General features: G+C 46.4%; 4 protein-coding genes and 1 pseudogene across 5 annotated transcripts; 2 read left to right on the top strand and 3 right to left on the bottom strand.

Moving 5' to 3' along the window:
* The first annotated feature begins 898 nt into the window (after positions 1-898).
* Tmem50a (transmembrane protein 50A) lies at positions 899-18,061 on the top strand. The gene is made up of 7 exons (XM_075945388.1): positions 899-1,026; positions 2,667-2,771; positions 7,080-7,192; positions 10,406-10,473; positions 12,179-12,271; positions 15,466-15,526; positions 17,629-18,061. Exons 2-7 carry the CDS (start codon positions 2,679-2,681, stop codon positions 17,672-17,674), a joined length of 474 nt encoding a protein of 157 aa, XP_075801503.1. The 5' UTR covers positions 899-1,026; positions 2,667-2,678; the 3' UTR covers positions 17,675-18,061.
* LOC142834114 (ubiquitin-ribosomal protein eS31 fusion protein-like) lies at positions 4,845-5,409 on the bottom strand. Its single transcript, XM_075946207.1, has one exon. It carries the CDS (start codon positions 5,372-5,374, stop codon positions 4,904-4,906), a length of 471 nt encoding a protein of 156 aa, XP_075802322.1. The 5' UTR covers positions 5,375-5,409; the 3' UTR covers positions 4,845-4,903.
* Positions 18,062-19,688: 1,627 nt separating the features above from the next.
* On the bottom strand, positions 19,689-49,334 carry Rhce (Rh blood group CcEe antigens). Its single transcript, XM_075945083.1, has 10 exons — positions 49,178-49,334; positions 39,974-40,169; positions 34,837-34,987; positions 30,215-30,377; positions 28,600-28,766; positions 28,181-28,318; positions 23,938-24,065; positions 22,987-23,066; positions 21,183-21,256; positions 19,689-19,912 (listed from the first exon to the last, which is right to left on the bottom strand). The coding sequence occupies exons 1-10, from the start codon at positions 49,317-49,319 to the stop codon at positions 19,886-19,888; spliced, it is 1,266 nt and encodes a 421-aa protein (XP_075801198.1). The 5' UTR covers positions 49,320-49,334; the 3' UTR covers positions 19,689-19,885.
* Positions 49,335-59,669: 10,335 nt separating this feature from the next.
* Positions 59,670-121,906, top strand: Maco1 (macoilin 1). 2 transcript variants are annotated; one of them, XM_075944897.1, is made up of 11 exons: positions 59,670-59,893; positions 77,656-77,797; positions 79,181-79,307; positions 83,058-83,181; positions 85,062-85,240; positions 86,983-87,484; positions 109,150-109,308; positions 110,543-110,725; positions 112,565-112,685; positions 116,127-116,301; positions 120,071-121,906. In XM_075944897.1, exons 1-11 carry the CDS (start codon positions 59,814-59,816, stop codon positions 120,271-120,273), a joined length of 1,995 nt encoding a protein of 664 aa, XP_075801012.1. In that variant the 5' UTR covers positions 59,670-59,813; the 3' UTR covers positions 120,274-121,906. The 2 variants fall into 2 exon arrangements, with proteins under 2 accessions (XP_075801012.1, XP_075801013.1); XM_075944898.1 differs by lacking the exons at positions 59,670-59,893; positions 83,058-83,181 and having other exon boundaries at positions 77,658-77,797.
* LOC142833740 (large ribosomal subunit protein eL29 pseudogene) lies at positions 68,020-68,632 on the bottom strand (annotated as a pseudogene).
* Positions 121,907-141,814: the final 19,908 nt, after the last annotated feature.

Here is a 141,814-nt window from a genome sequence, read left to right as displayed (position 1 = left end):
TGTCCATTTAAAAATAGGTCATGGAGGGGCTGGAGAGATGTCTCAGTGATTAAGACCACTGGCTGTTCTCTTGGACAACTTGATTCAATTCCCAGTACCAACATGGTTGTTCACAATGGCTGTAACTCCAGGTCCAAGCAGCCAGCACCAGATGCACAAGCAGTGCACAAATGTTCATGCAGGCAAAATACTCATCATATAGAAATTTTAAAAACTGAATATGTTATGGGGCTAGGACCAGAACTGAGTAGTAGGGCCCTGGGTTCCAGTCCCAGCACTTTGTGTGTGTGTGTGGGGGGGCGTTAGCAGGACACTGTATAGTTTAATAGACCAATCAGCTAATGTCACATCCCCAACTAAAGCTGCACAGATTTAATGCATCAAAGGGAAAAATGGACTGGAGAGTCCCTACTGCCTAGCTCTGTCAGGCAACGAGGCACCCGCTCCCTTCTGTGCCTCAGGCACCTGACTCTACCTGCCACCCGCATAGACCTGTGATCAGAGCCAGGCCAACCCCAGCCTCATTAAAGCCACCATTGGGCTGGAAAAATGGGTCAGCAAGTAAAAGTGCTTGCTGCTAAGTCAGATGACCTAAGTTGGAGTCCCGGGACCCACAAGGTGGATGGAGAGAACCGACTCCTGCAGGTTGTTCTGTCTGACCTCCACACAATAACAAAAATAAATAAAAGTGTAATAAAAAATTAAGACAAATAGTAAGGGTAGATTGCAGCCTCCCTTCCTCGGCCCCAGAAGGCAAGCTCAACGCTAGTATTTCCCACGGTGACCAGAGGGACTGGAAGAGGGAGGCCGGGCATGCGCAGACTTTGTCGGCGCGGTGGGCGTGACCCACAGACCCAGTCCCGGGACCCGCCCTCCGCCCCCGATCCGCATGCGTACTGGTTCGAGGGCGGGGTCTGCACATTGACATCCGGGAGTCTGGTTGCCTGTGGCTGTTTTGTTTTCTTGCAGAACTGGAGTAAAGTGCCGCCACCAAACGCACGGCGACTCCCGGCTCCAGACTTGAACGTGAGTGTGGACGGGAGGGCGGAGCAGCAGGTCGGGTCGGGCTCGAACTCGCGGTGGTGCGGGCCGCGCCCCAGCTCTTGGACGCCGCCGCCGCGGTTGAGCTCGCGACACGCCGGGCCGCTTCCTGTCGCTGGGTCTCGCCCCAGAACTGCAGAGCTGAACATGCAGACCCCATGACAGAGCAGCGCGGCCGGCCCACGCGTGGCCGCGCCCTGTTCCCCTAGAGTCTGCAGGGCGGGTCTGCCTTTGGGATGTCAAGTAATTGTGCGGCGAAAAATGGACGCGGGTGGAGCCGTTGGGGTGAACTGACAATTCGACGTAGTGGGTTGCTTTTCTTTCCAAGCTTTAGATAAAAAACGAGTGTATTTTCAGACCCGAACTCATCACAAAGGTGTGCCTGTTTTTCCCTTTAGCTTGTTTAGAGGAAGCTAAAATTGAAATCGCACTCCTAAGGGAGTTAGTTATGTGGGGATTTGGGGTGTTCATTCACTGTGAGCGAGTTGTGTATAATTCAGGTTTTCCTATTATCATGTGAAATAAAGATCACGTGGTGTTTCTCGGGCCGGGTCTGCACAGTTGAGCATTAAGGAGGTTTTTATGTAATTTGTTAAGACAGTTTTACTTGGCTGTGGTGATTTGATAGCACATTCTTTACTTTTAGTCTGAATTAATTTCAGATTTGAACTTTTTTTTTTTGCGGGGGATGTGGAAACATCATCAGAATCAGAGTTAGAGACATTAAATAAAATGAGTGTCCTTTACACAGATATGACTTCCGAGGGCAGGCCTGGGGGAGAAATATTGTAAAAGAAGTGAGGTAGAAATAAAAAACCTGCAGTTGATATTTCCTGTCTTAATCTGGGCATGAAAAAACCCACATACACGGTAAAATGTGCAATTTCTTAGGGGAAATAGTTTTCATCCAAGTACATTGTTAACTTAGGACCAAGTTTATCGAGTTCTCGGTCAGCAAAACCAAATACTAACCTTAGTTTGGAACTAAAGTTATAGAAACAGTTCGGGAGGACTAAGCATCATTGTGCTCACTTATCTAAAGGACTCTTAAATTAATTTAATAATGGAATTAATGGAATTGGAATAACAGAGTGTGACAGAGCTCAGTACATTTTTGGGTAATCACCTTTATTCACATTACATAAGTACTTTAAAACCATACTATTTTGTGTTCTTGGTTTTTGGTTTTGTTAATTGTTTTGTTTTTTTGAGACAGACTGGCCTGAAACTCGCTGGCTTCTGCCTGAGTGCAGTCCTCATGCCAAATGCTAGGATTGCAAGCAAAAAGGGAGGCTGAGGCAGGAGGATTATCTAGAGTTTGAGAGCAGCCTTGGAAAGACCCTGCCACACACACACACAACAAACCTAGGAGCAGGGACAGGCTGGGGACTTAATTTATTTGTAGAGTGCCTCCCCAACATGTATGAAGCCCCAGGTTTGATCCGAAGTAACAAACACACTCCCCAAAAGCTATATCAGATATTCTGAAGAAATATATAGAGCCAGAGTAAAAATAGTTTGTAATGTGTATTAGATTGTAAATGAGCTGATATTTTCAGGACCACCGCCAGGTTTGAAGCAAATAAATGGAAGTACTTTATTTTGTTGTGTTGGTTTTGTTTTAGTGACCTGAAAAGATGTCTGGGTTTCTAGAAGGTGCCAGGTGTTCGGAATGCATGGACTGGGGAGAGAAGCGGAACACCATTGCCTCAGTTGCTGCTGGCATTCTAGTAAGTATCCTTGAGGCTTGGCCATCCTTATGTTGGTCTTTCTGTATAGACCTTTCGGATTGTGTGAGGACTTTAAAAATGTATACTTAAAAAAAATTGATCACCAAATTTCCTTAGTGATGTTTTATTCGTGAGTTTTGTTAGTAGCTTTGTTCATAGTTGGCTGAATAAAACATGCATTTATTTATTGTGTGGGTTATGGCTCCTCTCAGTGAGTACAATAAGTTTAAGAAAGGGTTGAAGAGGGCCAGGTGTGGCACATGCCTGTAATCCCAGCACTCTGGAGACAGAAGCTGGCGGATCTCTGTGAGTTTGAGGCCAGCCTTGTCTACAGAGTGAGTTCCAGGACATTCAGAGCAATTGTGAGACACTGTGTCAGAAAAAGGAAAGAAAGAAAGAGAAAGGGTTAGAGAAAAAAATCAGGTCTGAACCAGTCAGAAGAGATAACACCATTTCTCAGATTATCCTGAGTTTATATTCCCTTTAATTTAGTAGGGAAAAGTAGTAGGAAGCTCGAGATTTTTTTTTTCTTGGACCGGGTCTCAAGTAGCTCCCATTGTCTCTAGTCTAGCCAAGAATAACTTTGGACCCCGCCTCTTCCTTGTTCCCAAGTGCTGGATTACAGGTATGTTTCACTTCGACCCCTAAAACATAGTGCTCAGAGGTAATTTGCAAAATAAAATTATTATTTACATAGCAAATTCCTCATCCAGTCTAATGCTATGGTTTAAGATCTTACCCGATGCCTGTTCTGAGGAGAAGTGCTTTTCCTAGACACTGAACCCAGAACCTCACATAGAAGGCAAGTCCTGTGCCTCTGAGCTATAGCCCCGGCCTGGAAGGTAGACATTGTAAGTCAGTGACTAGAAACCCAACTTTAAATGTCTTCTCTTTACCTGGTCTCTGATTTTTGGAACTCGCTATGTAGACCAGGCTGGCCTTAAACTCACTGAGATCTGCTTGCGTCTGCCTCCCAAGTACTGGGATTAAAAATGTGCACCACCAGCCAGGCGGTGGTGGTGCATACCTTTAATCCCAGCACTCGGGAGGCAGAGGCAGGCGGATCTTTGTGAGTTCGAGGCCAGCCTGGTCTCCTGGTCTACAAGAGCTAGTTCCAGGACCGGAACCAAAAAAGCTATGGAGAAACCCTGTCTCGAAAATTTAAAAAAAAAAAAAAATATTGTGCACCACCACCACCTGGCTCTCATGTTTTTAGAAAGAAATCATCATATAGTTTTCCAAAGTCATAGCAACATTTATTTATTTTTTATTTAAAGATTTATTTATTAATTATGTATACAGAGTTTTCCCTGCATGTATGCTACAGGCCAGAAGAGGGCACCATATCTCATTACGGATGGTTGTGAGCCACCATGTGTTTGCTGGGAATTGAACTCAGGACCTCTGGAAGAACAGTCAGTGCTCTTAACCTCTGAACCATCCCCCACCCCCCACATAACAACATTTAATACCATTTTAGAAACTCTCATATTTTGAAAAGGTTTTAAATTTTAGTCTATGAATATGAAACTACCTTGAATGAAGGGCTTGGAGAGATGGCTTGAGGGTTAAGAGGACTTGTTCCTTGCAGAGAACCCACATTCAGTTCCCAGCACCTACATGTTGTTTTACAACCGTCTGTGATGCAGTTTCATGGACTCTTGACGCCCTCTCCTGAACTCCATGGACACTAGGCACATTTGTGATACATAGATAGACATGTATGCAGGCAAAACATCAGATACATAACAAATACTTTAAAATACTGAATGCACATATGGATCTGTGTGTAATCTGCAAGAGGCAATTTGGTGGCTTAAAATAACTTTAAAAATCAGCAGAGGACAGTGGTACCCAAGGTTCCTCTTGGTTGGCAGGGAGAGTGGGAAAGGAGGCTCCTTTCAAAGGAGCTTCCTTTCAAACCTTTCTAAGTTATTGGTTAATATCAATAATTCGGTTAATAGCATCTTATACCTGTGGTACTGAGGATGGAAGCCAGAGCCTCGTGCACACCAGAGCAAGCTACATCCACAGTACACTTAATGCCATTCTGTAGAGTCTTATTCAGTTGGGTTTTTGTTGTTGTGGTTTGTTTTTTTTCAATTCCTGTCTTTTTATTTATTCATACACAACTACTTGTCTTCCGGCTTGTTGAAGCAGTAAGTCAGACAGCACTTGCCACAATAATGTCTGTCAAAGTGACTGGCCATGAAAACTCCAGCACCACATTCATCAAAAGGACACTCCCAATGAAGACGGCTGATTTTGCCATTTTCATCCACCTTATAGTACTTCAGTACAGCCAGCTTCACCTTCTTCCTCTTATGCTTGTTCTTCTTGGGGGTGGTGTAAGACTTCTTCTTCCTTTTCTTAGCACCACCACGAAGTCTCAACACCAAATGAAGGGTGGACTCCTTTTGGATGTTGTAGTCAGACAAAGTACGGCCATCTTCCAGCTGCTTGCCAGCGAAGATCAGCCTCTGCTGATCAGGAGGAATTCCTTCCTTATCCTGGATCTTGGCCTTGACATTTTCTATAGTGTCCGAGGGTTCAACCTCGAGCGTGATGGTTTTCCCCGTAAGGGTCTTCACGAAAATCTGCATCCTGGCGGCGCTGCCACCACAGATGGCGGATCGGAAAGCTGTGGGTTTTTTTTTTGTTGTTGTTGTTTGTTTGTTTGTTGGTTGGTTTTCAAGATGGTTTTTCTGTAGCTTTGGAGCCTGTCCTAGAATTCATTCTGCAGACCAACTTGTCCTCAAACTCAAAGATCCATCTGTTTCTGCCTCCCGAGTGCTGGGATTAAAGGCGTGCGCCACCGTGCATCACCACTGCCAGGCAAATATTTATTTATTTATAGAAATATTTATTTATTATGTGTGCAATATTCTTTCTGTGTGTACGCCTGCAGGCCAGAAGAGGGCACCAGACCCTATTACAGATGGTTGTGAGCCACCATGTGGTTGCTGGGAATTGAACTCAGTACCTCTGGAAGAGTAGCCAGTGCTCTTACCTCTGAGCCATCTCTCCAGCCCCTTTATTTATTTATTATATTTAGTCTTCTGCCTGCGTGTATTCTTGGATGCCAGAAGAGGGCACCAGATCTCATTATAGATGGTTGTGAGCCACCACGTGTTTGCTGGGAATTGAACTCAGTACCTCTGGAAGAGTAGCCAGTGCTCTTACCTCTGAGCCATCTCTCTAGCCCAGGGTTTTTTGTTTTTTATGAGATAAGGTTTTTGTGTAGCCTTGGCTGTTCTGGAACTTGCTCTATAGACCAGGCTAGCCTTAAAACTCAGAGATCCACCAAGGCCTACGCCACGACCACCCAGTGTGTGTGTGTGTGTGTGTGTGTGTGTGTGTGTGTTTTGTTTTGTTTTTTTTTTTAAATATTTATTTATTTATTATGTATACAATATTCTGTTTGCGTGTATGTCTCCAGGCCAGAAGAGGGCACCAGACCTCATTACAGATGGTTGTGAGCCACCATGTGGTTGCTGGGAATTGAACTCAGAACCTTTGGAAGAGCAGGCGATGCTCTTAACCACTGAGCCATCTCTCCAGCCCCCTGTTTTGTTTTTTTTTTTACTGTAGAGTTTTATCCTTTTTATTTTATATATTTTTTTAATAATAACCAGAAAAATTTACTTGAGGTAATATATAATCTCGTTTTCAAATTGAATTTAAAAATCACATCAGAAACCACCACATGACCACATTGTAGTCATCAGAAGGAATAAGAGAATTGCAGACCTGTTGTTTCAGGATACCAGGATGTAGCTAAGAGTCTTTCAGTGATCACGGTTCTTTCCACAGACCTCCTTCTTTGGGCAGGGAGGGTGTCTCGCTGTGTAGCCCTGGCTGCCTTTGCTCTCAGTTCTCCTGCCTCAGCCCCCCTGGGGCAGCTGTGCACTACCACACCCCACATCATAGAACTGCAGCAGGGCGTTTATTCTGTCCGTTGGGATCCAGTGCAGACTCAGTGCGATTGTCCTGAAGCCCTCAGAGCTACAGGCGTGGACAGTCTCACCTGACTTCTCCTTTCCCCCTTCTCTGTGATATGTGGTCACTCCCTTCTAGGTCACCAAATCTGGTGCAGGTTTATAAAGACGTACTAGTGAAAGCAGGTTTAAGGGACCTGATTTTTAATTGGCTGGCATATAGCCTACAGATCGCAAGTGTGAAGCTGCTGGAATGGTTGAGGAAATATGGAAATGCATTTGCAGGGGTTTCTTGGTTCCAGTGCCCTGTAGCAGCCCCTGTGCTGCGGCTGTCGTGACTCGCTGACGTCACCTTATTCTGTCTGTCTAGTTTTTCACAGGATGGTGGATCATCATAGACGCTGCTGTTATATATCCCAAGATGGATGACTTCAACCACTCATACCATGCTTGTGGCGTCATAGCAACCATAGCCTTCCTCATGTAAGTGCGGGGTTACCTAGAACATCACAAACCGAAATGATCCTAGACACAATTTAACATTCCAGTAGGTGGGGCTAGAGAGATCCCTAGCAACCAAATGGCTCACAATCATCTCTAGTGGGATGTGATGCCTTCTACATGCAAATAGCACTCATGCGTAAAATAAATAAATCTTAAAAAAAAAATTCTAGGGGCTGGAGAGATGACTCAGAGGTTAAGAGCACTGGCTCCTCTTCTACAGGTCCTGAGTTCAATTCCCAGCCACTACATGGTGGTGCACAACCATCTGTAATGAGATCTGGAGTTCTCTTCTGGCCTTCAGGCATACATGGAGGCAGAACACTGTATATATAATTAAGTAAATAAATCTTTAAAAGAAATAAAATCCTAGTAAGTAAGAAAGATAGCCAGGTACAGTGGCACACTCTCGTAATTTACAATCCCAGCATTCAGGAAACAGACAGGAGTATTGCTGAAGATTTCAGGCCAGCCTTGCCTACTTATAAAGTCTCATACCAACCAAGGCTCTGATCTCAACAAGACAAAGGGTATTGAGAAATGGCTCGGTGTTTAAGATCATGTATTTCTCTGGCAGAAGACTTGGGTTTGATTCCCAACACCCTCATGGTAGCTCACAGCCTCCTATAACTCCAGTTCCAGGGAATCCAGTGCCCTTTACCTCCTCTGCAGGTGCTGGTACCAAGCACATATATATATACAGGTAAAACACTCACATCCATAAAACAAATCTAAAAGAAGACAAAAATCCTAGAGCTTATGTAGGTTGAGACAGGAGGATTGCTGTGAGTTCAAGGCTGGCAAGTCACTCTTGTGAGAAGTGACAGTCTCTTTCTTCTCTCCACTCCGGTAGCGTCTCCTGCTTTCCTCCACTGTGCTTACTTCTGTTGTAACATAGTTTAAAATTTCCCCTTCGCCTCACCAGTTTTTCAGCCTCCTACAGGTATTTACTGAGTTTCACAGTCCACCCTCTGTTCTCAGGATGAGAGAAATGCTTGAGTCCTAAACAGAAGCAGTCCATAGGTGAGTGAGGTGGGCAGTTTTTTCAAGACAGGGTTTCTCTGTAGCTTTGGAGCCTGTCCTGGAACTGGCTCTTGTAGATCAGGCTGGCCTCGAACTTACAGAGATCACCTGCCTCTGCCTCCCGAGTGCTGGGATTAAATGCGTGTGCCACCACCACCCTGGCAAGTGATAGTGTCTTAAATGACTGCAGGTGCAGATAGGAAAACAGAAAACACAGCCAGGGGCTGGGGGCTGGAGAGGGGTCGGGAACTGGACAGGGGTCGTAGCTGGAGAGGAAAGAAAGGCTCACTGAAGCTGTGACTGAGAGTCTGAACCTTTCCTTTTGCGTTTGGCTCTAGTACAAGCTTTCCTTGTGCTAGAAAGCTGTACAATGTTAACTCTGTTTCTCTTCCTGTCTCTCTGACTGACCTTCTGTGTTTGACAGGTTGTCATGGATTCTCATCTCATTGTGCCCCATTCCAGATCACCTCAGGGTCCTTCCCATCCTATTGAATGAATTCCAAGGACTTTTCCTTGTTCCTGTACTTCTATGTTTCCTATATTACAAATGCTTCCTCTTGAGACCCGTTAATTATTTTTGAGACACGGTCCCACTATGTAACTAGATTGGCAATTTCCACACGTCACCCTCCCAGTTGCTGGGGTTACATATGTGCACCCCACACAGGCCTTTTCTTGCCATGCTGTGGTCCTTTGCTCAGATATCTGCCAACCCTTGGCATCCATTCTTAGGTGAGCAGTCTGGGAGGTTGAGAACGCTCCAGTCCTGCGTCAGGACTTCAGCTCTGGATGAGCCGGTGAGGGCCTGCTGTTCTGCTGAACACCCAGGAAAGGGGGTTTCCCTCTGGGCATCGGAGCTCTCAGCAGCTGGAATTCTCCCCATAACATTCCCTGCTTATGAGGACAAGCTATAGGCCGGAGGGATTGGCAGATTATGAGCACATCTAGTTTGCAGATCAAGTTTTACTGGGACACCGCCACACCCTGCTGTTGTTGTCTTTCCATGCACACATGTGTGTATTTGTGTGTGCATGCTTGTGTGTGTGCGCACATCCTCCTTGTGGTGCTTGGGATGCAACCCAGGGCCTTGAGCATGCCAAGCAAGCACTCTGGCATAGCCATGCCTTTATCCTTTCCCCATGTGTGATTATGGGTCCTTGTTTATGACGGTGTGACAGGGGCTTCATCGTTCATGGACCTAAAACATTCTATGATCTTTAAGGAAATTCAGGGAAAGTTTGCAGGTGCCGGGAAAGCAGGCTAAATTTGTTCTTATGTCCACAGACCTTCTGATGACCCTGTTCCCACCCCCTGCTCACTAAGCCTTCCGTTCCCAGCCCTGCACTGAGGCTTATCCGTGAAGACTGAGTGCGAGATCCTCTCTGCTTTCCCCCTACTCCACACATGCCGAGAACCTTCATCTGCAAACATTCCCCAGCCTCCTGTCTTTCTCATATATATTTCCTTCCTTGCTCATGGGTGGGGGGTGCAGTTGAGGTTTGAGAAGTCTCCGTATAGAGCCCAAGCTGGCCTTGAACATTATGATCCTCCTGCCTCATATATTGTCACTTCTTTGTACACCTGTATCAGTCTCAGGTTAAGTCAAAGCACTCTTCATCTCTACAGGTGGTCTTCTTGTTCCTTCTCTCTCTGCAGCTCACAGTCAGGCGGTGCCAGGGGGAGGTGAAAATGCACCCACTCCAGATACAGGAACCTTGCAAGATTTATTTTATACTATATTTTATTTATTTATTTATGGCTTTTTGTTTTTGATTTTGTTTTTTTTTTTTTTTCAAGACAGGGTTTCTCTGTGGCTTTGGAGCCTGTCCTGAAACTAGCTCTGTAGACCAGGCTGGTCTCGAACTCACAGAGATCCGCCTGCCTCTGCCTCTCAAGTGCTGGGATTAAAGGCATGTGCCACCACTGCCCAGCTAGGCTGGAAGCTTTAAAGCGACACCACTCCTCCAGTCTAGACCATAACTACGGCTCCAGGACGTGTTTCACTCGAAGGGACTCCCTTAGGTGACTTAAGTGACATGGACTCGTGACTCAAGACTTAGGAGGCCTCACGTTGAGCTTGGGCAGCCCTAGCTTATTGCATTTAATAATTTGATGTTATAGACGGCTTCTCCTTGGAGGGAAAGCCCTGACTTCTTGCCTCTCCTCCCACAGGATTAACGCAGTATCGAATGGACAAGTGAGAGGTGACAGCTACAGCGAAGGCTGTCTGGGCCAGACAGGTAACTGGGCACCAGCATCTTTCTGCAAATCTTTCTTCCTTGAAACGGTGCTTGTCGGGCTGCTTGGGTCCTGGCCTAGGATGGGGTGGTGCTGGATGCCAAGGCATAGGTCACAGCAGACTGAGTGCAGAACATACCAGGCTTGAGTATGTGACCTCAGCAATAATAATAGCAGTTTTAGGTGTCTCCAGGCCGCAGCAGAGAACAAGGGGCTGGCGGTGTTTGCCACACAGAATCCGCAGCACGTTAAGCTACCTGTATGTGGTTGTATTAGCACTTTTTGTTTGTCTTTCTAGACAGGGTCTTCATTCTGTAGTCGTGGCTGACCTGGATCTAGAGGTGTGCATCACTCTACCTGGCTTGCATTATTAGCCTTTTGAAATATATTTATATATTATAACCTTAGACCATTTTTTAAAATGTGTGCAGAGGCTTTGCCTACATGGTTGTCCGTGCACCGCATGCATGCCTGGTGACTGCAGAGGCCAGGGGAGAGCGTTAGATCTCCATGTGCATGCTGGGAACCAAGCCTAGGTCCTCCAGAAGAGCAGCAGTGTTCCTACCTGCTGAGCCTTCTTTGAGCCCTGCCTTAGCTATATAAGAAGGTTCAGGGATTGCCATTCGGGTCCTCAGACCTGCATAACAAGCACATTACCCACTGAGACATCTCACTGGCCCTTGCCTGGCTTTGACACAATACCTCAGGTAGCCTTGGCTAGCTTCAAACTTCCCATTGTAGCCAAGGATGGCCTTGACGTTCTGATCCTCCTGCCTCAGCGCCCCAAGTGTGTGGGTCACAGGTGTGTGCCACCTTTTTTTTTTTTAAATAATTTATTTGTTTTTTATGTGCGTTGGTGTTTTGTCTGCATGTATGTCTGTATAAGGGTGTCGATCCCCTAGAACTGGAGTTACAGACAGTTGTGAGCTGCCATGTGGGTGCTGGGAATTGAACTCGAGTTCTCTGGTTTTTGTTTGGTTTGTTTTCTTGGTTTTTCGCAACAGAGTTTCTCTGTGTAGCTTTGGATCCTATCCTGGAACTTGCTCTGTAGACCAGGCTGACCTCAAACTCACAGGGATCCACCTGTCTCTGCCTTCTGAGTGCTGGGACCAAAGGCATGCGCCACCACCACCAGGTGTATGTTTGTTTGTTTCTATTGTGTGTATGTATATTACATCATGTGTACGAGTGTATGCGTGTGCTCTATGTGTTTTCTTGTTTGTTTGTAAGACAGAGTTTCTGTAGTACTTGCTGGCCTACATCTCACTGTGTGGCTCAGGCTGGCATTCCTTCTATCTCAGCCACCCATACGTGGGGGAGGAATGAGGGTGGTGTGCACACACCATGGTGTGTGTATGGAGGTCAGAGGACAGCTTAGTGGAGTCAGTTATCTCATGTTACCACTTGGATCCCCGGGAGCCAACTGTGGCATCAGCTTGGCAGCAAGTTCCTTTACCTGCGGTCCCCTTTCAGCCCTTTTGTTGCTTTTATGGTAGGGTCTTATGTAGCACAGGCTAGCATGAGCTTCAGACCCTCTTGCCTCTAACTGTTGGGATCGCAGGCATGCACACACAGGGTCTTATGTAGCACAGGCTAGCCCTGAGCTTCAGACCCTCTTGCCTCTAACTGTTGGGATCGTAGGCATGCCCACACATTCATCGTGGCCTTTGGTTGCAGAGCAGCCATGCTAACGTGTTGTCTTCGCAGGCGCTCGCATCTGGCTCTTCATAGGTTTCATGCTGGCCTTCGGTTCCCTGATTGCGTCCATGTGGATTCTCTTTGGAGGTTATGTTGCCAAGGGTAAGAAAATGCTATATTTTAATCGCATGCTGGCTCCATTAATCGTCAAAACTTGTCTACTTTAGGATAAACTTTTTTAAACAATGTTTTTTATGTAGATGAACCAACTATTGCAATTTATTTTACCTTGAGATGTCTCTCTTCCCATCAATAGATAACTTTGCATTTTTTTTCTTCCAACGTGGTACTTGGAAGGACTGGGATACAACTCTACACCCTGCTCTCCATTCTAGAGTAGAATCTTAAGTCCTGTGACCCAGGAGGAGCAGCTTAAAAAGAGAGGGCCTGTCTTGGCTCAGTTCAGGAGCGTCTGGCTCTATGGCCCTGGTGTTGATGCAGTAGGAGGGGATGGCTTAGTGTATCAGAGATGCTCACAGCACAACAGCCAGGAAACGAGGGCCAGCAGGAATGAGCCAGGGCCGAGACAGGCCTTCAAAAGCTTGTTCTCCATGACCCACTCCTCCAGGGAGGGCCTGCCTGCCTAGCCCCACCCCCGCATGCCCCACCTCCTCCAGGGAGGGCAAACCTGCCCAGCCCCGCACGCCCCACCACTCTCACTGGTCCCAGAATTTGAATCCATGGTTAAATTTGTTCATTGATTGGGTCAGCGCACTCGTGATGTGTCATTGGGTCTGCACGGTCGCCCTACATCAGCTGTCAGTGACGAGGTTCATCTCTGCAGAACTCTAACATCCCATTAAAGTGCTCATTGAGCCCCCGGCCTTTGGAGGCAAGCACTCTCCCCATTGAGCTAATTAATGGCCTTCGGGTTTCTTGGTTTTGTTTGTTTCTGTTTATTTTGGTGAAATAGACTCTCGGTGTGTAGCCCTGGCCTTAGATTCCCATCTATCCTCCTGCCTCACTCGTACTCCCAAATTCCGGAATTATAGATGTTCCCCATCACACCCAGGGTAAGTTCCTGCTGTGTAGCCTAGGGTGGCCTGGATTAGTGATTCCTTCTCCACCGCCTCAGAGCTGAGGTTACCTGTGTTTGCCACATTTAACCGACATTTATTCGGTTATGCCTCCTTGATGATGCGATGTTACATAGGAAAAGTGATTAACAGTCGCATGCACTGTTAAGGCATGGAAAAGACCTTGGGCTGACATTCCACTTGAGGGAGCTAGAAAAATAGGAAACATCTTTAGTAATCCAGATAAATAGACCAGAGCTAGCGGAGTGGAAACAGACTGCCTGGCAGAGCTTGGACCAGCCTCGCCTGATTTGGTTGGTTGGTTTTATTAGTGTTGTTAGGAGACATGGTCTCATTATGTAGCCCAGGTTGGCCTCACAGAGATCTGCCTGCCTCTGCCTCCCGAGGGCTGGGACTAAAAGACATTTGCCACTATACCTGAAGGTGGTAATTTTTTTTGTTTTGTTGTTTTTTCGAGACAGGGTTTCGCTTTAGCTTTAGAGCCTTTTCTGGAACACGTCAGGGGCCAGCCTCAACAAAAATACCTTTCTTGTAGAGTGGAGGCGTGGGAATTTAGAAATATAGTAAAGAATACAAAGACCTGAATGAAATAATTAAATGCAGAAACATATAGGATAGTATCGGGAGGGAATTTCAGTGAGTACTGAAAATTCGCCAACATTTAATTTCCAACTGATTAATACCCCTGATCCCGAAAGGTAGGAGTAAGACAAAAGACTGCATTAACACACAAATTGAAAGTCACGGCTATCTTCCTTGCTCACGCTCTAGACCAAACACTGTAGACAAACCACTCACTCCCTGGGTGGAATCCCAAGTTATTTCCAGAAAGGGAACTTGAACTTAGTTGGATCCTTAGACTTTTGTTTTAGGGAACCAATTACTTTACCCTATTTGGGGAGGGGGTGCTGACAACTAGCCACAGCTGTTGACAGTAGCCTTGAGAGAGCAGAACTCTGATTTACAACTAGGTGGGACCTTTATTAGAAGCACAATAACTTTGAATGAACTAAAAACAAGTCCCAAACTCTCTAACCTTTGTCCTCTTTGGGCCTCCACAGTTTTGTAGACCAGGATGGCTCAAATTCACAGAGATCCCACAGCCTCTGCCTCCCGAGTGCTGGGATTAAGGGCACACGGCCCAGCTGTAATGTTTGTTAACATGGAGTAGTAGAGAACTAGACAAAACTTGAGGCTGTTTTGGGATGGAAAGAGTTGACAGTGGTCTGTGCCTCTGGGCTCGGGCAGCCTGGGGGTAAGGTTGCTGAGACCTGCGCTCTGGGTCCCCACAGGGCCCTGCAGTATCTCCCCTTAGCTGAGGTTACTCTGTCTTTTCAGAGGTGTAGGCCTATCACTGCTGCCCCCAACCAGGGCCTGTCAAAAAAGGTGCCTTTCCTCACGCTGAGCATCCAGTCTGGGGTGCAGTATCCTGACCCTATCCACCTCATAGCTACCTCTTGGCATCTCCATGACTGTCACCACAGTCTCTTCCTGCTTTCCTGAAAGGACTTCCTAGCCAGTTTCCTGCCTCTCCCTTTCCCTGCAGAGGGATCCTATTAGGATACGGTGGCTCAAGTCGCACCCCCCCCCCATGATTGCCTGGCCTCTCACCTCCTTGTCCTCACTTCTCCTACCCAGCAGCCTCAGGGGCCTTTGTCCTCTGTTCTTCTGCTCCTCCCCTCCTCTGCTATGGTGTCTGCTCTTCCTGGGATCTTCCTGGCCTCCGGGTCTAATGTCTCCACGTGTCCCACTCCCTCTCCTGGGTTGCTTCTGTCTTCTGGTTGTTCCAAGGGAAGGTGGTGCAGCTCCCTGAGGGCCAGACAATTGTCAGTTCTGTTCTACAGGATCCTCAGCATGTTTCACGGTGTCCATTGTGTGTAATGTGCCCTCAGGATGCAGTATTACTGAACAGAGGGAGCTGTCATTTACTGAGCCAATCAATGCTGCCTGTTAGGTATTATGTCATTTAGCTTCCCCATCACCGCTGCCGGAGCCATCAGTTATGGTAGGCAAGAAAGCTGCTGTTTGCTAGTCTAACTGGACTAATTGTTCGGAGATTATTTTTAGTTTTCCAAGACAGGGTTTCACTGTGTAGCATTCTGGCTGTCCTGGAACTCACTCTGTAGACCAGGCTGGCCTCGAATTCACAAAGATCTGCCTGCCTCTGCCTCCCGAGTGCTAGGATTAAAGGCCTGTGCCACCACTGCCTGGCTCTGTTCAGCGATTGTAAACCTCTAAATATCACAATTGTTTTTACAGAAAAGCCAACAGTATATCCTGGGATTGCTGTATTTTTCCAGAATGCCTTCATCTTTTTTGGGTAAGTTCTGATTTTCAGTCTTTGTGTGTGTGTTTGTGTGTGCGCATGCACACACGCTTTGGGAAGGAATTCCTCTCTGTAACCTAGACTGAACACAGCTTCATAAGTAGCTGGAACTACAAGTGTGTACCACTAGGAAGGATTTTCCCTGCTTCACGCATGCTAGGCATTAGCACTACCGTTGACCTCCATCCCTCGGCCTTCACCCCTTGGCTTCTTGGCATTCGAATTCTGAGGTGTGGATTCCTCACCAAAAAGTATCTTGTTCATTGTCCCACTAGCTCTTATTTCTGCCACCGCTTCCTAGTTAGGTTTGCCATTGCTGTGATGAAACACCAGAACCAAAACAACCTGGGGAGAAAGGGCTTATTTGACTCACACTTCCACATCACTGTCCTTGAAGGAAATCAGGACAGGATCTCAAACAGGGCAGGAAGCTGGGGGCAGGGGCTGATGCAGAGGCCACGGATGAGTGACGCTTACTGACTTGCTCCTCATGGCTTACTCAGCCTGCTTTCTTACACAGCTCAGAACTGCCAGGCCATGGTAGTACATGCCCGCCTTTAATCCCAGCACTCGGGAGGCAGAGGCAGTCAGATCTTTGTGAGTTCGAGGCCAGCCTGTCTACAGAGCGAGTTCCAGGACAAGTAGGGTTGTTCCCAGCAGCCCAGGGATGGCACCACTCACAATGGACTAGATTTTCTCCCATCCATCTCTAATTGAGAAAATGCCCTACAGACTTGCCTAATGACCCAGGCCTTTTGTTTTGTTTTGTTTTTTTAAGACATGGTTTCTCTGTGTAACGGCACTAGGTGTTCTGGAACTAGCCCTTGTAGAACAGGCTGGCCTTGAACTCAGAGATCCACTTGCCTCTGCCTCCTAGTGCTGGGATTAAAGGCCTGTGCCACTACCGCCCATTAACAACCCAGTTTTATGGAGGCATTTTTGTATTGTTTTGTTTTCCTAGACCGGTTTCTCTGTGAAACTTTGGAGCCTGCCCTAAAACTTGCTCTGTAGACTAAACTGGCCTTGAACTCAAAGAGATCCACCTGCCTCTGCCTCCCGAGTGCTGAAATTAAAGGCACGTGTCACCACTGCCCAGCATGAAGGCATTTTTTAAAACTGAGATTCCCTCCTCTCTGATGACTATTTGGCGTGTGTCAGGTTAACATGAGGTAGCAGCATCACATTGCGGCTCATTGAACTCCTGCTCATCAGTCAGAGCCATTTCACACACGCCAGCCTTTGGATCCTCTTTAATTAGTTAATTCTTACTCGCGTGTGAGCGTGTGTGCACCTGCTACCACACACACGGAAGTCAGAGGACAGCCTTCACAGTTGTTTCGCCGCTCTTTTCAGCTTTCCGTAGGTTCCGGGCACTCGGGTCGCCAGGCTCTCAGTGCACACTTTACCCATGGAGCCATTGCCCTGCTTTTGTCTGAACCATTTTCAAACAAATTCAGAAAATGACAGCAAGGCATAGAGATTTGTGCTTACAATCTTAGCATTGAAAGGCAGAGGCAGGAGGTTTGCCATGAGTTCAAGGATAGCCTCGTTTATATATAGTAGGTTCCTTGCCAGCCAAGACTACACCACGAGACCCTCATCTCACAAAAACAAAAAATTGAACTCGTTCAAGGAGAATGAGTTACATGTTTCAGGCTTCCTTGGTGTTTGGTATTGTGCCTGCCACCCGCTGAAGTGCCTGCCATGTGTTATCAGATCAGAGGGGCTGAGGACAAGGACTGTGTGTATGCTTATCTGTATGGGCCTAGCATACCAAGACAGCCCAGGAAGGTGTATGGGTGGGGCTGGAGATCAGCGCTAGCATGCTCACCCCAGGCCTTGGGTTCCATCCCTTGCTCACACCCCAAAAAGTCTTGTTGGATCAAGTAGTTAATGATCACTACCAAACACTGGCTGGCTTTTCAGAAGCCTCAGCAGTAAGAGCTCAGGTCTGGGGACAATGACAGCAAGTAGCAGTCTAGCAGTATAAAGAAATCATGTCTCTAAGATGGTGTGTATGCATTTTGGATGATTCGTCTGTCATATGCTTCCTATCTTTCCAGACAGTCATGTTGTCCTTCTTGCTCTGTCCACAGAGGGCTGGTTTTTAAGTTTGGCCGCACGGAGGACTTGTGGCAGTGAAGACCCCTGCCTCGCAGCACGGCCACCCTGCCTGGGATTGTTTTTTCTTCACCGCTCACCCAGTCTTTTGTAACGCTGTTTTCTAAACTTATGTCTGAGTACAATCCCAGCTTAAAATTGTATAATGCTAGAATCATGAGAGCTCCTATGTACTCTGCAACAGTCTGGTGTGCCGTGACCCGGTCCGCTTTTGCAATGGGAAAGGAAACTATTGACGTGAGTAACTTTGTCAGCTTCTATCATGGTCTAAAGAGCCGATTATGGAGAAGTGGTAGAGTCCTTGGGTTGAGGATTCGCTCTGGGATCCAAAGTGTCTGTTTACTGAGCGCGCCCTCTTCTGTGTCCAATGTGGAATAACGTATAAACATTTCTTGTTATTAAAAACTATTCAGTGGTCAGAGTTTTTCTCTTGGTACCCATGGGTATGGTTTGTGTAGTTCTGCCAGGATGTCCTGCAGCTTCCTTAGCGTGTAAATTAAGATAGCCTGTGAAAATGGTTCACGACTCTTTTGAACCAGAAGACCCTTCAGAGCGTGTAAGAGATCTCTTGAACCAGAAGACCCTTCAGAGCATGTAAGAGCGTCAGATCTGTGTTCCCATTAAGAGCACCTGTACTGCCCAACTGTTGGCTTTGTGAAAGGTAGCACCTTTCACATGTGATATGTGCCATCCTGGCAGGAAAATGGAAGAATTGGTAGGGGTGTCCAGGAGTGTGGGGCTGGACCCAGTCAGTGGCCCAGACTTTCTACTGTGCTTACTTAAAAACAGAGTACTGCAGAACTCAAGGGTTGGGACATAGATTCTTCAGTCCTTCGAGATTTCCAGGAGAAATGAGCACCCAAGATGCACCGGACTTCCATGGTTAACTTGCCCGGCAGCTCCCCAGCCAATGGAGATGCCCCTTGCTGAGAAGGACAAAACTTCCTGGGGCCAGGAGAGGAGGCCGCACAGAGAATGACAGCCCAGAAGAAACCAAAGAAACAAAAGCTTGCGGCACAGGAAGACATTCCGCGTGAAATAAATACAAGCAGAAGGAAAAGAGAAACTGGCAATAGTTTAGGCATGAGTGGGGCTTGCGGGCCTGCCAGAGGACAGGAGTGCACTGGAGAAGCCAAATAACAGCACAGACCAGCTGTAACAGGGTCCTGATGGGTACAGACTTGACACTCTCTTAGGTGACAATTTCTAGGACTTGACAGTCTCTGGCTCAGGTGACAATTTGTTTTGTTTTTGATTTTTTTGAGATAGGATTTTCTACGGAGCCTTGGCTGTCCTTGGCTGTCCTGGAACTCTCTGTAGACCAGGCTGGCCTCAAACTCAAAAAGATCTGCCTTCCTCTGCATCCCAAGTGCTGGGATTAAAGGTGTGCGCCACCACCACCTGTCTGACAATTTGTTTTGATAATGACTTGAATTGTGTGTTTCATTTTACCTCTCAACAGCTAACCTAAATTCAGCACACCCCAGGGTTGGTTACACTACACGGACCAGCTGCCAGAGACGCTAATAGTCTGTCCCTCACTGTAACTATTGGCCTCACACCACCCCCACCCCCAGCTCCCACCTCACACAATATGCTGCAGATTCTTCGGAGCAGAGCTTGAAGTCTTGGCCTTCACTGGGCTGTTGCACTTGCCCAGTGAGAGCCGTGATTGGTGTCATAGATGGCTTAGGTGTGTGGACCTACTGGCCATGGGTCCGAATGATGTCGGCTTGTCAGGACACAAAAGACTGCTTTGGTGTCATCCTCCATGACATCACAAATCCACAGATGATGGATTTGAGTCCTCTTAGGAACTTGAGAGCTTGCACCCGCCCCCTCACCCCATAACCAGCTCCACAGTACAGTCTGGGGGATTCCGAGGACCTTGTAAAACTGCTGGGTCCAAAGCCTGTGTGCAGTGACCAGACGTGAGGTTCTTAGTTTCCGTATTGCCCATCACTTCCTGTGCTGCTGTAGCCAGCAGTTAATCACCTGGGTGGCGGCTTCATTAAGTGTGAAAAGAGGCAAACAGTTGTCGACAGAACGGGCCAGAACTTTAATGAGGTGTCTGCAGCCACCAGTATTGACGGTATCTGTCATGAAACCAGACATATTGTTTAAACTTAAACCACCACTTGGAAGACCTCCTTGTAACACATGTTGCCTGCACGAAGGGAACGCACGGAGAGGGGCAGCTTCACGCTCGGCCTCATTCTCAGATGTTTCTGCTTAAAACCCAACAGCCAAGTGAGGGAACTGTCAAGGCAAAGCAGACATTTTATTACATGGGTTTTGAGACAGTTTGTGTTAGTTGTGGCTATACTGGAACTCACTGTGTAGAGAAGGCCAGGATTAAAGGCAGCTGTTACTTTCAGATCTTAGGAGAGATCTTAGATCTATATTTCTCGTTCTGCTTTTTGTTTGTTTTTTGGTGTGTATGTGTGTGTGATTAAATTATTTTTAATTTTTAATTCTTTAAAAAAATTGTTTGGGTGGTGATGGTGCACTCCTTTAATCCCAGCACTCAGGAGGCAGAGGCAGGAGGATCTCTTGAGTTGAGGCCAGCCTGGTCTACAGGATTTCTCTGTGTAACTGCCCTGACTATCCTGGGATTCCCAGTTAAAGGTGGTGCACCACCACTGCCTGGCTCAAAAAGGAAATTTTAACTTATTTGTTTGGAGGATTTGCTTGCTGGTATGTCTGTACCATGCGTATTCCTGGCTCCTGTGAAGGCTTTAAGTGGCCATCGCATCCCTAGAATTGGAGTTAGAAATGGCTGCCAACAGTTGTGAGCTGCCAGTAGGTTGTCAAAACCAGGTCGTCTGGAAGAACACCAGTGCTCTTAACCACTCATGTACACTCATGTGTGCGTGTTTGTTTGTGCACTACATGTGTGCAGTGTGCGGAGAGGTCAGATCCACTGTAAGAGCAGCAAATCTCTTCCCCATTCCAACCCCTTTTTGTATTTTGAGACAGAGTCTGGCTATGTAGCCAGAGCTATCCCTGAACCTGCCATCCTCCTTCTAAACCTCACCATTGGGATCACAGGCTGGGCCACTACACCCAGCTTCACGTAGCTCTTTACGTGTTTTTGTTTTTGTAATACCTCCAGGGGTAGGGACTCACTACTACAGAAGCAATAGCGAATTCCATTTGGTTTTTTCTATGTGGTGCTTATATGACTTCAGGAGCCGCAGGCAGCTCCTGGCCCGTTTTCCTACAGGAAATAAGTGAGATGGTCACATGGTGACATGGGTGTCTGGAGACGGTTCTCCAGCAGAGGCCTGCTACACATTTAGAACCAAACATACTCTGTGCCCTTGATTGGTTCTGCCATTTTGGACAAGTGACTTAATCTCCAATGGGCCTCCATTTTCTTATCTTTAATCTTGGGGCACCTGAAGGGGACTCCCACGAATTATCCTCTGATCTCCTTGAACACACACATGTGAACACATACACACACACACACACACAATAAATAAATAAAAATAAATCTATCCTGTTAATAACCTAAAAATCTTACCTCCCAGAAGGCCTGATCATCAAAGTACTTGCTGGCGTGGGGAGCCCTCCATATTTTGATGTTTAGGAGCCAACCTTAAACAAATGACAAGTGTTAATATAGAGAACTCATTATTACCTCAAGATCACTGAAACAAGCTGGGTGGTGGTGGCACACGCCTTTAATGCCAGCACTCTGAAGGCTGAGGCAGGTGGATCTCTTGAGTTCAAGGCCAGGAGGAAGTTCCAGGACAGCCAGGACTACACAGGGAAACCCTGTCTTGGAAAACAAAACAAAGCACTAAATCTTCCCTCCGTCAGACAAAGCAAGCTCAGTGGGTCCTGGTAGCTCCATTCATCCTATAGGTGTCTCCTAAGGAACCAGGAGGGCAAGAGTTCCCAGCAGGACTGAGGTCACACCCAGCAGTTTCCAGTGGGTGTGGCTCTGACACCTTCCCCCAAGACAGACTCAAAGGGCCCTGGCACAGCTGAGGGAGGTGGCACAGGAGCCACCATGGAGAGCGAAGCCCTTGCTGTCCACAACAGTCAGAAGAGGCTGTTGGATCCCAGGACCTGAAGTTAGGGATGGTTGTGAAGCTGTGAGCACCAGTGGGAATTGAACCTGGGTCCTCTACAAGTGTAGCCAGTGTTCTTGGCTGCTGAGCCGCCTCTCCAGCCCTCTGGGTTGTTTTTAATCACCAGTTCCCTGTTGTGTTAGGAGGGAGCAAAAGGAAGGCCAATTGGTCTTCGCTCTCAAAGTGCGAGCCTCGTTCCCTCTGTGCTCTTTTTTTTTTTAAATATTTATTTATTATGTGTACAATATTCTGTCTGTGTGTATGTCTGCAGGCCAGAAGGGAGCACCAGACCTCATTACAGGTGGTTGTGAGCCACCATGTGGTTGCCGGGAATTGAACTCAGGACCTTTGGAAGAGCAGGCAGTGCTCTTAACCACTGAGCCATCTTTCCAGTGCCCCTCTGTACTCTTTTGACTCCAACAAATTCCAGGCTGGAGAATTTCTTCCGTCCCTGTTATCTAGAGTAACTGGGTCATAGGTGAAATCGGATGTGCGTCTGTTGAGTAAAGTAGTCTAAGGGTGCCCTTGGGGAATGAGAGGCAGGTTTGGGGGCAGAAAGGATCCCTTGGCCTTCCAGGCAAAGCTGGGTGCAGTCACTCCCCCTGAGCCCAAGGACACCGCCACCCCACTTGAAAACTCCAGGGAGGGTCCCGCCTTCTTGGGCCTCATTGGCAGCAGGTGGCCTCTGAATGCCTTTCTAGCTCCGAAAGTACACGTTTCTTGGATTTTCTGTTGGGTCTTTTGTTATGGGGTAGGGTGGTGACAGGGACTCAGTAGTGTGGAGCTCTGGCTGGTCTTGAACTTACTGTGTAGACCAAGTTGGCCTTGAACTCACTGTGTAGACCAGTCTGGCCTTGAATTTGGAGACTGCCTGCCACTGCCTCGCGAGTGCTGAGATTATAGGAATGACCCACTACTCTGAGCTGATTCTTTGATTTTTAAAAACAGCACTTGAAGGTCTGGAGGGATGACTCAGCAGTTAAGATCACTGGCTATTCTTCCAGAGGTCCTGAGTTCAATTCCCAACAACCACATGGTGGCTCACAACCATCTGTAATACGATCTGGTGCCCTCTTCTGGCCTGAAGGCATACATGCGGCAGAACACGATATATATAATAAACAAACAAATTTTAAAAATCATCCTTTGAGCAGCCTGCCTTACAAGGGGTGAGTTCCAGAGGAAGGGGCCTGGCATGCACATGTGTACCACGGCACCCTCTAGTGGAGGAAAGCCTGGTACTGCACTGACCTGTTAGGAGTCCAGACACCATTCCCACCGCCAGAGCAAAGCTGAGAGCCCCAAAGTCTGTGATCATCTGGTTGGTAAACCTAGAATGGACAAAGCAGAGAGGCCACTCACAAATCAGGCTGCGGGTTTGAGGACAAACATGACAGATGGCAATAGTGACAGGGCTAAGAAGGGCCATGAAGAAACTAAGTGTCCCGTCCCCCGCAACCCCCCACCATGTCCCTGACACTTTCGTATAGAGCTATGCAGATGTAGTTGGGTAGGCACATTGAAATCCCCAAACTCCGTGGGTCAGCCCAAGCCTGACCTACACTGGCTCTTCAGTGTGATCCTACAGTCAGAGGTGTTGAACAACCGAGCTTTTCCCCCTCAGATCTCATTATGTGGTACACACGACCTATACCAGGTAGAAGATGACTTTGATCTCTTGGTCCTCCTGCCTCCACCTTCCAAATTCTGGGACTCCGGATGAATGCCACCACACCCAGTTTTTGTGCTTGAGGATGGAAAACACTCTACCAGCTGAGTCTGCCTGTAACTCACAGAGATCCACCCTTCTCTAACTCCCAAGTGATGGGATTAAAGACCTACACCAAACTGGGCAGTGGTTGCACACGCCTTAAATCCCGCACTCGGGAGGCAGAGGCAGGAGGATCTCTGTGAGTTCGAGGCCAGGCTGGTCTACAAGAGCTAGTTCCAGGACAGGCTCCAAAGCTACACAGAAACCTTGTCTTGAAAAACCAAAATAAATAAATAAATAAATAAAATAAAGACCTACATCACCATGCCTATCTTACCCTGTCTAAATTTAATAATTAAAAAAAAATTCTGATTTAATTGGCTCTGGATACATTTCCTCCCAAGTTGGATGAAGGTTAAGGAAAGAGGCCAAGGCACCCACTGAGCTATACGGTAGTTGTACCCACTGGGCTATAAGGTAGTTGTACCCACTGGGCTATACTGTAGTTGTTCATATGTATCAGCAGAATGTAGGTGACTGCTCCGAGCAGACCCGGCAAGCCGAAGGTATAATGGATCCCACCGTGCTTCTGGATCTGCAGCATGTGGTTCAAACACACCTAGGGACAAAGTGATGTTATAAGTAGATCTGTACATAAGACCCACTGGGCAGTGGTGGTGCACACACTCCTTTAATCCCAACACTTGGGAGACAGAGGCAGGCAGATCTCTGTGAGTTTGAGGCCAGTCTGGTCTACAAGAGCTAGTTCCAGGACAGCTAGGACTGTTACACAGAGAAATCCTGTCTCAAAAAACAAGCAACAACAACAACGAAAAGTAAGACCCATAATTCCTCCCAGTTCTTCACAGGTCCTTGACATCAGGACCACCTAAAGATGCCCTAAAAGTACATTTACATCCTCCAACCCCCCACGCCCTGAAACATTTAAAATGCCAAGAAGAGGGGCCTGGAGAGATGACTCAGCAGTTAAGAGCACGGCTACTCTTCTAGAGGAGGTCAGTGTAATCCCAGCATCCTGCATCCATCTTTGGAAGCCTCCTCCCCTGAGCCCACCAAACCTTGACCCCAATCCAGGAAAGGTCAAGACCACTCCCACAGGCTATTTAAACTGCCTCCCAGAGAATAAACACGTGGTCTTCCCTCTTTCTCTTTGGTGGTCACATTGGCTTTCTGTTCCCCCTCTGGGCCACCCCCAGAGTGCGGACGTCCAATTAAATCTGTATATCTTTTAATTTGGTCTGACTGGGATTATTTGTGTCAGCAGAGAGGCTCGTTTTTTAGGAATATTTCCTAACAGTCCACCATAATTTGGGGTTCAGTTCTAAGGACCCACATGGCGGCTCACAACATCCGTAATCCCAGATTTAGGGAATCTGGCCTCAGCATGCTGCACATGGTGCACAAATGTATATTCAGGCAAAACACGCATACATATAAAAATAAACAAAACCTTTATTTTAAAATGCTCAGAAAGACTGCGGATGTAGACTGATCTGAGAATGCTTGCCTAGCAGATGCCAGGGCCTGGTTTCCTTCCGCTGGCATGCACACGCGCTCACGCATGCTCACATGCAAAGGGTTTAGTGACTCTGGCGGCCAGATGAGGACTGGGATTCTGCAATTCTGACAGACTTCCCAGGGATATTGTCACAGCTGGAATGTGAGAGGGCCCACAAGCTCATGGGGTTGAACATCCGCCGCCCCACCGCCTCCCGTGATGGTCCTGTTCTAGGAAATTGTAGAACCTTTTAGGAGGAGACATCTGGTGGCCGCAACCCAGGAGCCCAAATAAATCCATCCCCTTAAGTTGTTTCTTGGTGATATTTGATCAAAGTGCCAAGGAAAGTAGCCTGCACAGTTACCATTGCTGATGTTTCCCTGGTCATGTTCTGAGTAAAAGGGCCCAACACAGATTCCATTCCCATTTAAGGCTGATAATCCTATGTTGGGGCTGGGGGACCATCCTCTGTGCTGTAGAGTGTTGAGCAACATCCTGGCTTCTAACTTCCACAGCCGAGCAGCATGCCGAGCAAGAACATCACTAGGCACCCATAAATGCCATCCGCAAGACAATAGAAGACGAGAAATCAGACAGATGGCATCCATCCACGTGGTACACATCGTCCCACGGTCCCTCCACTCCTGCCCTCATTAGGCCTGAGGAGACACCTAGGGAGCTTCCTCAGGTTCCTTCTCCCCTTACAGCCCCCACCGTCTCCGGAGTGAACATCCAGACACCTGGTCATCCCAGGAGCTCTGCCCAGCACTTCCCACCTCTCCATGCTGATCTCACCAAGGTCCGGGCGAATGCAAACCTTCTGCCATGATTATATCTTTCTGTTTCTTGACTGGGTCACACGCTCTTCTCACTGAGGGTTTGAAGGCACTGGTCCTGTCTGGGATTCATTTCCGAATTTGCCTGGCTAATCTGACCCTGTCTGGGATTCATTTCCGAATTTGCCTGGCTAATCCGACCCTGTCTGGGATTCATTTCCCTACTTGCCTGGCTAATCCGCCATACTGGTACTGCCCATTTCAGACATCATTCCCTCTGCAAGTCTTGGTTTCTACTCTGACCAGACCTAGGCTAGCTTAGGGGCCTTTCTGCTTTTTATTGACATGTTTATCTGAAGTAGAACGAGGGTTAAAGCATGTTTGGTGACTGGAGAGATGGCTTAGTGGTTAAGAGCACTGACTGTTCTTTCAGAGGACCAGGGTCCAATTCCCAGCACCCAGGTGGCCGCTCACAACTGTCTGTATCTCTAAGATCTGACACCCTCACACATACATGTAGGCAAAACATCAATGCAAATAAAATTAAAAAATAAAGTTTGTTTGGGGGGGGTTGTTGTTGTTGTTTGCTTTTCTTTTAAGCATGTTTGGTGAATGATTGAATGAATGAATTGATGAACAAATGAGTAATCTTCAAAATAGCGGAGCCACCCTGCCCTGGTAAAAGAGTCAAGGGAAGGGCTGAAGAGATGGTTCAATGGTTGGGAGCACTAGCTGCTCTTCCAGAGGACCTGGGTTCAATTCCCAGCACCTACATAGCAGCTCACAACTGTCTATAACACCAGTTCCAGAGGATCTGACACCCTCACACAAATATACACGCAGGCAAAACGCCAATGCAATGCACATAAAATAAATAAATCTTGGGCTGGAGAGATGGCTCAGAGGTTAAGAGAACTGATTGCTGTTCCAGAGGTCCTGAGTTCAGTTCCCAGCAACCACATGATGGCTCACACCCATCTATAATGAGATCTGGTGCCCAGAACACTATATACATAATAAATTAAATAAATAAATCTTAAAAAAAAAAGAGTCAAGGGAACTGAGGCACCAAGACATCAAGGGGCTGTGCTGGGCAGCTTTACGTCAACTTGACACAAGCTGGTGTCATTTTGTAAGAGACAACCTCAGGTGAGAAATTGCTCCCCCTCCCCAGACTGGCTTGGAGCAAGCTTTTCAGGCCATTTTCTTGACTGATGATCGATATGAGAGGGTCCAGCTTACTGAGGGTCATGCTACCCCTGGGTGGTTCTGAGTTCTATAAGCAAGCCATGGGGAGCAAGCCAGTAAGCAGCACCCCTCCATGGCCTCTACATCAGCTCCTGCCTCAAATTCCTGCCCTGACTTCTCTGGATGATAGATTCTACCACCTGGAAGATGAAATAAACCCTTCTCCCAGGTTGCTTTTGGTCATGCTGTTTTATCACAGCGATAGAAAGAATCACCCAGACAGGGCCTGAGTACAATGGGAGCATGTCACCTTCCGACACACTCTTTGCTGTCTAACAACTGCTTACATCTCGGGGTTTCAAAGCCAAAAGAGATAAGAGACATGTGTTCCCTCTGCAGATGAAAAGCAGAGAGGCTTAGCTAGGATCAGATCCAGCTGCCGGTAAACTCTTCCTTGAGTTGAAGCTGAGTATCCAGATTCAGCCTTCAAAAGTCTGCCGCCAGGGTTGCGATAGGGCTCAGTGGGAAAGGGGCTTGCTGCCAAGCCTCATGATCTGAGTTCAATTCCCAGGATCCATATGGTAGAAGTGGAGAACAGACTTACTCAAGTTGTCCTCTGACTTCTACTATAAGCACAATAAAAAATAAATGCCATTTAATTTTTTTTTAAAGATTAAAATGATGGACAGAAATGCCTCTGGGCCTGCTCTGCTTGTCAGATAAAGTTTGATCTGAGAATAGAGGCGACTTCGAACCTGCATTGACGCAGGGGTCTTCCCTGAATGTCCTGCCGAACTTAGTCATGAATGTATCTGGGCTTTGTACCTGATCTAGGAAAGTGTCACTACCTGCCTCATGCGCCCATGTGACCCACCCAGTGACCCAGATACTACTAGTAGGTCTGAGGCAAAGTAGAGGTTAGTAGTTATGGTGGCTTGAAAGAAAATGGCCCCCAAAGGGAGTGGCATTATTGGGAGGTGTGGCTTTGTTGGAGGAAGTGTGTCACTGTGAGGGTGGGCTTTGAGGTTTCCTATGCTCAGGATACTGCCCCGTGTCTCATTCAACTTCTTGTTTCCTGCAAGATGTAGGCCTCTCAGCTGCTCCTCCAGCATGCCAGCCTGCTCCCCTCCATGGTTAGAACGGACTGAACCTCTGGAAACTGTGAGCGAGCCACCCTAATTAAATGCTTCCTTTATAAGAGGTGCCACAGTCATGGTGTCTCTTCACAGTGATAAAGCCCCACTTCCTTACCGGCAGGCACTTGGCTCCCCCAATGGAGATCAACCCCGCTGTGAGGCCCAGCACCATGGCAATCCAGGGAGAAGTGATCAGGAAACACGGGGCCCCCACAGCCACGCCTCCCGCCAGCACTGCATTGTGGATGTGAACCTGCAAAGCATCAGCTTGTGGGTAGGTGATAGTAACATTGATTTAAACACGTGCACATGCGCATGCACAAACGCACACACATACACACACACACACACACACCAGCCCCCAGAAAGCCTGTCCAGTCTCTGGTATCCTGATATTCCCTACGTGGCAGACAAGGAAGGGCCCAACGCAGGAGCTCCCCCACCCATCCAGAGTCTGGCCCTGTGGGAGAGCCATCAACACGTGTGTTAGGCACAGAGAGACACATGTTGCCCAGGAGGCAGCCTCCTCCTCACCATGTTGATCTTCCCCTGGGGGTGGCTCAGGGCTGACATGGAGGTGGCTGTCACTGCGCTGACGGCAAGGGCATAGTAGGTGTTGAGCACAGCGGGCTTCTTCTCATTTGGCCATTCCAGCAGAGCAGAGTTGAAACTGGGCCAGAAGATCCACAAGAGGAAGGTGCCTGGAGGGCAGAGGCGGCCATTAGCCAGAAGAGCGCTGCTTCTGTAACCACTCTCTTCCTGGACATCAGAGGAACCGCCTGGAGCTAGCAAGCGAGCCTGGTCACCTTCCAGGGGTGTCTAAACAGTCACCTCTCCCGTCTGAAGTCTCAGTTTGGTAGGAAACAGATGACACATTTTCCAGATGAGGAATATAAGGGCCAGTGCATTAAGATCTCTACAAATGCCAGGCCTCACTCTGCTCTTTGATGGCCAAATGCTTCCTTTTAAAATGCAAGGCCGAGGCTGGAGAGATGGCCCAGTGGTTAGAGCACTGATGGCTCTGCCAGAGGACCCGAGTTCAATTCCCAGCACCCACATGGCAGCTCACAACTGTCTGTAATTCCAGTTAATGGTAAAACACCAATGCACATAAAATAAATAAATAAATATAGTCTAATGTAAAGAGCCTCTCTGAACTTTCAATCCTCCTGTCTCTGCTTTCCAAGTGCTGTAGTCCAGGGGTACACCACCTCACCCAAGTCTCCACTGAATTATTATTTTTATTTTGATTTTTTGAGACAGGATTTCTCTATGTAATAGTCCTGGCTGTCCTGGAACTCACTCTGTAGACCAGACTGGCCTCAAACAAGGAGATTCAACCGCCTCTGCCTCTGAGTGCTGGGATTAAAGGCCTGTGCCACCACTGCCTGGCTCCACCAATTATTTTTTTTAAATATTTATTTATTTATGCAATATTCTTTCTGTGTGTATGCCTGAAGGCCAGAAGAGGGCACCATTACAGATGGTTGTGAGCCACCATGTGGTTGCTGGGAATTGAACTCAGGACCTTTGGAAGAGCAGGCAATGCTCTTACCCGCTGAGCCATCTCTCCAGCCCCTCCACCAAATATTATTGAAGAGAAGTCCCTAAAAGGAGAGGCTTATTCCAAAGCTACATAAACTCAATAACATTATATATAAACTATATGGTGTTTAAATGTTTTATAGTTGATATATAACATATAGTGTATATACACAATAACATGGTTCACACATATATAACAATATAGTTTGGTTTTTCTTTTTTTTTCTTTTATTTTCTTTTTTTTTTTTTTTTTTGGATTTTCGAGACAGGGTTTCTCTGTGGCTTTGGAGCCTGTCCTGGAACTAGCTCTGTAGACCAGGCTGGTCTAGAACTCACAGAGATCCACCTGCCTCTGCCTCCCGAGTGCTGGGACTAAAGGCGTGCGCCACCACCGCCCGGCTAACAATATAGTTTATATATAACATTATTTGTTATAATATATGTAGTCTATAAACTATATATAAAGCTATATAAACTCAACAACGTTACTAGAAACAAAGGGCCTTTATGGACAGGACCAGGATACTCAGGGTCAGAAAGATTTGTCAGCAGGATTTGTTCCCAACTGTTCAGACAGGAGACTACCCAGCCCTCTCATCCTTACCCAGCATGGCAAACAGACTGGAGCTTGTGGCCATCTGAGCCTTCTCTGTCTGGGCTTCCTCACCTTCTCCCCTGGACAGGGACCTGGAGAGGCACCAGGCCACAAACAGTCCGAAATAGGCTCCAAACACATGCCCGTGCATCGCGATTATGTGGTCTTCCAACTGCAACAGAGCACAGCGGTCTGGTGAGTGTCCCAGGCCTGTGTAAAGAGGTCAGCCGTGCAGCCTCTCTGAGAAAGTCCTGTGCTTTCTGTAAGAGGTGTGACTTGAACTCTGACCTGGTATTCGAGCTTAAACAACCCACCCAGCTGGCCTTCCCATGGTGATGAGTGGTCTCAGAATACCACACTATAGCCAGGTAGACTCGTGGTTCATGCCAACCGTGCACAGCAAATTTAATAAGCCGTAGGCTTCATTCTTGGTGGGTTTAGGGTAAAGGCTGTCTTCAGGGTCTTCCAAAAACTCTCAGAATTGATCGGCTCTTTACCTACTCCCCACTGATGCTGCAGTGACCAAAGTCACCTTCACAGATAGCCCAGATTTCTTTTTCTTTTCTTTTGTTTTGTTTTTCTTTCTTTTTTTTAAAAAAATATTTATTTATTTATTATGTATACAATGTTCTATCTGTGCGTATGCCTGCAGGCCAGAAGAGGGCACCAGACCTCATTACAGATGGTTGTGAGCCACCATGTGGTTGCTGGGAATTGAACTCAGGACCTTTGGAAGAGCAGGCAATGCTCTTAACCACTGAGCCATCTCTCCAGCCCCTTTTGTTTTGTTTTTCAAGACAGGGTTTCTCTGTAGCTTTGGAGCCTGTCCTGGAACTAGCTCTTGTAGACCAGGCTGGCCTCGAACTCACCGAGATCCACCTGCCTCTGCCTCCGGGAGTGCTGGGATTAAAGTCGCGCCACCACTGGCCCGGCTGATACCCCAGATTTCTGCAATAACCTCCCAGCTGGATTTCCTGTTCCCACCGTTGTCCCTATTGAATATTCTCCTAACAGCTGCAGACCCTGCCACTTCCCGGATCTCCTGACTCAGAGTGACTGTCCTTTCCTTTCCATGACCTGCAGGAAGACCCTGTGTGGTCTGCTCTTTCTCCAGCCTAACCCCTCTTCCCGCCCCACCCTCTACTCTCACTCACTTCTGGCCATTCAACAGTCTACAATACTGTTTCCCTGGGCAGAGGGGCATGGGCCGGGAGGAGGAAGTGGTCAGCCCTGAGGGGGTAAGCAACAAGCTTTCTATTATCACCAAGGGGCAAGACGTGTAAGGAGTCTGGGCAAGAGACACAAGGGCCTTGGGACAGATGCAATCTACCAAACACCCGGCCAGGGCTGGCCACGGTTGCCAGACGCCCTCCAGGTCTGGCCTCAAAATTGCTTGGTGATGCTTTCCTACCGGTCTGTCTGGTATCTTACCCACCCCCTCACTCACATCTCAGCACCACCCTCCTTTGCTTTATTTTTCACTATAGAATTGGTCACGATCAAACAGGACACATCTCTTGTCCATTTCATTTTTTTTAATTGGTAATGGTGCCTTCCGCAGCAGAAATTTCCCTGCAGTTGTATTTTCCCAAGGTCATGAGAGTGCCTGGCACACGATGGGTGAGTACTTCTCAATGGGCGGATGCTGCTAAAGAGCCCTCGCCCACGCATGAAGACGCTCTCCCATGCATGAAGACGCGCGCCCACGCACGGAAGCCTACACAGCTTCCGCCTACGGACCGGGAAGAGGTCATGCCCGTACTTCCATCACATAGAAGGCTAAGGCAAGAGGATGCTGTGAGTGCAGGGCCATCCTGGGCTACAGAACGAAGATCCTGTCTCAGATAGACCTGAAACTGAAGATCATCTCTAGTTCATTCAGCTAAGAGCTTATGCGGCATGCACATAGCCCTGGGTGTGGGGACCTGTCTGTCATCCCAGCACTCAGGAGGCAGAAGCAAGCAGAGCTCTATGAGTTCTAGGACAGCCAGAGCTACCTAGTGAACCCTGCCTCAAAAATAAATGAATGAATGAATGAATGAATGAATGAATGAATGAAACCCATTAGAGCTGAGAGACAGTTAAGAACATTTGTTTTTTCAAAGTAAGACTCTTAGACCTGTAGACCTAGTCTTAGATAAGTTTAAGAAAAACAAAAGCAAAAAAATTAAAAAGTAAAAAGCAAAAAGAGAAGGTTACAGACATCACTCAAAAATAAATCGGGGGGGGGGGCGCTGGAGAGATGGCTCAGAGGTTAAGAGCATTGCCTGCTCTTCCAAGGGTCCTGAGTTCAATTCCCAGCAACCACATGGTGGCTCACAACCATCTGTATTGAGGTCTGGTGCCTTCTTCTGACCTGCAGGCATACACTCAGACAGACTATTGTATACATAATAAATAAATAAATATTTTAAAAAAATCGGGGGCTGGGTGGTGGTGGCGCACACCTTTAATCCCAGCACTTGAGAGGCAGAGGCAGGTGGATCTCGGTGAGTTCAAGGCCAGCCTGGTCTACAAGAGCTAGTTCCAGGACAGGCTCCAAAACCAGAGAAACCCTGTCTCAAAAAAAAAAAAAGAAAAAAAGAAAAGAATAAATCGGGTGGCCAGGCAATGTTGGCACATGACTTTGATCCCAGCAGTCAGGAAGCAGAGGCAGAGTTTGTGAGTCTGTGAGTTTGAGGCCAGCCTGATCTACAGAGACCCTATTTCCAAAAAAACAAAAACAAACAAAAAAAAGAAAGTGTATTCTTTTTCTTCATTTATGTATATGTGTGTTTATCTGTGTTTGTACATGAGCACCCTCAGAGGTCAGAAAAAGGAGTCAGATCCCCTGGAACTGGAGTTACAGGCAGTTGTGAGCTGCCATGTGGGTGCTGGGAATTGAACCTAGGTCCTGGAAGAGTGGTCAGGGTTCTCAAAGGATGAGCCTTCTCGCCAGTCCTCCCAGCATCTGACTTTTCATTTGGGTTTCAGGATTAAACTCAGGGCATCAGGCTTGTTGTTGTTGTTGTTGCTGCTGTTGCTGTTGTTTTTCACAAGCGTCTTTATTCACGGAGCTGTCTCCCTAGCCCTGTTCTCTGTTGTTGTTATTTGTTTGCTGTTTTTTGTCTTTGTAGCTGAGGTTAACCCCAAACTTAATATATAGTCACAAATGACCTTGAACTGCTGATCCTTTTGTCCTCACCTTCCTGCTGTGGAATATTCCTTTGCATTGTGTGAATATATGTCATGTGATTGATCCAATAAAGAAGCCAATTGGCCAATAGCTGGACAGGATAAAGTTAGGCTGAAAAACCAAACTAAGGACGGGGAGGAAGGGTGGATTTGGAGGACTTGCAAACCAGACCGGGGTGTGTGTGTGTGTGTGTGTGTGTGTGTGTGTGTGTGCTGTAGAATAGTATTTTAAGGTGTGTTACATTTGCTTATGCTCTGGAACATTTGTTTAACGATGTAAAGATGTGCTGCTTTTGTTTATGCTGCATTTGTTTAACTCTGTGAAGCTGTGTTACTTTGCCTAAAACACCTGATTGGGGGGCTGGAGAGATGGCTCAGCAGTTAAGAGCATTGCCTACTCTTCCAAAGGTCCTGAGTTCAATTCCCAGCAACCACATGGTGGCTCACAACCATCTGGAATGAGGTCTGGTGCCCTCTTCTGGCCTTCAGACATACACACAGAAAGAATATTGTATAATAAATAAATAAATATTTAAAACACCTGATTGGTCTAATAAAGAGCTGAACAGCCAATAGGAAGGCAAGAGAAGGATAGGCGGGGCTGGCAGACAGGATAAATAGGAGAACTCAGAGGAAGGAGCAAGAGAGAACGAGGAGAGGAGAGGAGGACGCTAAGGGCCAATCAGCCAGCCAGTCACAGAGTAAGTGTGAAAGTAAGACACACAGAAGAAAAGGAAGAAGCCCAGAGGCGAAAGGTAGCTGGCATAAGATAAGAAAAGCTGGCTTGAAACAAGTCAAACTAAGGTCAGGCATTCGTAAATAAGAATAAGCCTCTGTCTGTGTTTTAATTGGGAGATGGGTGGCAGGCTCCTCAAGAGCAAAGAGTTCAAAAAGCCAAAGAGAGAAAAAAAAATCATTTGAAGTAGGAAGACCTACTTTAGGTCCCAATCTTTTGAGGTGGGAAAATCCCTCTTAAATCCAGGCCACTCCTGATGGCAGCCTCTATGAAGGAGAAAGGAGAAGGAAGCCCTTGCTCTCAGTCTCCCTGGCAAGTCCATTCCGTCATCGTCATTAGAGCCTACCTCATTAGGATCCCAGAGCATACTGAAGGCCAGTGAAACATCAGCCTCATGGGCTGGAAAACTACTGGACCCGTGGGCTTTCTATCAGGAGACAGTCATTGCTGGAATAATTGAACTAGCCTGTAAGCCATATATTAAAAATACAACACACTCTGCGGCTAATACGCTCTGGGAATGCATCTTTTGTACGCATCCCATAGTAATCTCGCGCCGCTCAAGGCCTCCACGCGTGGTGTTTAACCTTCAGTGGCGTCTAAGCACTTTCAGCTCCACTCAGGGCCTAGCTTTATTTTCAAAACTCCAAAACTTATCAAGGTGGGGCAGCATCCTACCCCCCTACACTCCCCCAAGTCCCCTCACAGCCCTGGGACTCACGTGGAAGACCTTCTTGTCAACAAGCCAGACGGCTCTGAAGGCTGCACCTTCCATCAGCACCATCACAGCCAGCTGCACCAAGTTGGCCTTCCCAAGGACAGCGCCCGCTGAGATGAGCACAGGTATTGTGCTCATGGTAGCTGTCCGGATGCTGAGGGAGGAAAGAGACCGTGAGGAAGAGCACCTCTCATTCAGCAGATCACACAGGCGCATGCGCACGCGTGCATGAGGGTTTCCCAACAGCACAGGCTCTCCTGCCCTATCCCTCACCAGGATGGCACCTGAGGTCCTTGCACACTCCAGTGGTACAGGCAAGCTCAGAGGCGCCAAGCCTCTTCTACTAATGTCACTGTGATTTAAAGTGGCTGCCTCTTCTCCAGGGACACCGCAGCTGTGTGAGTTATACTCCCAACCCCACACTTCCTTTCTGCAGTCGCCGCTCTCAGATGTTCCATAGAGGGCGCTGTGCACCAGCTGGCCAGCCACGGTCCTCCTTTCTCTCCTCGATGTGCGGAGCCTGGGTTTGGCAGTTTGGAAGTAGAATAAATTTGGCTTCCCATCCCAGCTCTACCACCCAAGCAGCTACTTAATCCCGTAAAGCATCCACTTGGAAAATAAGAACGACGATGTTTGTTTGCCCGGGCTGGGGCAGGGGTTAGAAGGAAGTCTTTGTATACGTGTATCTATCTACCACAAAGACTGGTAGGCACGTGAAGAGGGAATTCATGAATAGAGGCAGGCATCATGAAGATCCAAATCCTTCCTCTCCTGGACAAATGTGCAGGCTCAATGTGAGGATTCGGGCAGAGAAATCCACTTTTTAATCTTCAAAGCGCTTCTGGTCTGGCTGGAGAGATATAGGGTTTCCTGAGTTAACTGTGCCAACTGGACTTATCATGGAGGGCTTCCTGGGGGAGGGGGAAGTGGCACTGAGCTGGTCCTCCCCTCTTCCTCTGAAACCTCTCCTCCCTAGGGATTATCCCAGCACAGCTGGGATAAGGCTGGTGAATTGCCAGAGGTTAAAGGTCAGTCCTCCATCAGGGTGGTACTAGGTTACTACAATGTCATGTGCCCCTGCCCCCATCGTGTACAAGAGGGCATGAAACCGGAAGGATGGCCACTGCTACCTCCTGCTAACAAAGATGAGGTTCAAGCCCAGATGGCCTAAATCTAAGGCCCTAAGGTCAAGTCCCTAGATATAAGGGATGCAGCCTCCCTGGTCTTCATTGCTGCTGTTCCTGAGGCTCAAGAATGTGAGGGGACTGCAAGAGCAGGACATGGGGACGTAGACCAGGAGGGACAGTATATTGGGGAACCTGGTGTGTCACTGTCTAGACAGGTCATGTTCGGCAGGTGAGTGCATTGACAAGCTCAATTCAAAAATTAGTGGGCCAGTCATGAGATCTCAGACCTGTGACAAGTGACAGCAAGACCCTGAACTAAGGTGGTTAAAAGGCTTGACGCAGCCATGTCCTGACAGTGAGACCTGGAATACACCCTGTGCCTCTGTGACTTCATGTAACAACACCTGGGGTCACAGTAAGAGCAGAATTCATGAACACATGGCAGATACAACAAGGAAGCTGGGCATTGCCAGGACCTTTTAGGGAGAATCTTCTAGAACCACTCAGGGTATACAATTAAAAGTACACCCCTTGGGGCTGGAGAGGTGGCTCAGTGGTTAAGAGCACTGACTGCTCTTCCAAAGAACCAGGGTTCAGTTCCCAACACCCACATGGCAACTCACAACTGCCCATAATGCCAATTCCAGGGGATCTGATACCCTCACACTGAGATACTTGCAGGCAAAATACCAAATGTACATAAAATACAAGTAAATAATACTTTTTTAAAAAGTACACCCATGGAACCTGGGGTTTTGCTCAGTTGGCACGAAGCCCTGAGTCCGATCCCAGCACCACGTGAACCAGGCATGCACACCTGTAATCTGGGCACTCGGACGGCTGAAGTAGGAGGTTCAGAAGTTCAAGGCCACCCTCAGATACCTAGTGAATTTGAGACCTGTCGGTGCTCCCTGAGCCTACGTCACAGAAAAACAACACCAATGGTTGGGGCTGGCGCTGAGCAGATATCTTGTCTAGCATTTGCAAGGCCCTGGTTTGATCCCCGACACCAGGCGTGCAGTGGGGGTGGAAATCAGTCACTGAAGGGCCTTTTGTTTTCATTTTTATCCTAATGAGCACTTACCAAGTCCTTACTGTGTGAGGGGAGAGCAGGGTCTCTGTCCCTAGTGCAGGGAACAGGTCAGGCAAAGCCCACTAGCCCAGCCTGGCCTGACAGGCAGGTGGGTGCCACTGATCAGTCTTGCAAAGCCAGTGCCAGCTGAGTCTCAGTCGGGAGCATCCAAATAGTTTTTGGTAGGATGGCGGCTGGGTGGCAGGGAGGGACAACAGGTCCCTGTTACAGGTTCCAGGACAGGTAAACATCCTGAAATGCCCCCAGTTCCAGTTTGTGTGCAAAAGGCTAATACCTGTGCAACTTTAAACAGAAGCCCCAGCCCAGGACTGCTGTGTGAGAACCTCAGGATGTCCTTTGACACAACCCAGGGGGTATGCAATACCCACAGGCAGGTAGCTTTATGCCTTGAAAAAGTTATTTAAAAGGTATTTTAAAGAAGGGCTGTCTGCTAGCCCAGGCTGGCCTTAGACTCACTAGTGTAGCTGAGGGTGACCTTGAACTCCTGACCTTCCTGCTTCCACCTCTTAAGCGCTGGGATTACTGAGCACGCCTCCACAACCAGTTCTTTGTCTTGTTTTGTTTTGCAGTGTTGGGAGTAGAACCCAGGGCTTTATGCGCCTTAAGCAAAAGCTCTGCCAACTCGGCGCAGTCCCTCAGCCCTCTACAGTATTTAAAAAGGAACGAACAATTTTACATGGTGACTGCTCTGAGTGCCTGGGAAGGCTGGAAGGAAGTTAGAATCCTGTGACCCCAGCCACATCATAGGATTACCCTCTCTGAACCTCCATTCCTTTACCTGTGGATGAGCTTGGACCTTGACCCTGGATGGGCTAAGGAGAATATTGGTGACACGTCTAACACAGTGGGCTCACAGAAAGCCGTGGACAAGTCCCAGAAGCCTTAGCAAGGGCGTGAGAGGGAAAGCTAGGATGTCCTTGACAGGGCCTGAGATGTTCCCAAGGTGTGACTCAGAATCTTAGCAATTCAAGGTTGAACAAAACAGAACTTACTTTTCTGGGGGGTGAGGTGGGGGAAGGGTGGGGCTTTCGTCAAGTAGCTTTGGGTGGCGTGGAACTCAGCCGCCTGCCTCTGCCTCCCTCGAGAGCTGGAATCAAAGTCGTGCACCACGGCATCCAGCCAAGAAAGCATTCTTAAGGAAAATGTCTCCTAGTTCTTTCAGCGTCTTTTTAAAGTAGTGTAGAGCCCCACAGGAACTGTCTACCGCCTATCTGTGTTTAGAATCATCTTGTAGAAGGGACCCTCAATTGAGGAACTGTCTCCATCAGATTGGCCTGAGGGGCGTTTTCTTAATTGCTAGTTGCTGTGGGAAGAGTGTGGGAGGTGCCTGCCGGGTATTAACCCAGACAGAAAGGGACTGTCAGGAGGAAGTTTGTTTGCCTCCCGGTCTGCCCAGCCTTCCCTCCTGCTGCAGAATGAGGCACCCTGCTGCTGCTGATTCCTTTGCAGATGAAAGAACCTGCATTTCCAGACTTCCACCGTGGACTAAGGACCAGCGTTCTCTAGGACTGAGCAAGTACGAGGCTGTCCGCCGCTGGAGTGTGACAGCCACTAACTTGTTGGTGGCACCAACAAGTGTTCTCTGCCTCTCAGGTGTGAGATACCTGTTATTTCTAGTATTATTATTGTTGTTGTTGTTTTCAAGACAGGGTTTCTCTGTGTAGCCCTGGCTGTCCTGGAACTCACTCTGTAGACCAGGCTGACATCAAACCCAGAGATCTACCTACCTGCCTCTGCCTCCCGAGTGCTGGGATTAAAGGTGTGCGATACCACCTCCCAGCTCTGTTAATATTATTTTAATGTAACCTAAATCAATAAATTCTTATTTCTAAATATATGTGTGTAAATATATACATGTATATGTACATGTATTCATCCTATTGGTTCTGTTCCTCTAGAGAACCCTGACTAATCTGTATCTATTAATCACCTGTTAATCATCTCTATTAACACCTGTCGTTTATCAATCTGATTTTCCCCTATAGAAACATCATCCAGGTTAACACAGAGAATGGTCACTGAGCCCACAGGTTCTGTGGCGCTCCTTCCTATCAATACGCACCTGTTGCCTGGGTAACCACTACTGTGACGTCTAGCATCACAGGTTAGGTTTGCCAGTTTGTACCATCTCATTTAGCTACGTCTACATGGATCGATGCTAGTTTACAGAAAATAAAAGTGTGATTAGTTCCTGTCTACCGGCATCTCAGAACTGAGCCTTCCTTTTTGCAACCCTTTCTCCCTCCTCTCTCTTCTCTTCTTCATCTCCCCCTCCTCTCTCTCTCTCTCCCCCTCTGCCTCTTCCTCCTCCTCTTTGTTTTCTCCTTGCAGGATGGCATGGAACCCAGGACTGATGTACATGCTAGGCAACTGTTTCACCATGGAGCCGCACCTCCTGCCCACCCTTCCTTTTCTTTCTTTTTCTTTTTTTTTGTTTTTCAAGACAGGGTTTCTCTGTGGCTTTGGAGCCTGTCCTGGAACTAGCTCTGTAGACCAGGCTGGTCTCGAACTCACAGAGATCCGCCTACCTCTGCCTCCCGAGTGCTGGGATTAAAGCCGTGCGCCACCACCGCCCGGCCCTACCTTTTCTTTAAGATGTCTCTCTGGGCAACAGTTCTATTTTCTGCTTTGTTTTGTGTCTACTCCTTTTCTTACTTTTTCTACAAACTTGTATGACTTTTATACAATCAGAATCATTAAGAACAAAATAGGGAGAATTCGGGGAGGCCTGGGGTACCACAGAGTTGGAAATGCCCAATAGGGCCCGGTTAAATTGGATTTTTGTATAAATAATAAAAATCTTCTAGAAAGTTTGCCCTAAGTATTTTGTGATGTCAGAGCTAGAGAGATGCCCTGGTCGTCTAGAACTTTCCCTCGCTGCATTCTAAGCACCCAAAACAACCCAGCTGCTTTCAGTTACCTGAACAGATTGATGGCCACATCCTGTAGGAAAGGTAGGAAAGGCCAGCTCAGGAAGCGTTCCAGCAAGATCGACCCCTGCACCCCAAGGGCCAAGATGAAGAGGTTAAAGGCCACACTGCTCCAGCTGTGTCTCCGGAAAGATGAGGAAAGGAAACCGAAGCCCAAGGCTGCCATAAGGGTCAAATCCTGGAAGACTGAAAAGAAAGATTAGGTGAGAATTGGACAGAACGGCCGCTGGAAGGGACGTCTGAGAGCGTTTACAGGAACTTGGTCAAACTGCTTCGCTTCTTTGGGCCTCAGCTTTTTCATCTGAGTAACGGGGCCATGACTACTGAGCACACAGGGCTGAGGTGGGGTAGAGGAGAGAAAGTTGGTAAAGTGCTTCAGGCAGATGGGAGAGCACAGGAAATGAGCCTCGGTTGTGAGGAATAAACACTCGGATGCAGACAGTGCGGCGTGAGGGTCCCCGCTTGGCCCATCACTGGCATTCAGTGAAGGTAATTAATTGCTCTGGGATTGTGGGCGGGCTGCCACTCTGTGCCACTGTGGTACACGCAGCCTCAACAGCTGAGCCATCCTGGTGAGACAAAAAAAGAAACGACGGGGTGGCCTCGGAGGTCCTGTGGCACACGCCAAGTCATCTTCTTCAGGAGCAGGTAGTGTGGGTGAGACAGATCAGTGGAAAAGGGACCCGACTCTGGTCTCCTGAATCCACGGTGGAGTCCATGAACTCCTGAAGGTTGTCCTCTGACCTCCACAGGGCCCGTGTACAAAAGCATTCACACAGGTGTGTGCACACACGTGCAAATGATGGAAATTTGTTTTTTGTTTTTGTTTTCTCAAGACAGGGTTTCTCTGTGTAGCTTTGGCTGTCCTGGAACCTGTTCTGTAGACCAGGCTGGTCTTGAACTCACAGAGATCGGCCGGCCTCTGCCTCCCAATTGCTGGGATTAAAGGTGTGCACCACCACTGCCCATGATGAAAGTTTAAAAAAAAAATAGGAAAAGAAGTAAGAGAGAGAGAGAGAGAGAGAGAGAGAGAGAGAGAGAGAGAGAGAGAGAAAGTTGATTCTTGATTCTTTCCCAGTTCTTTTCTTTTTTTTTTTTTTTGAGACAGGGTTTCTCTGGTTTTGGAGCCTGTCCTGGAACTAGCTCTTGTAGACCAAGCTGGTCTTGAACTCACAGAGATCCGCCTGCCTCTGCCTCCCAAGTGCTGGGATTAAAGGCGTGCGCCGCCACCACCACCAGGCCTCTTTCCCAGTTCTTGTGAGGGACCTGGCAGGCCAGTAGGAAATTTCTTCCCTGCCTCAGGGCCCCAACAGGAGCAGCTGAGACAGAAGAATGCAAAAGTCCTCCCTCCACATCTCCCCCAGGCCCCAGTAGAACAATGGGGTGGGGGGGCTTTAATGTGATTCTGGTTACAAAAAATAATTAGCAGGTATACTACAGAGGGTTTGGTGAGACTGGGCCCACTCTAGCTGTGCGGTCGAATCTAGAACTCAGCCTCTCTGAGCTTTAGAGGAACCCATGCTAAATGCACGCGAACAGCCAGTGACGCATCTTGACCAGCAGCTTGACTGCACTGAGAGATGCCCAGGAGATCAGCAAAATGTCTTTGCACAGGTAGCAATGCCTTGGCTCCAGGCCCCTCCATGCTGCTCCTCTCAGTGTCCTGGCTGCTATGAGCTGAGCATCCCTGCTCTAGTGTGCCTTCCCCCATGGTGTTCTGTCTCACCGCGGCCTGCAAACAACGGAAGCCAGCTGCCCACAAACTCAAGTGATCTCTCCCCCTTTAAACGGTTCCTTTCAGTATTAGCCCCAGTGTTGAGAAAGTCCAGCCCAAGTGGATTGCTTCCCCTAAGCTGTCTCCTGTCTTCTTGCACCTGCCCTTTCAGTGGCTGTTTATGAACGTGGAAGCCTCCACGAGGAGGAGCTAAGCAACCTGCCTACCGTAGAGCAGAGGGTAGGGTCTTTCCCCAGACCATTGGTGGAGCCATTCCGCAGCTTCCACACCTCTTCTTCCCTTCTGCTTCTCACCGGTGTAACGGGAACAATTCCACCCCCTCATCAGACTCCTATGATGAAAATGGGAGGTGCCTGGAGAGGCTGTTTTCCCAGAAGACATGGACCATTTTCCACAGGGATGATGCCTGCACAGGTTTCCCCTCCCTTGACAGCTGTGTGAGATTTATTAGCAGATACGCATAACTCATTGCCTTGCTATCTTCCTTCCATCTGTGTGAGTTCACGTGGACAGTTGAGAATCGCCTCTACTTGTACACTCCTTTCCCTACCATAAAACAGTGCACGCCCTTTTATTACTTAAGATATTTTGCCTGCCGTGGTGGTGCAGACTGGTGGCTGAGGAGCCAGAGGCAGGAGGATCAGAAGTTTAAAGCCAGCCTGGGACACACCTGGAGGACTGGAAAGATGGCTTAGCGGTTAAGAGCGTCTTCTGCTCTTGCAGAGAACCCAGATCTAGTTCCCGGCATCCACATGGTGGCTCACAACCACCTGTGACAGCTTCAGCAGATCTGATGTCCTCATTTGGTCTCTGCAGGCACTAAGCATGCATGTGGTACCCAGACATATATGTAGGCAAACACATATATAAAATTTCAAAAAAAAATAAAATAAAACAACATAGTTATCACTAAAACCAACTCCAAATCACTCTGAGGCCTTAGCATACTAGGAAGGAGGGAGACAGCTTGAAGACAAAAAGCCATCAGATGCTGCTCACTTGTCCCTCCGCTTGTAATGATGTGGCTATCACATACACGTCTACGGGGACTACCGGAGTGAGATTTCTCAGGACCAAACAGCACACCCGTAGTGAACTCAGCTCTGACAGGTACGGGTGCCTTTCTTCCAGGGAGGCTGCCTCTAGCTCTGGTTTTCACCTCACCATGCTAAAGGATCTCAGGCAAACCTTTTGCTCTTTCTGAGCCTCAGTTTCCCTCTCTGGAAACGGTAAGATTGGGTTTGATAGGTGCTCTTAGAGCCTTGGGGCATTCTAAAGAAGAAGGCCTTAGGGGAGGGTAAGAGAGGAAGAGGGTAGAGTCCAGCGTGAAGGTTAGAAAATGAGAGGATGGGGGCTGGAGAGATGGCTCAGCGGTTAAGAGCATTGCCTGCTCTTCCGGAGGTCCTGAGTTCAATTCCCAGCAACCACATGGTGGCTCACAACCATCTGTAATGAGGTCTGGTGTCCTCTTCTGGCCTTCAGGCATACACACATTGTATACATAATAAATAAATATTAAAAAAAATACTATATTAAAAAAAAAAGAAAATGAGAGGATGGGGTGGGGCGAGGCATTTCCTGACCTAGCTGCCACCAATTCCAGGTATAGCGGCCCTGACCTTCCTCCCTGAGGCCTCACGGGGTCCCTGAGGAAGGAACTGGTGCCTTACGCTGGAGGAAATGTAGCGTGGCCATTTCCAGTTACACTGTTCCGGGAACCTGTGCAGTCCAGCTGTTAGCTACAGCATCTGGCTTCCCACCCTCCACCCCAGCCTGCCCTGCTTCCCATTTCCTCTCCAGCATCCTGAGGATCCAGGCTCAGACTTACTCTTCCCCAGGGCTCACTCCTGCCCCTTCCCACCCCCACCCCAGGTCTGAGTTCCACTCAGGGGGCTCCCCCATGGGCGGCAGCTCTCAGAGCAGCTCTGCCCCAGGGCTGATAAACTAGTGGTTGGCAAGGTGTTTGGTGTGATAAGGAGTTGAGAGGACTGGGCGGCAAGAGGAATTTCACTGCTGGAGTCTGGCCTTCTGGGACCTGGGAGGCCAGCAGCGAGGCAAGGGAGGCAGTCCCCAGCATCCTCTTGACCAGACCCGTTCTCCTCCTCGGTCTGTCATCACCACTTATCTTTCCTATTTTACAGATGGAAGAAGAGAGGCCCAGAAGGCTGTTGTGCCTGGCTCAGGTCACACAGCTGGTAAATGGAGACAGAGAGATTTGAACTCCACACCCTCTTGCTTCATCCTACACGTGTGGTGTGACCTCTGAGTTTGCATGTCATGGCTAAGGCCTGGTTCTGTGTGTCTCCGTTTCCTAATCTGTAAAATGAGTAGGGGCACCTACTGGCTCCTAATTGGTTTGGTGATGTGACCGGAGTACCCATGCTTGTCGTACCTGATATGTATTATTAGTCTTTGTGCCTATGTATTTGGATAACTGCAGGTCAGCCCTTGAATCTGTCCACCCGGACTTCTTCTTTCCCCTTCCGGTCCTGCCCATGCACTCACTCTTGTCCCTCCTGGTAGGGAACAAGACTCAGGGGAGGACCTCCACAGCCTTGGGGACCTTAGTGCTCTGTGCCTTCTCCTTCCCCAGTCTCTGCTCCCTCCCATCCCACCATTGCCCCAGCAGGCTCAGAAGGGAAATGGAGCTTCCCTGAGAAGCTGTGGTGCACTTGGCCCTGGGAAAGCCCTGTTATTTTCCCATAAGCCCCTTTCCCTGCCCCCGAGGAAAGCAGGGGGGTAGTGATCATTCATTTGTATTTTAATAAAAGCTTGTCTGAAGTTCAGAGAGTAAAACAGCCCCACTGGTCAGCCTTACAGACCAGGCAGTGGCAACAACACCTTTAATCCCCGTAGCCACACTAATTTGCCACAGAAACCAGGCAGTAGCGGTGCATACTTTTAATCCCAGCACTAGAGAGGAATATAAAACAGGAGGAGACAGCTCTCACACACAGTCTCATTCTGAGGATTACTGGTGTGGTGGAGGTAAGAGCCAAGGGCTGGCTGTTTTGCTTTTCTCACCTTCAGGCTGAACCCCAATTTCTGTCCCTGGGTTCTTATTAATTGTGCTACACAAGGGACCGATGAGTGGCTTGTAAAGCAAAAGGCCCAAGAGATAGTTCTCCAGTTTGGCAGCCCTAGGAAGGGCTGTCTGTGGCAATGGCCCCCAGTGGAGCCTCTGGACGAAGGCTGCTCCCACATGAGTTGACCTTGTAATTCACTCTGACAATGGGGGATCAGTAGACATTTTACAGACACCTCCGCTCTGTTCTCCCTTGCTGCTGGAACTCCTCTATAGGCATGTGAAGTCTGGGTTGGCTTGCTGCTTCCAACTGACACTAATTGCCTCCGTGGGGAAATGGGGGCAGGTGGAGCCATCTTTTTTTTTTTTTTTTTAATTTTCGAGACAGGGTTTCTCTGTAGCTTTTTGGTTCCTGTCCTGGTACTAGCTCTTGTAGACCAGGCTGGTCTCGAACTCACAAAGATCCGCCTGCCTCTGCCTCCCGAGTGCTGGGATTAAAGGCGTGCGCCACCACCGCCCAGCCAGGTGGAGCCATGTTGCCCCAGTAAAATTTCTAGGTTTTGAATAAATGAGTGACCCTAAGTGAAACTGCTAGCTGAAGCACACCCATGGCAAAGCCACAGAATCACGGAGGTGGGTAAGTGACGTGGTTGCTATCTTAAGGCACTGAAGTTAGGGATGGTTGTTACACAGCTATGGATGACTGACAGATTCTGCTTCCCTTAAGCATTTCACAGACATCTCAACCTCTTGCCCAGAATGAATGTATCATCGTGCATTTACACATCTGGCCTCTGTATTTGTGTTTGTCTTTGTTTTTGTTTTTTTTTTTTTTTTCAGACAGGGTTTCTCTGTAGCTTTGGAGCCTGAACTGAAACTTGCTCTGTAGAACAGGCTGGCCATGAACTCACCTAGATCTGCCTGCCTCTGCATCTGCCTCCCCAGTGCTGGGATTAAAGGTGTGCGCCATCACCTGATTGTATGTGTTTCCTTTCCCTTTCTCTCTCTCTCTCTCTCTCTCTCTCTCTCTCTCTCTCTCTCTCTCTCTCTCTTTTCTTTTTGTTTTTGCTTTTTATTTTTTGGTTTTTCAAGACAGGGTTTCTCTGTAGCTTTGGAGCCTGTCCTGAAACTAGTTCTTGTAGATCAGGCTGGCCTCAAATTTACAGAGATCCACCTGCCTCTGCCTGGCTTGGCGTCTGTGTTTCTTAAGAACTGGCACAGTGTGGCGTTTTGAATGAGAATAGCCTCCACATGCTTGTGTTTTTGAATAATCATTCCTTCCTTGGTGACTCTGTTGTTTGAGAATAAGTAAGAGCTGTGGCCTTGTTGGAGAAGGGTCAGGTTGAAGCTTCAAATACCTCCTGCCCTCCCGACGACACTCTCAGACTCCCGCTTTGAGAGGTGAGCTCTCAGCTGTTCCTCCCGCCATACCTTCATTCCACCAATACAGACTCCAACCCTCTGGAACGGAACCATAAGCCCAATGAAAGGCTCGCTTTTAGAAGCTGCCTTCATCGTGGTGTTTCCTCAGAATAACAGAAAAGCAGTAGAAACAGACACAGCTATTGTCCAATTTCACGTCTGTAGTATTCCTGCCCCGCCCCCCCACAAGTGAAGGTGATTTTCATCTAAATGTGTCTTCAATTGAACTTCTTGCTTCTACCGTCTCATCTCTTGCCTATTTGGCTCCATTACCGGTCATCCAGACATGGCCATCAGAGCACGGAGCCTTGGAAGGTACCCAAGACAGTCCCTAGAGCTTCATAGAAGAAAACATTAGCACTTCCAAGTTTAGTTTTTTCTTATCTAAAACATAAGAAATTGAAGTTGGTTAGTAATAAAAGCTGATAGTATTTATCTATCTATAGGTGTTATTTTTTCTTTGTGTTTCAAGACAGGGTATCTGTATCTATAGATGTTATTTTTTCTTTGTGTTTCAAGACAGGGTATCTCTGGGTAGCCCTGGCTGTCCTGGAACTCACTCTATAGACCAGGCTGGCCTCAAACTCACAGAGGCTGCCTGCCTCTGCCTCCCAAGTGCTACTTTCAATCCTTTTTATTTACTCATTTGAAGATTTAGTGTGTGTGTGTGTGTGTGTGCGTGTGCTGTGTGTGTGTGCGCATATGTTGTGTGTGCTGTGTGTGGGTTAAGGAGGAAGCCGAAAGAGAGCACTGGACGCCCTAGAACTGGAGTTACAAATGTGTACGGCAGGAATTGAACTTGGGGCCTCTGGCTTTTAACCACTTTGTCATCTTCCCCAGTCCTATTTATTTATTTATTTTTAATTTCTTTCTTTTTTTTTTTTTTTTTTTTTTTTGTTTTTCGAGACAGGGTTTCTCTGTGGTTTTGGAGCCTGTCCTGGAACTAGCTCTTGTAGACCAGGCTGGTCTCGAACTCACAGAGATCCGCCTGCCTCTGCCTCCCGAGTGCTGGGATTAAAGGCGTGCGCCACCACTGCCCGGCTTTATTTTTAATTTCTGTTTCATTATGGAACTTTTAAGAATTACATTTGTTCATTCCTTTATTTTTTAATCTGGGACATATAGAAGTCAGAGGTCAGCTTGCAGGCAGGCATCAGTCTGCCTTTGTGGCTCCCATGCCTACTGATTAGGGGACAAGTGGCTCAGTCCTACCGTGACAGGGGCCATGAGACACAATGGTCAAGCACACGCAACTAAAGCCAGCATGCCTGACTGTCAACTTGCTGTGCCAATGCCTGCTAGGTGACCCTGGGCCAATGACTTAGCATCCAAGTACCTATTTCCTCAGTGAGAAATGGAGGACATAGCAGCCTGCCTCCCTGGGTTGTTGTGAGGGCCAATGGGAAGCTGTTTGCCTGGTAGACAGTAAGTGCTCAATGAAAACCAGCTGCGTGCTCCATGTGTCCAGACCCTACGATTCTGTGACACACGACTTAGTGTCGAAACAGGAATGAACAGAGTTAAAACAAACATTGGGTTAGATTTTTTTGTTTTTGTTTGAGACAGGGTTTCTCTGTGTAACAGAGCCCTGACTATCCTGAACTCACTCTGTAGACAAGGCTGGCCTTGAACTCACAGAGATCCACCTGCCTCTGCCTCCCTAGTGCTGAGATTAAAAGCGTGAGCCTGCATTGCCTGGCTAACATTGGATTGGATTTAAAAGAAATGAATGAGAAGGAATTAGACCTGTACCAGGAGCCTTTGGAAGCACTCCTTTACTTCAGCTAGTGGGTCAGTTTCACATCACGGAGCTCCAAGCCAAGTCCTCCTCCCTCTGCCAGAATTGGGCTGCAGCTCTGTGTCTGAGACACCCTTCATGAGGTCCATCTGTTTACCATGAGCAGCCCGGGAGAGGTTTCAGACATGTCAGGATGTTTCGTACAGAGGCAAAGCACACACCTCTGTGGAATGTGCCTTGTTCCTGTGTAGCGAGCTGTGTGGAGTCACACCTGATGGAGATGTATAATCAACTCCTGAGATGGCTAAGTCCTGACTTATGCTATTATCAAGCAATGATCATCAGCTGCTTGCATATGTGTGGGCCTATGGGCAGTGCCCACCTGGCAATCCGGGGTTGGTAGCCCATGCCTTTTTAAGGGCTAGGAGAGGTTTGCCCGGGGAGAGAGGAAGGAAAGAAAGGAGAGAGAGAAAGTGAATAAAGTCCTGGAATAAACTGCAGTGAGAAGAGCTCCGGTGTGTCGCGCGTCATCCTTGCTGGACAAGGTGGGGCATGACATTCCTGGTTGCTCTCTTCACAGCAACACATAAAGTAACCATCCTCCTCCTCCAGCCATTCTTCCTGGCTCAGGATTCCCACCCAAAGCAGGCTTTCCAGCCCTGGAGAGGAGGCCGGGAAAGGGGAAATGGAGACAAGAAAAGAGCCAGCAAGGGGGGCGCTGGACGAGCAATGCCGGGGCTGTTTCTTGTAGAGGATCAGTGTTTAGTTCCCAGCACCCCACATTGGCTGGCTCACAACTACTGTAACTCCAGTTCCCAAGGCATTCAGTGTCTCTGGCTCCCATGAGCATCTGTATTCATCTACACATTCCCCCACACAGACACATCATATACCTAATTAAAAATAATACAAATACACTTTTTAAAGAAATGAGTAAGGGAGACACGCTACAATACAACACAATACAATATGATAGTCATTGCCACAAAAGAGACAGAAGTGCCCTTACCCACAGAGCCATCTCCCCAGAAAAGTAGAACATTATAAAGACCATCTGCATAGAGAATTCAGGACAACGGACAAAGAGCTCCCCTGCTCTGTGCTCATAAATCCAGTTGGGGCTCATGAAAGAGACAAAGCCCAGCCCATACTGGCTGACCTCTGTGCAGCTGGAGCCCCCTTTGGGAGAGGTGTGAAAAGGAGTACCTGTGCCGTGGGAGAGCACAGACCTGCCCTACCCCTGGCCCATTTGGCCACTTCCCCAGGCCCCTCACCTTGATAGGTCTCCATTAACTTCTGATCCACTTGGGGGGTGTCATAGGAGATGAAAAAGAAGAGAATAATAAAAGCCACCTGCAGTACGAAGGCCCACAGGGGCAGGCAGCATCGGAGGGATCTTGGGTACTTAGAACCCATCTTGTGCCTGTTGCTATGCCTAGGTTCTGACAGCACTAGGTCCCCACACCCACTTGAAGGAGTGATAGGGGAAACACCCGCCAAAGGTCTTATCTCAGGATGCAAAAAGTGGCTGGGCTAGCCTAAGGAGAGCAGAGGAACTTCAAAATCGGTCGTGCAGACTGTCCTGGCTGGATTCCTGCTGGGACCTCCTACTGTGCTCAGCTTTATTTATTTGCTTGTTTATCTTGTTTTAATTACCTCTTTATTTTCATTTTGTGTGCATTGATGTTTTGCTGTATGTAGGTCTGTGATGGTGTTGGATCACCTGCAACTGGAGTTACAGACAGTTGTGAGCTGAGAACTGAACCCAGGTTCATTGAAGCTCTCGAAGAGGTTGAACTCTAAGAGCTCTGAGAAGAAAACCTCTGGAAGAGAAGTCAGTGCTCGTAACCACGGAGCCATCTCTCCAGCCTCTTATTTATCTTACGTTATCGATCTTTCCTGAGACAGAATATCACTCTAGATATATTCTAGCCCTGGCTAGGAACGCACTATTGTAGATTAGACTGACCTCAGACTTGCAGCAATCCTCCTGCTTATGCCTCCTGAGTGCTAGGATTACAGGCAAGCTCCACTATGCCTGGTAATTTGAAGGAGAGCATCCTTTTTTTTTTGTTTTGTTTTGAGACAAGGTGTATTTGTGTACATAGCCTTGGCTGTCCTAGAACTAACTCTGTAGACCACGCTGGGCTTGAACTCACAGAGATTCGCCTGCCTGTCTCTGCCTCCAAGTGCTGGGATTAAAGGCATGAGCCACCAATTTGCTTGACATTCACCCGCTCTTTGTGTTTGTTCCTTTGGTCTACCCTGTAAGAAAGGCAGGGCCTGCCTGGAGCTGATGCCAGTGTTCTGTGGTGGAGCAAGAAGCAGGCCCAGGGTTTGGGTCCCGGCATCTGTTTTGACAAAAGAGAAGACGTCTTGGCTTACTATTGCTATGGTAAAGTCCTCTGCCAAAAGCACCTTAGAGGACAGAGGGAACACCTTTGGCTTTAAGTTCAAGGTGCGGTCCATGATGAGGAAGCCAAGGCAATGGGAGCTTGAAGCAGCTGGTCACATCATGTCTGCAGTTAAGAGAGAACAATGAATGCTGGCTAGTGTTCAGCTCATCTTCTTCCCTTCATGGCCCAGCCCACCCACAGTTAAGATGTGTCTTCTTGAGTCAGGTTACAGAATCAAGACAATCCCCCCCAAGGCAGGATTCGAGCTCAAACAATTCTAGGTTTTGTCAAGTTGACAATGCTATCACAGAAGGGAATGGATCAATGCTCTGACTTTTCAAAAATGGGAAACTGAGGTTCAGAAGTGACTTTAGATTTGAAAAACTTATCTTTAAAATTTATTCCTTTGTGGGTTGGGGAGATGGCTCTGTGGGTAAGGGCACTTGCTCTGCAGACATGGAAACCAGCGTTCAAATCCTCCCCATCCACACAGAAAGCCAGGCATGGTGTTAGCAGTGTGAAAGGGAATGGAGCCAGGAGAATCCCCAGGGTTTGCTGGCTGTGAGCTTAGTCAGCCCCAGGTTCATTGAGTGACCCTGTCTCCAGGGAACAATGCAAAGAGTGACAGAGCTGGAGACAGAGCCAGACAGTCGACATCCTCCTCTGACCTGCACACACGTGTGCACGGGTATGTGTACCTGCACATACTTTATACATATACCACACACAAATGAACAGATGAATAAACCTTACCTGTAAGTCAGAGTGGGCAGCTAGGAGCTTCTTATGAGGCACACACTAAATGAGCAGGAGAGCAAAGCAGGATGCTTAGGCATGCTGGGGGAAGCAGATGGGAGCCACGAAGCTCCAACTGCTAAATCACAGTTAACCTGCCTGCGTTGCAATGCTTGCTTTCCTAAGCATTTTTTGTTTTGTTTTTTTCAAAACAGTGTTTCTCTGTGTAGCCCTGGTTATCCTGGAACTTGCTCTGTAGACCACGCTGCCCTGTCTGTGCCTCCCACATGCTGGGATTAAAGGTGTATGCCACCAGGGCCCAGCAGTTTTTCTAAGCATTCTAATGCTAGGTGGAGAAAGAGAAAGGAGGCTTGAAGTTGGCTCTACGGAAAATCCGGAAGGATCTTCTTCTAGCCTGTCCTAGTCCAGAGCTGTCCCTACCCCTGGTCACCTCCTTGCAGAGTAGCACAGGACTCTGGCTACACTTGAGTACCAGTGCCTCTAAGGAAGTCCACCTGCCTCAGCACCCCTAATTCACAGTGGAACCCCACAGGACTTGTGAGGCTTTTTATCTTGGCTACTTGTCTTTCGTGGTTGTGACTAAGTACCTAATCCCCCCCGCCCCCCTGCCCCTAAAAGCAACCTAATGAAGGAAGGGTTTATTTCGGTTCACATATAGCCAAGGCTGTCCTGGAACTGGCTATGTAAACAAGGCTAGTCTTGAATCCACAGATATCCTCCTGCCTCTGCTTCTGGGATTAAAGCATGTGCCACCATGCCCAGCAAGAGCAGGGACTTGGACAGTCATGCTGTGTCTTTAGTCCCCAGTAGAGGCTCTACAAAACGTGTGTTGGATGACTAAAGCTGCCGCTTCTGCAGAGCTGCTGCGGATGGAGCATTTTACACATTTGCACTGAGTCTTTCTGTGAGCGCCTGAGTACAAACGTCATCTCCTCTGCTTTACTGATGAGGAACTGCTTGCTGCTCAGAGAGGCAACGTCACTGCCAAAGTCGCACAGCTAATAAATAGCAGGGCTGGGCAATTCCAGGCACCTGACAGCAGACATGTGCCCTGAACTTTGCATTTCTGCCTCTCAAGTTACCAAGCTACTGTCTCCATTTCTTTAGGAGCCAAATAAGGAGGCCCGCTCTGCCCGCTGCCAGGATTCTTAGGAATCTGAATGCACTCAAGCCTGCCCCGTGTCGCTTATAGAAGGAGGGTGTGTAGTTCACACATACCCAATTTTAAATAAATATGTGTGATTTTAAAAATTGAAAAAGAACGAACAAGCCTAAGCGCTGTGTATAAACACACTCCATGTTGCACAGACTTCCCGGTTGGATGTCCATTCAGGCACCATGCCCTGTGGGACATCTGGGCTGTTGCCAGTCTCAGTTCCTTTCCCAGTCGCACAGATAGGATCTCATCCTAACCCTGACTGATCTCAAATTCTCTGTCATCAAGGATGATCTTGGACTGTTCTTCCTGCCTCCACCTCCCAAGTGCTGGGATTCCAGGCCTGAGCCACCATCCTTGCCACACTATCTGGTTTTGAACACCTCGAAGAGCTGACTTCCTTCATAGGCTCTCTGGGGATACAAGTAGGCATTTAACTCAGCCATCCCAGCATCTGGGCTTCTGGGACTCTGGGCACAAGGCTCAAGGCAGCTGGGCCAGTGCTACCAGTGAGGCTGACAGAATGGAAGCTGCAGGAGGAGATGTGCTGGAGGTGGGGAGGCCTCTTCCTATTAGTGAAACAGGATCATTCCAGTTCTGCTCTGAGCTCAGCTGAAGCCCAAATACAAATCCCCACATCATCATCATCATCATCATCATCATCATCATCATCATCATCATGAGCCCTAAGCACAGGAGAGGCTTAACTTCCCACCTGGCCTTGAACCTCTTCTTTTTCTTCTTCTTTGTTTGATTTTGTTGTTTTGGTTTGGTTTTTGGAAACAGGGTTTCTCTGTGTAACAGCCTTGGCTGTCCCGGAACTCACTCTGTAGACCAGGCTGACCTTAAACTCACAGAGATCCGCCTGCCTTTGCCTCCCGATTGCTGGGATTAAAGGCGGGCACCACCACTGCTTGGTGCACCTGTTTTAAGTTTTAGACATGTGTATTAGTTACTTTTCTGGTTGCTCTGGCAGCAAGAAAAATACCTAACAAAAGTAGCCAAAGGAAGGAAGGAGAGAGAGATGGAGGGAAGGAGGAGGGAAGAAGGGGAGGGAGAGAGAAAGGAGAAGGAGGGAGAGAGGAAGAGAGGAGGAAGGAAGGAGGAAGAGGGAGGGCCCACTGTGGCTGGGATGCCATGGCATCAGGAGTTTGAGGCAGCTGATCATACTGCATCCACTGTCAAGAGGCAGAGAGAGATGAACACTGGTTGGCTCACTTTCTCCTATTATTCTGCCCAGGACCCCACCCATGGGATGGTGCCACCCACATTCAGGGTAGGTCTTTTCATCTCAGTTAACCCAATCTAGAAACTTCCTCACCCACAAATGCTGATTCTAAATCCCATGAAGTTGACCTTTAAGATTAACCACCGAGGCGGCAGTGTCTTGTAGCCCAGGCTGGCAGCTAAGGATGCCCTTGAACTTCCACTCCTACTTCCGTTACCGACAGACAGCTGCGATGATAGGCATACCCCAGAACGCCTGGTTTATGAGGTGGTAGTGATGGAACTAGGGCTTGGTACATGCCAGGCAAGCGCTCTACCCGCTCTACCTTCTGATTGAGAGCAACTCATCTCCCTTTTGTTAATTACCCGTGAGAGGGCCACTGCCAATCCCCTCTGCTTTCCCGATGTGTGGCGAAGCAAGGGAGCAGGGGTGGGTGTGTTCTGGAAAGAGGCTGCCAGAGGTCAGCTTACTTCTGTGTCCTTTGGCTCTCCAGGGGCTATCTCAGGGCTTGGGGGAAAAGGTGGACACTTGGCTGGAGCCCAAGGGATTCAGTGCCTGCTGGTCTGAGGGGCCTAAGGGAAAGACTCAGAAGAGGCAGTCCTCTTCTGGCCAATCCCTGGGCTCATGACAAAAAACCCTCTTGGGAGGCAGAGGCAGGCGGATCTTTGTGAGTTCGAGACCAGCCTGGTCTACAAGAGCTAGTTCCAGGACAGGCTCCAAAACCACAGAGAAACCCTGTCTCGAAAAAACAAACAAACAAACAAACAAAAACAAAAAAAAACCCTCTTGGGTTGGTAGGAGGGCTCTGTGGGTAAAGGCCCTTGCCACCAAGCCCGACAAGCTGAGTTCGGTCACTGTAACTCATGTGGTAGGAGAGAACCACTCCCAAGTTGTCCTCTGACTTCTACGAGTATGTACCGCTCCCTCCCCAATACATAATTTGTAATAATAAAACACCATTCTTATCTTTTCATTCCAGACACGCAGCACCAACTCTCACTGCCAGCAGCCGTGGCAGGCTCAGGGGCAAAAGCCTGTGCCCTGTAGGCAGGGACTGAGCTAACTGCTCTATTCTATGAGCTGAGATGGTCAGGAGCCTCATTCTTTCTTCTGTAAAATGGAGCTAACAAGGTCTGTGGGTGGCTCCTGCCTTTAATCCCAGCAGAGGCAGGCAGGTATCTATGAGTACAAAGTCAGCCTGGTCTGTAGAGCTAGTACCAGGGCAGCTAGGGCTACAACAGAGAAACCCTGTCTTGGAAAACAAAACCAAACAAACAAACAAATGCAAAAAAAAAAAAAATGGAGTTAACCTGACCAGCCTCTAGGGTGGATTCTAGCAGAGAGACAGGTAACTCAAGGACACTGACTCATTCTCTGAATCAGGAGTGTCACTGGAGTTCAGAGCCTGAGTCCTTGTAACCTCAACAAGCTAGTTGGGCTACCTGTCCTCAAAAAGCCAATTAGGCAGACATATTAATAGAGAAAATCAGAAAAAAAAAAGCTTTATTTATCCTGGCCACACTGAGGAAAGGGACAAAGCTATCCGGTGGTCCCCTCTACAAGTTCAAATTCAGTCCCAACAAGAAGGCAAGATCCATAGAGAGCCAGAGGTGTGCAAGACATAAGTGGTCTGGGTCAAGGTGTGGCCCCACCTGCCACTGACCCAGGACTGTCTCTGCCTCAAGCCTCCAGCTCTCAGGCTAAGTGGTCTGAGAAGTTGTAAAACTTCCTTTAAGTTCCTGCTCTGGGGCTGGAGAGATGGCTCAGGAGTTAACATTGGCTGCTCTTCCAGAGGACCTGGGTTAGTTCCCAGGACCCATATGAGCGTTCACAACTGTCTATAACTCCAATCCAGAGGACCTGACACCCTCATACAGACATACATGTGGGCAAAAAACACCAATGTACTAAAAATAAATTATATATATATATACATAAAAAGAAAAAAATGTTTATGCTCTGGCTGCCCCAGGCCTCACGCTTTTTTTTTTCCCTCTCAGCCTGATATTCCTGAGGGATTCTAGTTTCTTTCTTTTTGTTTGCTTTTTTTTTTTTAAGACAGATTTTTCTCTGTGTAGTCCTGGTTGTCCTGGAACTAGTTCTATAGATCAGGGTGGCTTTGAACTCACAAAGATCCACCTGCTCTGTCTCCGGAGTTTAAAGGCATGTGCTGCCACCATTGCCCAGCAAGGGATTCCAGTTTCTTGGGGTCCACTGTTCCAGTCGTCTGATGGCTGGAAACATCTCTTTAGAATCCTCACTCAGGCCGGGCAATGGTGGTCCACACCTTTAATCCCAGCACTCAGGAGGCAGAGATGGGCTGATTTCTGTGGGTTCGAGGCCAGCCTGGTCTACAAGAGCTAGTTCCAGGACAGGCTCCAAAGCTACAGAGAAACCCTGTCTTGAAAAACCAAAAAACCTCACGCAGGCCAGGCTGGTTGTCCACACCTCCAGACTATCTGACTGCTGCCTCTCAGCCATCAACCCGAGTGTCTCGCCCACCTTTCTCTCCTTTTGCTTGATTTGAGAACTCCACAGTAACTCCTGCCATGCTCTCCTACTTCTCCTAGCAACAGGACCCCTTTCCCTGCCCAGTTCTGACACCTTACAGAAGCCCTTGCTGGGAACGTGGGGACAGACCAGACTGGGAGCTACAGACAACTGGCACGTGTCCCCAGTGCAATGTTGTAGGTCCCCTGAATTGCTCACCTGTCCAATCTGCAGTGTACCACAGTGAGATCCTAGCAAAGACAAGCCGAGCAGAGAGGAGTGCTGTTTCTGGGCCCCCAAACTCAGGACTTTTCAGTTATAGGGAGGAAGGATGTTTGGGTTTGAAGTGACCATATTGTCTAGAGGCACGACCCAAGCAGGTGTCTGTTCTCACAGGTGTATTCAAGCCTCCAGGTGCCCGGATTTCCTTTGTGAGCCAGTCTGCAGCTGAAGGCTTGGCTACTCCAGACATTCTGTTTCTTTCTTTTCTCACTGATGGGCAAGCTTGGAGTTTCTTTTCTTTTTTTTTTTGGTTTTTCGAGACAGGGTTTCTCTGTGGCTTTGGAGCCTGTCCTGGAACTAGCTCTTGTAGACCAGGCTGGCCTCGAACTCACAGAGATCCGCCTGCCTCTGCCTCCTGAGTGCTGGGATTTAAGGCGTGAGCCACCACTGCCCGGCAAGCTTGGAGTTTCTTATCCCGGCCATCCAGTGTCACTTTGTCAACAAGCTGGACTAGAGGTGAGAGATGTAAAACAGGTGTACAGACAGTTACTGGGGCTAGGCACGGTAGTACACACCTATAATGCCAGCACTTACGAGGCTGAGACAGGAGCTTACCGGTTCGGAGAGGTTCAGAGGCCAGCCCAGGTTATATATTGAGGCCTTGTCTCCAAAGCGGAAGGAAAAGAAAGCAGAGAGCAGGGCTGGGTGTAGTTGCTCGTGCTTATAATACTGGCCCTTTGGAGGCTTCTAGGAGGGGTGCCAAATTCAGGGACATTCTGGGCTACAGCAGTGAGACTTTGTCTTACAACCCCCAGGCCCCAAACAAAACAAACAAATAAAGCAAGGCAGCCTGCCCCCAAAGGAAAAAAAGAGAAAGAAAAGAGCAGTTACTTGCTTCCCCAACAGCATGATGCCAGGCTCTGAGGGCTCATTATCCTTCCTCCTTAACGCAGACTGGAGTGTCATCACGGGCTCTGAGGGATTCAGTAACTTGCCCAAGCTAGTAAGTGGCCAAGCTGGAATTTCAACCTTGGTCTTAAACAGCAGGAATCCTTGCCATTTTTTCAAAAACCGTGTCTCCACAGGGTATAGATCTGAGCCCCAAGGAGCTTCCTGTATGTGTGGATAGACAAGCTTCACCCCAGATATGTCAGAGATGCTCGAGGTGTGAGGACAATAGAAAGAGAGGAGATCAGGTTGTAGCTGGGTTAGAAACAGACTAAATACGCCGGGTATGGTGGCGCACACCTTTGAGTCCAGCACGCAGGAGGCAGAGGCAGGTGGATGCCTGTGAGTTCGAGGCCAGCCTGGTCTACAGAGTGAGTTCCATGCTAATACTCCGGATGCCATCAACATTGGGGTTTCCCTTCCAGCTACGAGGGGTCTCTGAAGGCACCAGAAGGAACTCAGAGCTTTGGAGTGGTATTGACTAAGAGGGTGACCACAGGACCAGGAGAGGTGTCCCAAGGCAAAACAAGATGGCATCTAGTTACTGAAAATACAAAACAGGAAAGATGCTAGATGACTAAGGGCTCCACTGTTACCGAGGGGGTGAGGAGGCCAAGCCATTTGCTAGGACATTTTGCAACCTTTACAAGAAATACTCATAAAGAGTTATAACAACACTAAAATAGAAAATAGGGTACAAAATTAAATGTCTAGTGTAAGCTCTTTTTTTTTTTTTTTTCAAGACAGGGTTTCTCTGTGTAGCCTTGGCTGTTCTGGAACTCGATTTGTAGACCAGGCTGGTCTCGAACTCTGAAACTCGCCTGCCTTTGTCTTCTGAGTGCTAGGATTGAAGACATGCACCACCACTTCCTAGCCAGCTCTATTGTATTTAATAGCAGTAATATCAGCCACACAAGATAACTGGGTGGAGGAGAGCAGGGTGGTGGTGGCACATGCCATTAATTCCAGTACTCTGAGGCCGAGGCAGGCAGACTTCTGAGCTAAAGGCCAGCCTTGTCTACAGAGTTCCAGGATACCCAGGGCTACACAAAGAAACCCTGCCTGGAAAAACAACAACAAAACAACCCTCACCAAAAGAAGCTGGGAAGCCAGGTTTACACAGAGAAACCGTATCTTGAAAAACAAAAAACAAACCACAAAGAAAAAAAGGGAGGGGGGGGAGGACTGAGAGTAGGGTGGGAGGGAGACAATAAAATATCGAGTACCAGTAGTTAAGATTCATGAGACCTACCAATGTTTTGCCCCAGTGGCTACTCCTCTACACTCACTTCCCTAGGATTTTTTTTTCTTTGTTTTTGCTTTTCGAGACAGGGTTTCTTTATAGCTTTGGAACATGTAGACCAGGCTGGCCTCGAACTCAGAGTCTCACCTGTCTCTTGCCTTCTAAGTTTAAAGGCGCGTGCCACCACTGCCCGGGTTAGCCGTTTTTAAAAATATGTATTTATTTAGGAGGTGTGTTTGTGGGCGCGCGTGTGGTGGTCAGACAGCAACCTGTACGAGTCAGTACTCTGTTCACCACGTGGGTTCCGGGGATCGAACTCGGTCACCGAGCTTGGCAGCAAACGTCTTTATCCGCTGCGCACGTCGCCGGTCCTTCGCTGTTTTGTCCCCACCTCTAAGCCAAAGGGCTAGCGGGGACTGAAGGAGTAAACAGGCAGCGGACCGAGTCACATTATCTCCGAGGCCGAGCCGAACCCGCGGAACCCTCAGTAAGCGCGAACCTGCGGACGTGGAGCCCGGCCACGCCGCCGCACACGCCCCCGGCAGCCTCGCGCGACGTCGCGCGCAACATCGGCCCCGCCCTCCGTGACGCACACCAAGGGGGCGGGAGCTTGAGGCCCCGCCCCCACCCTTCGATTGGTCGGCGCGCTGTCACCACGTCGCGGGAAGCTGGCGGGGTGTATGTGTGTGTGCTTGTGAGTGTGTGTATGTGTGTGGGGTTTGCTTTGTCATTCGTACCCGGCTGACGCGGCCGGCATGGCCGCACGCCTGGGCGCCCGCAGAAGGGGCCGGGGCTCCGCTCCCGGGACGTCCTCTTACATAAGGACGCGGCTGCCTGAAGCACATGTCGGCGCAAGGTCCGCACACGCAGTACACCACGCCGTTCGCTTCTCGCACGCCAGGCGGGAGCCCGCGGCGCCGCACCGCACGCTGTACTCCGGCGTGGGCCTTCCCACAGCGAGACCGCAGCCCAATAACCGCGAAACGCACCTTCGCAACAAGGCATAATATAGGATGTTATATTTATAGGGCCTATTTATAAGCCTCTATTTAACTCTTTTCTGATAGGCCCAGCCACGCGTCTAGACCCTTTCCTGATTGGTGTGTCCTTCTGTCCTTCAAAGAGGCGGGCTCAAGAGTCTGTGTTACCTCAGAGAGCCCCAGGATTGGCCCTGCACGGCGCGCCGGCGCCTTCGATTGGCCCGGTGGGCCGTCCGTCGGGGCAGAGGAGGCGGGGCGGGCGGCTGGCTGGTGCGGGGCGGGCGGGCCCCGGAATTGTCATTTCTTTGTTTCCGAAGGCGGAGGAGGCTCGGCGCCCCCCTCCCGACCCCCCCTCCCCCCGGTGCTGGCTCCATGTCTGTGTGACCGGCCGCAGGGGTAGAATCCAGGCCCGACGCAGGGCGGGCGGGCGGCGGCGGCAGAGGTGAGAGGCAGCGGCGGCGCGGCGCGGGCACCGGCCCCCCAGCGGGAGGATGAAGCGGCGGAACGCCGACTGCAGTAAGCTCCGCCGCCCCCTGAAGCGGAACCGGATCACCGAGGGTATCTACGGCAGGTGAGCGGCGGCGGCCGGCGTGGGCCCGCGGGTCCCGGGCGCCGCTCTGGAGGGGGCCCGGCCCCGTTATGTAACCCCCGACTAGGCCGCATGCCCGCGCCGGGGGCTCTCCTGAGGCGCGCCGCCCGCGGAGCACCCGGCCAGCCCGCCGAGGGTCCGCCCCGGGCCGCGGGGTGTGGCGAGGGCCGGGCGGAGGGCGCGGCGGGCGCGGGCGGGAGCCGCGGGGCCGCCGTTGGCCTTGGTGTGCCGGGGGGAGGGGCGGCACCCCCGCGTCCTGGAGCCCAGACGCCCGGGGGTCCCCAGCAGGCTGCGCGCCGGGCCCCCGACGGAGCCCGGGTCACGCTGGGCTCGGGACCTGGGGAGTTGGCTGCCCGAGTCTGAGGCTCGTGGACCCGTGCGAGGGGGAGGGAGAGTGAGGTCGCCAAAGTTGGGAGCTGCCAGGGGCCCTGGACCCCGGACCTCCCAGCTCGGAGCGAGGCCACGCCGGCTCCTCTTCCGTCCGTCGCTGCCCTCACGGGATCCCCACTTGGTCCGGAGTGCCAAGGCTGATACCCCCAGATCATGCCCGTGGCCCCGCTCCAGACCCAGGCTGCTGTCAGCTCCTCAGCAAACATTATTTTGACGATTGTAAGCAGACACGTTGCTCTGAACCTTTAGCAGAGCTTCTCTCTCCCAACTCAGATTTGGGATTTTTTTTTAAAATTCCTTCTTCATGAAGGAAAGTGGTGTCTCTTTAAATAGAAAATTGAGTCCACTCCTCCTGGAGAGGACAACAGGTTCACGGGGCAACTCGGTTGACTGTCACAGCTTCCCCAAGCCCAATTTGTGTATGGCGGTTTTTTTCCGGGAATGCCTCCGAAAGAACCGATTTCAGTGGAGAAGTCATCAGTTTATGAAAGAGAACGCTCAGCATGTGGCTATAGGCTTAATTGAGTCCTCAAGGCGGCACGGTTTTGTTCTCGCTGTGAGTCTTGGAGACATTTAGGAGGTAGCTGTTGACAACCAAGTTGTATCATAACTATACACCTTGCGCATGCGGTTGTTTACACGTGTGAAGTGGCTGCCCTCCACAGGCAGGTGACTGACCTAAACAGGAAGGGGGATTCTTCAAGTTTAGAAGGATTAAGAAGTCAAAAATCCTTGGCTAGATCCTCTTGTAAGGAGTCATCGATCAGAGACTCCTTGTTCATTCATTCAACAAACATAAATACTATCTGCTCAGCAGTGTTGGAGCCAGTCGGGACACAGCTGTTAGTAAAACTGAAGAACACTGTTGCTGAATCAGATGTGACGTTTAAGTAAAACTGAAAAAGCAAAACCAAATTTTTCCAGCAGATTGAATGGGTGGTGGCAAGTCTGCTTACTATAAATTCTTGAATGAAGAGAAGGCTTTTTTTCTTAGCCATTGAAAAAGATTAGCAGAACTTATTAATAGCAGCACAAGAACAGAAAACGTGTTAAAGTAGGCAAGTTAGGAGGACTGTGACATTTGAATTTCTATTTACAGTCACATAAGACGAGGCCCCTCATAACAAGATTGGGAACTCTGTGTTGTTTGCATGTTTTCTGATGTATATTAACTTCTTTTCCTATTTAAACCAATACCTGGTGTATGACTTGTACCTCAGCAGCCACTCAGTGTGTGCTAACAAGGAGTTTCTCTTGTAATGAAGATCCAATGTTTTACTAATGGATTTTAGACTTTGAATTTCCTTACCCTGGAGGTTAATAGTAGATACACCTTGTCCATCATTTGGTTTCATATGAAAACTTCAGAAAACCAAATGGTTTTCAGCTTCCAAGTCTGTCTGCTGTCTGTTGGGGATTCTTTGTTAAATCTTAGTAAAGGAACCTAAGTTTATTTCTAACTGTCTTTCTTGTTTCTTGTTTGACATAGAGTATTTTAGTTCCCTTATCTGTTTCTCAATGTTATGGAGTACTGCAATGAAATAATCATATAGTGTGTTTTATCCCCTCATTTTGTTTTTAAGGACTTCTTTGGACAGCTTCCAGTTAGTTCTTAAGAGAGCAGAATGAGTGGGCTAGTTATAAATTAGGACATTTGAGGATTCATGAATATCAAATTTCTGTTGATCATCAAATTGAAGTCTGTTTCATGCCATCTATTGCCTGTTTTGTTTCTGAACATCTGGCCAGTTTAGTCTCATTAAAAAGGAGCTATCCCCCAAAGGGCTGTGTTGACAATTTTGATAACCACTGTCTGCTGTTTCATAGCCTAACCTTTGGTGTTCATGTTCCCTGTCTGTTCAGCACTCTTGAGCTCTGGCATATGTGAGGGAGCAGCTGAGGTGGGAAGACTGGACTGAATCCCACCAGAGACCTAGGATTAGACTCAAAGTCCCAGCCCTGATGCTTTGGACCCGCAGAACAGCCCTGTTTTGAAGCTCAATTTTCCCATGTGTTAAATGAACTTTGAAGATAAACATACATACATACATACATTCAGTTTGTGTAACTCCTTATAAATTCCAAGATGTTATAGAGACATTATTTACCGTATTATTGCTGTTACAGTTAGCATGTATGGCTTAATCCTTTTCTTTTTTCATCTGAGACAGGGTTTCTCTGTGTAGTTCTAGCTGTTCTGAAACTGACTCTGTAGATCAGGCTGGCCTTGAACTCACAGAGATCCTCCTGCTTTTGCTTCCTTGTGCTGGGATTAAAGGGTGCCACCACCACCTAGCAGTGTGGCTTATTCTTTTTTTTTTGTGAAAGATTTATTTATTTATTATGTATACAACATTCTGCCTTGATGTATGCCCGCACGCCAGAGGAGGGCGCCAGATCTCAGTACAGATGGTTGTGAGCCACCATGTGGTTGCTGGGAATTGAACTCAGGACCTCTGGAAGAGCAGCCAGTGCTCTTAACCTCTGAGCCATCTCTCCAGCCCGTGTGGTTTATTCTTTAAGGAGGCAAGAAAGGTTAGATTTGATCCAACCAAAAGCAAAAGTAGAGTAGTCAAAACAAGGGGTCAATTGCTGCTTGATCATGCTTTAAAACAATGGTTCTAACTTTCCTGATGCTGTGATCCTTTAATACAGCTCATGTTGTACTAACTTCCAGCCATAAAATTATTTTTGTTGCTACTTCATAATTGTATTTTGCCACTATTATGAATTCTAATGTAAATACCTGTTTTATGATGAATTCAGTGAAAGGGTCATTCAACTCCCAAAGGAATGGTGACCCACATGTTAAGAACTGCTACTTTAAAAATCCTGGTGCTACTGGGCTTGGTGGTGCACACCTTTAATCCCAGCACACCTTTAATCCCAGCAGATGTATCTCTGTGAGTTCAAACCCCCAAATCCTGGTGCTTTTAATCATGGGCAGCTGTTACTGAGGTGACTATCAGATAAGAGCACTTATTGTCAGTACCTAGCTCCGTTGGAATTCTGTTTGAAGAGCCAAGATGCTATGAGTATTAATCTTAGATATTAGTACTGTATGAGTGTGTGTATGCATTATCTGAAGATCCAAACATTCTCTGAAAGTGTTATTCCAGTCAAGTTAATGATCAGAATTAAGAGGAAGGAAACAAGAATAGTATTACTGTTATTATCATAGAGCTTACATTTAGTGCAGTTAAAAAAAAAAGCCACCACAGAATTTAACATGCAAGGCAATACAGATGTTGAATGAATAGATAAATACATAAATATAAGCTAATGGATTCTATTCATCAAACCCTACATTGTGGTGGAGTTGTGGAAGGTCTAGGATAAGACATAGGTCCCCAGCTTCAGGGATTTATACTCTAGTACGCCATAGTAATACTCTCTTAAATTTGTACAGTGACGTAGAGGTTTCAAAGAACCTGGGGTTGTAGTCAAGCAAAAATATTTCTGTTGGATCAAATTTTAACTTCCTGTTTTAGTTGTTCGCTTGTCATGTTCGCAACTGCATTTTCTCCCTGTTCTGTTTTATGAGGTAGACAGTTACCACTAAAAGAGAGAATGCTTTTTAACCCAAATGAGGTAGACTTGAAAATTATGCAAGCAAGTTATTAATAATGAAAACTCTTCTTAATTATTACATACGGAAGTCCCTGGACTTCCTGGCTGTGAGTCCCTCCCCAAGCTTCCCTCACAACCGGCAGTGCACCAGGCTACTAAGCATTTCATTGCAGGTGGCGATTCTCCTGGTGAGATGAGTGTCTGGTGTGGTGTCTGACCCGCCCATGTGTAGTTCCCTCCCTCTCTCTCCCACCACACTACCCACTCCTTTCTTCTAAGACTTAAAAAGAGGAAGATATGGAGGTAAAAATACATTAATTATAAGACTGGACAGAAGCATTTTTATTAAAGTATATTTCAAATCTCTATATTTAAAATTGTTACTTAAAAGAGTAATGTAGAATAAGAACTTGGATTCAGTTATGCATTTCCAGCTTCAGGAAATGGTTTTCTTTCTGTTACTGGTGGTTGACGGTGGTAGCCTTCATTGTGCCGGCCTCCACTTGAAATGATGCCTGAAGCTTACAGTGCAGTACTGGACATGACAGCATAGGCAGTAGGACTGCCCTAGTTACATGAGACGTTTATACCTGTTTTTCAACTCCAGAGGCGTTGTTAGAAACTACCAATCTTTGTACTGTTCCTCTCCCTTCCAGTTTCCTTTTCCAGACCCTTGTCTAAATATGGCATCTCCCAAGGTTTTCTCTCTGTTGTTGTTCCTGTCTCCTTAATGATGTTTTCTAAGTCTGGTTTTAGATTCCTTAGGGCTATGCTTATTAAAGTCACTGGAGGCTGGCGGCCTTGATTGTACATGTGTTCTGCAACTGGAACTCCAGATTCCAGTGTCGCAATCTCACAGCCTGAAAGCATTTCTGTAATCTTGGTAGGCATTGACTTCAGACTGAATCTGACGTAAAAGACCTAGATACAGGCTCTGTATGTTCTAGAGGGCTTTGGGGAAGGGGTGAGTATAATGAATAAAGCAAAGTATTCAGCTAAACACTTAGGTTTGTTATTTCTATAAATTGCAATTAATTGGTCACACTGGAGTTTGTGTTTAATTTTTACTTGTGGTATATTCCCTTAAAAAAACATTTTATGATTCTTACTGTCTGAGTAGTTTTTGGTAAGTTAGTTTTATTAGATGTTTTTAAAAACCCTTTAGGGGACTGACTAGATGGCTCAATGGCTAAGAGCACTGTCTACTCTTGCAGAGGATCTGGGTTTGAGTACCCACATGGTAGCTCACAACCATTTTTAACTCTGGTGTCAGGGGATCCAGTGCCCTCTTCTGTGAGCACTAGGCATAAGGGAAGGCAAAATACCCATATATAAAATGAAATACTAAAAATAATAGCAAAAAAGAAAAGCCCTTCAAATCGTTGCTCCTGGGTTGAGGAGGGGAGGAGGGCATGCAGTTCAAGTTATCTGCAGACCCTGCCTGCCCTGTTGTAGGCGTGGTATTCCCTTCATCTTCATGTTGGTTGCTCAGGGTCCTTCTTGAACCTCCACAGTCTTGGAGGATGATTTAACTGTGGGCTTAGGAACTTGATAACTTGAGATTTTTTACTAATTTCTTATTCTTGTTATGTACCCTGTCTGCTATGGACTCATTCGGTATTCTGTGAACACTTATATTTCCAGAGATTTTTCTGGGCTATTTCTCTCAGATATGCCTGCTAGCTTGGTTTGTTTGCTTGTTTTGGTGTGCGTGTGCACTCAAGTGCAGTTTGCTGTTTTCTAGGCTGCTAACATCTTGTGGAGTCTACAGGATCAGATAAAAATCTCAGAAACAAGGCCAGCAAGATGGGTTGAAAAGGTACAGGCATTTGCCACCAAGCCCCACAACCTGAGTTCAGTCTCTGGGACTCACCTGGTGGAAGGAGACTGATTCCACAAGTTGTCCTCTGACCACCACACACATCATGATACATGTGTGCACACACAAAGTAAATACAATGAAACAACAACAACACACAAACGTAGTTAGGTAAAATATTGTAATTGAGCTACTTCATAAAGTATGGCATCCTCTTCAAATGCACTGATTGTTCTCTGGGCTTACTCAGTTTAGGTGTAATTATTTTACTTGGACAGTTTTCAGGAGTTGGGTTCTGAAGAACAAGTTGGCTGTGCAACAGGTGGCTCACATGAGATGGTGTATGCAGGCAAGAGCATAAGAGCATACACCTTCTCTAGACTTTCCGTCATGGGTCTCTTCAAACCTTTACATGACTCGCTCCTCATGACCTCACTTTTAGGCATGTGTGTGCTTGTGTCCTGGCAATGGAAACTTCTCCCCCTCTTCCTCTCTCCTCTTTCTCCCCCTCCTTCCTCTCCCTTCTTCCCTCCTCCCCCTCCCTCCCCTCCCTCCCTCCCTCCCTCCCTCCCTCCCTCCCTCCCTCCCTCCCAAGATGGTTTTTTTCTGTGAAACAGTCCTGGCTGTCTTGGAACTCTGTCTGTAGACAGAGATTCAACTGCCTCTGCCTCCTGAGTGCTGAGACTAAAGATGTGTGCCACTACTTCCTGGTTTTCAGTTTTTCTTTTGTTTTTTTTTAAAGTATTTATTTATTTATTATGCCTGCAGGCCAGAAGAGGGCACCAGACCCCATTACAGATGGTTGTGAGCCACTATATGGTTGCTGGGAATTGAACTCAGGACCTTTGGAAGAGCAGGCAATGCTCTTAACCTCTGAGCCATCTCTCCAGCCCCCTGTTTTGTTTTTTGAGACAGGGTTTTTCTAAAGCTTTGGAGCCTGTTCTGAAATTCGCTCTGTAGACCTCAAACTTACAGAGATCTGGCTGTCTCTGCCTCCTTAGTGCTGGGATTAAAGGTGTGGACCACTACCACCTGGCAACGATCATATTAGCTGGGCCTTCAGTACATGTGCTGAATCCCAGTACGCAGGAGGCATAGGCAGACAAATATCTGAGTTTGAGGTCAGCCAGGGCTACATAGTGAGACCCTAGCTCAAAGGGGAGGGGGCATGGTTATTATAGAACTCACCCATAGCTGTTTTTGTAAAGAACCTTTAATTTTAATTATTTTTTCAGTTTTTGTAGTATGAGGTGCGGGCTGCTTTTCTTACCGCCCGGCTGTCAGCCGCCTGGCTAGCTTATGCCCGAAATAATCACATGGAGATCTGTATTAATTAAATTGCTGCCTGGCCCATTATATCTAGCCTCTTATTGGCTAACTTTCACAGTTTGATTCAACCCATTTCTTATAATCTGTATGTCTCCACGAGGTCATGGTTTACCGGGAAAGATTCAGCATGTCTGACCTGGCAGCTTCATGGCGGGTGGCTCTCTGCCTGCCTCCTTCCTCCCAGAATTCTGTTCTGTCTACCCCACCCATCTAAGGGCTGCCCTATCAAAAGGCTAAGGCAGCTTTTTTTATTCAACCAATGAAAGCAACACATAGAAAGAAGACCCTCCTACACCAAGTTTTATAGTGTGTTTATAATTATCAACTGGAAATTTATGAAGACCTGAGTTTTTTTTTCCTTTGATTAAAGCATATTTGCTCATTTAAAAAAAGCAAACAAACAAACAAACCTTGGTTCTAGCCAGGCTACACAGAGAAACCCTGTCTAAAAAAAAGCCAAAAAACCAACAACAATTTATATTAGATTTATTCATTTTGCGTGTGTTTTGCCTGCATATACATATGTGCACCGTGTGCTTGGTGCCTGTGGGGGCTAGAAAGAGTCATGATATCTCCTAAAACTAGAGTTATGGATACTTGGGAGCTACCATGTGGGTGTTAGGAACCAAACCCAGGTCCTCTGCAAGAGCAGCAAGTGCTTCAGACCACTGGCCCATCTCTATAGCCCTACTTCTTTGCATAGACATTTCTGGTATTCATTTAAGCCACATTCATGTAGAATTAACAGTTTCTGCTTTCTGTGCTCTTTCAGTGGTGTCCTAACCTGTTAGTTCCCTTCCTGTCCTTCAGGTTCCTTTCCTGTAAAATAAAATGTTGTCCTGCCTGCTTCACAGGAGAAAAAAATGAGATAATTATAGGCACACATTTAGAAAACTTACAAGTGTGGTGTGATTAAGTAGATTACTATGTCTATGTGAATAGTGGATTTACTTATAAGTGGATTTCTCGTGTTTACACACTATCAACACAGTTTTTTTTTTTTAACAGAACTTGCCTCAAGTTTATTTGTAAAAACAGCATAAGGTCCTGAACATCTGCAAATACTGTGTAGGTGTTCATACCAGTCCATCTGTCTTCACACTGGCAGACTGCGACCTTTTTTATGGGGCCTTCACAGGGGCCTGGGCACCTTTGGGAGCCTGAGCTGCAGCTGAGGCCTCTGCCTTGGCTTGAACCTTGGGCTTTGTTTTTTGGAGCCTACGACCCCTGGCCATGTAGCTTCTAATCCGCTTCCCAAGCTTGGGGGTGAGCAATTAAAGCCAGACGGGTGAGTTTGGGGCTGGGGCCCTTTGGCACCTTGGGCTTCACCACCTGGGGCTTCACCAGGGCCTTGATGGCCTCCGCACGTGCACTCATGGCCTTTGCATTATTTGACTGCATGTTCTTCAGGCCTTTCTTGTTGTGCTTCTTGGCAAAGCGCATGTTCCTCAGGAACTTGGGGTCAACCCCCTTGAGAGATTCGTATCTTTGTGACCGGGGTTTCTTGATGCCTTTTCTGTGCCATTTCCGGGACTGGTTGTGTGTGGTGTGGTTCTTGGACTTGGCCATGGCTGGACGGTAATCGGCGGCTCCCGAAGCGCCTGCGACCGGAAGAGAAAGCTATCAACACAGTTTTTAAATTATTTTAAAAATTTCTGTGTGTGTATATGTTGCTGGCTCAATGGTGGTTTTGTAAGAGGCTGTGCATTGTCTTCTCTCCCCTATTTTGCTTCTTTTCTTTTTATCCCCAACTTCCTACTTTCCATACTACTAAAATTTCATACTGTTAAAAAGTATTTGGGGGGTGGGGGGTATTGCTCAGTGGGCAGAAACATTTGTGCAAGCTGAGGACCGGAGTTTAAGTACCCACACCTGCGTAAAAATCCAGGCATAACCACTTGGTCATCTAACTAGTACTGTGGGGTGTTGAGACAGGAGGATCACTGGGGCTTATTGGCTGCTGTGGGTTCAGTAAGACAAGACAGTAAGTGTAGCAAACTAGAGCAGCACACCCAGCATCCTCTCACCTCCATGTGTATACAGGAACTCACACACATATGCAACATGCATCACCCCCCCCCCCACCAAAGTGTTTTTGAAGCAGAAATTATAGAATTTCAAAGTCTCCACTTGCATTAGGTTACATTGTCTGTTCTTGATAGCTTTGTGGTCTGTCCTGCTCTTTATAAAAAGAAAAGGGTCATACCCCAAAATTATAAAAGTTTATTAGTGATCCCGGCCCCCCACAGGGTTTCTCTGTGTAGCAGTGGCTGTCCCTGAACTCAGAGATCCGCCTGCCTCTGCCTCTTAAATGCATGTGGCCCCAGCCCCTGCAGGGGTGTTCTTTTGAGGAAGTGAGATGGTGATTGGGCTTTGTGCTAGAGGATGTACAGGAATAGAAGTGCTTTGGGTAGTTTATTCAGCTAGAAGAAATTGTGCAGAAATGGGTGGGTGGGTTGGCTGGATTTTCTTTTTGAGACAGGGTCTAGTTAAGTCTTCTGAGTAAGTCCCTTTCTAATGAATCCACCAGGCTGGGATGAAACTTGTCATCTTCCCACCTCAGTCTCCCAAGTGATGGACTTAGGTGTATGCCCATACCTAGTTTTCTTAGTCTTTCCCTTTCTCCCTCCCTCCCCCCATTGTGCGTGCGTGCATACGTGTGTGTGTGTTACTGAATACTTGGGTCTATAATTTATTTAAAAATTTGTTTCTTAGAAGCCACAGAGAAACCCTGTCTCGAAAAACCAAAAAAAAAAAAAAAATGTGTTTCTTGCCCTGGGTATGTTGTTCAGTTGGTAGAGTGCTTACTTGACCTTCAGGAAGTCCTGGACTTGATCCTTGGCACTGCATAAACTACAGTGGTACAAGCCTATAATCCCACCATTTAGAAGACAGAAGCAGGAGGATCAAAAGTCAGGGTCATCCTCAGACATGTAGGCCATTTTAGATTAGCCCTGGCTAGAGATTCCATCTCAATGTATAAATGAATATCATATAAATAAATGTATAATTCCCCCATTCCCCTGACGTGGTTTCTCTGTGGAGCCCTGACTGTCTTGGAACTTGCTCTGTAGACCAGCCTCTGCCTCCCAAGTGCTGGTATTAAAGGCGTGCATCACCACACCCAGCCTGTAAATAAATATATAAATTCTTAAGTTTCTGGGGCTAAGAGGTCCAGGGGTCTGAACTCGAGACATCTGTGTGGCATCTAATAAAGACCTTCTGGCTACATTGTGAGGTAAAGCAGAGCAAGGCACTTTCAGCTTAGGTGTCTTCCTCTTTGAGATGAAGTCTTATTATGTTTTTCGGGCTGACTTTGAATGTGCAAGCTTCTGACTTGACTGTGTGGGTACCTAGGATTATAGGCATGTGCTTATAAACATGCTCCTGGCTGCTGCCGCCCCTCCTCCTCTTTTGTTAAAGATTATTTTATTTTTTATAATGTGTGTGTGTGTGTGAAAGTGAGTGTTGGTGCCCATAGAAGTCAGAAGAGGTCATCAAATCCCCTGGAGCTAGAGTTATAGTGGCTGTGAGCCACCTGATGTGAGTGTTAGGACTGAACGCTTGTCCTCTGCTAGAGCAGCAGGTGTTCTTAACGGCTGAGTCTTCTCTCCAGTCCCTTTCACTTATGAAACTATGAGCCTATGACTTATTTAATCCCAGTTACCTCTCTAAGGCCCCACCCCTGACTGTCATCGATACTTGAATTTAAGGATGAAGTTTGAACCTGAGTTTCAGAGGAGACCTCTAATCAAACCATGCCATGCTGCCGGTGCTTCTCAAATGTTAATATATGCACAGGCTAGGGAGCTGGTTAAAATTAAGGTTTAGGTTAAATAGGTCTGGACTGGGCCCTGAAATTCTGCTTTTCTAAAATGTGCACATGATACTGATACTGCTGCGCTCTAGACTGTACTCTAAGTAGCAGACTGCAATTACAGCCTGCCAGTGTGAGACTTCAGCAAATCAGAGAAAGGGGCTAGACGAATATTCTAGCAGTGCTGCATAACAGAGAAGACAGGGCTTGATAGGACATACCACGTACTGAATGTGAAAGGTGATTCAGTTGCCATTATGAGAGGACAAGAAAGCCTGGATTGGGATAGATGGCTGTCAGCAGAGCATTAGTCTGCCTAGGGAAAAGGTCAGAGACTGAGCATGGACGGCTAGCCCATGGTAATTATGTGTACTGCCAGACAAGCAGTTAGTGACAGTGGAAAGAGACGCACTGTCCCTAGAAGGAAGAAGAATGTTCACTCCTCATTCCCATTAATTGGGGATGATGAATCCATAGATGGGAGAGTATTGCTAGATGGATTCAAGTAAAAATGGCTGTAATTGACACTGATGGACCTAGAATGAGGGGAAAAAGCTTGTAGTTGGGATCTATTTTCAAAGATTTACCATGGTTAAGACAAGTAATAACACTTATTTTTTCTTAATTTCATCGGCAACTTTAACGGAAGCATACAGTACCTTCTATCAAAAATGTTATGATATTAGAAAGTATCATTTTGCAGGTGTGCTCTAAATTTTACTCACTATTTTTTTGGGGGGAGGGGGTTGAGACACAGGGTATGTAGCCCTGGCTGTCCTGGAACTTGCTCTGTAGACTAGCCTGGCCTCCACCTTCTGCCTCCTGAGTGCTGGAATTAAAGGTGTGCGCCACTACACCAGACTTATTCACGATATTTTATAATTATTTGCCATTGTCTATCAGAAATTTGGAATATCATCAAATTAGCCATAAATCATGTAATGAGCCATGTATGTAGAAATGTATCCAGTCATATTTTCTTGATGGATGAAAAGAAATGTTTTGAAATGTCCTTGGGATTGCATCTCCTTTAATATGACAGAAATCTCAGGATCTTCAGAATATAGAAGGACAGGGACTAATAAAGGCATGCTTCCCATGATCTCTCAAGAGGGGGACATAGTGAGCCTGAGTGTGCTGAACCTGGCATCTCTTGTAAACTCTCTCCCCTTTTTTTTTTAAGATTTACTTATTTATTATTTATGTATACAGTATTCTGCATGTATGTCTGCAGGCCAGAGGAGGGCACCAGATCTCATTACAGATGGTTATGAGCCACTATGTGGTTGCTGGGAATTGAACTCTGGACCTTTGGAAGAGCAGCCAGTGCTCTTAACCCCTGAGCCTCTCCCCAATCCTCTTGTAAACTCTCTAAACTTATAAATGAAGCAACTTCAGTAGAATTCAAGACTGAGTCTAGGGAAAATCAGCTTTGTTAATTTGCTGTCTCTAGATTTTAAAGGACACCTTCCTGAAAAGGAAGCCTGAGGGAAGAGCTAGGATGTAGCCTGTGTTTACTGTCCAGATTTATTTAGATGTCTTTGCTTCTTAATAGAATTGGCAATATCAAAGGTCTGAAAGAGCCGCACCCTGGCCCCAGTTCTTTTTCAGAATTGAAAAAGAATATTCACCAATAAAGTCCATTTTGTACTGCCTTCCGTTTAAATGATTAGGATATCAAAAAAAAAAAGTGCTGTCCTGTTAATGACATAGGGTGTTGCCTGCTAAACTGGAACTCTGCCATTCCTTGGGTGCCTTTTGGACAGAGCAGTTGGTAGTTAATGTTCATTTTCCACCTGGGAGTAATGACTATACTCATTCAGCCACATTGAAGGAACAGCTCCAGAGATTATAAGGCCGGGGGTGTAGCTGAGTTATTAGGAGCGTTTCCCTCTCATAAGCAAAGCCCTGACTTGGGTCCCCAGTACCTCATACACTGAGTGTGGTGGTGCACACCTGTAATTATAGCACTTGGGAATTGGAGGCAGAGGGTGATGAGAAGTTCAGCATCATCCTTAGCTACATAGTGCGTTTGAGGCCTTGGATACATGAATACTCTGTCTCAACAAACAAATGAAACAAAACAAAATCAGGGCTAGAGAGATGGCTCTGTGTTTAAGAGTGTTGTCTGCTGCTCTTCCAGAGATCCAAGTTTGGTTGCCAGAACCTACTTTGGGCAGCTCACAACTGCCTGTTCCTCTAGCTCCAGAGAATCCAGCTCCCTCTTTTGTATGTCCTCAGACATTATATTCACATACACATACTTGCATTCAAACACAGGCATATATACACAAAATAAAAAATAAATTATTGTGTTTTTTTTTTTTTTTTTTTGTTTTTCGAGGCAGGGTTTCTATGTGGTTTTGGAGCCTGTCCTGGAACTAGCTCTTGTAGACCAGGCTGGTCTCGAACTCACAGAGATCTGCCTGCCTCTGCCTCCCAAGTGCTGGGATTAAAGGCGTGCGCCACCACCGCTCGGCTTGTTTTGTTTTTTGAAACAGAATTCCTCTTTTTAGTGCTGACTGTCCTGGAATTCCCCGTATAGGTCAGACTGACCTTGAACCCCAGGAGTTTCTCCTGCCTCTTCCTCCCCAGTGCTGGGATTAAAAGTATGTGCCTCTACTGCCTGGCTAAATAAAAATCTTAGAAAAAAGAAAAGAAAAAAAAAGTTTTCTACATTGAAAGACAAGGAAAGGTAGGATCCACAGTTCAGGTGTAGATTTGAATTACCATTTGAGAGATGACTTAAAGAAAGAAGTAGGTAAGAGTAAACCAACCCAGCATTCCGAGGAGAGTCTGTAGAGACGCTTACGTTTCTCTTGGGTGACACTTAGAAGTGTCTGGGTCACAGGGCTGGTATTTGTTTAAGAAACTGGAAGCCATTGAGTGTATGCTTACCAGTTTACATAATACAGAAATACATTTTCATGCATGTGATGCTGGGGATGGACCCCAAGGCCTTCCACATGCTAGACAAGTGCTTTATCACTGACCTGTACTTCCACCCCTCCAGTTAGCCCCTTGCTAATTTTTTTTTCCCTGAGATGGGGAGGTGGGGAATGTAGCCTTGGTTGCCCTGGAACTTGCTCTGTAGACCAGGCTGGCTTTGAATTCACAGAGATCTGCCTGCCTCTGCCTCCTGAGTGCTGGGATAAAGGACATGTGCCACCATTGCCGGCCTGCCCTGTACCATTTTTAAATGCCTTTAAAACATGGCCATCAGACTGGCTTTCCTTTTTTAGTGCCTAGAAACAGTTCTGGACCAGAGGAAAATTTCTCTTAGTTTTGAAATCATTTATAATTCTAGGTATTTGCAGAACTCAGTATTTTTCTACTAAAATGCTTATCGCTTTCCACAGTCAGCTGTGGGTTTAAGGAGAGTGTAGGCTCTGTCTATAACTGGCCAACAAAACTGTAGTGCAGTGAAGCTGAAGGTGGGGCTTCAAATGAGATGGAACTGTTTCATCCTTTGGCTCCTTGATACTGAGCCACACGTCTTAGGAACTTATTACCAAACTCACAGAAATTCTAAGAATTAATGTTAGAAATTAGCAGCAGCGATGGAGACACAGTTTAGTGATTAAGAACAATTACTGCTGTGGCAGAAGACCTGGGTTCAGTTCCACATGTCTGCTTACAACCACCAGAAACTCCAGTGTTGGGGATCTGATGACCTCCTTGGACATCAGGCTTATACGTGGTGCAACACATACATACATGAGGGCAAAACACTCATGCACAAAATAATTATTACAAGAATTAAAATAAATTAACACTAGATGGCAAATTCTATATTGTTTAAGTATCACATCTCTATTCTTGCTGTTTTCTACTTGTGTGGCTTCATAGGACACAGAATCTGCAGACTGAATTTTGTTTTGTCCTTGTCCTCAAGCATATTAACCATTCTATATGTATGGAGATGCTTCTTACTTAGTTATTACAGTTCTTGATTTGTGTAGGAGCATTACAAGTAAGCAGTAAAGCACTTACTTAGTGTGTGCAAGGCCCTGGATTCAGTTCCCAGCACCAGGAGGGAAAATACTTTGGCTCTTTTTGGTCTGTATTTATTCAGATAATTAATTTGATCACATCAGCATAGGAATGCTTGCATTGCAAAGTATACAAGACTGGAAAGCTTTAAAAAAAATATTGTGCCAGGTTGTGATGGTGCATGCCAGCACTAAGGAGACAAGTAGGAGGATCTCTGAGTTCGAGGCCAGCCTGGTCTACAGAGTGAGTTCCAGGATAGCCAGGGGTGGCGCACGCCTCTAATCCCAGCACTCGGGAAGCAGAGGCAGGCGGATCTCTGTGAATTCGAGACCAGCCTGGTCTACAGAGCTAGTCCCAGGACAGGCTCCAAAACCACAGAGAAACCCTGTCTCAGAAAACCAAAAAAAAAAAAAAAAAAAAAAAAAAAGGATAGAAAAGAAAGAAAACAGTTGTTATTGTGTATGTGTGAGAGAAAGGAGGATTGGTATTTACATGCCAGTAGTCCGAGGACAACGTTCAGCCTTTTTCTCTTCCACTGTGGAACTCAGGTCTTCAGAGCAAACTGTTAAAGAACATTTAAAGTCCTGCTGTGGTGGCACTCGGGAGACAGAAGCAGGTGGCCCTCTGAGTTTAGGACCAGCCTAGTCTACATAGTGTGTTCTAGCACAGTCAAGGCTACACAGAAAAACTCTGTCTTGAAAAACCAAAAAAAAAAAAAAAAAAAAAAGCAACTAAATTTTAAAAATATTTTATTTTGTGTCTAAAAGTGTTTGGCTTGCATGTATGTCTGTACTATGTACATGCCTGGTGCCCTTGGAGGCCAGAAGAGAATGTTGAATCCCATGGAATTGGAATTGTGGGCAGTTGTGAGCTGCCATGTGGGTGCTGGGAATCAGTAAGTGCTCTTAACTGCTGAGCCATCTCTTCAGCCCTGAAGGGCAATTTGCAAATTATATTTATGTACTGGAAACTCAGCAACACATGTATATTTTGTTGACAAGTTCTTTGGTCTTTACTTTTTCCAATTTGGCGAAATGAGGCAGAGTTTAGACCCAGGACATTGCCTCCCTGTGGCAACAAATGTCATTATATCTGTCTTTGTCAATGGTCCTGATAGCTTCCACTAGCTTAGCCAGGGTTTTTCTCTTTGAGTTAACCCATGTGAAGGCAGCAGTGTTGTCTTGCTGTGGTCCAGCTGCCACAACCCTGGTATAGCAAGGGACCCACCTTTGGACACCAGGCAGGGAGACTACCAGTTCCCTTGGGGCTGTAATGTGTAATCACTGCCAGCTGAGCATCCCTGCTCCACCACCACAGTGACAGTATTGACCCCCACTCAAAGGACAGGTGATGTCTTAGCGCAGGCCAGCAGCTTATGCTAAGCCTATGGTCTCTGGTCTGTACTTGTGGGGTGACTTAAGCAACTGGGAGACTGTCTGCCAGTCCAGGGCCTGGGTGAACTGGTTAGTCTCAGGAGCCCCTTTCAGTGGCTGACAGGGGACAAACAGCCTTTTGCCACTGCAGCCAGGAGTAATGAGGCCGTTTGACCAAGCAGGTAAGGTCTTTGGTTAGATGTCCTGTTCACAGCCAAAGTTCTTAGGCTTTTGTCTGACCGGATCCACTACCCTTTGATCTGCTGCTGCTGTTTCTTTTTCTCTAGTAGATCAGGCTGGCCTCGAACTCACAGACTGGCCTGTGCTGAGGTTAAAGTTGTTTGCTGCCATTCTTGGTTCTTATCTCTGTCCGCAGGCTTTCTTACTCTAGATCATGTAACACCTTCCTGAAGTTTAATTTGTGTTTTTGCCGAGATTTTTGGGGTACAGCTTTGTATTGTCTCCTGAATGACTTGTTTCCTGACAGTGCTGAGTAGTATTACTTGGTGTAAAACCCTAATTGACTCTTTTTTTTTTCTTTCTGTGTTAATTTACCTTTGGTCTATAGCTGACTGCAGTTGTTATGTATACAGTGTTCTGCCTGTATGCTTGCCTGCACACCAGAAGAGGGCACCAGATCTCATTATAGATGGCTGCAAGCCACCATGTGGTTGCTGGGAATTGAACTCAGGTCTTCTGGAAAAACTGTCAGTGCTCTTCACCTGAGCCATCTCTCCAGCCCCAGCTTTGATAATTTTTGGGAAGTCAGTCATGTTTTGTTTGGTCAATGCAGATGAATGCTGTATAGAGAAGCAAAAGAAGAGAGAAAAAGCACAGAATTTTTGAAGCACGCAGAGGTGCACAGCAAGAATTTCCAATTCTCGAGCAGGTGTGGATGGTGAGGAAGCAAAGCAGCACATTTGAAGCCTTTCAGCCATGACATTTTCTTCTAATGAAGAACAGCGTGAAAGCTGTCGTTCTGAAAGTATTGCAGTATTTTAAAGTCAGACACTTAGCATATTTTTTTTTTTTTTGGTTTTTCGAGACAGGGTTTCTTTGTGGTTATGGAGCCTGTGCTGGAACTAGCTCTTGTAGACCAGGCTGGTATCGAACTCACAGAGATCTGCCTGCCTCTGCCTCCCGAGTGCTGGGATTAAAGGCGTGCGCCACCACCACCCAGCTACTTAGCACATTTTTAAAATTGTGGTTAGATTTAGTGTTTTTCCTCCATTTTAAGTGAGCTGAGCAGGTTTGGTCATCATCTTGACAGTGTGAGGCTTAGAGAGAAGGAGGCTTTTCAATCCAGATAGGCCACAGCAGCAGCTTTCGGAGCTTTATCTCAACTGTGTTCGTGGTAAATGAAGTTATTTATATCTATTTTAAACAGAAACAGTGCATTCCTATTTCTGGTTCTTCACGCATGACCCTGAATCCCTTCTTTTTATGTTTACAGTACATTTTTATACCTGAAATTCCTGGTAGTGTGGGCACTTGTCCTTCTGGCCGACTTTGTCCTGGAGTTCCGATTTGAATATCTGTGGCCATTCTGGCTTTTCATCAGAAGCGTCTATGATTCCTTCAGATACCAGGGACTGGTATGTTTCTATTGGATGTTTTCCAACTATAAGGGATTTAGTTACCATTCCAATTAAGAGAATATCTTTAGTGGCTGATACTGATGTGTTTTAAATGAATTTTGTTAACAATACTGAAAGTGCCTAATTGGGTCTGTGGATTAAAACTTGACTGTTCTAAGCCCACTGATTATAGCAATTCTGTTTTCTCCCCCTCCCCTCCCACTTGAGGGGACTGAGGAGACTGGGTAGAGGTTTCCAAGAGGGAGGAAGCACTCTGAGAGTGCTCTGGAGCTCTTGTCACTAGGTTGTAATTGAATTAACGCAGTGATTCCTATTGATCCCAAGATTCCTTTTATATCCTTAAAAATTACTGAAAACTCCAAAGAGTTTCTGTTAATGTAGGTTACAAAATAAAACAAGCTAGGTGATAGCATACACCTTTCATACCAGCACTCAAGAGGCGGAAGTAGGAGGATTTCTGTGATTTCCAGGTTCCAGGCCAGCCTGGTCTTCAGATTTGGCCAGCCAGGGTTGCAGAGACCCTGCTCTCAAAGAAAATGAAAAATGAAACAAACAAATAGCAGCTAAAAAGCCCAAAGAGAAAATAAAGCAAAAAACTAAATATATATTTATTAATTCATTAAAAATAACTACTTACCCAAAAAATAAAATAGAAAAGTAGTTCTGTTTTTTTTAGAGCTCTCTGTTTGGAAGAATCTCAAAGCCCCTCCAGGAGTTTGCAGTTCACAGGTTAGAGTTTGGGGCATATAGCCTGAGCTTATTTTTTGACTTATGTGTTATTCTCTTGTGTTCCATAGCTACACCTCATAACTAATTCTCCAATTCAGGTCTGGCACTTTGGTTAGAGCAAATCCATGCTTCCAAAAGATGTCTTCAAGCTTTTGTCTTACAGTAATGATAGTGGTGTCAGAGGAAGGCAGCATTATTAATACTACCACCAGCACATTTCTTGCCAGTGTTTTGTTCATCTGCATTCCAGCAAGCCTGTCCTTTAAGAATGAAGCTCTTTAGGAATGGTTTATGAGGAAACAGGAGGCTTTTCAGTGTTAAAGTTATTATTTATTCAGGTAACCTGCCTGTAGCATCCCAATGTGTTCACTGTGGTCCAGTCTCAGTTCTGGTCCGGTTCTTCCCCATGGTTTAAGAACCATGGACAGTATCACTCTTTAATGTTGAGTTAGCCCCTGCTTTTTAGTATATGTGCTGCTCAAGCAAGCTAGTAACCACTGCTTTTACGTGGTCTAGTCTAAGTGTTTAAAATGTCTTCTTGTTTATTTGCTCTGTATTTAGTAATTTTATTCAACCAATCTTTTAATAACATTGATTGAAAATGACAAGTTCTGAAATGTGGTTTTAATTTGTCTTTTTTTCTCTCTTCAGGCCTTTTCAGTATTTTTTGTTTGTGTAGCATTTACATCAAATATCATATGTCTCCTCTTCATTCCCATACAATGGCTCTTTTTCGCTGCTAGCACATATGTATGGGTCCAGTACGTCTGGCACACAGGTAAGTCTTAATGACATCTTGGTTAGAAATTTTAGATACAAGTTTTTAAAATGTGGGATCTTTGAATGATTTAAGATTGACATTTTAAAGTTGTCTTTCCCCAATACATGGTAATATGTCGTTTGACCTTTGGTGGTGGTGGTTTGTGGGTTTGTGGGGTTTTGTTTGGAGTTGTAGGGTTGGTTATTTGAGGCAGGAGCTCACTAGATAGTCCTGGTTGTCCTGAAACTCACTATATAGACCAGGCCAGCCTAGACTCATAGCAATCCTTTGCCTTCTGAGTTTGGGATTATAGGTGAACCCCACCAGGCCTTGCTCTATATGCTTTCATACATGGATTTTTTAAAAAAATTATTTGAGTCAAAAGCTTAAAGTTGAGGCATTTCAGTTGGTACCTCTATTGCAAAGATGTCAGTTTAAAAAGAGTTGAAGTGATTTGTGTTTAGTCGTTGATGACATTCACATGCCGTACAAGAAGACTGTTCACTGCATTTCAGTATTGGAAGGAGGGCTAGAATTCATTTATGTGAAACCAGTCATTTAACCCAAAAACATTCCCCCCAGCACCCCGGCACATAGTGGCCCTTCTACAATTGGAAATGTGCAATGGTCTGGACTCCTCAGCTATTCCCTTTGGGCTGCATAGGAGAAAGCAGTTCTTTATTCTGGATCACAAGTGTCCTTCTTGCACTTTTAACCAAAGGTGATGTTACACTTTGAGGCTTAGTGATTCTTAGAGGATCCAAAAAGGATTTATCCAGAACATAAGGGGATGGACAGAATTTGGCCTTTAAAGTTTCAGGGGGCCTGACAGAGTATCAAAATTTTATAGGACCCTCCCAGCTGACATATATCAAGTGATCTGAAGACCCTGTCATAGTCTCTTAAGTCCTTGTTTTCTGTAGGCAGAAATACTCCTGATGTCACTAGCTTTTTATTGTCTGGCATTTTAAGTATCTTCCCATTTTGTGCTCCTAATTCTTTGCACTGTATTTCAGATAGATGCTTATTGGTAGAGATACACAGTCAGCTTCCTTCTTTTTTCAAGCTATCCTGTTGTTTCGAACCAAGATCAGAAGAGAGATGTTGACAGCTCCAGCTAACTGAAAGCATACATGGCGTGTGCTGCTGGGGTCTGAGGACTGGTCCTCAGAGTCACACTGTTTGCAGAGCTTTGCGAAGCGTTGTTTTCAGACCTAGCTGTAACCTGTAGGATTTTGACTCTATGAGAGCACACCAAATAGTAAATGTTTTCTGGAGCAGCTTCGTCCTTGAGGCAACACTGCTGGAAGTGGTGCTGGCCACTGTAGAAGACAGCTAAGCCCTGCTGTTGGAGGGCTCCACTGTGAGCATGGTTTCTCCACTATAGGATTGGACTTGATTTTAAGATACCTAGAATGTTCTCAAGTTGACTATTGTCTAATCTAATTTAAGAGATTTTTTTTCTTTGAACCAGTTTTCCCTTGTATTTGTGTCTTCTAGGCCATTTATTTGTATCCCTGTCTCTAGAGCCCAGTTTTTTTGTCACCTGAAGATGGGGTAATCTAAATGTCTGAGAGCATCCAGCCCAGATGTGCTAGGACTCTGTTAGGCAATGGCAACTTTTCTAATTTCTTTAGTGTTCTTAATAGAACCTGTTGGGAACCCCCCCCCGCCCCCAGGTTCATAAAGTGACATACACATTGGAGTAGCCAAGTTGTGAAATATGTTTTAATTTGAAATAGTTAATGCTGAGACAACCAAGCTACATTAAATAGAAATATTGTGTTTCTGAAAAATAGGAATATAATGTATATAACTTGGAGGGCCATTTTTTCTTTCATGTGTTAAAATTTAAAATTCCTTGAGATTAAGAATGGTTAACAAGGACTGGCAAGGTAAGACAGCTTGGCAGAAAAAGGCACTGATGTAAAGCCTGAGGACCTGAGTTGGAACCCCAGAATCCTGTTGATGAAAGCAGAGACTTGACTCTGAAAAGTTGTATAGAGCCAGACTTGCTGTGGCATATACATATGTGTACACCCCCATAAAATACCTGAATAAATGTAAAAAATTAAAAAAAGAATGCTTGAAGCCGGGTGGTGGTGGCGCACGCCTGTAATCCCAGCACTTGGGAGGCAGAGACAGGCGGATCTCTGTGAGTTCGAGGCCAGCCTGGTCTACCAAGGGAGTTCCAGGACAGGCTCCAAAGCTACAGAGAAACCCTGTCTCAAAAAAAAAAAAAAAAAAAGAATGCTTGATAAAATTGTGTATAGCCACAAAAGAATGGTAATGTTGTGTCATAAACTTTTTGGTGTTGGTGATGATTTTTTTTTATTTTGTTTATGTATTTTATGTTTGAGTGTTCTGCCTGCATGTACACCCGCATGTCAGAAAAGGCCATCAGATCCTAATATAGATGGTTGTGAGCCACCATGTGGTTGCTGAGAATTGAACTCTGGGAGATCAGCTGGTGCTTTGTTTTTGGTTGTGTTTTTTCTCTCCCTCCCTCAAGACAGGATTTCTCTTTGTAGCCCTTGCTGTCCTAAGCTCCCTCCATATGCCAGCCTGGCCTTGAACTCATGGAGATCTACTTACCTCTGTCTTCCACGTGCTGGGATTAAAAGTGGGTACCACCCCTGCCATTACCCAGCAAACAGTCAGTGCTTTTAGTCTCTGAGCCATCTCTCTAGTCCCCATGGTGAGGATTTCTTTCCAGGCTGGCCTTTTTATTTTTACGGTGGCCTTGAACTCTTTCTTGATCCTCTTGCTTCCCAAGTGCTGGTTAAAGTTGAAGCCAGGCAGCACTTTTCTTTGTTGTGGATAGGGTCGTTGGAGTTGAACCCATGGCTTTGCACATGCTAAGCATAGGCTCTGCTACTAGGCCACATCCTCTGTGTTTTGATTGATTTTATTTGCTTGTTGGATCAGGATTTCACTATTTGCCTAGGCTGGCTTCAAAGTCATTCCTCAAGCCATTCCCCTGCCTAAGTCTTCCAAGTGCTGAGACTACTACAGGTAGGCATATAGTAACATACCCAACTTTGGTTGCCTTTTTTTTAAAAGGTTTATTTATGTATACAGTATCCTGCCTGGAGGCCAGAAGAGAGCGCTAGATCTCATTACAGGTGGTTGTGAGCCACCATGTGGTAGTTGGGAATTGAACTCAGGACCTCTGGTTGCCTTTTTTAAAAAAATGATTTTTAGGGGCTCTTTGTATATTAAGATTATGAGTCTTGGCCGGGTGGTGGTGGCGCACGCCTTTAATCCCAGCACTCGGGAGGCAGAGGCAGGCGGATCTCTGTGAGTTCGAGAAAACCACAGAGAAACCCTGTTTCGAAAAACCAAAAAAAAAAAAAAGATTATGAGTCTTGGGCTGGAGAGATGGCTCAGAGGTTAAGGGTATTGCCTGCTCTTCCAAAGGTCCTGAGTTCAATTCCCAGCAACCACATGGTGGCTCACAACCATCTGTAATGAGGTCTGGTGCCCTCTTTTGGCCTGTAGGCATACACGCAGACAGAATATTGTGTACATAGTAAATAAATAAAATACTTAAAAAAAAGATCGAGTGTTTTGTTTGACATGGATTTTGACTATTTCCTGACAGATGTTTACCTTTTGTTTTTGTCGATGAGTTTGTCATAGAAAAGCTTTTAGTTTAGCTGACAGTCTTAATGAAAGTTGCTGTCATTGACTCAGTCTCCCAGACAAGCCATCTGTTGTGTCACCTACTGTATCATTGATGGTTGTCTCTCTGCTGCTTTCCTACAGAAAGGGGAGTGTGTTTGCCTACAGTGTCCCTCTGGATACTCTTTGTTTATATTGAAGCAGCAATTAGATTCAAAGATCTGAAAAATTTTCATGTAGACCTTTGTCGTCCATTTGCTGCTCACTGGTGAGTATTACCTCTCTTCTTAGTTTCCATTTCTGTAGTGGTAAGTTCAGCTGAGCCCCACATCAGTATAGCATGGTGAAGGGTGTGAGCCTTTTCAGAGATGGAGTCCCAGCTCTGGCCCAACAACTGTGCTGCTGAACCTGTCATTGTTTCTAAGCATCAGCTTCCTAACCTCTGTCTTGAGGTCACAGGAAAGAGGTGCAGTGTGTCAAGTGTTTAACTTAATGCCAATGTCTGACCGATGATTTTGATGATTCCATCGTCATCTTGATGAGCTATGGCCATGTCCTAAAGCTTCCATAGTTGTTTACAGAAGTGACAAGACAATTAACACTTTTAAAAGGAGCTTGTCTTATGAGTAAGGATTATTTCATTTAACCTTAACTAAAACTATTAGAAAATAAGCTTGGTTTGTTTATATCAGTTATAAAAAGTACAAACCCCCAAATAAATAGGAATTGTTAACAGTTTTTCTAGGTTTTATAAATAAATGAGGTAAGGAAACATTGTCTCTTTAATTTTAGTGAAACCACATTTAAACTAATTAAAAACTATAACACTTTTAACACTTAGGAGCCTTAATATGGGCTTGACAGTGTTTGTAACTCTGGGAAAGCATTAAATAGTCTGATTGGTTGGAGGAAATACTTTTATTTTCTGTCTTAGATTAGAGTTCTAAGTACACTCACTCGAACTTGTTAACAACCCTGATGATTCCTGACACTCACACATAAGAGGTTTTGGAACTGCTGTATGACTGTTTATGAATTAATTTTACAAAAGCAGCTATTGCTCTTACTCCTTAGACACAAGAAGATTAATTGCCTAAATTTGACTCTACTTTCTGATGTTAAAAATTAAGTAATGCCTTATCTATCTATCTATCTATCTATCTATCTATCTATCTATCTATCTATCTATCTATCTATCTTGGGGTTTTTCAAGACAGGGTTTCTCTGCAGCTTTGGAGCTGGTCCTGGAACTAGCTCTTGTAGACCAGGCTGGCCTCAAACTCACAGAGATCCGTCTGCCTCTGCCTCCCAAGTGCTGGGATTAAAGGCATGCACCACCACTGCCCGGCTAGTAATGCCATTTTGATTTTGTTTATTTGTTTTTCAAGATAGGGTTTCTCTGAATAACCCTGGCTGTCCTGGAACTCACTAGGTAGACCAACTGGCTTTGAACTCACAGAGACCCGCCTGCCTGTACCTCCCGTGCTGGGATTAAAGGCATGCACCACCTCTGCCCGGCCTATTTGAGAATTTCATGTATGACTGTAATGTGTTTTGATCAAATCTACCCTTCATTCCTGTCCTTCAAACTCTCCCTATTATATCATCTGCATACACATATACTTACCTGTTCCAACTTCATCTATTCTTTTTAAATGTACTGAGTTCACTCAGTGCTGTCAGTATGAGCATGGTGTAGGGCCATCCACTGGCACATGGGGAGCTTTAACAGCCCCTCAGCTAGGGGGTGGACTTCATGACCCCTTCACTGATCTGTGCTGCAACTCTAGCTTGCTGTTGTGCAGCCATAGCCTCTGAGTTCTTGTGAGCAATGGCCCCATTATGTCCAGATACCTTTTCATTCTTAAAAACATAAAGATACATAACTTCCAATGCATAAAGCTCTTTGTTTCCTCAAAAACATTAGCTGCTGTATCTATCAGCCCTGTGGGGACTCCTAGAGGTGTGGTGGGAAATGTTTTCTTATGGTGTCCACCAGACCTGTAGCCCGTGGCTTGTTCTGTGTGCATGGGTTCATCATCATCAATTAGAACAGACTTTCTAATCTTTGATCTCAGTAGCTGTTGTGCTTGATACACGATTGTTTGTGTTGACCTTGTAATTGAGGCTGGACTGTCTTCTTTCTAGTATTGGGTACCCTGTGGTGACTTTGGGCTTTGGCTTCAAAAGTTACGTGAGCTACAAAATGCGGTTAAGAAAGCAAAAGGAAGTTCAAAAGGAGAACGAGTTTTACATGCAGCTTCTTCAGCAGGCCCTCCCTCCAGAGCAGCAAATGTTGCAGAAGCAAGAAAAGGAAGCCGAGGAAGGTAGGTCTTTACTCTGAAGTTGTGGACCTAATAGGCTAGTCAGATTTTGCCTCAGTAAAGAAAAAAATGATCAAGAGTCCAGATTTTGGATTCCTCCTTGGGGCCATTGTTTGTTTGGTCATTTAATACAGAATGTGAATACAGTGTTTTACTCTCATGGGGGGGGCCATCTGCGTCTAAATACCGTATTTGTTTACATGTACTTTTATGTGTGTGGATTTTTCCTGCATGTGTATATGTAAGTAGTCTAGAGCCCTAGAACTGGGGTTGCAGATCATTCTGAGTCACCATGTGGTACTGGAACTGAACCCAGGTCCTATAGCAACAAGTACACTTAACTATTAAGCTATATCTCCATCCCCTATTTCATTATTTTTAATTTTTACAATTTAAAATTTTTGTTACAAATATTAAGAAATACTTATTTTGACGACTTTAAGAAATACTTGTTTTGACATTGTAATTGAAACAAGTCAAGAACCAAAGGATAATAAGTAAGATGGTTGTGTGGACATGTGACATTGCCTTCTGGCAGAGCAAGGAGCTGTGAGTCCTGTTTGAATGTTTCATATACTGTATGGTAGATTTTAAATGGAACTTTTTCGTCTTTTCAGACAGTTTCTCTGTAATAGCCCTGATTGTCCTGGAACTCACACTGTAGACCAGGCTGGCCTCAAACTCAGAGATCTTTTTCCTGAGTGCTGGGATTGAGCCATCACACCCAGCAAATGGAACCAATTGTAATGGGGCTTTTTTTGTGGATATTCAGCCAGTAGTGATAGGTGAGCTCATTCATAGTAATACTGGTTTTCTATGCTTGGGAGTTAAAAGTTTGAGGTCATGCTTTTTAATTAATTTATATCAAAATCCTTTTTTTCTGGAGCAGTACAAAATAGCTGTCATGGAGATCACAGCAGATTGAAATGTACTGAGCTGATACAAACAGTTGTTTCTAAGTACTCCTACGCTGGAGTCACGAAAAGAATAGATGTCTATAGCCAGAAGTCACATCTTTTTTTTTTCATTTGAGTTTTTTCCAGTAATATTATCAGGTGTTTGTTTAAACCAAGCATTTAAGGAAAATGTGTGTGTATGCATGCGTGTGTAAATGTATGTTTATGAGTTGGTGTGCATGAGAGAACGACTTTGTGACAGACTCATCTTGTCATGTACCTATACTTGGGTCTTGGAGATTGAACTCTGGTTACTAGCCTTGTGTAGCAAACACGGAGCCATCTCCCAGGTCCAATTTAGGTCTCTTTTAAAATAGGGTTTCTTGGAAGGGTAGCCATTGTTGGACCACCCTGCCTGTAGCATACACCAATATAATAAATCCCTTTTCAAAATATTCATTAAAAATAGGTCTTCTTTTAAAAAAATGAGTTGTTTTTGTTCTCTTACTTTCATGACTAATCTAGTTGACTTTATATAAACATATACACACTTATATACATGTATGTGTATGTTATATATGACTTAATTATGAAATTTTACTCTTATTTTAAAGCCAATCTTTAATGTTTTCAAGTTCATATTATGGTGATTTTTCTCAAATGTGTCTTGACTTTGGAGTTAGTGTAATACATTGTACTTACTGCTTCTAAGTTTCTCCTGTAATTAATGTAGTGAATTTCTAGGTCTAGCTAATACAGTTACTAAGTCAATGTAGTCTTATGTTTTTAAAAGATAAATATTCCAGTATGGGTTTTTGTTTGTTTGTTGGTTTGTTTTTGGTACTGTAGCATCCAAAGGATTGCCGGACATGGATTCCTCGATCCTTATACACCACAATGGAGGTATCCCAGCCAACAAAAAACTTTCCACAACGCTGCCAGAGATAGAATATCGAGAAAAAGGGAAAGAAAAGGACAAGGATGCCAAAAAACACAACCTTGGAATAAATAACAACAATATTTTACAACCTGTAGACTCTAAAATACAAGAAATTGAGTACATGGAAAACCATATCAACAGTAAAAGATTAAACAATGATCTTGTGGGAAGTACAGAAAATCTCTTAAAAGAGGACTCATGCACTGCTTCCTCAAAAAATTACAAAAATGCTACTGGAGTTGTAAACTCCTCACCTCGAAGTCACAGTGCTACAAATGGAAGCATTCCTTCCTCATCTAGTAAAAATGAGAAGAAGCAGAAGTGCTCGAGCAAAAGCCCAAGTGCACATAAGGACTTAATGGAGAACTGTATTCCTAACAACCAGCTGAGCAAACCAGACGCTCTGGTGAGGTAAGTGTGTGCTGGCCTCATCACCTCTCGCCACAGCTCCAACAGTAAGGCTCCATGGGCTGCTGGAGCTGCTCGTGACCAGACGCTTGACTGGTAGTGTCTGGGTGTTTGTTTTGGAAGGTTTGTTAGTCATCTGTGTCAGTATATTAAAACACTACTTAACTTTTTTTTGTATTCTGAATAAGAGGTGATGGTGATGACTTCCCGCATGTGATGATTTACATGCAACTCACTTGGTGGTTTGAAGGATGCTGTTAGTCTTGTCCTTATAGGTTTACATATCTAAAGTTCCTTTTAGCAAAAAGAGAAAAATTTGTGTACAGTTGGTGCAAATCTTCTGTGATCAAACTGACAGATGGGGAGAGGGAGTGGGAAAGTTGTTGTTATTACCCTGAGGTTGTTTTATGTGTTAGTTTCTTTTTCACCAATTAGAATTTAAATTATCCATAGATAAGTCTGAGATGCTCAGGCTTGAAAAGTATAATCTCTTGTGCTGACAAGGTGGCTCATTGTGTAAAGGTGCTTGCTGCCAAGCCTGATGATCCCAGGACCACATGGTGGACAGAGAGAACTGAAGCTCACAAATGTCCTTTGACCTCCACATGCACAGGACACACGCACATACAAAATACATTGAGAGGGAGACAGAGAGAGAGAGAGAGAGAGAGAGAGAGAGACAGAGAGACAGAGAGACAGAGAGAGACAGAGAACTCTTGCTAAAAATTCCATATGGGAACACAGTGTTAGATGTGGATTTTAGCCAGAAACATTCCTTTTCTCAGCCTTAATTTTGACACTGACTGGCTCAGACTTCATTTGCTCTAATGGGCAAACAGGTGTGACTTTTACCCCCCCTGGTCTTCAGTCCTGAAGCTGAGAGCTGAACTCTGGAGGGTTTTTTTGTTTGTTTTCTTTTTGTTTTGTTTTGTTTTTTTGAGACAGGGTTTCTTTCTGTAGCCCAGACCTCAAACTCACAAGATATCCACCTGTCTCTGCCTCCCAAGTATTGGGATTAAAGATGTGAGCTACCACACCTGGCTCTTTTTTTTTTTTTTTGGTTTTTCGAGACAGGGTTTCTCTGTGGCTTTGGAGCCTGTCCTGGAACTAGCTCTGTGGACCAGGCTGGTCTCGAACTCACAGAGATCCACCTGCCTCTGCCTCCCGAGTGCTGGGATTAAAGGCGTGCGCCACCATCGCCCGGCTCACACCTGGCTCTTTTGATAGAGTTCTAATATAGATGCTGGTTTTTGTTTGTTTGTTTGTTTGAGATAGGATCTCACTATGTAGGTCTGACTGTCACTGGCCTGTTTCTGTGCTACTACACCTGGTTTTTAATATAGATATTGTAAAATCATACTTTGGGGCTATATTTAAGAATTTGGGAGAATAGTCACAATATGAATGCTTCATGAAGGAGAAAGCAGTGTAATTTAAAACACTTTCCAGTGTATACAAAAAAGATTTAAAGAGTAAAGCTGAAATGTTGAGAAAAGTTATAGCCTGTGATATAATCCGGCATTCATTTTTTTTCTTTTTACTTAACATACATTTCGCAATTTTCCACAGTTAACAAAAATAAAAGCATTTAAAAGGAAAACCATTTTTTTTTTCTAAGCAAATTATCCGCCTTAGTTGGAGGAGGCCTTGTCACTTCTTTTTCTCTTGCTTGTCTCCTCTCTGTTTTTGACTTATATATGTTTCGATGAATGCTATTAAGGCTGTTTATCTAAGCCTGATGTATTTGAGTTGTTAGCTAGAGAGTCGAGTGGGTGTGTCATCTGCAGATGAGTAAGCTGGTCTCAGGTGTGTCTGATTAGTTAGGGTTATCATCGCTATGAAACACCATGACCAAAGCCACTTGGGGAGGAAAGGGTTTACGTGGCTTATGCTTCCACAAAACTGTTCATCACTGAAGGAAGTCAGGACAGGAACTCAAGCAGTGCAAGAACCTGGAGGCAGGAGCTGATGCAGAGGCCATGGAGGGGGTGTTGCTTACTGGCTTGCTCTTCATGATTTGTTCAATCTGCTTTCTTTTAGAACCCAGGACCACCAGGCTAGAGATGGCACCACCCATAATGGACTGGGCCCTCCCCAACAATCACTAATTAAGAAAAAGCCCTATGCTGGGCGGTGGTGGCACAATCCTTTGATCCCAGCAGTGGGAGGCAAAGACAGGTGGATCTCTGAGTTTGAGGCCAGCCTGGTCTACAGAGCAAGTTCCAGGACAGGCTCCAAGGCTACAGAAAAACCATGTCTCTAAAAACTGGAAAAAAAAAAGAAAAGAAAAGAAAGAAAGAAAGAAAAAAAATATATAGAGAGAGAGAGAATAAAAAAAACAAAGAAAAAGCCCTACAGGCTTTCCTACAACCTAGTCTTATGGAGGCATTTTCTTAATTGAGGTTTTCTCCTCTCAGATGACTTCAGTTTGTGTCAGGTTGACATAAAACTAGGCAGCACAGTCCCTAAGTGTCATAGTGCAGGGATACAGGACCAACTGTGGACGTGTGCCTTCTTCAGGCATGCCATGGTTTGCATAGTTCTAAGCTGGGTATAACTCCACAAGGACACTTTTTCTGCCTGTTTTCAAATATTTGGGGGAAAAATTGAAATTGAGCCAGGCAGTGGTTTGGCACACCTTTAATCCCAGCATTGAGAGACAGAAGCAGGTGGATCTCTGTGAGTTTAAAACCAGCCTGGTCTACAAGAGCTAATTCAAGGACAGGCTCCAAAACTACAGAGAAACCCTGTTTTGAAAAGCTAATAAAAAAGTAAATAAAATAAAATTGAAATTGAATTACATAAACTGACCTGTAGCTTTTTATAATAATAAATTAATTGTAACACAATCTTCAGTTACATCTGAGGACCATGGTTGAAAACTATTTTTGAGGAGTGAATTTAATAATTTATTGGGGGATGTTAATTAGTGGTTAACAACTTTCAAAGAGAATTTAAAGGGATGATTGTTCAGATCAGACTTAGCAGCACTGTGCAGGGCCAGCATGCCAGTAGGTCTTTCCTCAAGCTTTACTAGCTCTTGAGTGTGCCCTAGGGTGCCAGATTCCTTAGTAGGCAGTTACAAACAGGAGACATCTTGCCCAGATCCAGTTTTGCTGTTTGCTTGTTTGTTTTTTAAGATTTTATATTTATTTTTTAAATGTTATATATTGTTTATTTGTTAGAGATAGGGTCTTGTTTTTTTTTTTTATTTTTACTTAAAAATTTCCACCTCCTCCCATTTCCCTCCTCCTCCCCCATAGGGTCTCATTTTGTCCCCCTGGTTTGCTAAGAACTCACAACATAAATAGACCTAATATCATCAAATTCACAGAAATTAGTCTGCCTCTTCTTCCTGACTTCTTGGATTAATTTTGTGTGTTACCACGCCAAGAATATTTTTATTTCTTAATTATGTGTATGTACGTGCATGTGGTTTCCTGCATTTGAGTGCAGGGCTGAGGGAAGTGTGAAGAAGGCATTAGATTCCCTGAAACTGAAGTTAGAATCATTGTGAGCCCCCACCATGGGTGTTGGGGACTGAGATCTGCACAAGAACAGTGTACTCTTCCCCACTGAGTCCTCTCCAGTGTCCCACCGCTGACCTTGTTCAGAGTCCTCTCCAGTGTCCCACCGCTGACCTTGTTCAGAGTCCTCTCCAGTGTCCCACCGCTGACCTTGTTCAGAGTCCTCTCCAGTGTCCCACTGCTGACCTTGTTCAGAGTCCTCTCCAGTGTCCCACCGCTGACCTTGTTCAGAGTCCTCTCCAGTGTCCCACTGCAGACCTTCCTTGTTCAGAGTCCTCTCCAGTGTCCCACCGCTGACCTTGTTCAGAGTCCTCTCCAGTGTCCCACCGCTGACCTTGTTCATACACATTTTGTGGAAGCATAGTCACTTGTTTACACTATGCCGGTGGCTGCTGTTTTGCCAGAATTTAGTAGCTGCCACAGAGACTATAGCTACAAAGTCACAAATAATCACCTTTTGGCTCTGTTCAGAAAAGTGTGTTGACCTGCTTTTTACAGCACTTGCTTGCTCTTTCTTTTTAATAGCTTGTGAATTTCACTTTTTGTGTCTTTGTAAAAAGGTTTGGGGATTAGAGAGACGACTCAGAGGTTAAGAGCACAGGCTGCTCTTCCAGAGAACCTGAGTTCAATTCCCAACAACCAAATGGTGGCTCACAACCACATGGTGGCTCACAACCATCTATAATGAGATCTGATGCCCTCTTCTGGCATGCAGGCATACATGCAAGCACAACACTATATGTATGTACACTATATAATAAATCTTAAAAAAAAAAAAAAGAAAAAGAAAAGGGCTAGAGAGATGGCTCAGAGGTTAAGAGCACTGATTGCTCTTCCCGAGGTCCTGAGTTCAATTTCCAAAATGGTGGCTCACAACCATCTGTAATGAGATCTGGCGCCCTCTTCTGGCGAGTATGCATACATGAAAACAGAACACTGTATACATAATAAATAAAAATCTTTAAAAAAAAAAAAGAAGATTCTTAGTGAATGGAGGTTTGTTGGCTATGAGAGCAAGGAACTGAGTGAATGAGAGACCTCCCAAGCGATGCTGGGTAGAAAGCAGGTATTGTGCTAGGTAGGAGATGCAGGGTAGATGCTGGGTAGATTGCTTCGTAAAGGAGTCTAGGGGAACTTAGAGAAGGCTGGGAATTTGGTAATAATAAATGTTGCCTGTGGACTCTTTCCAGAAAACTTACTTACTTGCCAATGCCAGTCCAAAGTCCTCTTGGTTTGAGAAGTACATATGTTACTAAAGGACCATGTTACAATGTGATTTTGTGAATTGTTTTGTGGTGTGTGTGTGTGTGTGTGTGTATGTATGTATGTGTGTTCTAGACAGGGTTTCTCTGTGTAGTCCCGGCTGTCCTGGAACTTGCTAGGTAGACCCCGTTGACCTTGAACTCAACAGTTCTCACCTGCCTCTGCCTCAGGAGTGCTGGGATTAAAGTCCTGCACCACTCCCGGCGATTTTGTGAATCCAAAACCCAGGATTAAAAAAAAAGAAAAAAGACTTAAAATATTAATAGCCAAAAGTGTTTTTATTCCTAATGTAGCAAAAATCTGAGGCAAACGAGAAAGCAGAAAGGTCAACTATTTCAGCTCAGGCTGTGTAGGACAGAAAGATCATATAAACCAGCAGGTTTGTTAGTTCTCAGCATCCAGGTTAAAGACATGTTAGTCTTTCTAGTGCTGCAAGGGAATTCCTGTGGAAATGGCTTAGTTAAAGGAGCTGGGCTGGACTGGTGGCTCACCAGTTAGAGCTTTCTATTGTTCCAGAGGATCATAGTCAGTTTCTTACAATAGTTAGCTTACAGCTGTCTGCAGCTCTAGCTCCTGAGATCCAGTGGGTACCCACATGACCATGTGTACATGTGTGTGAGAACAGACTAACCAACACATTCTATACATTAAAAAAAAATAAAACCTTTTTAAAAAAATATTTTTATTATGTATACAATATTCTGTCTGTGTGTCTGCCTGCAGGCCAGAAGAGGGCATCAGATCTCATTTCAGATGGTTGTGAGCCACCATGTGGTTGCTGGGAATTGAACTCAGCACCATTGGAAGAACAGGCAATGCTCTTAACCGCTGAGACATCTCTCTAGTCCAATAATCTTTTTAAAAATAGAAAGGAAGCCAGCACTTAGCAGGCAGACACAAAGTAGATCTCTGTTAGTTCAAGGCTGGCCTGGTCTTACAGGAGCAAGTTCCAAGATAGCCAGGGCTACACAAAGAAACCCTGTCTCAAAAAAATCGAAGAAGAGGGAGAGGGGAAAAAATAATTAATAAGGAAGTTGGGCATAGTGACACACACCTTTAATTCAGCACTCAGAAGGTCTAGGCAGGTGGATTTCTGTGAGTTCCAGGACAGTCAGAACTATATAGTGAGACCCCGTCTCAAAACATACCCTCCAAAAAAATAAAAATAAAAAGGAGAAAATTACCCCACTACCATGACACAAGTCCCTGAGAATGTTGTTGTGTTTTCTTCTCATCAGCTAATTCTAATTGATAGTTGTGGTCAGGATTTGTGAATTAAGAAGACTTTATTTTTTTTATATCAGTTTTTAAGTTCATTCATAGAAAAATTGAGCAGGAGGTACAGAGATTTCCTAACACATGCCCACCTTGTATTGACACATCTCTCTTACCCCAATCTTTTTTTTTTTTTTTTTTTTTTTTTTTAATATTTATTTATTTATTATGTATACAATATTCTGTGTGTATGCCTGAAGGCCAGAAGAGGGCGCCAGACCTCTTTACAGGTGGTTGTGAGCCACCATGTGGTTGCTGGGAATTGAACTCAGGACCTTTGGAAGAGCAGGCAATGCTCTTAACCACTGAGCCATCTCTCCAGCCCTCTTACCCCAATCTTTAGGGTTGATGCACATTTTTTTCTTGGTGGACTTAGACAAGTTTCTAACAGGTATCCACTGTTAGAATCACACCCAGACTTTGTGTTAAAACTCCCACTTAGTCCTCCTTTGCCACCAAACCCTGTGACTCTCTGGTGTTCTTACTGGCTATGTCATAAAGTTTTACTTAGAAAATGCATCTAAGATTCCTTCTGTCTTGGTGACTTACGTGTGGGTAAATGTAGGATAGTTCCCTGTGGTCCTTTGTCTGCTGCAGCATAGTTATTGCTTCACGGTGATGGCCATGTAATGAAGTGTGTTTTTTCTTTTTTTAAATATTAATTTATTTTTTTATTATGTATACAATGTTCTGTCTGTATGCCTACAGGCCAGAAGAGGGCGCCAGACCTCATTACAGATGGCTGTGAGCCACCATGTGGTTGCTGGGAATTGAACTCAGGACCTTTGGAAGAGCAGGCAATGCTCTTAACCACTGAGCCATCTCTCCAGCCCTGAAGTGTGTTTTTTCATAACTCATTTGCAGTTTATACTATCTTCTTTGAGAGTGTTTAAAAACTTTTTAGTCCCAGTATTTAATCAGGTTGTTTCTTATTGTTAGGTTTTAAGAATTTTTTTTTTTTAATGTTTGGATCTTTTTTTCATTGAGACAGGGTCTCACTTTGTAGTTCAGGCCACCTTTGAATATGAAATCCTCTTCAGCTTCAAAATACTAAAATTGCAGGGATATGCTGCCATACCTGGCTGGATAACAAGTTTTTATTAAACCTATTTTTGCAAATATTTTCTCTGTCTGAAGCGCCCCCCTCCTCGTTTGCTAAGAGCCTCAGCCTATAACTGATGAGTCATCTCTTCCCCTTTTCTCAGATACGTTTATTTTATTTTTATGTGTATTAATGTTTGCCTGTGTGTATGCCTGTGCACCAAGTGCATGCATGGCTGGTGCCAAAGGAGGTCAGAACAGAAGGTCATTGGGTCACCTGGAACTGGAGTTGGAGACAGTTGTAAGCTACCGTATAGATGCTGTACATTGAACCCAGGTCTTCTGCAACCACAAGTGCTTTTGACTGCTGAGCCATCTTTCCAGCCCCAGTGATTGTTTGTGTGTTTGTTTGTTTTTAAACAGGGTCTCACTGGGTAGCCCTGGCTTGCCTGGAAGTCCCTCTGTAGATCAGACTAGTCTCAAACTCACAGAGATCAATCTGCTTTTGCCTCTCTGCCTCTGCTGTATTGGTATTAAAGGTATCCACAACCACATTTTGTTTGTTGTTTTATACTTTTGACAGTCTCTTTTTTTTTTCTTTTGGAGTTTTTGGTTTGTTTTTCTGTTTTTTTTCTTTATGTGTATATGTATGTCACATGTGTGGGTTTTGGAACCTCTGGCACTAGAGTTATATATAGGTGTGGTTGTAAGCTCCCTGACCTTGGGACTAAACCTGGGTCCTTTGAAAGAGCAGTGAGCATTCTTAACTACTAACCAATCTCTCCAGCCCTCCTTTAATTGTTTGTGGGGTTTTTTTTGTTGTTGTTTGTTTGTTTTTTATAAAGCATATCTCCCATTCAACCCTAGTACTGGGATTGGATACAAGCCCTTGCTTATGCTAGGGAAGGATTGGTGAACTTAATTCCTGATCCCAGATTTATTTACTTTTTTTTTTTTTTTTTTTGAGATAGGATTTCTCTTTAGCTTTGGGGCCTGTCCTGAACCTTGCTTTGTAGACCAGGCTGACCATGAACTCAACAGAGACTCACCTGCCTCTGCCTCCCGAGTGCTGGGATTAAAGGCATGTGCACCACTGCCTGGCAAACCCCAGAAATTTTAAGTTTTAATGGAGGTTAGATTTGAAGTTCTTGCTTTCCTCACTTTAGAATACGTAATTTTTCTGCTCTTTTGCTTTTCACTTAATTCAAAATCACTTTCTCCACTTATCCTCACCCTCATTTTCCTGGTGAATGAAATAGTCCATTGTAGGTCTGTGGTTGTCAGGAGTTCCTGTCTGAGACCCAGCAGGTCATGGTGAGACACCTGAACTGCTGCTGTCCTGGACAGGTCAGCAGTTTCATTTGCATTTGGCCCAGAGTTTCTTCTCAAGTACAGCCCAAGACTGAGGGCTCTTGTTGGTGATTGTTACTTGTTTTAGTTCCCTGGTTAAGGGAGACCTCAAAACAAAATGTAATTGCTCCACATTCGGTAGAAAGCCTGAAACAAAAATCTCTTTTCAGTATATTTCTGTCCCCCTGCCTTTTATGCATCAAAACCGGGAGACTTTGTGTTTTGTTTTTTGAGAGAAAGTTTCTCTCTATAGTCCTTGCTGTCCTGGAACTCATCCTGTAGACCAGGCCGGCCCCTAACTCAGATCCATCTGCTCTGCTTCTGGAGTACTGGTATTAAAGGCATGGGCCACCTTACCTGGCTAGTAGACTCATTTAAAAAATACATTTTTTAACATGACAGAAATTTACTAAAGTAGTTGAATTATATATGGTATAAAGAGTCATTAAGAAATAAGTGTCCTGCTGGGCAGTAGTGGCATATGCCTTTAATCCCAGCACTTGAGAGGCAGAGACAGACAGATCACTGTGAGTTTGTTCTACAGAGCAAGTTCCAGGACAGCCAGGACTATGCAGAGAAACCTTGTCTCAAAAAAACAAAAAGCAAACAAAAGAAAAGAAAAAAGAAAAGGAGTGTCCAGATGCTATGATTGACAGAAGAACATTATGGAATTTAGAATGGTTATTTTTTTTTTTTTTAACCTACAGAAAAGACCTTAGAGGGGTACTAGAAAGATGGCTCAGAGGTTAAGAACACCAGCTACTCTTCTAGAGGTACTGAGTTCAATTCCCAGCAACCACATGGTGGTTCACAACCATCTATAATATCTGGGTGCCCTCTTCTGGCGTGCAGGCAGAACACTATACGTAAAAAATAAATAAAAATCTTTTTAAAAAAGAAAGAAAAGATAGGAAAAGCATGTATACTGGCCTCCTTGACCTTCTCCTTATCAAATAAATGAACTCTAGAAATGAAGACTCTTGCCAGGGCCAGCCTAAAGTTTCTGGACTTCTAGGATCCTTGAAAAATGTTGGTCAACTTGCTCTATTTTTCTTCTTAATCTTGTTTTATGTTTTAAAAATTCAAATACAACTGTCATTGCCTCAGAGATTGGCACCAGAATGAGACGTTTGGATCTCAATGCTAAAAATCTATAGAAGGTATGCCTCAACTTCAGAATTTGTTACTCTCCTGTTCTGGGTGTCTTAAAAATTCTTACTTGTAAAAAACCACCAGGTGTTACTTACAGTAATGTTAGTAGAAGGGGGGCCAATTGCTTGTGCCCTTAAGTTTATGTGGTCCCTAAAAGTCAGCTCTACGGAGAGGTCTGCTGACAGTCTAGAGCCATCTGCTTAGGAACTGCCTTTCTTTTTGGAACAGGCCTAGCTTGACAACAGCAAACCTAAGTTCTTTCACTTTTGGAAGACAACAGGGATAGGCCCGAGGCTTACCTGTGGAGGGGAAGGCATCATTGTTTGCTCCTGTCTCTGCTTAAGAGGCTACAGTCCTGAATGTGAGTGTTGCTGAGAGGGCAGATTCTGGGGGAGTTTGAAAATTTGAAAGAAGAAAACCTTTAGAAATAGGGAAGATAGACATCCAGGTAACACTAACCCACTGACTCCGTCTTCTTTTATTCCTTTCTAAATTGATGGGCTGTCTTAGGTACAGCAAAATGAAATTATTTAAAACTTAGTTTGTTCCTAAAACTTAGTTAGTGATTAATTTTGTTTATTTGTTGATCTGAGATCTGAGATCCAGTTAAGGATAATGGAGAAAAACAGGTCTTAGGATTTCCCCCCAAGTCTTTAAACAACAGATGCTCTGCCAAAAAAAAAAAAAAGAGTATAAAGAAACACTTCCAAGCCAGCTGTGGTGGTGCATGCCTTTAATCCCAGCACTTGGGAGACAAAGGCAGGCGGATCCCTGTGAGTTCGAGGCCAGCCTGGTCTACAAGAGCTAGTTCCAGGACAGGAACCAAAAAAGCCACGGAGAAACCCTGTCTCGAAAATCCAAAAAAAAAAAAAAAAACAAAACAAAAAACCACTTTCAGAAGTTTCCATTTATTTTTTTATTTTTTATTTATTTATTTATTTTTTTTGGTTTTTCGAGACAGGGTTTCTCTGTGGTTTTGGAGCCTGTCCTGGAACTAGCTCTTGTAGACCAGGCTGGTCTCGAACTCACAGAGATCCGCCTGCCTCTGCCTCCCGAGTGCTGGGATTAAAGGCGTGCGCCACCACCGCCCGGCAGTTTCCATTTATTTACACTAAGGTATGTATGTAAGTTACACTCAGAGTCAAGAACCAGATTTAATAAAAGAATTAGGTTGCAGGACACATTTCGAAAGCATACAGGCAACACAGTTGGTAAAGAGACTTGGTACAGTTCTAGCGTGTTGGTGACTGAGCTTCACTAACATGGAGTTGGGGTGAACTTGCAGTCATTGTCCTTGGTAGTCTACACGAACCTCATATTTATTAAATTTAGGGCTTTAGGTTTCTCTTAAAAAGAGGGTTGGGTCTGGAGAGATAGCTCAGAAGTTAGAAGCACCTGTAGCTCATGCAGAGAACACAGGTTTGGTTCTCAGTGCTCATAACCGTCTGTGACTCCAGTTCCAGAGGATCCTACATGTTCCTCTGACCCCCGTAGGCACCAGTCACAGGTGTGGCACACATACATACATGCAGATAAAACACGTATACACATAAAATTAAATAAAAACAGGGATGAAGATGTCAAATGCCAAAAAATAAAAGCTAGTTTTCCTTTCTGACTATAACTCAGGTGCTAGAGAAGTAAATAGCCCAGCAGTTAAGAGCACTGGCTGCTCTTGCAGAGGACCCGGGTTCAATTTCCAGCCCCCACATGACAGCTCACGCCTGTCTGTAACTCCAGTTACAGGCGAAATCTCTGTGAGTTCCAGGAAAGCCAGAGCTACACAAAGAAACCTTGTCTTGAAAACAAAAACAAAAAAACAAACAAAAGGAAAACTTTCCACTGTCATGACCTTTGGTTGGATTCTAGTTTTACATTTGGGCATCTGTCCCTACATTTTTTACAGGCTTTGCAAGAAGGGAAAGGAACCCGGAAGCTCCAGAGAGAAGACCAGGGAAGAACCTCTGGGAGATTATTGTCCTGCTGGCCATTCACTCCAGCTCTCAGTTGCTTATGTCCTGGGCCAAGGGATTTTGGCTTAGGCCTCCTCTCAGCAAGAGCAGAGAGAAATCTACCTTGTCTTCCTTCTCTGTCCTGCTGGGCCTGGCTCTGTCAGCCCAGGACTAGGCTCCTGCCAAGAACTCAGATTTCACATTTCTCTTCTTCCTTCTCTCCCAGAAGCACCTTAGATGGGGAACATTGCCTCCAGCACAGAAAGGAGAGCCTCCATTTGCTTATGCTCTTTGTGTTTGACTACATTTTGCTTGAGTGTCAGGAATAGTGGGTGGAAGAAAATCTGATCTTGGAAGAGTATGTGCAGGTAACATACTATTGCTGCTGCAGGCTGGTCTGCTGACCCCACCATAACAGGCCTTTCTGCTTCAGGGGGATGCATTAGGTCATTTCAAATGGGATCTTTCCCAGCTAAGAGATAAAAGTGTGAAATTTTAGAATGAGGACGGTGAAAGCCAGACACTTAGAGGTGCTATCATCCAGATTAGATTAAATGTGTTAGAGAAAGTGACTGCTAGATTATTTGGAAAGTACTAAGTGGAAAAAAAAATAAACCATAGATTCATAAGTCTATTTTTAAAAGTTTAGTGGTTTGTTTTTTGTCTCTTTGGAAACATACTTAATTTATATTTGTCTGGCACTCTGTCTGAGCAAGTATACTTTGGCAGACCTGGCTTATTTTCATTTTCTGCTATGTCCATAATATTTTAGGCTTCTGTAGCTTTATTTAGTTAGTCTTATTTATATTAATTCACAAGACAGGTTGTGCTTATTTTAAGCATTGAAAGAATTTTGAAACTATAGTCTCAAATATAATCATCATAGTAGGAACATGATTTATACTTAAAGTAGGGCTACTGTGTGACGTGAGTATTATATAGTGTATTAGAGTCTATACATGTAGTGTATATAATGTCTCCACATCTAATGATCCCAACAGGGAGATAGTGATTTTGGATAGATAAATAATGGAGAATTTGTGTTCATATAAGAAGTGCAGGAGTGGTAGGTTCTGAGAGTTTACCCTGTCGAAGCTGCAGTCTTTAGGACAGAAACAGCCTCACTGAAGTTGAGAAGGGATGCTGGCTGGCTCAGAAAAGCTTCCACTCCATTGTGTCAGAGCTCTAAAACTGAGGTTTCCAGTCGAGGGAGTGCAGTGGATTCTCTAAAGGGCGGTAACCTTGAAGAGGAACCTTATTCTTGAAATATTGCTCATGCTGTCAGTTAGAAATTGACTTTTCAGGTACTTTGCCTATCGTTGTAAGTCTTTTACAGATCTCCTAGGAGCCCCTTAGACTCTTCTTTTCCTTTGCCATCTGGGGCTCTTAGGATTAAAACAAGTTTATTTTATATGTGTGGGTGTTCTGCCTGCATGTGTGTCTGGATGCCACATGTGTCCCTTGCTGCTCTCAAATCACAAATCAGCGTCTCCAGAGCTGGATTTCTATACGGTTGTGAGATGTGGGTGCCGGAAATGGAAGACCAGCAGATTCTCTTACCTACTGAGCTGCTGTTCCTGCCCTGATTTCTTTTATAAAAGGAGAATGGCTGTCTTCCTCTCATCACAAGGCCATTTCATCTTGCTAGTTGCTGTTCACACAGATCCAAGTCAGAAACATGAAATAATGAACTACCTTTGTTTCTGCCCATGCATGTGTTGAGGTCAGGGTACTTGCAGGAATTGGTTCTCTGCTTGGAACTGTCTGGGGTCTAAGAATCAAACGTAAGTCATCAGGCTAGGCAGCAAGCACTTTTGCCCACTAAGTCATCTTGCTTGTCCATTTTAAAGATTTTTCATAAAAACTATCAAGTTTAATCACATTCCTTTAAGATGCTGATTTTTGGACTTGTGGTTTGTGGTTTTTTATTGTTGTTTTTGTTTGCTTGCTTGCTTGCTTGCTTATTTTTTTTGGTTGGTTAGTTTGATTTTTCAATACAGGGTTTTTCTGTAATAGCCCTGGCTGTCCCAGAACTCACTCTGTAGACCAGGCTGGCCTCTTAACTCACAGAGATCCTTGTGCTGGGATTAAAGACCACCACACCTGACTGTATATTTTTCCCATTAATTTTATTATAATTTTATCAAAATTTTAGCATGTGATGGCCTGCTCTCTTCTGTAAGGGAAGGAAATTAATGCGTTTACTGTTTGTGTTTTGGCATTGATGGAGCAGATACTTTGTAACAGTTTCACTTAATTATCAGGTTATCAGGATGTTATTTATTTTTGGGCATTTGTGCCTGGTAAGCAATTGGTGTCCAGCAGTAGGCACAAGGCAGCTTGGGGCTGGAGAGATGGCTCAGAGTTTAAGAGCACTGGCTGCTCTTCCAGAGGTCCTGAGTTCAATTCCCAGCAACCACATGGTGGCTCACAACCATCTGTACTGAGATCTGGCGCCCTGCTCTGGCGTGTGGGCATACATCGAGGCAGAATGTTGTATACATAATAAATAAATAAATCTTTAAAAAAAAGGCAGCTTCACTTTGATATTTGCAAAACTGTGGTTGATAAACTGTATCAGAGCAGCTTGCAGTCAGTGTAGACCTCACATAAGGAGGGGCGTGTCCACCACATGCATGGCATACACTTTACCCTGACAGACCCCTGACTGCCTGTGCTGTCAGTGTGAGTGACTGAAAAGGGAGTGGAAACTGGTATGGAGGATTGTCTGGATTTCTTCTTTGTTTTACCTACAAGCCCTGCCTTCTTCAATTAAAATGCACAAGGGACTACTGATGGCATTAGTACTTATCTGGATGAGGTTCTCCATTGGTTCTTTTCATGTGCGCCTGCCTTCTTCACAAGCACACACATTTACCCTGTCTCCTAACGTTGCCATTGCCAGGCGATGGTGGTGCATACCTTTAATCCCAACACTCAGGAGGCAGAGGCAGATGGATCTCTTGTGAGTTTGAGGCCAGCCTGGTCTACAGAGAGAGTTCCATTCCTGACTCTGTAGGTACTGGAAAACCATGTCTCAAAAAACAAACAAAAAAAAAAAAAGAAAGAAAAAAGAAAATCTGGCCATCAGTTGTGGTTGTATTACTTCCAGAGGTACAACACTGGTCCGAAGTACTGAGTAGGGACGTTGAGGAACACCGTGTGAGGACTAGTGGCATGAATGTTTTAGCATGGATAGTTTCAGGCTTCAAAGAATGTAGCCAAAACAAAAAACTAATCAAAACAAAAAAAAAAAGAAGGGGGGGGGGGAAAAGAATAAGACATGTATACACAAGCAAATTCAACAGCAGAATGGCAGGCGTCCAGTGCAAAGCAGTGAGCACTGCCATTGACCATGAGGCCCTAAGGCTCCACCAGAAGGCACTATCAGCACATAGTGCTGGAGTTTGACTTCTGTTCCTCTTATAACCGGGCCTTGTAAAGTGGTTGGGATTCTCTGTTCCTAGAGTACAATTACAGGTAGGTGTCTGGGAACAGATCAGTAATGAAACCTGCCTCAGTTACAAGTCTTAGACATGGCTTCCAGACACCCTTTCGTTTGCCACTAGAAGCAGGGAATGGTCTAGAAGCCAGCAGCCTACAGAGACACATGGTTGTGCATGACTCCTAGAGTGGTTGGAGTTCCCCCTACCCTCTTGGTAAATTCCTATTTAGAAACGATCAGCTTGTTTCTCACAGATCTTCATTTTGTCAAAACATACTACACCATGCCTTCAGCCGCTCTGTGCTCAGTCAGGCTTTATAAAAGCTTGAGGTTTTTGATAGCACCATTACAGACCTTTAGACTTCAGCCAAGTTCGAGTCTTTGTTGTGGTGTGTGATTCAAGGTAGTCACCAGAGAAATACGGACATTTAGATTCTGGATTGCCCTACCTTTTTAGATATTTAAAATATCCTTTCCAAGTATAAGCTGGCACTTGAGAACTGTGAGGGGGTGGAGGGTTCTTTACCTTGCCTGCTGCTATCATCTGCACTTCATTCCTCCAGCCAGTCTGGAGAGTCCCTTAAAATGTAAATCTTTCCTCTTGAAGTTAACTAATTATTAACTACTTAAGAGTCTGCTTTCTTGGGTAGGATTGGGGAACAGATAAAGGTTAGAGTAGGTAAGAGGAGCCCTCAGCTTGGCAGATTTGCATCCTAGGTGCCCTGCATCCTGGCCTGGGGATGTGCTTCTGTAGATTGGTCCCAGCTATGATGAGCCAAGTGAGTGCTTCAGAGCTTCCATAGCCTTTGAATCTTTCCAAGTGTCTGTGGAGTAACTAACAGGTTGTCATGACCCAGTGAGGAACAGGTTAGACTCTAGACTGATCTGTCCAGAGTGGCAGTTCCACAGGGCAGACCCAGGCTTGATGAGACTACCACTTCTTGGAAGAGTTCCCTTCATCCCTTCAGAATCCCTGACAGGATAGAACAGGCTTAGTTTTGAGACAAGGAGGTTCAAGTATGGTATGGGAATTACTATCCACCATCTTTTCATCCTTGCTTACTGAAATCATTATTATTTTTTTTGAAGATTTATTTATTATGTATACAGTGTTCTGCCTGCAGGACAGAAAAGGGCACTGAATCTCATTATAGATGGTTTCTGGGAATTGAACTCAGGACTTCTGGAAGAGCAACCAGTGCTCTTAACCGATGAATCATCTCTTCAGCCCACTGGAATTATTTTTGAGGGTTATAAACTGTTATTTTTGAGGGTTGAAAACAAGTTTTCTTTCTAGTCACTTGCTTCTAGTTTAAGTTATTGGCAACTGCTATTGGCATTTGAATAGACTGTATTGAGTACACTTGAAGATATCACATCAACCTCTTAACTTAATCAGAGCTTCTTAATTCATACAGTAAATGGTGTGTGTGCGTTTTACCTAGGGAAGTGTGACGTTCACCAAGGGAGTTAAATGTGCCATGATAACAGATAGTCACATCTGCTTAATAAATATTCCTAGCACTTGGCTGATTGATTAGTTCAGTTTCCTAATTCACATAGTTCTCTTAAAATCCCCAGCATCCGTCCTTCTATTAAGCAGATAAAACAACTGAGCCATATTTTAGAAAATAGAGTAGCTGGAAATGATGGTACAAGTCAATTCCAGTACTCAGGAGGCAGAGGCATGCTAATCTCTTGAGTTCAAGGACATCCTAGTCTATAAGATGAGTTCCAGACCAGCCAGGATTTTATATATAGATCGAGACCCTATCTAAAAAGAAGGAGGGAGGCTGTGTAAGTACATTATACAGTGGAACCTTTTCTCATTTATTTATCATGTGTTTATGTGAGGGAATGTGCTTATGATGTGGTGTGTGTGTGGAGGTCAGAGGACAACTCCTGGAAGTTGGTTCTCTCCTTTCATGGTGTGGGTTCCGGAAAGTACCTTTACCCATCACTAGCCCCATACAGTGGAGCACTGTGCAGTAGTTTAAGGAAGATGTCTGTGAGTAGGCAAAGGTACATCTGATATGCAAACTGTATATGTGTAACCCACCTTCATTATAAATATAACAACATGTATGAAAAGTAGAAAAAAGACTCATAGGAAAGAATTATACCAAATGCAAGATGTGCGATTTATTTAGCTCAGACAAGAGGAGTGCAAGTTATTTACATTTTGAATTTTTTGGTTAGAGTTTTTTGATGCTGAGTGGGTCTCATTCTCACAGTAAAATGTTAAATGCAGGCTGGGCAGTGGTGATGCACACCTTTAATCCCAGCACTCGGGAGGCATAGGTCTACAGTTCCAGGACAGGCTCCGAAGCTGCAGAGAACCCCTGTTTCGGGGTGGTGGGGGGAGTTAAATCCAGTAAGAGATTGTCAATCATTTTGCCAGCTATTTCAGTAAAAATTTAATTTCAGAGTTAAGGTTTTCTGTAGAGAGTCCATGAACAATTACTCATGGTAAGTTTTGACTTGTGTTTTTGAGCCAAGGTTTTGCTGTACAGCTCGGCCTGACCTTTAGCTAATAGTTTATTTTGTCAGCGTTTGAGATGTTTGGATTATGAGTTTTTGAGGTTCCTGAGAATTGCTATTAGCACATTAACTTGTGTCATTGGGCTGTGATTCTCAAGTCCAGTGTTTCTCTGACAGGAACACTGATCTTAACTCAGTTTACTGTAGCAGTTTGAAAACAGTAATTCTGGGTGAAGCTAGTGGCAATAGTTCCAGGAGTTCTCTGTGTAGCTTTGGAGCCTATCTTTGGAACTCGCTCTGTAGACCAGGCTGGCCTTGAACTCATAGAGATGCTCCTGCCTCTGCCTTCTGAGTGCTGGGATTAAAACTCTATGCCATCACTGCTTGGCTAGTTCTATTTCTTATAAGAAATACTATATATAATATTGTGTGTGTGTGTTTGTGTGTGTGTGTGTGTGTACATTGTTTTTCAAGACAGGGTTTCTCTATAGCTTTGGAGCCTCTCCTGGAACTAGCTCTTGTTAGACCAGGTTGGCCTCGAACTCACAGAGATCCGCCTGCCTCTGCCTCTCCAGTGCTGGGATTAAAGGCATGTGCCACCACCGCCCGGTGAAATATAATATTTTTATAAGTTTTGTATTTTCAGAATAAACCATTTCTAATCATAGCACTCTGGAGACAGAGGCAGTTGGGTCTGTGAGCCCAGCTCGCTCTACATTTTAAATTTCAGGCTATCCTGGGCTATATTGTAAGTTCCTGCCTTAAAAATAAGTAAGTAAAAATAAAGAAACCATTTCCAGGGCTAGAAATGTGGCTCAATGAGAGAAGTCTAGTATGCGAGAAGCCCCGAGTTCAACCTCAACAGCCCAAGCGAGCAGTTTCCCACCACAGTATGACATAGACACACAAGAGTGTATATATCTTACATAAGTGTATACTTCTGAAGTGGTTCTTGTGTTGCTTTAAACAAAGGGAACATATTTTTGTAACTTTTTGTTTTCGTTGTGTAGTAATGCTGGGTTGGCTTCGACAAAATTCTCACAGAATTTCACTTCTAAAAAGTCATTGTGAGAGACCAGTGAGATGGATCAGAGGGAAAAGCACTGCTGCCAAGCTGATGGCTTAAGTAGTGGAACTCGACACTGGAAGAGGAGAAAATCTCGCAGAACTTGACCTCTGACCTCCACATGTGCACACATGTAAATGTACATACTAAATAAATAAGTGGAAACATTTTCTTAAAGCACTGTGTTTTATGTTTTACAAAAATTATGTTTGTATCTTTTGTTCTTAAAACTCCTTAGATTATTACAATTTTCCAGAAACTTCAAAACAGAGTGAAGATTATTATTTTTAGTTTGTGGTAAGAAAATAGGATTTTAGAGATTTTTTTTTGTAAAAAAAAGATTTATTTATTTATCATGGATACAGTGATCTGGCTGCATGTACACCTGCAGCGCAGAAAAGGGCACCAGATCTCTTTATAGATGGTTGTGAGCCACCATGTGGTTGCTGGGGATTGAACTCAGGACCTTTGTGAGAGCAGCCAGTATTCTTAACTGCTGAGCCGTCTCTCTTCAGCCGGTTTTTAGTGATTTTAAGATGAGCTGGGTCGTGGTGGCAAATGTCTAATAATCCAGCTCTTGAGTGTCAGAGGCCAAGTTCTGTGATTTCTCTGCAAGTTTGAGACCAGCCAGGTCTACAGAACAAGTTCCAGGACAGCCAGGGCAACACAAAATCCCTGTCTCAGGGAAAAACCAACCAACCAAAACAAAAAAAAGATTTTTAAAGTGAAAGACAGTGGTAACTACAAAATTATTAAAATGTAGCCTCTGGAGGGAGTTTTCCTTTGTCTCCAGTGGCAGGCTGTGCTGTGGAACCAGATCCCATGTCTGCATCTAGTACAGCTTAGCAGCCATTTGTAACTGTGTCAGGCCAAGAAATCCTAGAGCAAGAGGGAGGAACTGTAGAGACGGTCAGCTGCAGGTTAGGAAACAGCAAGACTGTGTGTCTTCCTTGCCCGGGTCATGGAGTTGGCAGCGGGGCCATTGGAAGCCCAATGATAGAGCCCATTCCAAGACCATATTGTCTCTGTCCTCAGTGAGGAACTTGCCTTTTCACAGACAGTGCAGTTCTTCCTCTGTGAGGCTAACGTCCCTTCAGTGAGACTTCTTAATGTAATGAACCCGACACAACCAACCTGTTTGGAATATAGCCCTTGGGTTACTTCAGGTGACTGAGGGACAGCATGGCTACGGTCTAAGTGCTGATCTGAGAGTCCACTGAACTGGAATAACCCTGGTGATGGGGACAGTGTGGTGTGATGTGGACCTCTGGCCCTTCCCCAAGGAGTAAGCCCTGGCAGGAGACCAGGCAGTGCTACTGGAACTCGAGGTTTCTAGGCCAGACTCTCACACCCAGAATGGAACACCGTGACTGCACCTACAACATGACTGGGGCCTTGGCTTGTTTTTAGGTTGTCTAAAGGTAGGTAGGGGAAGAAAGTTGTTCTTTGTTTTTCTCTGAGAGTCCAGGGAACATTACTGACTGAGTATTAATTTCTGAGGACTTTGTACTTAATAAAACATCTTTGGGGCTGGAGAGATGGCTCAGTGGTTAAGAGCACTGGTTGTTCTTCCAGAGGTCCCGAGTTTCCCAGCAACCACATGGTGGCTCATAACCATCTAGAATGAGATCTGGTGCCCTCTTCTGTACATGTATATATACATATAGGCAGAATATTGAATGCATAATAAATAAATCTTTTTAAAAAAACATACGTGTTTGTAGTCTGTGGAGCTAAAAGCTCCAAAGAGAGATCTATTGCCCCCCATAAGTCTTAATTCTGTTAGTATGCTAGATTAGAAGCACACAATGAGTTTTAACAGGTGTTGGGGTAATTCAGTGGTTGAGTGTGGCTTAGCATAAGCAAGGCCCCAGGTTTTCTTTAAAACCTAGGATTGAGTTTCTGCATACAAAAACTAAAGCAACCTGATGTTTGTCCATCTGGACATTTGCATCTCGGTAGAAAAATGCCTCTTCTCAGAGCTTCACATGTGTGCATCCTAGGCTTGACCCTCAGCTCTGCTGTCACAGACCCATCTAAGCCTTCCCTGCTGTTTCTGCTATAGTCCTCCTCAGGCACCAAACTGAGGACTTGTCTCTGAATACACATGACTGTTGATGCGGCTGAAGTTTTGAGTATGCCCACTCCTTTTAGAACCCTTCTTCCCTGCTTATGTAAAAGCTACTAACCATTCCCATCCTCTGCCCAGCCTTTCTCAGGCTCCGCAGAGTACAGATGGCACTTCTGTACTGTAGGCAAGCTGATGGGAAAGAGAATGGATCCAGGGGTCACTGTCTGGGATTTTTCTTACCTATATTTCTTCATCTGGGAAAAATAGGAGTGATCGTTGCAGGTGGCCCTTAGGTCTGCCGATTCGTGCACATTGCTGTAACTGTAGGGAGCAGTGAGGAACCGTGGTTGTTGCTGTTCTTCCTCCTAGTATGTGTCTAACTGCAGCCTTTGTGTTACTGTCTGATTATTTAATCATCTATTTTTTGGCCTCTCTTGAAATTATAAAACCTTCCTGTGAAGAAGGGACTTGATGTTGCCCTTTTGTTCCTTTCACTGCTTGTTCATGTGTAGAGCCCTAGTGCACATCACGGAAAATAGCATTATTATTGGCTAGATGGAGCAAGAAGTAAGGAATGGCAGAGTAAGGTAGGTTTTAGCCCATAGTTTCTTACTCGTCCCTTCTGTTGTGGAGCCTTAATGAGCTCTTCTGCCATAATCACCAAAAGTGTGAATGTTCCTTAACTTTCAGGAGATGGATGGGGATCCTGTATTCTGGTAGCCCCTCCAGGAAGGTGGGGACACAATCACAGTGCAATCTGATTTAGGAGAGTGTGGAAAGGCAAAGTCAGTGGCTTGAGGTCATTATTTTGGCAGACTTAACTGCTAAGGAAGTCAGCAGTGGAGAGGGGACCTTAGTGTTTAACCCTTCTTTTTCTCTCTTCCTTTACACACAGCTCAGGTACTCGCAATGTCACAGCCATGGACTCCTGTGAAGGGAGTCATGCCATAGAAGTAAGCATATCGCAGGTATCAGTCCAGTGAGGACCCTCGATGAGCCCTTGGGCCCTTTCTCAGATGAAAATTTCCCTTTCTCCCCTTCCTAGGCTGGAGCAAGACATTAAAAAGCTAAAGGCTGACTTGCAAGCCAGCCGGCAAGTGGAGCAAGAGCTGCGCAGTCAGATCAGCTCTCTCTCAAACACGGAACGAGGGATCCGCTCAGAAATGGGCCAGCTCCGACAGGAGAACGAGCTGCTGCAGAATAAGTAAGTGTGTGTGCCACATCAGCCTTGGGCAGTGCCTCCTGTTACCAGGGGGGCACACAGACTCAGGTCGACCGGGAGACATGGCCCCATATTTTCTGCTTACTGACTGGTAGATGCTGAGTATTCTCATCAAGTCTACACTTCAATCCAACAAGAGTTTATTAATATTATTTTACTTTGTAATGTCATTTAATTATTTAATATTAGTTATTAAGCTTTTGTGGTAAGTAACCTTGATAAGGAGTTCTGCTACTGTTTGAAAATCTTGATCCTTTCCTAAGAATGAGAACATGAATGTCAGAACTAAAAATGACATTGAGCTTTGGTTTTATTTGGAGAGACAAACAGCAGCCTGCTCTTCTGTGTGAATTCCCTTAAATTCATTTTGGGGGGTTAGTTGCTGACTCAGTGTAAGGTTGTCTCGCCAGTCTCCAAGCACTGTATTTCTGTAGCAGTGATGCCTCACAGGTTTCCCCATGAAGATTACACTCATAGTTCTAGGAGTTAGCTCTAACACTAGGGTACAACATGCACGAAACCCCTCCATCATTCTGGGCAACTTCTGCAGTTCTCAGCATTGGCCTCTGGTGACTAGCTCCCTCACTTTGCCCTGTGAAGCTGGAGGAAATTTAATGACATGGGAAAAGGCCTTGCACCTTTTTTCAAAGAAAGGCTGCTGCATGGCTGTAATTTAGAAGGGTCAGTGTGGTAGTGCACACCTGTAATTCCACAGCTCAAGAGGCTGAGCCAGGAGTATTGCCTCAAGTTCAAAGCCAGCCTAGGCTGCAGACTAAGACCTTGCCTAAAAAAAAAAAAAAAAACTGAAGAAAAAAAAAAGAAGAAGACTTTCCCCTCCTACCACTTTAGATTGGACAGGACTGTCTTTGGTCTGACTGTTTCTTTCCCAGTGTACTGGAGCACTGGAATGAACTATGCAGTCACCTCCTGTTCTGGTAGACTCTTTCTAGCAGTGTCTTCTGCCTGCTTGCTATAGATCACCTAACATGGCGGGCAGGACTGGCTCTGGGTTACATAAAGCAGGTAGCTTATTAGTGTTTAGAAGCCGTTAAGTAGTAATGACCATGTGTTTTCTCTGGCACTCGAAGTTGATACTTTGCTGTGTGAACCTCCCATGTACAGCTGCCTAACAGAGGCTGCATAGAGGCAGTGGTTCTCAGGGTTCATGGTGAATCTCTCTATCAGAAGATTCTGTGTGACAATCATTTCCACATAGGTTACATAATGCTGTACAAATGAAGCAAAAAGACAAGCAGAATATCAGCCAGCTGGAGAAAAAGCTAAAAGCTGAGCAGGAAGCCCGAAGCTTTGTAGAAAAACAGTTAATGGAGGAGAAAAAGAGGAAGAAGTTAGAAGAAGCCACTGCTGCACGGGCTGTTGCCTTTGCTGCCGCATCTAGGTATGTCCATGTCACTGTGGTAATCAAGGTTGGGGGTTTGTGTGGATGGATTACTTTGTTTCAGCTCGCACTGCTCTCCAACCTTTCATTTCTGAGTGATGAAGGACTCACCCTACCCCGTACTCCTGACAAGCTTCCTCTCCTTTTCTGTGTGGTATCTAAATGCTCTGAGACTCATCTGCAGTCTGTTCTTCACAAGACTGTTAGTGCTTCCAACACAGATATGGCTGATTTTGAGGAGCTTAAAATTGTTTTTAGATTAATATATTTAATTTATTTTTTGTATATGAGTATTTTACCTCATGTATGTCTGCGCCATGTGTGCGGTACCCATGAAGGCATTAGATTTCCTAGAACTGGAGTGCTGGAGGGCTGTGAGCTATCATGTGGCTGCTAGGAATCAAGTGTGGATCCTCTGAAAGAACAGTAAGTGCTCTTAACTGCTGAGCCTCTCTCCAACCCCTGAGTATTTTAGAGGGCTGAAGAGATAGCTCAGTTACACAGTGCTTGAAGTGCGAGCATAAGGACCTGTTTTCAGTCCCATGTAAAAAAAAACTGGGGTGGCATGCTCAGCAACCTAATAAAAAGGCAGGTGAGGTAGTGCACATTTGTGTCCTGTCACTGGGGAGTCCTGGATAGCAGATCCCTGGGACTCACTGATCAGCTTCCCAGAGACCCCATTTCAGAAAACAAGGTGGGTGGCTTTTGAGGGATAACACCTGAGGTTGACCTCTGGCCTCCATAGTACACACAGACACAATACAGATTTAAAAATAGCTGGGCCTGGCCGGGTGGTGGTGGCACACGCCTTTAATCCCAGGACTCAGGAGGCAGAGGCAGGCGGAGCTCTGTGAGTTCGAGGCCAGCCTGGTCTAAAAGAGCTAGTTCCAGGACAGTCTCCAAAGCTACAGAGAAACCCTGTCTCGAAAAACTACCAAAAAAAAAAAAAAGCTGGGTATGGTGACCATACCTTTAATCCCAGCACTTGGGAGGCAAAGGCAAACAGATCTTTTTGTCAGTTTGAGCCCAACCTGGTCCACAAAGTGAGTTTCAGGTCAGCCAGGGGCACGTAGAGAGGCCTTGTCTCAAAAAAAAAAAAAAAAAGAAAAAAGAAAGAATAATTATTTTAGAACGTTGTTGAAATTTTCAAATAATAGTGGGAAGAAGCATATTGAGCCAAAAGTTAAAATTGGGCAGACCCACCAGGTTGTGGTGGTGCATGCTTTTAAACCCAGCACTCGAAGGCAGAGGCAAGCGGATCTCTGAGTTTGAGCCCAGCCTGGTCTACAGAGTGAGCTCCAGGGCACCCAGGACTGTTACACAGAGAAACCCTGTCTTGGGGGAAAATTATAATAATCATGCAGAGCCTAGAACCTAAGACGAGTGTGTAAGTCCTGCAGTAAGCGCACTCTGCCTACCTGCCAGCTGCACAGATGGAGTCAACTACAGAGAGTACTTGAGAGCTGGGTGTGGTGAGGGATGGCTGTGATAAAAGGCTGAGGCAGGAGGATAGCAAGATCAAGGCCAGTATGTGCTACATATTAAATTCTGTCTCAGAAAGATATAAATGGAAACACTGGAAAAGCTAGACTGCAAAGCATAAATACATGGTTTCTTGTCATCAGCCCTAACCTACGGCACAGCTACAACACTTCACCTAGTTTACATTGTGCTGGCTATTAGTTATTTAGAGATGGCGTTATAGACAGTCTATGCAGAAACGGCTATTTTATATGAGGAATTTGAGCATGGGTAGATTCTGTATCCACAGTGGTCTTCAAACCAATCTCCTATGATAGGGGAAACTATAAACCTTGTTTCCTCTGTCTTTTTCAAAAGGGGAGAGTGCACCGAAACCTTACGGAGTCGGATCAGAGAGCTAGAAGCTGAGGGCAAGAAGCTCACAATGGACATGAAGGTGAAAGAGGAGCAGATCAGGGAACTGGAACTGAAGGTTCAGGTGAGGAGGAGGTGGGAAGGGCCTTCCATCACCCAGTCCCCTCCAGCCTGCCAGTGTATGTGCTCCAGTGTAGATCAGCACCTCACACCAGACCTCTGTCTCATCATCTACACAGAAGGAGACTTAGAGTTCCAACCTTGTTCTGTTTGATGCAGCCAGGTTCTAACATGAGCTGCAAATTTTGACAGTCTGCTGCACGTATCAGCTCAGAATCTGTCTTAGCAGGCATGCCTTTAGCTTTTTAAGGCTGTAGACAAGGTTAATTCCTATGGGACCTGCATTTCTCCTTAGATCTTTCCTGACCTGTCCACAGCCATGTGGTGGCTCTGACTAGGCAGGTGGTACTGAACATGAGGAGGAAAGATGCCAGTGCTGTGGACATAGATAACTAACTAGCTTTGTGGGTTGTGTACCTTAACCAAGAACTTGGTAACGGCTTTTCAAGGTGACATTTTAAACTAATGTCATTTTGTAAAGAACATAGTAATTTAAATTGTATGAGACTGATAGGAAAACACTGGCAAGCCAGGGGAGTAATGGATGATTTGAGACGGAGCTTAAGTATGTAGTAAAAGTGGCTTTAGAGAATGGCAGGAAAGGACAAGATGAGCTAGTAAAAGGATTTTGAATAATTGAACAAGTGGGGAATAAAATTAGAGCTTTACTAACACAGAAAAATTTCAAATAAAGAGTTGAATGTAGAAAAAGAAAGATAGGGGAAAATAAAGTACTATTTGATCTTGAGACACAAGAAGACTTTCCAAGCATAAAAACTGTAGACAAGCTGGGCGGTGGTGGCACACGCCTTTAATTCCAGCACTTGGGAGGCGGAAACAGGTGGATCTCTGTGAGTTTGAGGCCAGCCTGGTTTATAAGTGCTAGTTTCAGAACAGGCTCCAAAGCTACAGAGAAACCCAGTCTCAAAAAAAAAAAAAAACAAAACAAAAAACCAAAAAAAAAAACAAAAAACAAAAAAAATCTTTAAACAAACTCATAAACAACAGCCAGAAAGAGTTGAATAAGATAGAGATACTCCGGAGGCTGGAGAGATAGGTCATTGGATGGTCAAGAGCACTGGCTGCCCTTCTAGAGGACTCCAGTTCAAATTCCAGCATCTACATGGCAACTAACAACTATCTCTAACTCCAAGATATGACACCTTCACACAGACATACATGCCCGCAAAATACCAGTGTAAATGAAATAAAAGTAAATAAATTATTATTTTTTTTAAAAAAGAGACACTTGGGGAGGAGGCCCTGGAAAATTAGGTCACTAGGCAGTCAGGAGCACTAGCTGCTCTGCAGAGGACCTGGGTTCAATTCCCAGCACCTACAGAGTGGCTCACAGCTGCCTCTATGAGGATCTAATGCCCTTTTCTGACCTCCCCAAGGACCAGGCTCACATGTGGCAAACAAATATACATTGCAGGCAAAACATTCATACACTAAAGATACAAAAAATTTTTAAAAATAAGAGAGATATTCACTGAGAATAGTGGCATATACTTTAATCTCAGCACTTGGAAGGCAGAAGCAAGGGGATCTCTGTGAGTTCCAGGACAGCCTGTTCTACAGAGTGAGTTTCAGGACAGCCAGGGCTACACAGAGAAGCTGTCTCAAACAAACAAAACATAAAACAAACAAAAAATACAGGTATCAATGAGTATTAAAAATAGCACTTTTATGCCAAGTGGTGGTGGTGGTGCACACCTTTACTCCCAGCACTCGGGAGGCAGAGGCAGTACTCTGTGAATATGAGGCCAGCCTGGTCTACAGAGTAGGTTCCATGATAGGCTCCACAGCTACACAGAGAAACCCTGTCTCGAACCCCACCCCCAAAGTAGCACTTTTAGAGTATAAATAGCTGATGTAAGTTACCAACATATTCAGAGAACTGGAGAACACAGATGATTTACAGAAGAAACACACGCTCTAAAAGTGGATCTTCAGGATCAACAACATGGCTCACCATGCTTACTGCCAATCTTGATGGCCTCAGTTACCCGCATGGTGAAGGAGAGATGGAAGACCCAGGTTCCATTTTCTATTTGATGTCTTACAACTGTAACTCTGGTTCAGCCAATCTGACCCCTCCTGACTTCCACCTGTTCCTGCAAGCACATGGTGCACATACATACTCTCAGATACACATACATTCAAGTAAAATTAATTTTTTTAAAATTAAAATTAATGTACTATTTAAAATGTTTATTTAAATCCTTTAAACATTTAAATTTTTATTAACCAATAATGACATGAATTTAAAAGTTAGCAATGACTTCTCTCCTGTGAAATTGGTAAAGAATTTTTGTTTTGCATAAACACAGGGTCTTGTTATGTGACCCAGGTTCCCAGGTTGGCCTCAAACTAATGGCAATCCTTCTGCTTCTGCCTACCATGTGCTGAGATTATAGGTGTGGGCTACCATCCCAGCATAGGATTTTAAAGGCAAGACCTCATCAGTGACTGACACCTTATTTGGTGTGGTGGTGTAGAGGTGCAAACATAAAAAAGAAAGAAACAGTTTTGATAATGGGGCAGATATTTGCTTAATGTACATTCTGGATGTGTACATACAGAAGTATCATTGAGCCATCAAAAGGGTTTTTTTCCCAGCCAGGTGTGGTGGTACATGCCTGTAACCCAGCACTTAGAAACCTGACTAGTTGAAATAATCTTAAGTTTTTGCTTTTTAAAAGGCTTTATCTAGCATCGTACATATGCTATGATTTCAGTATATTAAAAGATTATGGTTAACTTTCAATTTTTCTGTATTCTTGAGTTCTCTGAAATAAGTTTGGTTTTCTGTCTTTAAAAAGATTGAGGCTGGTTGGTGGTGGCGCTTGCCTTTAATCCCAGTACCCGGGAGGCAGAGGCAAGCAGATCTCTGTGAGTTCGAGGCCAGCCTGGTCTATAGAGTGAGTTCCAGGACAGGCTCCAAAGCTACACAGAGAAACCCTGTCTCGGAAAAAAAAAAAAATCAGGCCAGGCATGGAGGCACTGCCTCTCATCCTAGCACTTGGCAGAAGCAGGTTTTCACCATCTTTCAACAACAACAAAGAATCAAGTTTAATACTTACTGTCTATATTACCAACTATTGTAAATGGGTTTTTCTAAGTTTGCCTTATCAAAATAACAAATATTTCTGCAATATTTTAGCCACATTTTTAGAAATGTGACTGCAGCACAAGGCACTCCTTGCTAAGAAGAGCAGCGTCTGCTGAGTCAGTCTTGCAAGAGAGTCCTTGATTTGGAAGCCATGTGAGAATCTGAATATTGCATGGCATATGCTCTAAGAGTGACGTGTAAACACACAGTGTCAGGGTTGTCTGTTCTGATGGCCAGTAGGACTGGGATTTAATTTGTGAGTTCGAGCTAATATATACACATCAATGCCAAAACTATTTCATAACATTGCTGGTTTGATGCTCTTGATAGGAGCTCCGGAAGTACAAAGAAAATGAGAAGGACACCGAGGTGTTAATGTCAGCACTCTCTGCCATGCAAGACAAGACACAGCACCTGGAGAACAGCCTCAGCGCAGAGACGAGAATCAAGCTGGACCTGTTCTCTGCACTGGGTGATGCAAAACGGCAGCTCGAGATTGCCCAGGGTAGGAAAACAGCAGGCCCCCGTGGGGTGGCAGGACTGCATAGAGTGGACCTTCCCTCAGAGCTCTGCACCAGAGGGTACCTCTGTGTGCCCAGCGTTGAGCTTAGGAGTCAGATCAATTTGTGCTACTGCTCTATTTGAGACGAGAGCATGTGCAGTGCTGGACTTAAAGAGAAGACTATGGATGTCTCCTCAAGGGGTGCACAGTGTTAAAATCTGGAGCTGCAGCTTCATTGTGTGTGCAACCTGTAGGGACAGAGAGGCAGGGCCTAGACCAGGCTATGGAGCTGTGTCATGGCATGGCAGCTGATGTTTAAGCTGAATGAGGAGAAGGGGTTGGAACCATGGGGAGAGTGAGGGTCAAGAAGTCTCTGTGCAGAGAAGACAGTTTCATGGGACCTTCTAAGCTTCAAGAGGCTAGAATTGATTTGGGCAGAGCAACAGAGGCATCTGCGGTCTAGAGCACAGGCCATGCACTCAACAGAGAATTGCTGAGACCTGCTAGTGTCTCTGATAACTGATAGACACATGGACAACATGGACAAGCAGTGAACAAGCCATGGCGGTATTTGTAAGGACAGTGGACAAAGTGAGAAGAAGAAAGAGACTTCTTGTTACATGGCAGCCACAGAGGAGCCCTTGAACATGTAACATTTGAGCAGACTGAGGCCAGAACAGTGAAGGCAAAGCCCATGGGCATGGAAGAGACTCACTAGTCTGCTGGCCCAGGGAGGGGCAGGGATAGCTGCAACCAGGTCTTGTAGGAGTGTCCAGTGGAAAGAGCTCAGAACTTTAAACAACATGGAGGACATGGGAGGTTTCTGACAGAGAGTGGGTGGCAAGAGCCAATGGAAAGAAAATGGGATTTTTGTTCACAAAACTGATTAGTCACCTAATCAGTTGGAATATTGAGAAAAGCTGTCTGCCAGTTGACCTGGTCCATGTAAAAGGGCACTTGAATAGGGACTCCCCAAGCTGCCAAGCTCTAGAAGCTACCATCCCAGAAAGCCCAGGGTCTGCTGGGGTAGCAGGGCTCAGGTGCTTAAGATTAGTGAGCACCCTGGATAAATTTATTTCATGTAAATTATCTAGCTGTTTCTCCCTAGTATAAATTAAAACTTAAAACATCTAATAATCTATTTAAAATGATACAAACATATTATATCTTAACATTAATAGCATTTTATAAAAATAACTGTTGTCCAAAAAATGAGAAAAGTGTCATTGTCTTACATTTTTTATATATATTTACTGTCTGACTTAATAGAAAATATTTGCATTCTCTTAGTGTTTATTTAGTTTATTTTATACTCTGCACAGTTCACCAGAGGCCCAGCTTGTGCTTACTACTGAGGGCTCTGGTACTTCATGTCCTGTGGGCCCTGTGAATCCTGGCTGCATTTTGAGAATTTTGAGAATGAACTGCTTTAGGGCAAGCCAGATAGAAAGGATGGCAGAGATGGGAGAGTAGAGAGGGCATCGTGCAGGCAGGAGTGAGTAGGCTTATGGGATGAATCCTGAGAGCAGGGGATGGTGGGGAGGAGCACAGTCTAGGGAGAGTAGTGTAAACTGGGAAAGAAAGCTTTGGGGCTATCCAGGCCCGGACTCTGGTGACCCCAAACCTGGAGGCCATGACTGAAGCAAACTGAAGAATAGTCTGTAGGTCTTCCAGAGGATGCGGGCTCTTCTAATGGCAGCTTGAAAGATGAGCGGCAGAGCCAGTTCAGAAACTGGTGTGTCCTATCTAAGGAAATACAAGGGGAGGACAGTGTGTGAAAAGAGCTGATTTGCCTTAGAGATCAGAGGATTAGGATGCTGGAACCAAGGCAGAAGAGCAAAGTTTCTAGGAAGTCAGGAGGGGGTGTGCTTGATTTAGACACTGATTGGTGGGTGCTCCTGAGACACCTGGTGAAGGACATTCAGCAGTCACTGGAACGTCCAGCCATGCCTGGGAATCTTTAGAAAAGAGAGAAACTAAGAAGTTAGTAAACCCACCTGAGAGGCTTGGGCCAAGTGATTAAGCAGGGGCAAAGAGTGGGCATTGGGCTGCCTTGTCTGTGTGCCCAGGGACAGGTACTTGAAGGGTTTCCAGGGACCCTGCCTTGCAGCTGAGCATCTCATCTCCCACTGGCCCTTTTTCCTGTCTGGCTTAGCACTGAGGAATGAACACCTCTGCTTAACTAACCCTCTGCTGGGATCTGTACACTTGGAGAAGATGCCCTGATATGGAAGTAGCCAGGCCATCAGGCTTCCTGGCATGGCTGTACTCCAGTCTTAGCCCACAAGTGCTTGGGAAGAGAGAGGGGTCCACGCTGAAACTGTTGGGGTGTTTATTCTTACTAATTAAAGAAATCAGACTGAAGTCTGCTTGGGAAAAGCAGTAGCTCTTGTTATCAGGTGCCACTAAGTACCTGTTCACCTGGAGTTCATGTGTTCAAGAGAAAGTGGCTCTTTGACGTTTACTTGAAACTTCGGGGCCCTGAAGGAAGTGAGGGTGCAGATCTTTTCTCCTGCTCTTGGCTCCTGCTTTCTCACTGCCTCCCTCCGGATCCTATCCAGATTCGTAATTCAAATCCAAACCTGTTCCTTCCGTTAGTGTTACTCATCCTGGTTACAGAGTGGCTCCTTATCTCACTCCGTCCTTCTGACACATGCCACCCAGCCTTCTCACTTCTCAGTCACACTGTTGTCTTCACACAGGGAGGGCTGCTCACACACAGCCTCTTTCTTTGCCTTGGAGATCAGGGAGGCACATTAGCATGATGGAGATTACATGGTTTTTGGAACAGGGTGGTTCTGGCTTCAGTCCTGCTCTGTTTTAATAGCAGATGGACTGAACAAGATACATGGTTTGTGAAGCCTTGGCTCTCCACTGGGCTGGGGGCAGGGATTTAGCAATGGGAAATTAAGAGGCGCAGTCTCTAGACTGCCTCACAGAGCTCATCATCTGGCAGAGAGATGATGGGTCCTTGCCCAAGAGGGGCATGAGTGCCATGGGACATGTAGGTGCTACAGCCAGATAGTCAGCTCCCAACTCTGTCACTAGCAGTACACTGGCAGTACTTGACCAAGTGTTACAGCTTCCTGTTCCCTGTTTGTCCATCATAAAGTGGATGGTGCTTAGAATCCTCTCTTCTTGGTTGTAAGTGAGAAGTGGGTAGATGTCTGAGCTCTGAGCCCTCCTGTGCCATGCTGGGTTTTAGATGCTGTAGAGACTATGGAACATAAGGGAAAGCTGGGGATGTGTTGAGAATCTAGGACTCAGACGTTGATTGAGATTGGTGATCAGGAAACCTCAGCAGCTAGCACATACACAGGGGTTGCACGAAGACCTGAGCTAGTGATGTGCTGAAGCAGCCAGCTGAATGCTGGGCAGAGGTCAGAGAGCATCTTGCCAGTAAGCTGGGCACCCATCCCAGAATGTCATCTGCTTTCTGTCAGAGAACCTGATGTGACCGATCGAAGGTCCTGAGTCTATGTTCCTTGGTCTAATGCTCAGAGCCCAGCCTTCCAGAAGAGAACCTAAGCTCAGGAGCTGCAGCTATAAAGCTGCTACTTTGTTGTACCCCACAAGCTAAGAAGTGGTCAACACTTTCCATAGCATCTGAACCACAGTGCCTAAAAATGCCGTACTATTGGGCACTTTACAGAAGTTTGTCTGCCTTTACAAGACAGTGCATGGGGCTGAGGGGTGGGGGGGTAGGGGGGAGGTGTGCGCATGCGCGCACCAGCCCTCCCTCCTCACTTATGCTGGCTCTTTGATCTTGCAGGGCAAATCCTTCAGAAAGACCAGGAAATCAAGGACCTAAAACAAAAGATAGCCGAAGTCATGGCTGTCATGCCCAGCATAACATACAGTGCTGCCACCAGTCCCCTGAGCCCCGTGTCCCCCCACTACTCTTCCAAGTTTGTGGAGACAAGCCCCTCTGGACTCGATCCTAATGCCTCTGTCTATCAGCCCCTGAAGAAATGAAGGCCAGCTGTGTGTTTTCCCAACCATTTGGAACCAGAAGGCTTCAAAAAAGCAGCATCTCTGGCGGTCAAGATAAAAACGTTGGTATTGTGTTTTGTGGGATTGTGTATGTTGTCATTTTTAAAGGGGGGGAAATAACATCCAAGTCTGATTAGACCTGCCCATCAGTTGTTCTTGTAAGTTTTTAGAAGACCTCACAGGACTTTGCAGTTTATTTTTCTTGGCCAACACATTAAAACCATTCTTGGATTTCAAGTAGCCAATTTTGCCTTTTTATATATTTTTACATAGTTTCCTCTTGAAGGAAAAAAAAAAGCAGTTTTTGCTTTTCAACTCTGTTTTGTTCTTAAATAAGCAAGAAAATTGCATGTTGTGTTCATAGGATGACAACAAAAGCTTAGTTTCTTGCAGAAGAGGGCTAAATGACCTGACACAGCTCTGATTCCATAGCTGAATTAAAGGCAATACTGCTGTTATAGAAAAAAAGATTGCCCTTGTAAGGACCAGACAGATCAAGGGAGCATCATGGGAGACTTAAGGGGTGAGGCTAGCTTGCAAGCGTGTGATGGTGTGTTTGGAGTATTGACATTCCCATTGATGTGTAGTTATAGAACACGTCTGAGAGCAATCTCTGCATCACCTTGAGAAAAGACATCTCAAGAGGAAACTTGATCATTTTCAGCTCTCCCTTCCCCCCGGCCCCTTTTCTGTCATCTGTCTTCTGTTTGTTGAGTTCACTGTGGATCCTGTTGTACAGCTGGTAGGTGACTGGACTGTGGTCACCACGCCACCACAGGGTTTTCCCATTCAGGGTTCCATGCTTGCTGCCAGCCAGGCACTGTAGGGAGTCGGCCTGGTGGGTGTGAAAGAGGCCGAACGATAGCTGTAAAAGCCGTGGTCTAGGAGCTGTCCCCACATGCCACTCGCTGCTCTCCACTCCCTTCATCTCACGTGGGACGGTTTACCGGGGCTTGGCTATTCCGGAGCTCTCGTGCCAAGGAGGATTTGTTGTTTGTTTTTAAGACCTAAACTCTACACAAAAATACTGGTTCAACCGTGTGTCAGATGCTGGTAGAAAGCTTCTGCACAGACCTGTGAAAGTGTGTCAAGGGTCAGGGAGGGGGCGGGCAGGGGAGAAGAGGGACAAGGTAGAGTTGCATTCGGAAGTTTGGGGAAATTAAGAAACCAAATCAGTCGGCTGTGCTTCTGTGCTGTGTGTTCTGGAAGGACATAGTTCTAAAATTTCCTGTTGATTGGCATGTATATCTTATTTAAAGCAAATTAGGTAGGACAAACCGGTCAGTACAATTAGAAGTATTAAAGAGAATCATCCTTTTAGTCACAGATCTTATTTTGGAGTAAAACAGACCTCTAGCTTTAGCCAGGTGTGCATGTTGCTGCCATTTGCATTTTGAATCATCTTGTGTAACTGTCACCATGAAAGTGTTACTCAGAATTGTCACGATTTTTTTCCATCTTTGTGCAAAAACACGGAAGATTGTTACTGACTTTGTGTTGAGGTTCCCCCATTTTGCTGCCTTTGGGACACTGTTTTCGTTAAATACTTGGTCTTGGCTGCATTCTTTTTCCCCCATGTGGGGTTCAAAAGAATAAACATTTTCTTACTGATAAACTCGTCTTCTGCCTTTTTAACATTTCAGGAGGATGCAGGAAGGTAGAAGGTTCTGGGGCTGAGGTGGCGGCCAGCTTGTTTTCACCTTGTCTCAGCTCTGGTCAAGATGGCACTGGGCAAGGGAGCAGGCACAGAATTTGAGAGGTGCGCACCTAGGAGCTCCAGCTGGCTTCATTTCTAAACTTGAGGCATTCACCCCCATCCACCTTCCTCCCACTTCTCCCCTTTTCTGGCATCCATTATAGCCAAAGATGTCTTTGTTTCTGGTGTAACCTCCTTTCTCAAGACCCGGACGGGAACGGGCCTGGAGGTGACTGCCCAAGAAGGAGAAGCCCGAGAAGCAGTCCCTTCGCACTGTCTTACCCTCTACCGCTTTAGAGTCTCTTCTTTGGCTCCTTCCCTGTTGGGTTTCCCCTCTGCTACAGATGCTTAACCTATCTCCAAAGTGAGCAGTCCCACCCCCTCGTGTTTGTTTTTAGAGGCTTATCTGTTTTCATCTGAGAACTAACTACCTCTCTTGGTCCATGCTCTCCCATCTTGGCCACAATTTATTTTGGCTCAAGTTTCTAGAAAATTCTGCTCTTGGTATCCTCACCCTCTGTCCTTGCTGCCAGCTAGGCATCTGAATCTTGGCCATTAAGGCTTGCAGACACACCACACTTAATACTGTGAGCAGAGTTCCCAGGAAATGCCTGGGCTTGGTGCTGGCCTCAGCCTTCCCTGAAGGAGTATGTCTGCTCATGATGCTCCCACTGGCAGAAATCACCAGTTGTCTTGTCTGCCCATCTCAAAGTGGCTCCATGTCCTAGGATTTCTGATTTATTACCTGTCGTAAAGTAATATTTGCTATTCTAGATGGGTCAGTATTTACAGGAAGGATGGGCTGAGTGTGTTGTGACTGGCAGAGAATACCCTTGGCTTAGGCCCCCACACTGTACATAAGAAAACGGCTGTTGCGTGTCCTTCCCGCCTTGGTAATCCTTCCAAGAGATCCTAAAACTGAGAAGGAATTGCTGTTGTTCAAACCTGAGGGAAGGGGCTGGTCCTTCACCTTGTCATCCCCTTGCCCCTGCCACCCAGAACAGCTGTCGTCTGATTGCTGCCTGTGACCCAGTGCTGAGGAGGATCACAGGCCCAAGTCCAGATTGTAAAAACCCTGTTTCAAAGAAACTGTTGGTTCAGACCACATGGAACGAACTGAAGGAGAGAGAACCCAGACTGCCTCAGAGGTAAACTTGTTAGCTCTTTTCAAGATGAACCAGGGGAGGGAGGGGAGCCAGGCTCACTCATGGTAAAGGGTCGTAGACCTGAAGTGTCAAACTGTATGGGACCATGGTAATGGCCACTCAGGTTCACTGCTTCACTGGTCTCTTTTGTTTTCATCTAGACGGGGTCTCCCTGTGTAGCCCTGGCTGCCCTGGAACTAACTCTATAGACCAGGCTGGCCTCAAACTCAGAGATCTACCTGCCTCTGCCTCCCGAGTGCTGGGATTAAAGGTGTGTGCCACCACTGCCCAGCATGGTTTCTTTTTTTACACCCTCCCACCCCCAATGTGTGTGTATGCACAAGTGCACACACATACCTGCACAGCGCATTCCTACGAAACATGCACATGTGAAAGCCTGGAGTTGATTCACCTCAATCTGTCTACCACCTTGTTGAAGAGTCAGAAACTCATCAGTATGGCTGGTGTTGCTAGCCAGCTTGCTCTGGGGATCCCCTGGCCCCACCTTCAGAGGCTGAAACCAAAGGTGGTTGCCACATGCCGTCACTTAATGTGGATCTGAGGACCCCAACTCTTGTTCCCACCTTTGTATTGCAGTTGCTTTAACCACTGAGCCAGCCCCAGCCCTCTTGCCAAAGAAAGCCATCCCTGTTCGGTAGCCCTGCTCTGCTGGGGTCCCTCTAGAGCCCTGCGGCCTGCCCATACCGCTAGATGGTAGGGGTCAGCCCCCAGCTTTGCTGCTAGCCCTGCCTTGCCTCTCTGTACTGTCTCTTAAGTCTTGTCCCTTGCCAACCGCCTACTCATAGGAGTCGCTACAAATCTGTGACAAAGTGCAGGGCACTCAGCACTGTCCAGGGCTTCTCTGCGAGATCGACCGTCAGCAAAGAGTCTGTAAACAGACCCGAAGATAGTGAAACCAGGGTGGCTTGGACTCACATGCTCGGCAGCTGGACCAGCTCACAGTCCGCGTCAGCTCGGCTCCGCGCCCTCATCTGATCATGCTCTTAATAAGGTCTGCACGGTCAGCTGCCCCTTCCTGAGAGACAGATCAGACCTGAAGACTCAAAATGGCATCCTCTCGCTTCTAGTCCAGAAAAGCCAACGTCAGTCTTTTGAAATTTTAGGATGAAGAACTTAGCTGATGAGGGGTGAAGGAGGTGAAGACCTCTAAGCCCTACTTCTTGTTTTGTTTGGAGATGGAGCCTCACCACGTAGCTCTGACTGGCCCGGAACTGGCTGTGTAGACCAAGGTGGAGCTCAGAGTTCCTGCCTCTGTCTCAGCATGTGCTCCCTCTCTCTCCCCACTCTCCCCACTTTCTTCCCCCCTCCTCCCTCTCTCTCCCCCTCCCCTCCCTCCATCTAGGAGCCCAGTCTTTGAGAGAGAGCTTCTCCTTTGCTACACTGCACAGCGGATACACAACAGGTGTGTAGTTGGCATCACTGGCTGACCCAGGTCAGCTAATAAAAACGTGATCTGAAGTGTGTGTTGCCCCATCGGAGAGCATCTTGTGGATTTTAGACAAGTCTAAACAGACTGCCCCCAGGACAGGCAGAGAGTGGAAGGAACCTGTCTGCCATGACGTCTCCCATCTGCCTGGCTCTGGGTTTTTGCTGAAGCCTCTGTTTCTTGTCAGAGGCTCTCTACAAGTGCCTGCTTGTTCTAACCAGGCCAAAGATTTCCTCAACAGCTGGGTGCTGTGAGAACAAGCCATTCTCTGGGGCACCCTGGCAGCAGGGGACATGTGACAGGGGAGCTAGCCCTTCTTTCCTGGGGGCCTTTTTCTGTTTCTTCCTCCAAGAGGGAATCCGGCGAACACTGTCCAGGGGTCTTCTTTTGGCCAAGGGTGTCACACTTCTTCCCTCCCTCCCTCCTTGGCTTCTTTCTCCTGCTCTCAGCATTTGCCTTTATTTCCTCTGCCCTTGCTAGAGATTCAAGCTCAGGCCCCATGGGTTGGGCTGTCTGGATCCTGGAGGTGCCCTCTAGTTTTTCGGTTCCTCTCCTGGGAATGCCAGGCTTAGCTATACCCTGTCCAAGAAGCCAAGACGAGTGTCCCTTGGGAGCTGTTCTGTCCTGTTTCCCAGCAGTCTCTGGACACATTGGGTTGACAGGGATGTGGAGTTGAGGGTGGCAGGACCTTTTGTGAGTTTGACCTGGAGCTTGCACTTTCTTTTATTTTTTTTTACATTTATTTCCTGTGAGGGGACAGGAAATGTATAAAGTCAGAGGACAACCTGCAGGAGTCAACCCAAGTTTGGGTGCCAGCTCTTTCACTGGCTACCATTGCTGGTCCCCAAACCTGCACTTCTCCATCTTAGCTCTTCCATTTCCCCCAATTGCCCTGTGGTGGGTCTCAATGAGAGGTGGGGATCTTACCCTCAGAAGCCTATGTTAGACTCATGCTGACGTAGGTAGTTCTCAAATTTTGGGTTCATAGGAAGAGCCTGAAATAGTCCAATGAAACACTCCAAGTTCCATCCCCTGACACACAAGGTTCAAGGAATGGGCCTCAAAATGCACCCTGAACAAGCTCCCAGTGAGGCTGAGTCCTAGGTCCCCTGCCCTACTTTGAGAGCCACTGTCTGAACCACTGTCTGAAGCCATGTCCACCAGCTGCCACCAGAGGGCACAGGCCATCTCAGCCAGCTGCCCTGGCTCCTCCCCAGCCACTCTACCCTAAAGACGTCTCTGACCAAGCACCTCTTTGTCACCTCCTGGGGTGCTAAATGGCCAGGCTCTGGGTAAATGCAACTGATTGGTGGGGAAGGGTCCCCCCAGCGTCCCTCCCGCTGGATGGAGAGCCTTCGTTCAGAATTTCTCTAGTTAAAACGGCAGGTGAGTTTGGTTTCCTTCTCTGTGCCTCATATGTACCCCCAATTTTTTTATTTATTTTTTTATTTTTTGGTTTCTCGAGACAGGGTTTCTGTGTGGTTTTGGAGCCTGTCCTGGAACTAGCTCTTGTAGACCAGGCTGGTCTCGAACTCACAGAGATCTACCTGTCTCTGCCTCCCAAGTGCTGGGATTAAAGGCGTGCGCCACCACCGCCCGGTGTACCCCCAAATTTTTGATGGTAAACCTGACTGCTTTTATAAGAAGTGAATTTTAAAACATTTTAAATGTCATTGAGAGACAGCTCAAGGGAAGAAAAAAGAAGAAACGGGTGGTAAGATGACTGAGTGGTTGGAAGTAGTTGTTATGTAAGCCCAAAGACATGGGTTTGATCCCCCAATTCCATGGTTAAGGCAGAGAGCAGGCTCTGGACTGACCTCTGACCTCCGTGCTGGCCATCTGTGCCCTTCTACTCACACACACACAATGGGAGGAGGAAGAGAGGGGGAGGAGGAGGGAGAGGAAGCAGATTCAGGAGCTGGAGCAACTTGAAGAAAGCCCCAGCAATGCTTACCCCTTACTTGCTGGATCTACTGAGGTATCTGCCTGGGGGTGAAGGTTTACTGGGTGTAGCATGATTAATTAAAAATCCAGAGACAGATATTGGGGTTCAGCCTGAAGGTCAGAAAAGCAAAACAGCCAGCCACTGGCTCTTACCTCTACCTCAGTCCAAAATGGCGATCCTGCCTCTGGGAATCTCAGAATGAGACTGTGTGTGAGAGCTGTCTCCTCCTGTTTTATATTCCTCTCTAGTGCTGGGATTAAAGGGGTGCATCACTATTACCCAGTTTCTGTGGCAAACTAGTGTGGTTACTGGGATTAATAGTGTGTGTCACCACTGCCTGGTCTGTAAAACTGACCAGGACAGCTGATATACTCTGATCTTCAGGCCAACTTTATTTATTAAAATACAAATGAAATATCACTACAAGTGGGGTCACAGCTGACTCGGGAAAGTCAAGGATTTGCCCCATCACCTCTGCAGGCCACTGTCTCTAGCGCTGGAGTCTAGAGTGTTTGGGTTCAGACAACCCAATCCAAGCACAACCATATCACATTCGGACATGACCATTCTTGAATGCCTGGGAACATCCATGGCCAAGTGACTGGGAGTAGGCCAAAGTATTAAACCTCAAAGACATCCTGGCATAGGCGCCTGTGGCTTGTGAATATACTGAGTTGCTTAGAATTTCAGACATTTAAAATGGGGGGAGTTTATATTATCTCTGGGGTTGTATCAGTGAATCATCTATCACTTAATCAACTATGGATTTATCATCCATCTACCTACCTATCTATCTATCTATCTATCTATCTATCTATCCATCCATCCATCCACCCATCCATCCCTCATTTAGAGATAGGGTCTTGCCATGTAGCCTAGGCTGGTCTTGAACTCTGTAATTCACTGCCTTGGCATCTGAACAGTTGGGTACCAGTCTTGAGCAACCATGCCTGATTTGTTTTGTTTTGGAAACTGGGTTTTGGTGTAGACCAGGCTAGCCTCAATTCTCATTCCTCCTGCCTCTTGAGTGCTGGGACTATAAGTTTGTGTTGGTTGGAGGTTTCTGTTCAAATACCTGAAGATCTGGCGCCCTCTGTACTCTGAGGGCCTGGGAAAGATGAGGTTGTGGTTCCCACCCTGCCTGCATAATTACCTAGGAGCTGGCAACATGCCTTCTAGCCACCCAGACATCCTGGCTGAACTGAGCTGTTTGTTTTAATTTGGCAGCAGGGTTGGAAAACTGGTAATGGGGGGCAGGGGTTTAAGAGGAAGCTTCTGTCCTGATGGCCTGGGGCCTCAGAGGAGTTAAAGGAGGAAGCCCGGGGGATGGAGCTGTAGGTGGGGAAGTCAGAGTTGGACTCAATCTGGTTCCCTTGGGTCAGTGAGCTTCGCTCCAGGCCCTGGCCTCAGTTTCTTCTGGCCACAGTTCTTATGCTGATGTTTACCAATGCCAGTTAAGCCCAGAATTTCTTCAAAGAAGTTCTGTGAGCACCACCTGAATTTGTGGTCTGTACATTTCATCATCTGGGGCTGTCTGGTTTGGTTTGGTTTGGTCTTGTTATCTTGCCCTGGCTGGCCCCAAACTCCTTGTCTCTAGTGAATTCTCTCTCCTCAGCCTCTCAAGTAGCTGGGACCATGAACACACACCACCATAATTGGCTTTCTCTCAAGTTTTTCCATAGTAAGCCATAGAGACTGGGGGCAGGATAAACCCAAAGGAGACAGAGCCAGGACAAGCACTATGCTGTCAGGAAGCCAGTGAGCCAGCCAGAAACAGGGATGGCAGCCAGCCAGTAGAGCAGGCGTCTGGACAGGAGCTGCTCCTGCCATGAGTCTGTGCTCTGGGCTGTTGGGAGTCAATGCTCCCCTAGACCAAGGTGGACGGGTGTGGCTGCCCTCAGTGACCCTCTCCATCCCGACAGGTGGGGATACTGACTCCAACCCCTCTGTTCTGTGACCCGGGGTGTAACACTGATGCCTGACAGAGCAGAAGTGTCTTGTACACCAGGGGTTCAGTCTCTTGCTTCTCTCTGCAAGAACTGTAGCCCCAGTTAAAAGTTAGAACAAAGTCAGAGCAGGCCCTCGGGTCTGGTGGCAAAAGCTTTGTGTCAGCCATTAGGGTTCGGAGGCTGTCACCACAGTGAAAATGAGTTCTACAGAGAAAGCTCCCTGTTGGGGTTCCCAGCTCTCTCCGTGGCCAGACTCAGGGCTAAGAGATAAGGAGCCAGGAAGGAGACTTGGGGCCCTGCCAACTCTTAATATGTCTGTCTGTCCCTAGTTCCTATGTTGACATCGTAGCCCCCAAGGGGATGGCATTGGAAGATGTGTGTGGTGTTGGGGGGTGCAGGATTTGGCAGATAATTAAGTCTGGAAGCCGGGGCTCAGGAGTGCACCGGTGGGCTCCTAAAGGAAGCCTAGAGAACCACTGTCCTTTTCTCCAGACAGCACCGGGGGATTGCTCTAATCAGACATCAAACCTGAGGTGTCTTCATCTTGGGCTCTCCATATATCAGGGAAGAAGCTACCTCAGGCAGCCGGGGTGGACCCAAACACTTCAGGTTCCTGGTGGGGACAGTCTGGGGCCTGTCTAAACCATACAGAGATCAGGAGCTTTTACAAAACAAGGTCCACTCACTCTCAGGCTAAAGGGGCCCCTGATCCCAGCTACTCGGGAGGCTGAGGCAGGAGCAAGATGCCATCTCAAGGCCTGCCTGGGCTACCAGCCTGGGGAACTTAGAGGGACCCTGTCGCAAAATAAAAAGGGAAAGAGGACTGGGGGTGTAGCTCAGTGGTAGAGCACTAGTGGGGAGAGCCGTAGGTGTGAAGTCTACTTACTGTACAGAGGCAGGGCTGGGGATCAGGGGGCACACAGGCAGGGGTGAGGGACACACAGAGGCAGGGGTGAGGGGGCAGGGGCACACAGGCAGGGCTGGGGAGCAGGGAGCACACGGGCAGGGGTGAGGGGGCACACACAGGCAGGGCTGGGGATCAGGGGGCACACACAGGCAGGGCTGGGGATCAGGGGGCACACAGGCAGGGGTGAGGGACACATAGAGGCAGGAGTGAGGGGGAACACAGAGGCAGGGATGGGGAGCAGGGGGCACACAGGCAGGGCTGGGGAGAAGAGGGCACACAGGCAGGGGTGAGGGACACACAGAGGCAGGGGTGATGGGGGCATACAGAGTCAGGGGTGACGGGGGCACGCCTCCAGAACTGTTACTGTTCTTTCTTCCTCTTCTTCTTCCTCTTCCTCTTTCTTCTCCTTCCCCTCCTCCTCTTCCTCCTGCTTCTCCCTTCTCCTCTTCCTTCCCCCCTTCTTCTTCTCCTTCCTTCTCCTCCTCTTCTTCAGTTTTTCAAGACAAAGTTTCTTCTGTACTCACTCTGTATACCAGGCTGGCCTTGAACTCAACTCACATAGAGAGTCGCCAGCCTCTGCCTCCAAAGTTCTGGGTTTAAAGGTGTGAGCCACCACCGCCTGACTCTAATTCTTTAAAAAAAAATATTTTTGTGTAGGGCTGGAGAGATGACTTGGTAGTTAAGAACACTGGCTGTTCTTCCAGAGGACCTGAGTTCAGTGCTCAGCACCTGCTTTGGGCAGCTCACAAGTGCCTGTCACTCCAGTTTCAGAGGGCCTGACACTGGCCTCTGGCAGGCACCTGCATGTGTGTACGCTTTATTCCCCGTCCTCATCAGAAAGAGAGAGAGAGAGAGAGAGAGAGAGAGAGAGATAACCTTTTAAAATCATATGCATGTGTATATGTGTGCACATGCGTGTTCATGTATGTGAGTGTGGGTATGCCCTTGCCACAGTGTGCGGACAATCTCATGTGTAAACCAGGCTAGCCCATAAGCTTCTGGAGTTGCCTCTCTGCATCCCGTCTCTCTGTAGAAGCTCTGGGGTTATAGAGGTATGCTACCCTGTCTGGGTTCTGGGCATGGGACTCAGATCCTCATCCATGTGCCGCAACTTTTTACCCACTGGGCCATCTCCTCAGCTCAAAAGTCTTTAAGACTTTTGTCTTCTTAAAACATATATGAAAATGTTTTTAATCAGGCTCAAGCTGATATGAGCAGTCACATCATACCGCCACCTGGTGGCAGCATACTAAAGTCACAAGTTTGATTAGCATTTGAGTAACAAAAATATTGCAAGCCCCAAGTTTTTGGCCATGCCTAAAGATATCAGAGCTAGTCCTTCGCCTTGTTGTTCAAGCCTGCTTCCCGACATGAGCGCCCAGGTTTACAGCATCTTTCTCTCTTTTCTGAGCCATGGTCTCCAGTTTCCAGTCGAGAAGCCATCCTGGTTCTCCTTCCCTCCTGGTCCTGTCCTCCAGCCTAGGCAGAGTCCCAGTCCCCTCTACACCCCACTGTGTATGAGAGCTGAGCCCCTCCCAAAGCCCTAGGCCAGCCCTGGTCGGGAGAGAACCTCATCCCAGGATAACAGTGTGGGGCGCAGGTCCTACCCCTGGGCTGCTTAGGGTTCAAACCTTGCAGATGGTGTAATGGCTGTGGGCCTCTGGACCACTCAGAGCCAGCGGAGCCAAGTCTGGACTTAAACTGAGCTTTCTTATTCGTTCTATTACGTTTGTCATGTTGTTCTGTTGCTGTGAAGAGACACCATGACCAAGGCAACTCTTAAAAAGGAAGCGTTTAATTGGGGGCTTGCTTATGGTTTCAGAGGGTTAGTCCCTGATCATGGGGGAGAACATGGTGGCATGAAGGCAGGGACGGTGCTGGAGAACTAGCCAACAAGCCACAGAGAGAGTGGAGTCACACTGGGCCTGGCGTGGGCTTTTGAAGCCTGGAAGCCCACCCCTAGTGACATACCTCCCCCAACAAGGCCACACCCCCTAACCCTTCCCTGACAACTTATCAACTGGGGACCAAGCCTATAGGGGCCATTCTCATTCAAAAAACCACAACTTCATTCCTCCCAGACTGGGGGTGAGGGGTATGGGTGTGTGTTTGCATAAAACCTTAGCACAGAGCACCGGACACCGGGTGCCCAGCAGGGCTCTGCTTTAAAAGGTCTCTTCTTGCTGGGCAGTGATGGTGCACACCTTTAATCCCAACATTTGGGAGCAAATCTCAGTGAGGCCAGCCTGGTCTAGGCTCCAAAGTTACAGAGAAACCATACCTCAAGAGAGAGAAAAAAAAAAAGCAAAAAGGTCACTTGTCTAAAATGTAGAGGCTGTGCCCCACCTGGAGCCCCTCAAATCTGCTTCTGGGCCCTTCCATGGTTCCGAGCCTCCAGACCATCCCATAACGCCTTACTTAGCCCAAAGGAATAAGGACTAGGTGAAGGCCTGGCATTTACAGAGCAGCCCCCTAGTGTGAGTCATAGGATGGAGAGGGAGGAAGAAGCTCAGTGTCCCCAACCTTGGCAGCACCAGAAATGCCTTGAACCCTGGAACACCGGCCTTTCAGGCACTGTTGGTGCCAGGATCCTGGGTGGTCCCAGACAAGTCACACACTCATGTGAGTCTTGAGTTACTCAAGGGGATAGAGTGGCTCTCTGGACAGTGGCTGCGGGTGAAGGAGTGAGTGGGCCTGTCATCACCCTCTCCTGCCTCTTTGGGGACACTTGGAGAAGGCACAGTGCACCCCCACACTGGCTGTGGGCCGCCAACAGTGAACGCTGTGTTACCACCACCTCCCTCAGCGAAGCACATTCAAAGTGAGGTCACCATGGTAACTCAGATGGTGCAATGTGACCAAATTTTTAAAGTGGGCAGTACGTTCCAGACATTGCATTCTGGAGGAGGAGAAGGAAGAGGGTGTCAATCCCACCCCTTGGTAGCTTCCATTGTTTGGGGCCCGGGGTCTTCTGCAGAGAAAGTGAGGTCGGTACAGGATGGGACCAGAGAAAAGCTGGAAATGACCTTGGGGGCCCTGAAACAAAGCCTGGACAGAAACTCACAGCTTCTAGGGCCAGCTTAGGTGCCGACTTGCTCTGTACTCCCTGACTGCTTCCGTGCCCTCTCTGGACCTCCAGGAAAGTCTCACCCACGAGTGTTTCCTCAAGGGCCAGAGAGGGGACACACCACAGTTAGCAAGGGAGGGGCTGGTCCCGGTGTGATTCCCATCTGGGTCTGACCCCCTGGAACTCGGAGCCATCATTACCTGAGGCAGAAAATGGGTTTGTGCCTAGCGTAGTAAAAGATGCCATGGAGCTGGGCCTGGAGGTGTAGGCCACACTATTTGGAAGACCGAGGCAGGAGGATTCCTAGTTGGAGGCTTGTTTGGGCTGTAGTGACTTCACATCCAGCCTGACTTAGTGAGACCCTGGCTCAAAATAAAAAGTGAAAAGACAGCTGGGCTACAGTTCACTAGTGGAGTGTGAGCGAGCGTGGGCTACGGCTCCCTAGTGGAGTGTGAGCGAGCGTGGGCTACGGCTCCCTAATGGAGTGTGAGCGAACGTGGGCTATGGCTCCCTAGTGGAGTGTGAGCGAGCGTGGGCTACGGCTCACTAGTGGAGTGTGAGCGAGCGTGGTCTACGGTTCACTAGTGGAGTGTGAGCGAGCCTAGCATGCACAGAGCCCTGGCTTCCAACCCCAGCACCACACACACCAGAAGTGTGAGCACCTTCTTGTGAACCCACTTGGGTGATTTTAGGTCTCAAACCGTGGACAAATGGCTTACTCAGTACCTACTTAACACATCAAAGTGGACCTGGCTGCTAGGTTCTCCCAGCATCCCTCAGTCCCTACCTGTTACAGGGTGTGGCTGGTATGTGTGTGCGCGCTCACGGACACACACACACACCTCCCTCACCCTAGACTCCCCAGTCCAGGGGCTAGGCTGCCCTTCCCTGTGTAACTAAGCCCTTTGGTTACCCGGTCCTTTGGTCTACCCTTTATCCTCTTGTCAGCTTCTCCTCCCTGGTTCTCCTTCTCCCCCTCTCTCCTCTCATGGTCTGGTTTAGCCAGCCAGCCATGTTCAGCCTGGACTCTTCCTTCCGCCTGCTTTCTTCCTCCTATCTACAATAAAGATCGTCTCCATATTTAGGAGTAGTTATATCCTCTTTTTCTTTCGCTTTTCATTCAGGAGATAGAGAGAGGGAGGTGGAGTAGAAGTTCGCAGTTACCCTTGACTATATAATGAGTTCAAGGCCAGCCTGGGCTACGTGAGACCTAGCTCAAAAAAAAAAAAACTAAGTGATTGAAATTTAAAAATAAAGGGTAGCCGGGCGGTGTTTAACCCCAGCACTTGGGGGGCAGAGGCAGGTGGATCTCTGGGAGTTTGAGGCAGCCTGATCTATAGAGTGAGTTCCAGGATAGCCAAAGATACATGGAGAAACCCTGTCTCACCCCCTGCCCCCCCCCAAAAAAAAAGAGTGAAAAAGGACCAGTGTAGCTCAGTGGTAGAGCACAGGATGCGGCTCAGTCCCGGTACCATGGCAACAGCTACCATGACGAATGAGCACTGGATGAGCAGCAGCAGGCACTCGCAACACTCCTTTAGCATCTTAGCCTCTGCAGGGCCCCAGCCCCATCCCTTGCAGCATTGCAGTGTGGGAGCCTGGATTTGGTGGGGGTTGTTGCCCCAGCCTTGCCTCTTCCTTTCACAACCCCTGGGCCCCTGGCTGCTAAGCACAAGTCCCCTCTGGTCCCCTACCGCCCCCACTGCCTTTCCTGCTGGATCAGCGTCCCACCCCATGCTGCCCACTGCTAGCCCGGGGGCAGGCCTTTGGAAGACAGAATGAGGCAGAGCGATGGGTGGGAGGCATAGGCGGCCACTACCACAGGCAGCCGTTGGCTGTCCTAGGTTCACCAGGGAGATGGTCTGGCGAGTCGGAGGGTGGCACAGGCACAGAGGTGATCTGTCCAGGGCACTAGGCCCTCGAGGGGCCCAGAGGGACACTGGACTGAGTACTCAGGATGTGGGAAGCCTGGTCCTGGCCTTTGCCTGTGCTTCTTAGAGTTTCAGTGTGGGTAGGTCACACTGATGCCTGCATCGTGGCTTGCTGCAGAGACCGGGCCAAGAGCAGGCGAGGCCTCATTTTAACTCTCTGGGAGCTAACTAAGAGCAACTAGTTCCCTTGGGCGGTGGGGAAGTGAGATAGGGAAGGAAAAAGCCATTGGGGTACACTGATGAGAAAGCCTCGATGGGGAACTCTAGATTGCACTCTGCTAGATATAACGAGAAGAAGACGACATGATACAGAAGGTTACACGTGACATTTCCCCCAGTGTCCATCACCCAGCAAACACACAGCCAAGTGTGGTCTCTCTCTGCAGTGGAATATTACCCATCCACAAAAAAGACTGGTGCACACTACAACAGGTAAGACATGAAAACCTGTCAAGTCATGAAAACATGCCTAGACAGAAAAACGGTCACATTAGGCCAATAGCATGTCATTCTCTTTACCTGAGCGTCTGGGACAGGGAAATCCATAGAGGTTGAAGGTAGATGGGTGGTCACCAGCTTCTGGAGGGAGGAGGGAACTGGGAAGAATGGCCCAAGGGCTTGAGGCTGGGGCGCAGGGATGTTCTGGAATTAGAAACAGGGGAGGTAATCCCATATTGTGAATATGCTAAACGCCAACAAATTATGCATTTAAAACAAGAAGGTGCTGCGGGGATGGCTCGGTGGGTAAGAGTGCTCACCGTACATACATGGAGATCTGAGTTCAGATCCCAGGACCCATGTAAGGAGCTGGGTGTGGTTACATGCACCTGTAACCCCGGTGTCCAGCAGGGGCAGGTAGAGACTCGGTGAGGCTCACTGGCCAGCCAGTCCAGCTGAACGGCCACTTTCAGGTACAACGGGAGATATCTCTAAAGTAAGGGGGAGAGTGACAGACAGAGGGAGATGCCACATGTCTTTTTCTGGCCTCTAGACACAGGCTATATAGGCCTTTACCACTGCAATATACACACAGAAAAAAATAAAATGAATATAAAATAATAAATATTCATGATTAAAAAAAACTAAATAAGCTGGGCAGTGGTGTCGCACACCTTTAATCCCAGCACTCAGGAGACAGAAGCAGGTGAATCTCTGAGTTCAAGGACAGCCAGGGCTACAGAGAGAAACCCTGTCTTAAAAAACCAAAAACCAAACCAAAACAAAACAAAACAAAAAACCAGGAGGAGCTGGAGAGATGGTTCAGTGGTAAAAGTGTTTGCCATTCTTGCAAGAGGACCCAGGCTCAATTCTTATCATCCACCTGGTGGCTCATAACCACCTTTAACTCCAGGTCTAGGGGCTCTGGTGCCCTCTTCTGGCCCCTATGTGCTCCTGCACACATGCACATAGAAACTCATGCAGGAATCTACATATACACTCAAAGAGAATAAATTTAAAAAACTACTTATAAATGGGCTGAAGAGATGGCTCAGTGGTTAAGAGCACTGACTGCTCTTCCAGAGGTCCTGAGTTCAATCCCCAGTACCCACATGACGGCTTACAATTGTCTGTACCTCCAAGATCTGACACCCTCACACAAACATACATGCAGGCAAAACACCAATATACATAAATAATTAACAATAACTCTACCTAAATAACAACAAAAGCCCCAATGCTACCTAACATTCCCCTCCATACCCCTGGAGAGTTACCTATTCCACACATGCAATGTGAGCAATCTTTTTGATTTTTGTTTGTTTTGCTTTTGTTTTTTTGAGACAGGGTTCCTCCGTGTAGCCCTGGCTATCCTGGAACGCACTCTGTAGACTAGGTTGGCCTTGAACTCAGAGACTCACCTGCCTCTGCTCCCAAGCGCTGAGATTAGAGGTGCTCACCACCACCACCTGGCTTGCAATGTGAATCAAGCTAGGGATGCCATCATTGCTTCTGAACCAGTCTGTCGTCTGGTCTGGGAGCCCTTCCATGGCAAAGTCGTGTTTGGTTATTTTGTCCCCGTCTGTAGCTACCGCTTTATACAGTTAGTGGCGGCAGCAGCTGAATGGCCAGAAGTCCTCCTTGCCATTGCTTAAATTGGGCCTTGTGTATGATACGTGGGCCTGGAACCTGCAGGAAATTGGCTCACATTCAGTTCACAGTGGAGGTACCCTGGGCTGCCCAGGCCTGTGTCCTACTGTGCCCAGGACCCTTGTCATCCAACCCCTTCCAAGGAGGAAAGCTAGACCAGATAGGAAGGGCTTGTCACTGTTTCACTGACGCAGAGGCAGAGTTGGACCAACACCCCAGGAACCTCATGGCTGTGGGGTGTCCTCCCTCATGGTGTCATAGCAGAAGACAGCCGTGGGCTCTGGGTCTTCTTGAGATCCTTGCAACAGGTATTGGTTGAGTCGTGACAAACAGACGGGCTTACGGCTGCTGGACCTGGAAAGACACAGCCAGGCAGGGAGGTCCTGCAACACTTCCTGTTTTTATCATTGCTTCAGTTGTGGCAGACAGATGTCACCACAAAACCACAGCGCCAAATCCCCTGGCTTCCCTTGGCAGGTATCTGTCAGTCTCCGTCTCTCTCTGGATTCTGTCCCCTCCTGTCCTCCAGGTCCACGGAACAGACCCCACGCCAGGGAAGTGAATGAGCCTGGAGCCTCGCTGGGTCCTGGTCCATGCCCTTTTCCAGAGCTCACCAGCTGGGCATGTATTGAGCACCTCCGGTATGCTAGCTCTTATGGTAGGAGCCTCACAGCTGGATGTGGTGGTGCACACCTTCAATCCCAGCACTTGAATGGCAGAGGCAGGCGAATCTCTGTGAGTTTGAGGCCAGTCTGGTCTACATAAGAAGTTTGAGGCCAGCCAGGGTTACTTTCTCCAAAATAAATAAATAAACAAATAAAGCTATATAGCATCATGACTGGGTCACCTGCTCTTGGGGGCTCAGAAAGTTCCCATGAGTGAGGAAGGGCTACCTGCTGTCATCCTCCCTGGAGTAATGCTCAATAACTGCGGGCAGGCTCAGGAGAGGACTGCTGGGTGCTGTGGACTGTGGTTGGGTTTCTTGCACGTGTGGGCATTTTACACAGTGCAAGGGGGCACAGAGGGAGTGACTGAGGCGGGATGTCCTTTTGTATATGTGTTGCTTTTGTTTGTTGATGAGTAAAGCTGTTTCGGCCAACGGCTGAGCAGAGTAAAGCCAAGCAGAAAATCCAAACACAGATATAGAGAGTAGGCAGAGCTGAGGAGACGCCATGTGACTGCAGAAAGAGACAGATGCCGGACGGGACCTTACCAGTAAGCCACAGCCTCACGACCATACGCAGATTAATAAAAATGGGTTAATTCAAGATGTAAGAGCTGGCTAAAAATATGCCTGAGTCATTGGCCAAACAGTGTTGTAATTAATATAGTTTCTGTTGTGATTATTCGGGCCTGAGAGGCTGGGAAATGAATGAGCAGACTCCGCCTACAAGTGACCAGGCGTGGGTGCAGAAGGAGGGCGCTGATGCCCCCCCAAGCCCTCTCACCTGAGCGCTAGAGGAAGGCATTCTTCCCACCTGCAGTGAGGTGGGGTACTGCCCACACTTCCACTGCAGGATGGGCGGGGTGAAGGTGTTACTGCACCTACCCGAGAGCAGTGCGGCTGGGTGGACGGGAGCCTCATCGTGTGTGTGGTGTCTGGTGAAAACAGCTGGGGTGGCTCCAAAGGTGAGGCGGCTAGTGACCGAGGTAGGAAAAGCTCGAGGGGACACACACATCACACACACCACATCACTCAAGCTTCTCACTGGGTCTCGGCAGCACTGACTAGAAACTTGAATGACTCCACCCAACAGCACCACAGAAAACATCCTGCCTGCAAAAACTACAGTGATTGTGCTTTGGATAAAAGCGTGCCGTGTGTGTGTGTGTGTGTGTGTGTGTGTGTGTGTGTGTGTGTGTGAGAGAGAGAGAGAGAGAGAGAGAGAGAGAGAGAGAGAGAGAGATCTCTATCAGAGACCAACCTTTCCTGCCATTTCCCAGGCACTGTACTCTTGGTTTCTTGTTTTTTTTGTTTTGTTTTGAGACGGGGTCATTTGCATACTTGGGGCTCAGCAGTTAGTCTAGACTGACTGGCCCAGAGATCCAACTACTTCCCCTCCCTGGGATGACAAGTACACACGTACCCTGGGCGCTCCTGTGAGTTCTGAGGATTGAACTCAGGTCCTCACGATTGTCTGGCAAGCGTTTTACAGATTAACTTAGCAATCTTCTTAGTATTTTCTTTTCTTTTTTCTTTATTTTTTTTTAAATTTACTTATTTGTATGAGTTCCTTTGCTCACCAGAGGAGGGCATTGGATCTCATTACAGATGGTTGTGAGCTACCCTGTGGTTGCTGGGAATTGAACTCAGGACCTCTGGGAGAGCAACCAGTGTTCTTAACCGCTGAGCCATGTCTCCAGTCCATTTCTTGTTGTAGTTTTTTCAAGACAGGGTTTCTCTGTGTAGCCCTGGCTGCCCTAGAACTCACTTTGTAGACCAGGCTGGCCTCAAACTCACTAAGATCCACCTGCCTCTGTCTCTGGAATGTTCAGATTAAAGGCATGCGCCACCACCGCCCAGCCTGTTTCATTTTTACGAGATGGAGTCCCATGTAGCCCAGGCTGGTCTCAAACTTTCTTTGCAGCCTTGACATATCCTTCTTATGGTCCTGCCTCAGTTTCCCAGTGCAGGGGGTTATTGGTATAGGCCACCACACCCAGTGTACTGGTGCTGGAGAGGAAACCGAGGACTCTCTGTATGCTGAGTAAGCGTTCCACCGTTTGAGCTGCATCCTCAGCCTGGAGTATAAACTCTCAGTGTGGCAAAATAGTTAGATTTTTCAGTTTGATTCATCTTTTTACCTTGACCACACTTTTTCCTCACATTAACCTTCCTGGGGCTGCATAATCCACCCTATAATTTTATTTACTTAAAACCCTTTCTGTGCCAGATGATGGTGGTGCACGCCTTTAATCCCAGCACTTGGGAGGCAAAGGCAGGTGGATCTCTGTGAGTTTGAGGCCAGCCTGGTCTACAGAGAGAGTTCAAGACAGCCAGGGCTACGAAGAAACCCTATCTCTAAAACCAAAGTAAATAAATAAATAAATCTTTAAGAGTAAGACCCCCCCCCCCCTTTTTTTGACAAGGACTCGAGGAGGCCAGTTGTTTCAGAGTACTATTCTCTTTACAGACTTCATCTTCAGCACGGAGGCGACCACGGACAGACAAGATACCCTGGAAGCCTGGCCTGCTGACAGGGTTGACAGGTGCTGTTCTCCCACAGAAGGAGGGGCGGGGAGGGTCTTTGGACTCTGGCCACTCCCGCTTACCACTCCCAGACAGCTGCAAGTGGTAATCTGTTAATTGCAAATGGCCTTGGGGTGGGCAGGTGCTACAGCACTAAAGGGTGGAGGGCAACAGATGTAACTGGAGGGAAGGTGCCCTAAGCAGCTAGGGGGATAGCATTCATGCCCGAGGTGAGATATTTTGGGGGTCCCCCACACATTTGTAACTACCCTCTCACCCTTGTCGTGTAAGCAAGCCCAGTATTCTTTTTTTTTTTTTGATTTTTCGAGACAGGGTTTCTCTGTGGTTTTGGAGCCTGTCCTGGAACTAGCTCTTGTAGACCAGGCTGGTCTCGAACTCACAGAGATCCGCCTGCCTCTGCCTCCCAAGTGCTGGGATTAAAGGCGTGCGCCACCACCGCCCGGCAAGCCCAGTATTCTTATTGGTCTTCACAACGGACTTCGGGAGAATGTTACTTTGGTTTGGTGACGGTGGTCAACAGGAAGTGGGCAGACATTTGTTTCTATGTCCCAGGGAATGCGTTCTGGCCACCAACTGTTTTCCTTTTCTGCCCCACCCTAGTCACAGATAACCACCTTAAGTCCCTTTGGTTCTTCGTTCTGTGTACCGAGGCAGGGTCTCTGTGGCTCACTATGTAACCAGCTGGCCTCACAGTTATGGCACTCCTCCTGCCTCAGCCCCTCAAGTGGTGACATTACAGGCACACGTCACCATGCCCAGCCCCAGGTTCCCTCTGCAGTGGCTGCTGTGGTTGTTCCTCACCCTACACCCCACACGTGACTCCCTTCGAGCATGGCAGCTGCCAGCCTCAGTGACTCCTTCCGAAGCTCTTCCCTGCGCCCCAGGTCTCGAGTCCCAACAGGGGAGCCGCTGAAGCTCTGGCAGACAGTCCTCAGGCTGTCCAGTCAACAGAGCAACAGAGTTGCTTTTCCAGCAGCTGGTGACCACGGAAATAAGCCGCTGTTGTCCACTGGCTCCGTCCTGCTGCCCTACCCAGCCAGGCACCCGCCGGCTTCCACATTCTGCGTCCTAGCTCCCTCCATCCTGCCCTTGCTCAGAGGCCTGGGACACTCAGGGCCTGGCCCACTCTGGTGCTTCACTAGGCCCAGGGCCTCAGCTCAGGCCTCCTTCAGGTTCCTGTTTTCCCAGTACCCTGCAGAGGACGTGGCAGGTGCCCAGGATGACGGCAGGAATTGCTGGCTTGGGATTGTCAAGGATGAGCGGCTGAGAATCCAGGTTATCAGAGGTAATCAGTTATCACTGATTTCGGGAGATCCAGCTGAGCCCAGCTGCCAGCTAGAAGCTGCCCTGAGACAAAACACCAAGCTGGGGCTGCTTGGGATGCAGCCCAGGACTCAGTCAACTCAAAGTCAGACTCCCTGCTGCCCTGCTCCTGGCACACAGCCTCGGAGCCACGCAGTCTTGAGATGGGGCAGGTGAGCACATACGCCACATTCGTGGGGAAAATCGGGACATTTCTGAGACCAGATACTCTGTTTTTAAGGCCTTTCTGGTCTTGGCCCACAGTGATGAGTTCTGTGGCTCAGAAACCTGGACCCACGGGACTCTAGCCATCGCTGGGTTCACCAATGTTACACCCCAGAAACTATTCCGTTTCCACTCAGGGCAATCTTGTTATTTTCATGGAAAATAAAGTTTCCAAAGCTATAGGAGGTGATTTTCGCCCCCTCCAGACAACACTAAATGGCTTCTGGCTCAGGCAAAAGGCAAAAGTTAGTGAAGGTCAGGAATGGGCGCAGCAGGGCCAAAGGGACTGACTCACGGGGGTGTCCGAGTCCTTGCGTGGCAGAGCACTCAAGGTCAAGTCATCTATCTGGAGTATGAGGGTGGAGGCCTCTGCCCAAGCTGGCCTTTCAAAGGCTGCTTCGTCCTGACTGTACAAGCCGTCCGTCTGTCTGCTGCCACCTGTGCCCACTGGCCCAGAATCATCCTTCCTTCTATCCTCTTCGTTTTTGTCCCAACAGTTTCCTCAGTACTTACATTCACACACACACACACACACTAATAATAATAATAAATAAATTAAAAATTATTTCAACTATTGTTTGTAACTCTGCAATACTTTTATTTTAATCTT

Source organism: Microtus pennsylvanicus, chromosome 13, assembly GCF_037038515.1.
Source record: "Microtus pennsylvanicus isolate mMicPen1 chromosome 13, mMicPen1.hap1, whole genome shotgun sequence".
In the NCBI taxonomy this organism is placed as follows: Eukaryota; Metazoa; Chordata; class Mammalia; order Rodentia; family Cricetidae; genus Microtus; species Microtus pennsylvanicus.
Note: the sequence above shows the minus strand (reverse complement) of the source record. Positions and strands in the feature narration are given on the sequence as shown.

Coding starts and splice junctions, on each gene's coding strand:
- Rhce (XM_075945083.1), bottom strand. CDS start 49,319: ATGGGTTCTAAGTACCCAAGATCCCTCCGATGCTGCCTGCCCCTGTGG. Junction 30,378..34,836: donor TTGACAAGAAGGTCTTCCAC/GTGAGTCCCAGG, acceptor GCTCTGTTGCAG/TTGGAAGACCACATAATCGC. Junction 28,767..30,214: donor CAGTCTGTTTGCCATGCTGG/GTAAGGATGAGA, acceptor TCTGCCCTCCAG/GCACCTTCCTCTTGTGGATC.
- Tmem50a (XM_075945388.1), top strand. CDS start 2,679: ATGTCTGGGTTTCTAGAAGGTGCCAGGTGTTCGGAATGCATGGACTGG. Junction 7,193..10,405: donor GCAACCATAGCCTTCCTCAT/GTAAGTGCGGGG, acceptor CTCCTCCCACAG/GATTAACGCAGTATCGAATG. Junction 15,527..17,628: donor AATGCCTTCATCTTTTTTGG/GTAAGTTCTGAT, acceptor CTCTGTCCACAG/AGGGCTGGTTTTTAAGTTTG.
- LOC142834114 (XM_075946207.1), bottom strand. CDS start 5,374: ATGCAGATTTTCGTGAAGACCCTTACGGGGAAAACCATCACGCTCGAG.
- Maco1 (XM_075944897.1), top strand. CDS start 59,814: ATGAAGCGGCGGAACGCCGACTGCAGTAAGCTCCGCCGCCCCCTGAAG. Junction 87,485..109,149: donor AAACCAGACGCTCTGGTGAG/GTAAGTGTGTGC, acceptor TCCCCTTCCTAG/GCTGGAGCAAGACATTAAAA. Junction 116,302..120,070: donor GCAGCTCGAGATTGCCCAGG/GTAGGAAAACAG, acceptor TTGATCTTGCAG/GGCAAATCCTTCAGAAAGAC.